General features: G+C 44.4%; 1 protein-coding gene across 1 annotated transcript; it reads left to right on the top strand.

Annotated features, from left to right (window-relative positions):
• Positions 1–52,293: 52,293 nt before the first annotated feature.
• On the top strand, positions 52,294–115,189 carry CACUL1 (CDK2 associated cullin domain 1). The gene is made up of 9 exons (XM_032878804.1): positions 52,294–53,078; positions 74,013–74,139; positions 75,289–75,391; positions 96,495–96,590; positions 98,827–98,929; positions 104,840–104,929; positions 107,873–108,011; positions 114,530–114,573; positions 114,983–115,189. Exons 1-9 carry the CDS (start codon positions 52,712–52,714, stop codon positions 115,021–115,023), a joined length of 1,110 nt encoding a protein of 369 aa, XP_032734695.1. The 5' UTR covers positions 52,294–52,711; the 3' UTR covers positions 115,024–115,189.
• Positions 115,190–144,179: the final 28,990 nt, after the last annotated feature.

Genomic DNA, 144,179 nt, shown 5'->3' on the forward strand with positions numbered 1-144,179 from the left:
GGAGGTATGTCTTTGACTTGGACTTGGTTCCTGTCTAGCTGGGACCCCTCAGGCAAACCATTCTACAGTGACTCTCTGCCACCCCAAGCCTTAATTTCTTCATCTGTAATACATGGCTGGTCCTCTTCGTCTCATGAGGCTGCTGTGGGGCCCAGAGAGATGATAGTGACAAAAGCACTCTGTAAATGGAGAATGTTGGATGGGGCTCTCAGATGCTTGATAAATGTGTTCCATTTGGCCCAGAACCTGGGGCACGATGCCCCTTTAGCTCATACTCTGGACATTGGGATTTACACTTTCCAAGCTACCTGCTATCTGCTGTTGGACCTCCACTGCCCACAAAAGAGATACTGGGCCTGGGTTGACCAGCACCAAAAGGCCTGCATCCTGGGAAATCCCTTCAGTCTTGGTCACCCTGGTGGGTGGGGCCTGACCTAGGAACTGAGCCTTGTGCAATCAGCTGATTGCAGGGAGGGCTTGGAACTGTGGTGGAACAGGGGGGTGGGCCTTCGGCATCCTGTTGAGGCCCCTCTCCTCCTGGCCAGAACCCCAATCCCACTCCTAAGACCTCTCTTCTTCTGGGCCCCCTCTGAGCTGAAACACAGCCTAATTTAAGGCTGTATTTAGAGTTTATCACTTTTCTCCATCTCCTTCTCCCTCCCAAGTCTGGGCCACCATCATCTTCACCTGGGAGCAGCTTTTGAACTTATTCACCTGTTTGCACTCTGGCTCTCATCAACTGTGCCCTTCACACAAGTCTACACTTATTGTTTATTAACAATAAGTCTTAATTAATTAGAGTGTAGACTTAATTAATTATAAATCTACACTTATAGCTTATTACTAACACACCGATTGCATCAAAATGCTGTATAATCATGTAGTCTATGCTTAGGTTTTCCAAGGTCACCCCAGTTCTCTTAGCACACAGAACAAAGTACTTACCTGGCCTGCAGGGCCAGCCCCTGGTCCAGCCTCTCTTCCAGGCTTAGCTGTCGCCCCTCCTCCTTGCTCACCCTGCTTGCTCACCTCCCTCCCGGTTTGGGGTCCAACTGATTTTTTTTTTTTTAAAGATTTTATTTATTTATTTGACAGAGAGAGATCACAAGTAGGCAGAGAGGCAGGCAGAGAGAGAGGAGGAAGCAGGTTCTCTGCTGAGCAGAGAGCCCAATGTGGGCCTTGATCCCAGGACCCTGGGATCATGACCTGAGCTGAAGGCAGAAGCTTAACCCACTGAGCCAGCCAGGCGCCCTGATGTCACATCTCTTCAGGCCCCAGCTCCAGCATCATTTCCTCTAGGAAGCTTTCTTTAGCTTTAGATCTTCCAGATGGGACTGGTTTTACCTGTACTTCTTCAGAGCACCTAACACAAATGTCATTGTGGTCGGTATTTGTGTGTGATCACTTGTCGTCTGTCTTCCCTGCAAGGCTTTACACCTCCTGAGGGCGGGGACCCCATTTGTTCCTGCTGCATTCCCAGCAGATAGCACAGTGCTCAGTAAACCTTCTTTGGATGAATGGATGGCTGAATGGATGACCAGATGGACAGATGGATGAAAGCTGAGGGCGGTGGATGGTGGGTAGATTATGGTCGGATGGTAGCGGGAAACATCCATGGAATGAACGGGTGGTTGGAAGAATAAGTGGCTAGATGGCTGGACTGATAGAAAGATGGATGAGATGGGCGGTTGCATGGATGTACAGGTGGACAGGGGCTCCTGAGACCCTGTTCTCCCCGTCCTTGGGTTGCGCTAGTAGAGAAGATTAATTCCAGTCCCAGTCTCATGCCATCCATTGCTTTTTCCTCCTTCACAGTAATAGCTACCAACATTGCTGGCAGAGGGGACATGCCTTTCCCCATCTCTTTGGGAAGATGGTTGTCTGCAAGGTGGCAGCCGAGTGGTTCCAGCAGGCCCTGGTGAAGACGGGGTCCGATGCCCTGACCTCATTTCTACCAAATTCTAGTACCTGTTAGGATTACTTGCATGTTACCTAGGAAACTAACCCTCAGTAACAGCTTCCTCTTGGCTGGGCCCTCTTGAGTCAGATTCTGCATTGTGAATGGCAGTAGTCAGCTGCTGGTCCCTTGGCTGTAAACACTTGGGGCCCCACTTATCTCCCATAGTGGGGGTAAGCAAAGCTCTTTGGTATAGGACCAAATAGTGAATACTTTAGGCTTCCCAGGCTTTAAGTATCTGTTGTAACTCAACTCTGTTTTTGGAGCATGAAGGCCCACCATAGAGAATATGTCGGTAATATGGCCATGTTCCAGTAAAAATTTACATAAGAGGTAGATTTAGCCCTTATAGTTTGCCAATTCCTGTTTTAGAGCAAGAGCTCTGAAACTTTGGACCAAAAGCTTTAGCATTAGCGGGGAACTTGTTAGCAATGCAAGTTCTTGGGCCTTGCCCTAGACCTAGTAATTCAGCAACAAATATTTTCTGTTCACAACCCCACTTCCTTCTGAACACCAGTCACACATATATTGGGTTGCTGAGAGTTCTCTCAGAGCTCAATGATGCGCTTTTAATTAAAAAAAAAAAATCTTCCCCTCTGTGTTTCATTTTGGGTAATTTCTGCTGCTGTCTTTAAGTTTACTCATCTTTTCTTTTGCAATAGGTAATCTTCTCCTAATCCTATCCAGTGTTGTTTTTCTTATATTTGAGATATTGTAGTGTTCATTACTAGAAGGTTGATTATGGTCTTTTAAAAATATCTTTCATTAAAAAAAACAACCTTTCATGTTTCTTTTTCTTTTTTGTGAGAGAGAAAGAGAGAGCGCGAGAGAGCAAGCGAGCTCATGGGGTGGGAGTGGGCGGCTGTCAGAAGGAGACAGAGAATCTTAGGCAGCCTCCCCTGAGCGTGGAGCCTGAGAGGGGCTTGATCTCACAACCCTGAGATCATGACCTAAGCCGAAATCAAGAGTTAGACGTTTAACTGACTGAGCTACCTGGGCGCCCAAAAACTTTCATGTAACTTTTTGACATATGGAATACAATTTTAATAATTGTTTTAGGGGCACCTGGGTGGCTCAGTGGGTTAAAGTCTCTGCCTTTGGTTCAGGTCATGATCCCAGAGTCCTGGAATCGAGCCCCGCATCGGGCTCTCTGCTCTGCAGGGAACCTGCTTCCTCCTCTCTCTCTGCCTGCCTCTCTGCCTACTTGTGATCTCTGTCAAATAAATAAATAAAATCTTAAAAAAATAATACAATAATTGTTTTAATGTCCTTGTGTGCTAATTCTAACGCCTGTGTCAGTTCTGGGTTGATTTCAATTGACTGAATTTTTTCCTTACTATTGGTCGGCTCTTCTGTTTCATTGCATGTCTAGTCATCTTTGATTGGAGTCACGTATTATGATTTTTCCCGTGTTGGGTGCTGGATTTTTGAATTCTTGAGCTTTTTTCTGAGATGCAGTTAAATTACAGTTTGACTCTTCCGTGTCTTGCCTTTAAGATTGACAGGCACGACCAGAGCAGGGCTCACTGGGGCTAACTATTTCCACGACTAAGGCAAGAGCTTTCTGAATACGCAAAACCCGTGAAGTTTTCCAGTCTGGCTGGTGGGTATAGGTACTATTCCTGGCCCTACGTTTGGGAGGATCTTTCCATGACCTATGATAGTTTCCTTGTGTGTATGTGCTGATCAGTCTCTGCTAAGTGCTCAAGGGGGATCCTCTGCAGGTCTCCAGAGCTCTCTCCTCTCTAGCACTCTATCCTTCAACTTGTAGCGGCCCGAGCCTCCCTAAACCCTGAGCTTTGTTTCTTCAATTCAGGGAGTCCGCGGAGCTCCTCTTGGGTTTCCCTTCCCTGCACCTTGTCTGGAAATTTTCTGAAGGCAGCAAATGAGGCAATCGTAGGTCCTATCGTATTTATTCCCTGTGTCTCAGGATCATTGTCTATCATTCTTTGAAGTCCAGTGGTGTTCAAAACCATTACTCCATCTTGGTTGAATGTGATCTGTAAGCAAATGTGTTGATCTCAGGTATAAGCAGTAACACAGACTTTATAAATTATAGTCCATTCATTCCTCAGAAACCGCAATGAAGAATTTGTTTTGGGGGCGCCTGGGTGGCTCAGTGGGTTGAGCAGTCTGACTCTTGATTTTAGCTCAGATCACAATCTCCAGGTCATGAAATTGAGCCCTGCTTTGGCCTTTGCACTAGGCACGGAGCCTGCTTAAGATTCTGTCTCTCTCTCTTACCCTCTGCCCCTCCCATCCCCCTGCTTGCACACTCTCTCAAATACATAAACAAATCTAAAAAAAAAAAATTATTTTCATTTTATAGCTCAGGAAACCAAGGCTCAGACATGTGAAGTAACTACTCATTTGACACCCAGGCTCTCAGATGTTCATTATTTGATGCTGTTTCCGTATGCGTCTGGGCTGTCTCCTCTTCACGCCGCAGCACACACTGGGAGCGCAGTAGACCAGGTCAGGGCTTCCTCACTACTCAAAGTGGGGGCTGGGGGCCAGAGTCCTCGGCATCACCAGGAGCTTGTTAGATGTGCCTGGGGAGCTTGGCCCCATCCCACCTGCTGCATCAGAACCTACGGGTCGTTAGCAAGATCTCAGGTGACCTTCTAGTAATGCATTACAATTTGAGACGCATTAAGTTAGAAAATAGTTCCGGGTCCTTGATCCCCCGGCCCAGTCCTGGTGAACTATGAGGTGGCACGGCCAGACACCGGCGTGAAACTGTAGGTCCCCGCCTCTCTTCCGGTGGCGGTTCTCGCGCCTGTAGCAGTCCACCCTGGACATGGCTCCCGGAGAAGCCGGTTTGTAAGCAGAAAGACACAGGGGTTCCTGGGCAAAGACAGAGCTTTCTTGGCAAGACAAATCCTTTTAGGCCCTAGCCATCTTTTGAAAGCCTGTAGGAACAAACAGCCCCTAGCAGGCCTAATCATATCAAAGACAATGAACCAGTGGCAAAAGTTCCTGGGCTGATTCAAAAGTGAAGATTGACGTCCTCAAGCTATCTTTGTCGGATCTAAACCCCTTTGAGCACTAGGGTATGAGACCAACTAGAGCCAAAGAATTGATGATGACTGCCCCTTGCCAGCCCTCATGACTTTGACCTGGGCTCAGTCACCTGCAGATGACTTTTGCCCCAGTTGCACGCTGTATTCCCCATCGTGCAGGCCCTTCGGGAACATGTATGCACGCTTAGCTTCAACCGTCCCCAGTGTTATTGTTCGAGGAGATGCTCTGTGGGAAACTTCCTTGGTGTTCTCCTTACTTGTTGCAAGTAAAACTGTTCCTTTTCCTATTCTTTGGCTGGGCTGTGTCTTCTGTCTTGATACCCACCTGTCCTCTGAGAGTTTGTCTAGACCCCAGTTTTCCAGGAAGCTGTGAATCAGTCTGCCTTTGTCTACCTGCCAGGTGCAGAGGCCAGTGGACTGATCTCGGAAAAGGAGCCAGGAAGGCCTCTGGAAAGGGAGGGAAGGAGAGGAGCAGAGAGTCGTGGAGAGGGGCTGCAGGCCCCGGTGCCTTCCCTGGGGCAGGGAAGGGTGGCCCGGTGCCAGTGTAGCATTGCCTGCCCCACTCCCCAGTCCCCCGGCTGACCACAGCCAGAGCAGGACATCACACAGCTGCCTAGGCTGCCATAGCATTTTCCTTCTGAGGCTTCGTCTTTGCATTTCAAGGAGAACACATCTGAAAAAGCCTCTGGATTCCTTCTCAGTAGGACAGGGCCTTTTGAGCAGATGGTCCTACAGGACTAAAACCACAGGGGAGGAGAAGGCCAGGCTGTTAAGGAGCCATTTATTTCTTGTTTATTTCCTCTGAAGCCAATACCGGGCAATTCGCATAGATTGCTCCCAGGAAGAATGTGGCACCCTAAGGTCCAAGGAGCTCAGAGGGGAGCGCTTGGGTGGCTCACTCAGTTAAGCACCTGACTTGGTTTCAGCTCAGGTGGTGATCGCAGGGTCATGAGATCGAGCCCCCATTGGGCTCTGTGCTTAGCTCAGAGTGCGCTTGGGACTCCCTCTCCCTCCGCCCCTCCCCCTTGCGCACTTTCTCTCTCTCAAATAAATAAATCCCTCTTAAAAAAACAAAAACAGAGCTGAGAGATGCTTAACAAAGTTCTAGACCAGCCTCCTCTTCCCAGGCAAGCATGCGCTTTGTATAGACAGAGAGCTCCAGGCACAAGCAGAACTTCTCTCCTAGCCAGGAGACTCTGCAGCCCCTCTCCAGGCATGGGGGTCCCAAACTCCTCTTTCTACCTGGTGGTCTCGAGCCATACTGCAGCCAGGTGCCCGAGGAAAGAGAACAGCGCTCTGTGAAGTCACGGTGACCCGGGTTCGGATCTGGAATGCATGGTCTTAGCTGTGAGGCTTCTGGCAAGCTTAGAAGCTTTGGGTCTCCCGTTCTTGATCTAGACAATGGGGTGATCATGAGACGCACCTGAAAGTATTTCAGTACAGTGAGTTACTCTAGGGGCCAGGTGAAATGGTTAATTTTATCCATCAAAGGTCAAGTTGATGGGGTCATGGGATGCCCAGATATTTGGCTCAACATTACGTCTGGGTGTGTCTCCAAGGGTGTTTCCAGATGCAATTAACATTTAAATTGGGGGAGTTCAAGTAACTAACCAATCTGGGCTAGAAAACCACCTAATTCACCTATGAATACGGGTCTGATTTATCTGGCATTTTGCTTCAAATCCCTGCTTTTGTCGTCTAGATGCACCTTGTCATTAACCCAACCCCGCATCTTATTACCGTCGCTGAAGAAATGAAGAAATAACTCCACTGTGATATTTAGCAAATTATTTTTAATCTGATGAGTAAACTCACATTAGTGCAGCTGTTCATGTCAAAGAGAAAGGAACAGAGTGAGGGGTGTTTGGGGCTCCTGCTGGGCGGGCTCCATCAAAGGGGGCTTGTTATCTCGCATTCTGTCTCTGGTCGTGCTATTTCTGCTGGAATATGCTGTCACTGCCTTGTCGCTGGTGGCAGTTTTGACACTTGAAGGATGGGGAAATGTCCTAATTCCGTACGAAGGCCCTGACTAAGCAAGCAAGGCGGTTTTCTAGACGAAGGAGGATCCTGGCCGCAATCTCCCGTTCCTCAGCCTTGTGCTAGGCGGGCTTCCTGCCCAGCCCCCTCTTCCCTGGGTGTTCTCTTTCTTCTGGAGAACTCACTCCCCAAGTGGAGAGCGTCAGCTGCCTCGTTCATTGGCCTGCCCATGGGAGAGCTTCCAAAATAGAGCTCCTTCTGGAATCATAGCCTTCGTAATTGCTGTGGAGCAGGTGACAGACTTCTCCCAGGCATCTGGATCGCTATCTCTTTCCCATTCAGGCCTCAGCAAAAATGTCACCTCCTCAGAGAAGCCCTCCATAATCGCCTGTCTAAAGGAGTCCCCACCCCTGCTCGCAGTCTCATCCACTGTCAGCCATGTGACTGAGCCACTTCAGACACCCGGCTCAGGCCTTGAGATGGCCGTGGCTCTAGCTGATGGCCTGGGAGCTGAGTGTAAGGACAGGAGGCTCCCAGTGAGAACCACCCAGCTGAGCCTTGTCAACTCACTGACCCGAGGGATATAAGCTATTATTGTAAGCCAGAGTGGTAGCTAATTTCACTTCAGTACACCTACCTCACTAAGAGGCGGGGGCATCCTTCTTATTTTTTAATTTTTAAAAAATTTTAATCACCTGGTGTTCATCACAAGTTTCCTCCTTAATCCCCATGGCCTATTTCCCTGTCCTCCCACCCACCTCCCCTTTGGTCACCGTCTGTTTGTTCTCTATAGTTAAGAGTCTGCTTCTTGTTTTTTCTCTCTTTCCTTTTACCTTAGCTCATTTTGTTTTTTTCCTTAAACTCCACATGTGAGTGAAATCCTACGGTGTTTGCCTTTCTCTGACTGACTTATTTCACTTAGAATACCATTCTCTAGCTCCGTCCATGTGGCTGCAAATGGCAAGATTTCATTCTTTTTATGGCAGAGTAATGTTCCATTATATATATACTCCACACCTGTTTTATCTGTTCATCCACCGATGGACACTTGGGCTGTCTCCATGATTTGGCTATGGTAGATAGAGTTGCTATAAACATAAGGGTGCATGTATCCCTCTGAATTAGTGCTTTTTTATTCTTTGGGTAAATACCCTATAGGGCGATGGCTGGATTGTAGGGTACTTCTATTTTTAAGTTTTGAGGAACCGAGGGGGGACAGTCTTATCCTCTTTAGAAACAAGGAAATGAAGCCACAGGGAGGCTGTTTTATCCCTGCAGCCCAGATGCTAGGAGGCATTTCTAGCCTCATTTGGTAGAGGATAAACTGAGGTCCTCGGTGGTGAAAAAGCTTGCCTGGGAGTCGTTGCTGGTGGCTTTGGGGTTGCTGAGAGGCCCAAAGGCCTCAAGGCCTGAGCTGCCAGCCTCCAGCCTTGCCACTTTTCAGGCTTCCTGTCACATGAGGGCCGTTTTCCAGTGGCAGTCTGCGTTTCTCACCTTCCCAGGGAGCCCCACCCTTGCCGAGCAAGCACCAGGGGCTGACATTTTGTGAGCTGTGCTAGGAACAGGACTGGGCAAAAATAAACTCCAGATGGAGCAAAGAGCTAAACAAACAAAAAAAACTAAGAGTATTTGTGGAATATATAGGAGAATATTTTTGTAATCTTGGGGAGTATCAGCCTTCCTCACCAAGTCACCAAACCCAGATGCTACCAAGGAAAAGATGGACACTCTTGACAACATAAAAAAGAAAAGCCCTTCAGATCGACAAAACGCACACTAAATGGAGGGAAATGCCATCACAGACCAGAGAAAACTTTTTCTTCGTACCTAACAAAGAGTTAATATTTAAACTATTCAATGAGAAGTTAAAGTACCCAATTTAAAAAATGGGCAAAGGATGGAAGACAATTCAGAGAAGACCACTGTAACTGGCCATGAACCTTTAAAAATGTACTTGGCCATATCTTGCATGGTCAGGAAAAGGCAAACTAAAACAAAGGCACTTTGTTAAGAACTCTGATGGACAATTTAAAAAAAAAAAATTGGTGATGGGACGCCTGGGTGGCTCAGTTGGTTGGACGACTGCCTTCGGCTCAGGTCATGATCCTGGAGTCCCGGGATCGAGCCCCACGGGGAGTCTGCTTCTCTCTCTGACCTTCTCCTTGCTCATGCTTTCTCTCACTGTCTCTCTGTCAAATAAATAAATAAAATCTTTAAAAAAAAAAAATTGGTGATACCACGCGGTGTCAGGGATGCAGGTCAAAAGGCATTCTCAGACCTGGCTGGTCTTTGTAATTGCCTGCTCATGTCCACAAGGGGCATGAAGTTTTCCCACGAACCTTCTAGAAGCGTGCCATTCCACAGAGTAGCCATTCACACCAGATTTCAAAGACTTGATAGGAAAAAAACAATGTAAAACACCTCATTGCTGATTTTCTAAGATGGCTAACCGGTTGAAATGATAATCTCCTGATGTATTGAATCAGATAAAGTATTATTAAAGTGAATTTTATGTGTTTCCTTGTTCTTTTGTGTGGCTCCTGGGAAAGTTAAAATTCCATATGTGACGTACATTTACCTCACATGCACAGCACTATTTCAGAGTATGGCTAAGTTAACACTTTCTGCGGGCTCTACAGAAGTATGATTTGGCTCAGCTTGGGTTTAGGTCCCCCCAGTCCTTAATTAATGGCCACATGACTTAAGGTTTCTGTCCTCCCAGCCCAGGATGGGCAGCCAGTGAAGAGGGGCAGGGGGAGCCCATGCTGGTGTCTGTATCTGTCCGGATAGATGTCGAGCACACGCGTCCCTGCCTCTCCTAGTCTTTGTTTTCCTCTTGGACATGACATGGAGGAGTGAGGCCACCTTCAGGGCCTCAGCTGCCCTGAGAGAGGAAGACTGGATGGCTTCCGCCTTCTATTACCATGGTGGGTGCAGGGGACTCTCTATGAGGCAGATGGACAGTTTCTAGGACTTAGAAGGAGGCTACCTCCCTACTCAGTGGCCCCAGAGAGAGGGCTGCCAAGCAGAGTGGGGTGTGGATGAGGTTCTGGAAGCAAGGGCCATGGCAGCCCAACACACACTCAGGCTGCGTTGGCCCCATTGACCTGAACACGTGGGCAAAATGGGCTTGAACCTCAGAGGAGCTGGAATATTCTGAACCAGTGAGAGGAGAGCAGAGGGAGTGTGCTTAGCGTGTGCATGTGTGCGTGTGTGTGTGGTGTGAGGCGAGCCACTATGACCAGAGTCCTCCCTCATCCCCTGTTCCATAGGTGGTGCCCCCTCACAAATATTGTTTCTTCTTCCAGCCTGACAAACTGAGGGAATCAAACTTTTGGGGTCCCCATTGCAAATGCCGAAATGTCCACAGTCCTTATTGTGTGAGTTAGAGACAAAGAGACAGCCTCCCCACACCCCCCAATAAAAACCCTAGCACAGACACATCACCTGAGGTGTTCTGTTTTTTTTTTTTTTTTTCTCACAGAAGTCCAGAGGCAGGCGTTCCAGGGCTGGTGTGCTGTCCCACAGTAATCAGAGACCCAGGCTCCTTCTGCCTTCTTGCTCTACGATTGTTAGTAGCTTTCATCCCTAAGTTTGCCTCTGCTTCAAAAGGATTGTTGGAGCTCCAGCCATCACACCTGCATTCCAGGCAAGGAAAAGAGGAAGAGAGAAGAGCAAAAACGTGCATCCCAGCTTTCTATTCTCCAAGATATCGTACCCAATAACCTCTGCTCACATTTCATTGACCAGAATTTCATTACTTGGGTGCAGGGGAGTCTGGGAAATGTGGGTTTTCGAGCTGGGTGCATGGCCACCTGGACTTAAACAAGAATTCTGTTTCTAAGGAAGACCAGGAGAATGAAGTTTGGTGGGCACCTAGCAATTTCTGCTCACTTAGCACAGCAGTCAAGGCGTTGGATGAATTTTCACACCAGCGAGCTCATTCTGTTCCTTCTTCCTGCTCATCAGGCATATCTTGCAGATGGGCCGGCAGGGAAAGTCCATCATTTGGCCGTTAGGTTTGGCTGCCCTGACTGACATGCGCCTCCTGAACAAGCCCGAGCTTTCTGACTTCCGGGGCAGCACTTCTGCTGCTTCCAAGGCAGCATCTGGAAACCCACGTAAAGGGCAGAGCCGCTAATGGCTCTCACTCTGTTTCCCAGCGAGCAGTGCAGTCTCCATCCCACTGCCCTGGAACTGCCCACTGAGAAGACCCTGAGTTTGCACGTGCTTGCACGCACACACACCCCTCAAAGAAAGAAACCTCTTCTAGTGTTAGTACCGTCTCACCTGGAGCGGGATACACAGGTAAGCAGTCTCCCATAACATGGGCCGATCTCCATAGGACCTGAGCTCAGAGGAGGGGTGCAGGTGGCCTGTTATCCAATCCCTGCAGGCCCCCACAGGCCCCTGCGTCACCTTCCAGCTGCACAACCTCACAAATCAAATAACACGTCTAATTCTTAAAGCTGTTTTCATGACAGCGGTTTTCCATTTAATCCCCAGAGCTAACAATATGTAATCAGTTTTCCTTAACAAATGACCTCCTTTAACTTCATTAGTTCATAATTAATTTGCTAGCATGTAACCAAAATAATGAACACTGCAGATTAGGGACAGGAATACTGATTAAAATCTGAGCTGTTTCCCTAATTTTCCTTGCAATTCATTGATGGTGGTTGGTGATTGGTGGGTTTGGTTGAAAAAATTCAAGTGGAGGCCAGACGAAGGGTTCTTGCTACAGAGTGGTGTACTCTGATGGTGACTCAGGTTTTAGATAATTTTGCTTTCTTATCCTAAGGTACAGAGATACGAAGTCAGATAATCAAGTGGCAACTGAACACGGTTAATGGAGACTTGAAATCCTGCTAAGCCCTTCCGCTCAGGAGGCAGGTAGGGCAGGGGAGAGGCGCTGACCTGCACGAGGGCCATCCTGACCCGTGAGCATTGTCTTGCCAGTGGTCTGGGGCCTGTGGTGTACAAAGCCCGCACACTCCTTTCTCTTGTTTGCTCCCCACAAGGCTCCGGGCTGGGCATGGTGGAGAGGGGCCACCGTGATGAGGAAACGGAACTGGAGAAGCGAGAGAGGCTGCACCCTGCATCTCCCCGCCTGCTCTCTGAGAACACCCATGCAGACATTGGCCAGTGCCTGGGGGCTGGGCTCTCTCACATGCCCCGTGCATGCGATCGGCCAGGTAAGCCAGGTGCTAGGCCACGAACCTTAAGGAGCCCTTATTCTCAGGGCCCTGCATTTGGTGCCCTCACTCACTGCTGGTTTCACCCCAGCCCCGCACCCAGCTTGCTTAGCCTCTGTTTCAAGCTTACTCCCTGTCTGGCCCTGCACTACTCATTTTTAAATGTGTTACCTCATTTAATTCCCGCTGTCCTAGCGATATGGGTGTCATTGGTGTCTGTGTTCCTACAGATGAAGATGGCGGGGCTTAGAGAGGGAGGAACTTTTCCAAAGTCATGAGGCTGGAAAGGCACAGTTTGATTAGAATCCTGGCTGTCTGGCTGTAGGTCCTACTCTCTGCTAAGCAGGACCCCAGATGTCCCACGGAGAGAAACAGGTGGATCTGGACATCATCTCCCCATGGGCTGCTTGCTCAGCCTGTAATGGCTGGGGGTTCCCTGGAGAGGGGCCGGAGAAGGGACAGCAAGCCAGGTGCAACGCAGCTTGGGAACGAGGCCCTGGGGGTGGGGGGGTTGTGTGCGCCCATGTGGTGGTGGTGGTGGGGGCAGTGCAAGGCCAAAGGAAGGGGCAAAGAATCATCCTTGCCCTCGGTCTGCTCAGGTCGGTGGACCCTGCTGGTAGAGACAGGCCTGCTTTCACTCTGGCCTCCTGCAGCCTCGAAATCTTAAATCCGTAATTCCTTTGTGTTTGGCTCCTCCTCTGGGTGTCCAGAGCTGGAGCCCTTCCCCGGGGACAGAGGATGGAGTGGGCATGCTCAGTGGGGCTCATGCTGTGGCCCGCTCCACATCTTGGAGGCTGATGGTAGGGCAGCTTTCTGGGAATTCTTTTGGAGCATCCCCACCTCCCCAGCCCAAGGAGCACTTGCTCTTTGGGGAGAGGAAAGCTGGGGGCAGGGATCCCTTGGGCCATGAACAGTATTTTGAGGGAGCCCGCCCAGTCCCCACCCTGCCCGCAGTGAGGCGAGAGCCAGAACAGCAGCAGATCTGAAAGACTGTGATCTATAATTTATATCCAGCTCCTTCCAGAAAGGACTGGCGGCTGCCTGCCAGGGGATTTGTAACTGTGAGTTTTGCTTTGATGAAGCTAATAGGATTTCAGGTGGTCCTTCGGGTTAGGTAGTACTGAATGAAGACTGTCTGTGAAGCATATTAACTTCTCTATCTTCACACCGCAGCGGCAGAATCAGAATAATTCTCTCCTTGTGGCAGATGGGGAAACTGAGGCTCAGAGGGTGACATGACTTGCCCAAGGTCCCACATCTGGAGAAGGCAGGATGTAAGTCTGGGTCTCTTTGATTTGGGCATCACCCAACACTGTTTCCTAGGGAGCAGATGTTGATATCATTTAAAATCTCTGACTGAAATCTCTTCGGTGCCTACAGGCATTTTAGGCACCACCCAGCTCTGCATGTTGCCCAGATAATTCTAGCCACCCACAGAACTCTGGCCCCTGTCTCCCTGGGGACATTTCCACCCAAAACCTTGGTCTTGGTGAGTCCCAAATCGTGGCTTTTGTTATGTAGAGTAAGGAGGAACCGGGATGAGATTTGACATCTGTGTACTTTGTACTCACAGACCTGGCCGTAAGGAGATATCCTCCCCTCCTCTCCAATCAAAGAATTGTAGACGATGAGATCCTTAAGGATATGGCTCTAAGGGGCGCCTGGGCCTCGGCCTTCAGTCTGGTCATGATCTCAGTGTTAGAGATCATGATCTCATGACGGAGTGTTCGCTGGGCTCCCTGCTCAGTGGGGAGCCTGCTTCTCCCTCTGGCCCTCCCCCCACTTGTGTGTATGCTCTCCATGCTCTCTTTCAAATAAGTAAAATCCTTTTTTTCTTTCTTCTTCTTCTTATTTTTTTTAAAGAACATGGCTCTGAAGTCAGATTGCCTGGTCTCAGTGTCGGCTCTACTGTTGGGGGATGGGTTTGTCAGCTTGGGTGGCCTTAACAAAGCACAGACTGGGTGCCTTGAACCCAGAGATGTCTTCTGTCCCAGTTCTGGCAGCTGGAAGTTCAAGTGTCAGCAGGATTGGATTCTTCTGAGGTCCCTCTCCTTGGCCTGAGATGGCCACCTTCTCGTCATGTTTCTACGTGGCCTCTCCTCTGTGCACATCCCTTCCTCTTCTCATAAGGACACTCATCCTCTTGGTCCTTATTGGATTGGGGCTATACCCTTATGACTTCATTTAACTTTAGTTATCCCCTTGAAGACCTCGTCTCCAGCTATAGTCCATTGGGGGTGAAGGCTTCACATACCTACTTTGGAGGAACTCTGGCCCGTCCATCGTCGGTGAATAGGGGCAGGAGCCTTGCCAAGCCTCAGTGACATGAGGTTAAGAGAAGTGACTCTAATGTGGAGCTGTTGAGGGAGCTAAATGAGGTAGCACAGGGGACGACACATGGCCTGTAGCAAGAGCTCAGCGGGCAAGGGGCCAGCCCCGTCCCCTTCAGTATCACCCCCGGTATCACTACTGCATTATCTCTGCAGGTCTGGAGGGAATTCCAAGGACCCAGGGGCCTGCTGGGTTTAGACCCTCTAATCCCAAATAGTCCTGCTTGTCATTCTTGGCTCAGGCTTGTGGTCACAGAGGACCAGAGCAGCAAGGATCTTGAGCTTTAATACCAAATGCTGATTTTTTCGAAGTGGAAAGACTGAGGCTGAGTAAGTGGCTCATCTTGGGTCAGAATATTGGTGCCCTGGTGCTGTTCTGGTGTTCCCATGGCTTTTTGACCCATCGCAGGGACCCCTAGTGGCCTGGGGGTGTCCCCTCCTTGTTGGAGCCACCATGAACTATCTGGACAATTCAATTAGGTTCTCCCCTGCCCCTCATGTTTTATGCTGATTTCCCGCCTGTCTGGACAGAGCACCTGCCACACGGTGAACAAAGAAAAGCCTTTAATTAATTACCAGCGTCCTACACATGGGTGCCCGGCCCAGCCCCCGTCCACAGACCCAGCGTCCCAGCTCCTGGTGTGAGGACAGCAAATCCTTCCAAGGGCAGCCTGACATCTCCTTGCCTTGTCCCATCCAGGCATCTGTGTCTCCCCAGGAATTTGGATGGAAGTATTAATAATCCACCAGGTTTCAGTGGGAAGGGCATAGTGACTCACTTGTTTTGACAGTACAATATCTCCAGTTAAAAATAATGCAAATGCGAAAAAAACAGAAGTCTCAACAGGGCCTGGCAGCTCGGTTGATTTCTGACCAAACATCCACCCCTTCCCTCTTCCTTCCAGCAGAACCTCAGCTGTGCTCAGCGGGTGCCATGTACTCAGCCTGTCTTGCGTCAAGGCTGGGCACATGACCCAGTTCTGGCCAATGGGACTTGAGGGAAGTCTCCTGGGGACTTTATTTAGATGGGAAGGCCCCTGCCCCCCAACTTTGGGTCTTGGGATGCAGTTGTTCGTGGGAAGTGATGGCTGCGGCAGCTCCCCTACAACCTGAAGGTCAAGGTCAGAACGGATGCTCAGAGGATGGACTGGGAACCCGGACGTCACAGAGCCATGAACCTACTGCAGAACCTCCTGCCTCCAGCTTCTTAACTGAGGTGTAACCTCTGTTGTCTGAGCCGGGTTTGCTCGGGTGTTCCTTGCAGCCAAAGTCGTCCCAAGCAAAGCTAAGTTAGTGATGAAGCCTGGGCCAGGTATAGCCAAGGGAAGGCATCTGTTCCTCCTCAAGGGTAGAGGAGTTGGTAAGGACCCTGGATACAGTTCTCCATCCTGATGTCTCACCTTGTGACAGGTACTCACATAGTTGTCCCACAGCCCTCTGTTTCCTGTCCCCTTCCCCACCTGCATGCAGCAGACTAGTGGGCACCACCCTGAGAGGTGAAGGGAGGGTCATTCCCCCCTTCTCCAGCTTCAATCAGTCGCCTCTGCTTTCCCATGGCTGTTTCTCCACCACCATCTCCTTGGCTCATCCTGGTTCTGGACTTCAGTTTTCCTTACAGATCCAAGAAGGACTACACATGTTGCAGGCCGTAGATGCCCTACGCTGGACCCTTCCACGTACAGATTCAGATCCACGGGCCCCCAAGCCAGTCACAGTGTTCGCCAGATTTTGCAGATGGGAAAAGGTGGAGCTGCAGGAGGCCAGGTGACACGCCAAGGTCCTGTGGCCAGGTATTACACCTAGGTCTCTTTCTGCTCATTTTCCCCTGTAAGATGGGGCAGGGTTGGGAATCAATGTCCTTGGTGAGGGTCCCAGCATGAGGCTGAGTGGATTCAGATGTGGCTGGGTGTGGCTGGGCGTGGGCACAGGGAAGGGTGGGGGGTGCTCATCAGACATTCATTTGCCTGATGGCCTAAGGAATTTGCTGGGATGAGAACTTATCTAAGGAGAGAGTCAGCAGGATGAGCTCAGCCCAGGACTGACTGGGGCACAGGGGAGGGGGCTACGGAGGTTGCACTGAGCCTGAGTGCAGTTTGTGATCTCAGCAGTCTGGGAGGCATGGGTGGCATTTCAAGTAAGGATCATGTCAGGCTGGCCACACTACAGCTCAGGGGCCTGTGGGAACTGTGTGGGGAGAGAGCCCTCAGCAGGGCCTGGTGGCAGGCCAGGACTGGAGAGAGGCTGATGCACCAATGGGCAGGTCCAGACCCCAGGTAGGGTAGGTGTGCAGTGGGGGCTGTGTGATCACCCAGACTTCTGTGGCCCCCACATTTGAAGGCTTTGCCTTGTAGGAAAGCGTAGACAGCCTCTCCTGCCGGCTTCCTTGCTCAGGGACTGGAGTCCAGGAGTTGGCAAATCTGACCCACCACCTGCTTTTGTGTGGCTTATGAAATAAGAATGGTTTTTAAATTTTTAAGTGGTTAAGTTTTAAGTATTTATTCAAGTACCTGCACAATGTACCCTGTTTTGCCTCTTGGCCTACAAAGCCTAAACTGTTTACCGTCTAGGCCTTGACAGAGTTTCCTGGCCCGTGCTGTGGTCTGTTTTAAGAGTCCAGCCCCAGGGACAGCTGGCTGCCAGTGGAGAGGCCTGGCTTTGCCCATGTCTTGGTTCCGAGGAGAGTGGGATGCTGGGCTTCCTTGGCTTCCGGCTCAACGTACCAACATGCCCCCACATCTTCCCTGAGGCCCCCAAGTAGAGAGCGGTAGGTCTTGGAGAGGGTGCCAAGCTCTAAGAGCAAGGCCCATGGCTCCAGCCTTCCCACAGAAGCTGTCCCAGGGCCATCGATGCTCCTAGCAGCCGCTATTGCTGGGGGCAGGTGTGTTCCTACCAACCGAGCAGCAGCTTACTGATAAAACCTAATGAGCTGCGTCTGACCACAACATGGCCTTGCCATGTGGCTTCCCCCCAGGGCTGCCCATCTGTCGGCCTTGGGAGACCACTCTCTGTGCAGCTGGAACCTCCCCCACCACTGAATCAGGAGAGAGCTGAGGTCCCCCAAGCCAGGCCCAGCACATAGGCCAGCAAATCTCTGTGCTTAGCCTGTGCCAGCTCCTGGCCACCTTCCAGGGCCTCAGTGACATTGCCAGATGGTGGCTAACGAAGGGTGAAAACTCCCGGGGAAGGCCTGGGCACAGGAGCGTGGGAAGGCCAATGAAACAGAAGGCACCCTGACCCCGGTGGTGGGAAGGGCTCCAGGTGTGGCCTAACTTTGCTTGGGGGGACCAACTTTTATTCCCGACCCCTTGCCAGCGGCCCTTCCTTTTCTCTTCCCATCCCTGTCTCCAGGGACCTGCCCGTTGGACGCTTATACATTGCAGAGGACAAGCCAAGGCAAGGCATTAGCGGATATGTAGAGTCCACAGGCCCAGGCCTGCGTGTTCTGGGAGGTTAACTGCTCTGTGGTCCTCTCACCTGCAGAGATCCTAGCAGACCGAGCCCTACCTTTTTCCTGGGGTGAAGGGTTGGGCCTCACACATCTGGGATCTCTGTGGTTCATCGTGTGCCCCTGCAAGCCACAGGCTGGCCTGTTCAGGTAAAATAATTTGGCCTAACGTAATCAGAGCTGTGACTGATGTTCACGTCATCACCTGATGCTTCCAAGTGTCGTGCTAGAGAGGCCCATTCACAACAAGTCCTGTCCCCACCTGTGCCAGGGTTGCCTTCTCCCATCTGGAACCCCAGAGGGGCAGGTGGGTGGGGCCAGATGGGAGAACGGGGTGGGGTTAGGGCAGATCCAGCTCCACATAACGGAGAAAATATTGTTATAAAGCAGTCCAAGCCAACTCCTGGATGCCTGTGGCGTGCTTCCCCGGGCTGTGAGGAAGTGAATGTGGGCCGGAGGCAGGAGGGCACCACAGGACTTGCTGGTCTGTTAGGAAAGCGAGCCATGGTGGACACGTCTGGGGCCTCGTGGCTGCTTGGTGGCTGAAGCTGAGAAAGCTGAGGGGCTTCGCACAGTAGGGTGGGAGTTTTTTTTGACGTGGCAGGGCAGCCGGTAATGAAAAAGGACCCCGAGCATCCTGGTAGGTGTCGGCTGTTGGAATGGCTGAGGTTCTTTTCGGGAGTGGACCCATCCGAGAGTTACTTTTAAGCTTGTTTTGCAGATCTATCTGCCCTTCCTCTTTCCAGATCACCCACGCAAACTGCTGTCTTCTCAAGGCCCAGGGTGGGTCTGTGGCCCGTGGTTGGACAGGGTCACGTGAGCACACAGAACCAGCCAGGGGACTGGGAGCAGAGCACAGGAATTCAGAGGAGGCAGGATGAGAAGGAGAGTGACCTCGGGAATGTAACACTTTGGGAATGTAATGCTTTGGGGAGGCACAGGGTTGGGGTGTGGGAGGTGGCTCTGAGGCAGTGTTATCTAGATCTTAAGAGGCAGAGAGACCCCAGGTGACCCGTGGATTAGAGCCACTCTAGAAAAGTGAATAGAGCCCTGAGCCCACAGTGGGTGGATGATGGCTTTGCTCTGTGGCACGCTGACCCATTTTCCTGGCAGTTTGCCAGCCAGATGCCTATGTCTCTATCTCTCTGGCTTTGGAAGCAAAGACCAGAATCTACAGCCCAGGGCTTTGTCAGGTGGAGCAGAGCTTTGAAAGGGCCTCCGTCATCCCTCTGGGCAAGGGAAGGAGCTGGGCATTTGGGGCATCTGCTGATTTTGTCTCACTGATGGGGAGTCAATGGCAGAAATGACAAGTCCAAAGAATCGTAAAAGCTTTAAGACAATGGGGATGGGAATCTGTCTGGGTGGGCTCCAGCCTCCTTGACCCAGGACCCCTGCAGAGGCGGAAATGGTTCTGGAGCCCGGCTTCCCCAGGCCTTCCCCTGGCTCTGCTTAGCCCTGCTCTGGTGGAGGTGAGGTGGTGGGGAAGGAGGCTGGCCCCAGAGCTACTTTCCTGCTGTGGGCTTGGTGCTTTCTGGCTAGAGAAGGTCTTGGTTGACTAGGGCCTCCAGGGCCAAAGAAGGTGGAGCAAAAATCCCAGATGCACCCTCTCAGTTTTGACTGGACAAGGAGCTGGGCTTGCTGGTGAGCCCAGGCTGTAGCGGCGTTTGTCACCAGGCTTCCGTCCAGGCCTCTGGGGAGGCACCATGCTGGGTGGGGCACGGAGCAGACTAGTTTGCGGAAATGGCCGTAGCATCAGGCACCGCAGCTCTTGCTCTTCTTACACTGTGACATTGACCTCCACCGTGCAGGGAAACCTGTGTTCCACCCTGGTGCCTGCCTCCAGCAATGAACTGCGATGAAGTGACTTCTGAGGCTTGGTCACAAAATGTCATCCAGCTTCTGCCCAGTTCTCTCTTTTGGGGCATGCACCTGTGGAGCCCTGAACCCCCAGGTAAGACATTTTTGTTACATGGAAGACACCACGTTGGGGAGAGCATGTGGCGAGACTGTGGAGAGAGAGAGAAAAGCTCAAGGAGCCTGAGCCACCACGGTGGCCCAGCAGAGCAGCAGATCTGAGAGGGAGTGAGCCTTCAGGGGGGTCCAGCCCCATCGTCCATGTCTCCCCCATCCGATGCTGAATGCAGCAGAAGAGCTCCCTGCCGAGCCCCACCAACACTCCAGCTTCGCAGGCAGAAGAAACATGTGGCTGTTCTAAAGCTGTTCTAAAGCTCACAGAGTTTTAGGCTCTTTGTTACGCAGCCATAACTGACTGATACAGGGGCAGAAGGAAGTCATGACTGCATAATAAGCAGCAATTTTGCCAAATATCTTACAGACACAAACTCATTCCATTTCTGCAACAGAAAGGTAAACACCACTGCTGGCCCACCTTTAAAGATGCAGACACTGGGAGTCACAGGAACGAAGTAGGTGGACACAGGACAACTGCCCGGTAACAGGATCAAGACTGGAACCCAGAGCTGAGCTGGAGCCAAAGCTGTGTCCCCTGGTGGTACCTCCTAGTTCTGGAATTCTACCCCCAGCTCTGCTGCGAGCTGATTGACCAGCCTGTAACAAGACTGTGTTCTCACCTGGGCAACAGAGACTCCCAGCCTTATACCTGTGGCCCGGCCCGACCTCTTTCTTTGGATGCATGAGGCTGGCCCCTGTGGGCCTATAAACTTTGGCCTTTTGAGGCCAGTGGAGCGGGACCCAAGGACACTTGTAAGGAGGGGCTCCCCAGCAACAGTGGCAATGGGAGAAAATTGTGCTCTGGACCATGGAGCTTTTGGCGAGGGAGCTAAGAAGTCCTCACTTTTGAGGCGCCTGGGTAGCTCAGTTAAGCATCTAACTCTTGATTTCGGCTCAGGTCATGATCTTAGGGTTGTGAGATCGAGCCCTGTGTCCGCACGTCCAGCATGGAACCTGCTTAAGATTCTCCCTCTCCTTGTGCCCCTCCCCTGCCTCTAAAAAGAAGAAGAATCTCTTTCTCAGTGCCTAGCATTTACCCTGTGTGGAGAACTGCTCAAAGGGTTTTGTGTAACCCTAATTAATTGTTACAGCAGCCCTGTGAGGTAGAGACCTGGTGGTAGGGATAAGAAAATGGAGACACAGAAAGGTTACTGAATTCACCCAAAGTTAGTGGCTAGTGAGGGCTGGGACTGGTATTTGGATCCATCAGTTTGGCGGAAGAATCCTGTGTGGAGTGATGTTAAAACAGCTCTACTCTCAGGCTGGTCCAAGCAGATTCTGTGCTATGTTTTCTTTCCTCTCCGCATCTCTTGTTCCTTGACTGGAATCTCTTAGAAAACAGGGAGATATGGGCTGGCACCAAAAGGGGCGATGGGGTGCTCTGGGCTTCTTTTGGTCCCTGGAATGCATTCAGTGAATAGCCCTCCCCGGCCCAATGAGAAGACAGAGGTCTGAATTGTCCCCGGAGAGATCTTCGCATCTGAGCAGGCTCCGAGTCTCCGCAGTGCCTGTTGCCATGGCAAACAGCCATTACCCAGAGCCAAGCAGATCCTTCCAGAACCCCCGCGCCACCCGTTACCTTGTGACCCAGCCCAGTAAACAGGCTGAGCTTTGAAGATGTGAAGTCTCATTAACCTGCGTCTGAGCTCAGTGTTTGGCTTCACCTTGGAGAGGCACATGCCCGTGCTCCCGCTCTAGACCTGGAAGTAGCTTTCCTCTCACCCTGCCGTTCTGGAGGGAGACAGTGCAGTGTTCAGATGCTCACGGCCCCTCAACCTTAGAGAAGCACAGGAACTCTCCAGGCTCATGAGACTGAATCCTTGCATTTGAGCTGTTGCTGAATGCTGGTCCTGAGCTAGTTTCCCCCCGGGCCCTGCATGTCCCCACATCAAACACTCGGGAGCAGTTCACAGTCCAGTGACTGAGGCTGGGTTATTGTTTTGTTGGATTAACCAGAATATCTCCCTTTTTGGGCTGCTGGGTAGATAGAATGAAGTATAGCGTATCGAGGATTTGGCATAGGGCCTGGCCCCAGGAAGGGGCAAATTCATGCTGGTTCCTGTTTCTTTGTCCTGTCCTGCTCCTCACCCCTCATCCTACCCCCCAGCATACCCTCCTTTGTCTTCTCTTGCCTGAAAAGTACTCCAGAAACTTGAAAGAAAGCCTAGAGGTCTTCCTGGAGGTGATCTCCCCATACCCAAAGCAGGATGTATATTTTCCAATAAAACAATGGCCCCTATTTCTAGAATATCTACTGTGTGCCATGCCCAGTAGGTGTGCTATCTCACCTGATTCTTATCGCAGCCCTTCCAGGTTTCAGTATCCCCATTTTTCAGTTGAGGAAGTTCAGATGAGACACAGAGAAATTACATAGCTTACCCCAAGGCCACAGAGGTCCTGGGCAGTGTGACATCAGAGCCTGGGCATTTAACCCCCACGGAGTACTTGTTTGGGTCATATTTGTGTCTGTGTCGGCATTGAGCCTCTTCCCAGCTGCCTTTGTACCCTTCTTCCTGCTCTGGCTCCTCTGAGCAGCTGTGCCTACCTCCCTGAGAGACCGGGCCCTTCGTACCTTTGCCCGCCACTTCGGATTCTCTATGCCTTCAGTCCGGCAACGGCCATTTGTCCAGCTCCTGGACCACACCTTTCAGTTCACTAATGAATATGGAAAGAGAAGGGAAATAAAGGAGACTAGGTCAAGTGTGAGCCTGACTGGGGCCATAGCCATGATGGTTGGCAGGCTCGTGGGAAGGGAAGAGGCCCCAGCAATGGGGCAGCTGGCAAAGCCAACTGAATGGTCACTCTTTAGGGCCCAGCAGCAAGCTCTGGACAGTCTAGGAAGCAAGCTCCCACTTTGAGAGAAGTAGTTGGAAAAACTCAAGCAGTGTTAGGTCCCCAGCAAAGCAGACAGAGGCATCAGAGCTGGGCTCCTGATCTGTGGGGCAACAAAGTACTGGGAGGGAAACTGAGGCAGGAACCTTGTCCTCCATGCTGGCCCAACGCAGGGGTCCGCATGCAGGGTTCTGACCCCTAGCATGACCTGGCCATGCAGCCTTAGGCCTGGGGACGGTAGAACTTTATTCCAGTCCCAGGGGCCATTACTAAAGCTGTTGAGACTGCCTGTTAGGATGGTCCCAGACCTGGGTAGTGCTGGGTCCACAGGAGGGCATATGCATTCCAGCTCAGGGGGCTGGGAGAGAAAATCGGGTGAGAAGAGGTGAAGGTGGCACCTCTCAGCCTCCCATCTCTCCTGCCATAGGATCCTGCGTGCACAGAGCTCAGTCTCCAGACCTCTGGGGTTTGCTCTCCAAGGATCCTTAGGATTGGTGTCACCTAGGGCTTAGGAGAGAAGGACCTGATACTCTGATTGTAGAACTTTATACTAAAATGTTAATGAATAGTTGCTCTTTAAAAAAAGGGCCCGAGGACCTCAAAGAGGCCCTTCTTGTTGCGATGTGGGGGTGGTGGTGGTGACTAAGCCGTGGGTGCCGTATATGCCAGTGCCGGGGGTCAGCCATGCCGGGGGCGTCAGCCATGCCAGGGTCGGCTGTGCCAGGGGGGTCCAGCTATGCTGGGGTTCGTTTGTGCAGGGGGTCAACCAGGCCAGGGTCAGCTGTGCTGGGGGTCAGCTGTGCTGGGGGTCAGCTGTGCTGGGGGTCAGCTGTGCTGGGGGGTCAGCCATGCTGGCCTCTGCCTACAGCCGTGGCCACCTATCTCCATTCCACCAGCTTCATTCCACCTAATGACTGCTGGGCACCTGCCCGGGGAAGATAGATGGCTGCTGTCACTCAGGCAGGTGTGCGACACAGAGGCACAGACTATGGGCCACAAGGGCAAAGGAGCAGTTGCAGTCAGGTTGGGAGCTGGTTTGGGGTTTCCGGGAGGACGGAGGCTCCAGCCTGCACCCTCATGAGAAATGCAGTTGCTGCTCTGTGCTCCCTGCCATTTCCTCATCACTTCCTTCCTGGAAGCCAGCCAGCTCTCCCTGCCAGGACCACGGACGCCGTGGGCGGTCCTGCAGCTCCTCTGCTCCCCCACTCCCTGCCCCCAGGGATGAGAAGGGAGGCGCCTCAGTCCCACGTGACCCAAGTGCTGGCTCTGGCCTTCCGTCTTTAGCCTGATGTCATCATTACAGTGTCCTCAGGGGAGGAGGAGGAGGAGGAGGAAAAAGAAGGGGAGGGAGGAGGAGGAGAGGAGGAGGAGGAGGAGGAAGGGTCATTGATTCCCATGGGGCACTGTGGTGGGAGAAATCCCTTCCCACTGAGCTATGGAACTTGAGTGACCAACAGGTCCAGTTTTCCTGGGACCAAGGGGGTGACAGGAGGTGGGACTTTGAGTTTTAAAAATGAGAAAGTTCCTGGCAAGTTGGGATGAGTTCACCCTGTGTGGAAAGTGGGGTTGAATGGGGCTGGAGGCAGTGCCTTATTACCCTGGGGAAAAAAATCTCTGCTTTCTTTATTCCCTGGACCCTCTTCAGGAATGCAGCTTTTCAGTCCTCTGGCTATGTGAACCCAGGTATGGCTCCTGGGGGGATGAGGTCTTGTCTTTTCTTTCTTGTCTTGTCTTTTCCTCCACACTCCACACTGGGTAAACCTCTGGTGAATTCCATGTTCTAAGAATTGGTGCACTTGGGATCTTGGCAGGGCCCTGAGAATGAGATTCCCCATTTCACTGGCACTTTCCCATCCCTGGGGGGTGGCCCAGAGCCTATCCATGAGAGCCGAAGGTCCTAACCCGAGAAGCAGAGGCACTGTCAAGTCCAAGGGTAAAGGTGGGAAGTGAGGGGTCAAGGACATCTGAGAACATGGGACAAAGCCAGGGTCAGGACTGTGTTTGGGACTCACGTTGATGACTGTCTGGTTTATAAAAGTCACTGTCACCCCCCAAAACATCAGATTGCCCACGGAGTCGGTGCTAGAGCGTAGGACAGGGAAGAACTGGATTGGATTAGTGACGTCTTTGACACTAGCTTTGCGGGGGATGCCGCAGGGCAGCAGGGCTGGGTCCCGGGGCATGTGGTCAGCTAGGGAGGTCTCATGTGGCCTCTGTCCCCAAGAACCAGCTGCCTGCTGCCCTGAAGCTGTGCTGAGGATTTCCAGCTCCCTGGCCTGGAACCTCCGCGCCTGCCCGCTGGTGGCTGTTCTGGAAGACTCAGCCCAGCTGCCCACCCCTCAGATTAGCACTTCTGCTCATTCCTTCACAGGGAACATGGGGAAGGTCTGAGACCTCAGGCAGAGACACAAAGGCACACAAACGACCTCAACAGGCACACGAACAAGCTTCAACTCAAAAACAAGCAAACAAACACCCCCCCCCAAATCCAAAAAATCCTTAAAAAAACAACCACCCAAAAACCCCTCCCCCCAAAAGCAGATTTCCGCTTTGCTTCAGTGAAGAGGAAGTTTTCTGTAACTTCTCAAATCTTTCAGGCCCCAGTGCTGGCTCTTCTCCCCATGAGGCACCTCCAGCCCCAGACCCTCCCGGGCGAAGAGTTTCCCCGTATGCCGCTGGCATCAACCACATTCAGCTTTTGCATAGCTGATTCCTGCCAACCTTCTCCTCTCCCCATTTCCAGCACCAAGAACACTGCAGAGATTAATTAGAGAGGAGCCATCTGCAAGAAGGCAATCACACTGAGTCTCTTGAGAGCCCAGGGCCCCTGTCTAATTCAGCTGTGCGTTCCATAAATACCGATGGAGTGTGCCAAGCATTCTTCTAGATGGTAGAGAAGAGCGCTTACAGGCCCGGGCTCTGGAGCAGGACTGCCTGGGTTCTTCCCTCAGCCGCACCACTTATAAGTTGTAGGGCCTTGGGCAAGTTAATTAACCTCCTTGAGCCTTCGGGATAATAATATTAGCTACTTCGTAGGGTTTTAAGGATTAAATTTTATAGATAGATTGATAGATTTCTGAGAACACGGAATGAGAACATATTTCCACCCAAAACTTGTACACAAATGTTCCTAATAGCCAAAAAGTAGAAACAACCAGAATGCCCATCCATCGATGACTGGACAAAATCTGGTACCTCCAAACTATAGATTGTTCAGCAATAAAAGGGAATGAAGTCCCGACAAATGCTACAATAAGGATGACACTCAAGAACATTCCACGAAGTGACAGAAGCCACAAAGAACCACATATTCTATGATTCCATTTATACATAATCTCCAGAAGAGTGAAACCTGTAGAGACATAGTAGATGAGTAGCTGTCTGGGTAGGTGTAGAGGAGAATGGCGAGTGATTGCTAGTGGGTACAGGGTTTTCTTTAGGAACAATTAAAATATTCTAAAAGTGACTGTGGTGATGGTTGCACAACTCTGTGGATATAGTAAAAGCCACTGAATGGAAGATTTAAAGGGGTGATTTGTATGGCACGTGGGTCCTATCTCTATAAAGCTGCTTTTCAAATGTCTTCGAACAAGGCCGGGCATATATTAAGCATCAATAAGTGTTAGCTAGGATTGTTTGGAGCTAGGAAAATTAGGAATGGAAAAGATGAGCAGATTCTCTGCTTTGTGAAGCTCACACTCATAGAATTCACGTCTGTATCCTGTGAATCGTGGAGTGCAGGGCTGGCACACGGCTACACTAGCCATCGTCAGACTGCGTGCCTTCTGGGAAGTCCTGTTGTCTGAGTTAAGGTGAAGCCATGGCTTCTGATGTCTGGCTAGCACCATCAGCCTGTCCATCCTTGGCCCTGAACAAAGCTCTCCACCCTCTCATAGCCCACAGGTTTGGCTCACCAGTTTTGCTTCTGGATTTTCTCTCCTCCTGACCTGGCTTTGTCCTCTTCTGTAAAGCAAGCAGGAACTCAATGTCTCCTCCATGTTGCTGTTCGGAGTGTGGTCCCAGGATCGGCAGCGTCTGCAACACCATGGAACGTGTAAGAAGCACATCCAGATCTCAGGCACCGCCCCAGAACGCCTGAATCAGAACCCAAGTTTGGACAGGATCCCCAGGTGATTCATCAGTACATCGAAGGTTGAGAAGAAACTCTGAAGTCCCTTCCGGCTGTCAAGCACTCTGATCCTATGGGAAGGGATCCAGTAACACCAGCCAAGATACATGGAACCCTTACTCTGTGGCAGGCCTCTCCCACGATTCTATCTCCTTTCCACAAGAGCTCTAGGCAGGGCAATCGTGCTGCTGGTTTTAAGGAGAGAAGCTGAGGCCTGGCTCAGGAAAGCTGGGCTTCTCTGCAGAGGTCACCTCACTCACTGGGGACAGAGCTGGATCCCAAATCAGGGGGGCCTGATTTCACCCACGCTTCATGCTGTGTTGCCTCGGCTCCGGGTGATGCTTTGGAGAGGAACTGACATCAGAATTTTGCATCACCAGGTGATGAGGAGTTTGTCAGGCACTTTGCCAGTTTGCCATGATGGCAGACATTCCAGGGGAAGCAAGAGCAAGGGCAGCGGTCCAGAGATGGGAGAAAGTTTGGCAAATCCAGAGAGCCACCTGAAGTGTTGTTTTTAATAAAATGAATGATAATTTGGCAAGAGCTGGTTTCTGCTGGGCACAGCATGGGAAGAGGGGAAGATAGTCAAGTTACATAAATTATCAGCAAGTTTTGATAAAATCTAATGACATTTTAATGTGTTTTCTGAAGATGCTACGTACTGAGGTGAAATGTATCACACTGAGCAAATGTATCATATGCTCATTGTGTGGGAGAGAGATGATTCTTGTGCACTGACTTTGCTTTTTATAATTCAGCTGCCATTTGAAAAGGGTTAATTTCACTCTAGCCAGGCAAGCATCTCAAGGGTCATACCCAGAAGTCTCTCCTTGGACAGTGCGGTCATCACCAAGGAACTCCAAGCTTGTTGGAATACTTTCTGTGTTTGCCCGTCCACCCAAGGTTCTGAACTTGTCCTCAAGGGGTCCCCATTTCACTGGGCAAATGTCACAGAGTCACAGTGGTGAGGCCAGAAGTCATTTCATAATAGATTGTAGCCATGGTGAAAACCCTCAAAATCAAATCTCAGAGGTAGCCATTGGAAGGGACATTTTTAAGCCCATCTTTAAAGATTTTGTTAGAGTCTTTGCCCCAGTGACGAATCACTTGGTAAAACCAAAAGAAAGAAAAGATAATCAACACATCCTTTTCTTTAACTTGGATTTTCTTCTTCTGAGGAAGTGTCTGAATCAGGAAGAATTGTGCTGTAAGGCACAGAAACTGCAAGGAAACGTGGTCTAAACAGAGAAAAGATGTAGTCAGTAGTTCCAAGTTAGGGCAGCTCCCAGGACTTGCTATGGGATGGCTTCTCAAGGATATCCTGCCCTCGGTCTCTTCCCAATATGTCTGTCCTCTTGTTGGCTTCCCTCGTGGTTCCAGGATGGTAGCAGCAGTCTAAAAATCTAGTGACAAAAAAAGGAAGCATCACCTTATGGGTTTCTTTTAAAAAGGTTTGAAGCCTTTGTAGAAGGGCCCTCACCAGTCTCACATTTCATTGGCCATAACTGTGTTATATGCCCTTCCTTCCTTCCTTCCTTCCTCCCTCCTTTCTTTCCTTCCTTCCTTCCTTGCTTGCTTCATTCCAGATTTCATTTATTTGGGAGGGAAAGAGAACACAAGTGTGGGAGAAGGGGGTAGAGGGAGAGGGAGAAATAGACTCTCCATTGAGCAGGATGCTCAACCTGGGGCTCCATCCCAGGACCCTGATATCATGACCTGAGCTGAAGGCAGAGGCAATCAGCAGGATTTGCTAGTAATCACTTAATTTATGGCAATGGAAAATTTCTTGAAATTCTGAAATCAAGGGGTGTTACAGTCAACTATTGGTACAAAAGTGCTGTATAATAACCACAAAATTTTCCAGATGCATCAGAAAAATAACCATTTATTTAACTCACTGGTCTGTTGTCTAATCTCGACTGTGCATGGCTAGGGGTCTAGTCTCTTCTCCACCTGACCCTCACCCTACTCCTGTGACCATTAGACTAGCTTGAGCATAGTCTTCCCATGGAGGTGGCAGGGGTGTGAGAGCCCAAGCCCCAGTGAGTAAGCGTGTCTTAAGCCTCCACTAGCATCATGTCTGCTCATGTTCTATTGGCCAAAACAGGTCACATGGCCAAGTCTGCAACCTCGAGGGCTCCACCCATTTAGTGGGAGGTGCTTCGGCGTCAGATGGCTAAGGACAGGGATTCAAGGAAGGGGACGAATAGGAGTCAATGATGCGATCTCTAACAGGAGGAAACAAAATATTAAATCAACAAGAAAACAAAGGGTAACTTTAACAATATTTGCTTTTAAATTGCACATTAAAGATTCAAAACCTTTTCAGAATATAGAGGCATTTGGGGATGTTCCGTGAATATAAACATTTAGAAATTGTGTGTGTGTGTGTGTGTTTGTGTGTGTTTGTAGAGACTGCAAAGGATCTCAAAAAGCAGATTTTTCTTTTTAAAAGATTTTATTAGAGCGAGCAAGTGGGGCGGGAGGAGGGGCGGGGGTGCAGAGGGAGAAGCAGACTCCCTTCTGGGCAGGGAGCTCAATGATGTGGGGCTCTATCCTGGACCCCATGATCATGACCTGAGTTGAAGGCAGACGCTTAACCCACTGAGCCTCCCAGATGCCCCAAAGCAGATTTTTCTAGGTGTGAATACTGCCAGTATCTGTGGTTGTATTAACACCATATAACAGAGTACTAGTTTCCATGGGCTTACTACCCTCATTGCCCCATCCTTCTCTTAAAAAGCGATACCAGTGGTCTATACTGAGGAAATAAATAAAGACCACATAAACGAGAACAAACAAGCCATTTGCTTAGAGCAGAAACTCAAAAGCAGGCAGGGGAGTTGGGAAGCTTTATAGGAGGAAGAAGGAAGACTTTGAGTGTGCCCCAGTTGGAGACTGTTGGGGAAGCTGGAGGTGTGTAACTGGAAATGGGGTGTTTTGTGTCATTGGTCCTGAGTTGGAAGTAGGAGTGAAAAATAGGGAAGCTGGCAGGCATCGCCTGAGCCACAAAGGCTGTGCTCTGGCTTCCAGGCAAGGTTGCTGCGGAGGTCTGGTCAGAGTTCTGCTGTCAGCCATGTTCTGGCCATCGTCTCTCGATGGACTGATGGCAGGAGAAAAGCCCCAGCTCCCCAGCCTGGTGAAAGGAGCCCTGCACTCTGGGCTCCAGACTTTTCTGTCCCTCCTCCAGACATCAATGCCACCAGCACCCCAGAGATGCACACGGCTGGCCCCTCACCACCCTGGCCACAGGGACTCCTCCACAGTCCCAGAGTATAGTGTGTTCCCCATGTCCTGCCTGCTTTACACCTGTCCATCCGGGTTGGCTCAGGAGCCCCACCTCTGCACCTCTCCAAAGTTCTTTTCCTCTTCCTCCCTGCCGCTGGACAGAACGAATTGTTCTTGCCTTTGTGTCACCCAGTTGTGGGAACATTTATTAGGATGGGACTGGATCCCATTTTGTAAAGGGTGTGTGTTACCAGCTGGTCTCCTCCCCTGTGCTGTGAATACCGTGGAGAGAGTTCTGCTTTACTGGTGCCTGGTAAAGGACTTGGCAGAGAACAGGCTCAAAACAAAGGCTTATGGACATTGGGGAGGGTATGTGCTACGGCGAGTGCTGTGAAGTGTGTAAACCTGGCGATTCACAGATCTGTACCCCTGGGGCTAACACTACACTATATGTTTATAAAAAAATAAAAACATTATAAAAACAAACAAACAAAACAAAGGCTTTTTGGAAGACAGGGTGGGAGAGAGGGCCATAGATTGGGTTGACCGGTAAAATGCAGGATACTCAGTTAAATTTGAATTTCAGATAAACAATTTTTAAAATATAAATATATTCCAGATACTGCATCAAAAGGGTGCCTGGGTGGCTCAGTTGGTTAAGTGTCTGTCTTTAGCTCAGGTCGTGATCCCAGGATTGAGCCCTTCATTGGGCTCACAGCTCATTTAAGAGTCTGCTCTTCCCTCTCCCCCTCCTCCAGCTTGTGCTCGCTCGTGCTCTCCCAAATAAAATCTTCCAAAATTTAAAAAAAAATTATGCAGTATAAGTAGATACAACAATAATGCATGGGGGCATCCTTATACTAAAAACAAACAAACAAACAAACAAAACCTACACATTGTCTGTTGGAAACACAAATTCAGCTGGGCATCCAGCATTCTAATTTGCTAAATATAGCAACCCTGACCACTGGGCAAATGCCTAGTTAGACTTCAAAATGGTTTGACTCCGAGGCCAAGAGGAACTCTTCCCTAGTCCACTCTTCCCTTCCTTGTGAGGCCAGAACTCTGCCCCTGGGGTTGGCCAGGCTGTGCTGCTGTCGTGCCCACTGTTCAAATCCCAGATGGCTGGCTCCTTCCCCAGAGATCAGAAACTAGGCTACTAGTTTCCCGGAGAATGCTTTGAAGATTCCCAGAGAAGAAATACATGGAAATGGTAGTGGAAAGACAGGAGGAAGGAGGCTTATGGTCCTTAAAGGGCAAGAAATTGCTTCACGTTGCCTTCACTGGAAATAACAGGAGTTAATCCTGAACTGCCACAAGGAAGTGCTTCTTTGCATGGGGAAGTCTTCTGTGATGAAGCATGGTTTTCTGTGTGGTCACGAGAGAGGAAAAGAGGAAAAGACAGAAGTTGGTCCACGTTGCACCCCAGTTCACCTTCTGGGCTCCACTTTATCTGTAAAGACTGTGGGGAGGATATGCACTGTGGGTTGAATGGTGACCCTCAAAACCTGCAAACGTGATTTTCTTTGGCAGTGGGATGTTTGCAGAGTAACTCAGTTAAGGATTTTGAGACGAGGAGATCATCCCGAATTATCTGGGTAGACTCCAAATCCAATGACAAATGTCCTGCTGAAGAATACAGGAGAAGAGAGACCCACGGAGGGAAAAGCAATGTAAAGGCAGAACTGGGTGAGCTACAAGCCCAAGAGTGCTGTCATTACCAGAAGCTGGACAAAGTCAAGGGGGGATTCTCCCTGAGGGGCTCTGGAGGGAGCATGGGCCTGCTGACACCTTGATTTAGGACTTCTAGCCTCCAGAATTGTGAGAGACTAAGTTTCTGTTATTTTAAGCCATCATTATAGCATATATATACACACACACACACATTTATATATTTACATTTATGTATGAAATGGGTTATAGTAGTTGTGATGATAACTACAGGAAACTAATGCAACACAGGGCTGGGGTCCTACAGCTCGGTGCATGGACTGGGGCCTGGAGTTAAGGATGTCCTCCCCAAGGGCCACACACTGATGGTAACATGAAGCCTCTCTTGTTCTTTTATGAGCAAATGGCCTGCCATCCCATAGGATTCCAATTTTATGTAATTTATGTACTTACCTGGTACTTTATATCAGCTATTCAGTTGTTGAAAACACCGGGTATAAGGTGGGCTCTTGGGTGGCTCAGCTGGTTAAGTGACTGCCTGCAGCTCAGGTCATGATCTTGGAGTCCCAGGATCAAGTCCTGCATTGGGCTCCCTGCTCAGTGGGGAGTCTGTTTCTCCCTCTGACCCTCCTCTCATGCTCTATCTCTCTCAAATAAATAAAGTCTTTAAAAAAATAATAAAAACACTGGGTATAAGGCATTGTTTTAAATTTGAATATGATGTGAAAAATCTCACATGTATTTTTTTTAAGATTTATTTATTTATTTTAGAGAAATCGGGGGTGGGGGAGAGGCAGATGGAGAGGGAGAATCCCAAGCAGACTCCCCGCTGGGTATGGATCCCGACAGGGGCTCAATCTCACGACCCTCAGATCATGACCTGAGTCGAAACCAATAGTTGGACGCACAATGGGACTGAGCCACCCAGGCGCCCCTCACATTTTAAAATCAAGTTTAATTCTGTGTATATGGGGAATCCATATAAATGTGAGATTCTCCTTATGTTTGTTTTTGACACAGCAAATCCGTCATCTACAAATAGGGGAGCTCAACGCAATCCACTGGGCTGCAGGAAAAATGGTAGAAGTTGAGGTAAAAAAAAAAAAAAAGAAAGCAATGGTACTTTCCCATTTCCCAGTCTTTATCCATTGAAACCCTAACCCCCAATGTGACTATATTTGGAGATAAGACCTTTAAAGAGGTACTTAAGGTTAAATGAGGTCATGAGCATGGGGTCCTAATCTAATAGAATTGGTGGCCTTCTAGGAGAGAGGGAGATGGATCTCTTATAGGCTCATATTGAGAAGGCAACCGTCTCTAAGCCAGGAAGAGTGCTCTCACCGGAACCTGATCACCTTGGCACCCTCATCTCACACCTCCAGCCTCTAGACCTGTGAGAGAGCAATTTCTGTTGTGTAAAACCCCCAGTCTGGTATTCTTATGGCAGCCTGAGCTGACTAATCCAGGGATATGTTATCAAAAACATCCGGGGACTACAGAAGTGCCCACTGTGTGGCTCCCATATATTCCTTTTCTAATTCTTACCAAGTTCCTTTTCCTCTGAAAAGTGGGAATGGCTCAGAGAGGTTTCAGTGGCAGTGATGGCTCCTGTTCTTGCTTCCTTTGTTCATTCCCTGTGCGTGATCCCCTCCCACGTCCGCCTTGGCCTTGTGGCTTGCTTTGGCCAATACAACGATAGGTACTGTGTCAAAGGCAGAGGCTTGGAAAGTGCTTATAAGTTGGAGCTTGCTTCCCCTCTTACTGTGGGGTCTTCTGGCACCTAGTGAACAAGCCTACTACATCTCAGAAGGCTGAGAGACCATGAGGAGAGCGGCTTCAGACATCCCCGAGGAGGGTGGGGCCTGTCCCTGGGGCCACCCTGGCCTACCCAGCTCTGACCAGCTGGCCCTGACCACAAGAACTGCTCAGATAACCTGCGGAGTCATGGAAAAGTAAAGAGATTGGTCATGAGAGCTCACGAAGTTTTGGGGTGGTTTGTTCCACGACAAAAGCTAAGTGACCCTTGGGATAGGTTTAGGGTCTTTCACCCAGTTTAGAAGAGCTGCAGTCCAAAATGTGGATGGTCACCAGATGAGATGGTTTCCAAAAGTCTTTGTACATACTACATGCTCAGACACAGTTGTCGAGGGAAGATGGATTGTAGCAAACACCCACCAAGCATTTCCTTAATATGCTTACATGGATTATTTTACTTAATCCTTTACCCCAAATATGCAGTGAGTACTATGATCACAATGCCCATTTTAAGATGGGACAACCAAGGCTTAGGGAGGTTAAGTAACTTGCCCACGACCAGACAGTTGAGAGCAGCCAAACTGGGATGTGCTCTCTCCGATATGTCTGCTTTCGCACCTGCATGACACCACATGTTCTAAGCTGCCCGTCCTCTGCCGGAAGAATTCTGATGAAAGCCAGGAATGGCAGTTTCAGAGTCCCTCTGTTACTTGTGTTGTATTCAGGACACACTCTGGCTGCTGCAGGCATATGGTGCCGGGCAGGGCCTGAGCACTTAGCTCCGAGCACCCCGTCTCATGCTGGTGCAGCTGTGGCCCTGGTGAGACCTGCCTGATTGAGAAGAGGTCACCGACGGAGGTTGTTAGGAGTAAATGACACGCAGCCCAGGAGCTGGGAGCTCCCAGCGCCACTACCTGGGAGGAGAGCCAGAGTGCCCCTGTGGTTGGGCTCACTGAAAACTAATTGATGCTAACTGCCTTCCCTGGGACCCAGGTGGTGCCCATTATGCAGAGAGACAAAGCCAGCTCGGTGGAAGGTGTCTGCCAGGCAGGGTCTGCAGCCAATAGTTTTCCCTACTGGCAGTCTGTGTGAGGCCTTCTGTCTGTCTGTCCTGCCATCCATCCTCAGGTGGGCAAAAAAAGCACAGATTGAGTTGCCCTGGTTGGGGCTGTGCACGAGCTGCCCGGGGTGATGGAGGCACTTGGGCTTTGTGCACAGCAGATTGCTCTCCGAAGGGAGTCGGTCTGGCAGCTTCCGGGCGGGGGCTGTAATAGGAACTGGGAAGCGTGCTTGGTGCTTTCACATGACATTGTTCCCTTAGTCCTTGCAGGGGATGATTTCCCAGTTCCCTGTGCCCCTGCACGCTGTTACTCTCCATCATGGTGAACTGTTCACTATGATTATTTTGTTTGCTTATTCATTTGCTTTTAGCATCCGCTCTTCCTCGTTGGATGTGCAGCTCCAAGAAGGTGGAGACCTTGTCTTCTTCTCCATGGCATCCGAGCATAAAGTCACGTAGGTAGCAGATGCACAGTAAAAATGTGTTAGGCGAACTCTTCAAAACAGACCTTATTCTTATTTAATAAAACAGAAAGCTAAAGTTCAGAAATGTTGGGTAACTTGCTTAAGATTACACAATAGCGAATGGTAGAAACCAAATTCTAAGCTGGGTTCGAATGACTTTGAAGCCTGGGAACTTTCTCTAAAACGTGAGATCAGTACCGCCTCTGGTAGGAGAGAGAATTTCGTGCCCAAACACATTTGAATAATATTGAATCATAATGCAAAAATCATTTCCTTTCCACTTATCTTTCGATCCTGATTATCTCAAATAATTTTTTTCAAAAAGGAGCAGGCCCCAAACTTAGAGCCAGACTATCAGCATGAGGTTTGGCTGTGAGGAGCAGAAAGTTTGAAAAGTTTGAACAAGGGGCGCCTGGGTAGCTCAGTGGGTTAAGCCTCTCGGCCTTCGGCTCAGGTCATGATCTCAGGGTCCTGGGATCAAGCCCCGCATGGAGCTCTCTGCTCAGCAGGGAGCCTGCTTCCTCCTCTCTCTCTGCCTGCCTCTCTGCCTACTTGTGATCTCTGTCAAATAAATAAATAAAATCTTTAAAAAAAAAAAAGTTTGAACAAATAAAGTATGTTTCTCTTTCATGGAAATGAACCATAGGCAAGTAGCCCAGAGTTGGAAAGGCTGTTCTATGGTTGTCAGGAGCCCACCTTTCTACTCTGTTGTTCTGGCGCCTTTATCATGAAGAGTCTACTTTATAGCCCAAGATAGTTGCTGCAGCTCCGGCCATCATGTCCACCTTCTAGCTATCAGGAGAAAGGGAAGATCCTGCCCTTTTCATTAAGGGCCACTTCCTAGAGGTCATGTGCAACAATTTACTTTATATTCCTTGGCCACTGGAGAATTTTATTTCTACTGCTGTTCGAGGAGTTTGGCTTTCACAAGGCCCATGGGCTCATTGCATTTGGCAGAGCCTCCAAGACTGGAAGCTTTGATAAGATCAAGAAGCACTCTGTTGTTGGACAGGCTATAAAGTAGGACTTGCTCTATGGCTCTGGGCCCAAGACTGATGAGGACAGGGAGTCAATCTGTATGGGGCTGTGTGAGGAAGGCCTGTGAGGGGCAATTTCCTTTCCTCCCCACAGTATGTGTGCGTTGGTGGGGGGGCGAGGGAGGGAGGGTCTGCTCCACTGTGTTGCTCCCCTCATTGTGCTATGGAGCCCAGTGAAGGGGAAAGGTTTCAAAAAGAATCCCTTGTAGGGACGAGGGTGCCCGAAGGAGGGGGAGCCTGGCACTCCGTCCTGATCAGATAGTGCTCGGGCCCTGGACATGCTGATCTCCAGATGAGCCTCACTGAGCAAGGGGGAAGGGGCTGGAGAGAGGTGGCAGGGTAAGGGCAGGCACCTGTCTACCAGTGTGTGCTCTGAACACCCACGTGTATGAGTTTCTCAGGAGTCCGGGGGACATGGTGGGAGGTGGCTACCCCGGGGCCAAAGGACCCCACCAATAAGTGGCTGTGGCTATAAATGGCAGTAGGGACAGCTTAGGTGTGCGGTGGAGTGGAACCAGATCCCTCACTCAGAGAACTGGCAAGCAGGAGACCTCTTGGATCCAGGAGATCTCAAGCCTGCACCCGCAGGCACTAGCGTCTACAGACTCCCCCCAGTAAGGATTAGCCAGGCACTCGCACCTCCTGACCCAGAGAAGTCTGCAGTGTGTCAGCTCAGCAGGAGACCTCTGTCCTCTTCCCCGAATTGCCAAGTCCCACCCCCCAATCCCAGACAAGCTGGAGAAGGAAAGGGTTTTCTCAAAGGCACACCAAGTTCCCCTTCACTAATAGGTGTGGGGAGGAGGAGAAAATAGACTGCCTGTCCTCACTCTGGTCCCCAGACCCCAAGCCCAGTTTTGATGGGGCAGGGGTGACCTTGGAATCAGACAAGAAAATAGCATTCTAAACCAGACTGGGCTGTTTTAATGAGGAAAGGGATCTGAAAGCTCTGATACATGCCCGAGATCTTGTTAAGGGACGGGGAAGGGGTACACAGCAGAGGCTGCCTCATTGTTTTATTTGACTTAGGTACTTACCCATCTATTTACTATGTGCTAGTCACTGCCAGATGCATCGGTCCCTGTACTCGCCAGGGGGTTCGGGAGACAGAGGATGGAAGATAAACCCATGCTCCTGGGGTGGGCTATGAAATGGGCTACAGAGGACTTTGGGAGGAGATGGAGGGAGGTAGCTGCCTCTCTGAGGAGGGGAAATTGAGCAAGGGCTTGAATGGGCCTGGGAGGAACTCCTGTGACCATTGGGGACTGAGATCAGAGTTTTGTCCCCATTTCCCACAGGAGGAGGCCTTGCCAGCCTGGTGGGGTGTCCTCGAGGGTATCAAAGGGTCTCAAAGCTGGTGATTATTAGAATCTCAGATTCCCAAGCCCAACCCTGGGATTTTGATCTGGTTGAGTCAGAGATGGGCCAGAACCTACCTGAAAGCTCCTCATATGATTCTGATCATTTGAAGGTCTGATCTGAGGACCAGATGGACTCAATGATCACATTTGCTGCTCACCATGCACCTGCTGGGTTGAGGCAGGAGCTGGAATTGAGCTTTCGCTGTGTATCAGGAGTGCCTTGCCAAGTACTTTGCTAACATTATCTTTTATATCTATGTCTATCTCTATCTGTATCTATCTATCCATGTATCTATCTATCTATCTATCTATCTATCATGTTTGCAATAAATAGGTACTGAAATGGGTACTATTCTTCTACCCATTTTATAGATGGGGAAACCAGAGCTCTTTAATGTTGTCACTTGCTTGAGATCACAAGGTGGCATGTGGGGGTGCTAGCTTCTGACCCCGGTATGAAACTGGGGCCGTACCTTCTCCCTGCTGAGACGAGATAAACACTCACTAAAATAGGAATGAACCACCCAAGGCTGGAATTCCAAGTGACAGATAGGAGTGGACCAAACACTGTACAACTAGCAGTGTCACGTTCAACATATCTAAGAATAGTAGTAGCTCAGTACACAACTGAAATAGAAAAAGTGGTCTCCCTGAGTCTTTGTGATGGGCACTCAGGAACCTGTGTCCCTCTGCTCTTCTCCCTTGCCGAGTCTCTGATTGTTTGCATGATGCTTGGATATACTTTGTCTTCAAAGTCCATGAGAGCCCAGTAGGCTCACGATAAATGCTTCTGCTAGTTCAAGTGGTTTCTGATCCCTGCAAGCAACATATCCTTGTCTAGCATAGAAATGACGAATCTAGTGTCTGGTCTGGGCCACATCTGGGGGTAGGATCATGCAGGGAGACCTCTACTAGGAAGCTGGGAATTAAAAGATGGACTTTGAACCATGCATTGAAGATAATGCCAGCTGCTGTGACAGATACACCCCAAAACCTTAGTGGCTTAACACCCTAGAAGTTTATTGCTTTGTTTACCCCATGGTGTGTGCATGTTCCTGGTCAGGCGTGTTCCCTCATCCAAGGACTCAGCTCCCTCCATGTTGTGGCTCCTCCCTCCCTTCTATGCTCAGCCAGGACTGTGCTGAGCCTGGGGGAAGCACCCCCGCCCAGATGTGACGACGATCCCTTCCACTCGCCATTGGTGAGAATGAGTCATTGGTCACACCATCTCACCAAAGCGCAAGGGGGCTGATGCTGTGGAAAACAGTCTGACAGTTCCTCAAAAGGTCAAACACAGGATTACCAAACGACCCAGCAATTCCACTCCTAGGTATGTACCCCAAAGACTTGAAAACAGGTGTTTAAACAGGTGCTTGTACATGAGTGCTCATAGCAACACTGTTCACGATAACCCAAAGGTGGAAACAGCCCACAGGTCCATCAAGAGATGAAGGGACCAGTAAACTGTATGGAGATCCATACAACAGTATATTATTCAGTCACAAAAAAGATTGAGATATTGGTAAATGCTACAACATGGGTGAACCCAGAAAAGTGACGTTAGGTGCCAGAAGCCAAACACAAAAGATCACATGCTGAACAAATGATTCCTTTTGTTAATAAGAAATATCCAGAGTAGGTAAATCTATAGAGACAGAAAGCACATTGGTGGTTTCAAGATGTTGAGGGGAGGGAGGAATGGGGTGTAATTGCTTAATGGGCATGGCGTTTTCTTTTGGGATGATGAAATGTTTTGGAACTTGATCTAGGAGGTGACTGCATAACACTTGTGAGTGTGTGGAGTGCTGCTGAATTGTACTTTTCAACACGTCGATTTTAAGTTAATTTCACTTACGTAAAGCAAAAGCAAAGGGGCTGGGAAATGTCATCCCAGGGACAGCTCCACACTCCTGAAGGGTGTCAGGTGCCCTTGGTGACCAGCTAAGCATCTGTGTGCATCTTTCTTCATCTCTCCTGCAGAACACATCACCTCCCCAAGGGGGATAATTCAAAGACCTCCGAGGTCACCCTATCTAGCTTAAAGCTAAGGATATCCAGTCCTCTCTTGAGTTTAGATGTGGCTTCGCTTGCTTTGGTGTCATATAAACTAAAAGGACGAGTTAGCCAAATCTCCCACCTTCACAGCCAATACACAGAGGTGTAGCAGAAACAGCAGGACTACAATACAAACTTACTTTCAGAAAGGGGAAGCCTGGCAGACAGAGCAGCCACTGGCCCCTGGCACGTGTGAGCTGGGCTGGGCAGGCACCGAGGTGGGTGGGACCATGGGTGGAGAATTTCCCTGATGAGACTCTGTTCTGATCTCTGGGAGGAGCTCCCTGGTCCATTGTTTTTTATGGTCCCCACTGGCAGATTTTGCCTTGATCATTATCTCCCGGGCCACATCTAAAGTGCGTGTTGGAGGGTTTGCCCGATTTTGTGGTGGGCAGTTGCCCAAGCCAACTTCCTGCCTGTGCAATCTCAGGGCCCCAAGGCTTGTTTAATGCTTGAACAGTCAAAATATTGGCTAGTTTGGGTTTGTCATTTCTTTGGCAATGAGACGCATAAAAATCGTAGTAGGTATCTTATGAGACACCAAGACAAGTACCTTGTATATGATTTTAGTTATTTGATGATCAAAAACAGGCAGAACAAATCCATGATGACATCTTGTGTTTGACTGGAATCCCATGGACCATTAAGGCTCAGAGGGGCTAAGTGGCTTGCCTAGAGTCACACAGCCACCAGGGAGAGCAGAGGCAGGACTAGACCCAGGTCTCCAAATTACAGCCCAGGAAGCTCGCTCTCACCCTTGGCTCTCACAGGGAGTGAGCAGATACTGCAGTTTCCAAATGCAGCTTTTTCTTTTGGTGCTTTTAATTAGCATATATGAAATACACTGCCAATCTAATTTAATTATAATTAGGTAACCAGAAGGCTGATTATGTTGTAAATTTAGATTAAAGAGCTGTTGTTTTCAATTAGGTTTGATTGTAAAGTGCTTTGACACTTTTCCTGGCCTCCCGGAAAGTTCACTGAACAACTTCCCACTGACTCGAATTTTGCCCACAGGTCTGGGATGGTATTAACCGGACTAAGTTTCCCAGGACACTCCCAGTATCGTGCAGATTTGGTATCTGGTTCCTACCCATTGTGGCAAGGGCCACCAGATGCTACTGGGCTGTTGTATGAGGGTACTTTCAGCTGCCTGTAAGTAAGGGTCCAACTGGAAAAGCTCAGACCTTGACGGGGCTTACAGTTTCACGTGGTAAGACATAGGGAGGTACACAGGTCCAGGGTGGGTTAATGAGCTTTCAAAACATCCTTGGGGACTCGGGCTCATTTCATCTTCCTGCTCGACCAGCGTCAGCATGCTGGCTTCTGTTCTCAGGCTTGTCCTAAGAGGCTATGTGATGATGGTTGCATCAGCCCCAAGCTTCCCCCTGCTCCCAGAAGGGGATGTTCCTTCCTTGCGTCCCTTGAGCCTCCAGCAGCCTTCTCATGGCTTCTTGGCCAGGACTGCGGTATGGGTCCATCCCTAAGTTGACCACTGTTCCTGAGGAGTCACCCTGACTGGCTTGGGTGTAGAGACTCTCTGGGAGCCCAGGGTTGCCTGATGCCTCCCAGCAAATTAGTAGAGGTTGTGGGGACAGGGAGTGGCTGTTGGCTGGGCTACCAGAGGTCCATGCCAGAAGCCTGTGTGGCCACACCCTGGGCAGACCTGGCTGAACTCAGCTCAGGTTCTTGACTCTCCGTCAGATATCTGCTGTCTGTTTCTGAGGGCTAAGCTTTGGCATTGTTTGTGGGTGGTGTTGGCAGTCTAGGGTATGGTTAAGCAAGAACAAGGATGAAAAAGAGAGATGATGATGATGCAGGCTGACTAGAAGATGAGAGAAGTGCACACAGCTGTGGCCAAGCCACCCCAGTTGTCTCTGGGGAATATGGGGAGCACGGCCTTAGAAAGAGGCTATCAGAGAGAACGGGTTCGACCCTCAGCACCTCAGGTAATGCTCCCAGCAGTCCTCTGGGGTATAATCTGACCCAGACTCTACTGTTCTGCCATCCCAGGCTGCCTCCAGAAGAGACCATCCTTTTGCTGGTGGGTCACCTGAGGCTCCCACTTCCCGCTGCTGCATGGCCCACTTGTGGACAATGGAGTATGGGGGACATGTTCATAGTTCCTGGGGTCAAACTCCTTGTGCTCACATTCTAGCTCCTCTCACCCCTGACCTTGGGAGTTTTCTTAAACTCTCTTAGCCTCAGCTTCTTCATCTGTAAAAACTCTATAGCGTTCTTATGAGGATTAAATAAGATAATCCATAGAAAATGGCTTTGTGCAGAGTCTAGCACATAGCTAATAGGCAGTAAGTATTTGCTATTTTTACCACTCCTCTTGGTAGCCTTAATGGTACTATTATTATTATTATTATTCATGGTGTTCTGGGCCATGTGGAAGAGCTGGCAAATGCTCTGCTTTCATGACCTCCATAATCCTTTTTAGCATGGGTGTTAAGGGTAGTTCTGGGCACAGAGAAAAGGCAGCCCAGGCTGGCTGGAAAGAGCCCCTGGTACAGGCCTGGTACATAGTAGGTGCGCAATAACTCGTCATTGTCTTCCCTGCCTTAAAATTCTACAAACAGCTCAGTGGCTTTCCCGTTCTCTCCTGCCAAGTCTGGGAACGATGCTTCAACTGTCACCTTGGAGACTAAGTGCTCCAGGAAAGAGGTTTCCATTTTGACTCTCTGATGACTGCCCCGACAATCTCTATTTAAAAAAAAAAAAAAAATCATGTTCCTCAAAATGTTGGGGCATCCGAATGCATCCAAGTTGAACAATGGATGAACCCCAGTTGTAAAAGGTGGTTCCATTCTCAGAAAGCTAAAAATACAAAATCCTCGGTCGTAAGTGTCCTTTTCGACAGTCCTTGATGGTGTTTTGTTGCCTTCTGAAATGAATTTTGTTCTTTGATTTTGCAATGAAACACAGGCGTAACTGGCTGAAATCCAGTGTTTGGCCAACAGGGGTTCGAGGCTCTGCAGCACTCCTCACGGTCTCCATCTGTGACTACATGGGGTGAACTTCACAGCTTTCTAAAAATCGTTGGTATCAGTTTATCTGGTTTTCAATTTTCCCATTTTTACTGAATAATAAGGCAAAACCATGCAATTTTCATGACCATACACTGTTGACCAGATAATGAAACGGAGCTGCCCAAACCCACCTGTAGGCTGGCAGGATGACCACTCTGTGCCGGAGCTGGAAATGTTTGGGTTTCACATCTAGAAGACAATTCAGGGTATATAATATATGTGAAAAAAGTGAAGTTGAGACCCATTTATATCTGCCCCTTCTTGAATATGACAAGATAGATACTAGCTCCTACCAGATGATTGGCGTGGCCTCTAAAAGGGGCTGGCTTCTGACCACGGCTGATCCCCTGGGGCTGCTGGCCCCATGATCACCTGGAATGCCAGTGAGAATTGCCGAGACTGCCTGGCCATGAAGAACCGGGTGTTTCGTGCTCCTTGCTGCCCACATGCCCAAGGCACCTGCCAGTGCTGGCTGATGGAGGAGGGCCAGTCCTGAATTCCACCCACGGGAAGGGGCTCACTCCCAGGCCACCGCTGAACTGCCTTGGGCCCAGGCGTTCCCTTCCCCTAAGGCTCCACCGGGATTAGATACACACTGGGTCTTTCCAAGCTGTTTCACTGTTGAGTGACTTTTAATAAACTTCTGGATTTTCATCTTGAAAGTTCCCTGTAACCTCCTCTCCTGTCACCCCACTCCTCCTTCACAACCCCTTTCACTCCTGCAGGATCAGCACATTTTCTGATGTATTTTTTTTCTTCAAGTTTTCCCTCCAAGTCTCTGCTTTAACCCATCGTCGCTGTTCTCTGAGACCTCTCAAGGAGACACATGTTTCTCGTACCCCGTAGTTCTCCAATGGGACAGTGCTGTTGGCCTCCTCCTTGCTCCTTGCCTCTCTCTTGTAAGCTCCACTGAGACGCACACTACGTTGTGTGTGTGTTGTCCCCCCTGCTCCCCCGTGGCTACCATCTCCGGGTTATTAGCACTCCTCACTTTTGTTTTGGGGTGACCTTTATCTCCACATCAACTCCTGCCATCATTCCCATGAGGCAAACTTCAACATGCATGTGGGTGGCCCTTCTAGTCTTCTGAACTCTTAAAGGACCTGCCCCCTCACTCCCCCAGCCAGGCCCAATTCAAATATTTGCAGCAGGAGTACAAATGGAAGCTCATCTGTATGTCCCAATATTTAAATGTTATACATGCAGTTGACCAACTGTTAACACATACCCTATTCCCTCTCCTTGATACAAGAAAAGGTACATGTAATATTATGGTAAAACATCTAAGATGATGGAATTAAGCTGCTTTTGTATATGTCTGGGCACTCTTTCCAGGAGCTTGTTACTTGGGTTAAGTGATAAAATGAAGTCATACATAATTCATAAATTATATTTATTCCATAAAAGTTAATTTTCTTGGCTTCATTTAAGTAAATTACTAATTATGTTGTTATAATCAAGGCTTTCACATAATTTGTGTTCTATTGAGAGTAATGACTAATTAGAAAACCTTCTGGGGACCCTGTGATTCTTAGGGTGTTTTTCATTGATTTCAAAGTGGAGAAACTATGTTTGGCTGAGGTTGAAGAAGATGGAATTGTCCATTAAATTCTTAAAACAATGCTTGGATTGGAAGGGAACCATGAGTTTACTATACCACTTTCATAGGATCATGTTATTTCACGAGTTTAATATATGACATTTTGATGGGGTTGAGTTGTATATGATCAATTGGTGTCATAGAAGATAGATATTTTAAATCTCATTATATAAATCAGTCATCACCAATATCATGAATTTCATTGTCACTTGAAAGAAATATCCAGGTCCATACAGTATTTTAAAGTATTTTCCTTTTGAATTCTCCAATGCTGACAGTAGCACCATGTTTTTAATTTGTTAAAATTTTTCTCTAGATTACGTTTTGAGCTCTAACTGTCCAAAATAATCTCTATAGAAATTTGGGGAAATTTTGTATGACTTTCCTTCATAGTCATGCAAACTTTTTTTGTTTCCTTTAAAAACTAAAAAAAATTAATGCTTTAAAAAGTGAAATATACAAACTTAATTCTGGTTTTCTTTTGTAGGCAACAGTTTGTAACAGGTAGCTGTGGGTAGTGCAAATACACTTTCTACAAATACATTTTGTACTGAAGACTATACTTCACTCACATCTGAGGATTTTGTTGTTTCACTTAACTCTTCAAGTGCATCTCATCTATCTTGTCTAAATTAAACCAAATTGCTTTAACACAGCGAGTAACTCTAAGACCGTGAATTAGAACATGAAAATGGACAGTTGGTACAACTGGGAAATGTTACTTTGTTATGCAAGAATCCGTGGCATTAATGCCAAGTGGAAAGGATTTCAGAAGTTAATTAATTTGTCTTCTCTTTCAGTTAAGTGCCTCTGTTGCTCAGGTCCTCCCCACATTCTGATAGATCACTATTTTATATGTAGGTGGTAGGCACCACTCAAAAGCCTTCAGGTATCCAGGAATGGTCACTTGTTTTCGGGACGTGGGGTGTAGAGAAGCCATACCAAATTGTTAATTCAAACAGTCTACCTTTTGGTTATGACCTATCCTGCTGGTTTCTTAATTAAGGACAGAAATCTTTGTAGTAGCTCTTTGACCTCATGGAGACTTCTCATCCAAACACAACTTTATTTTCTCTCTAGCCATCTGCCCCATCTGGTCTTTATTTTCTCAGCTTGAAGTCCTGGACCGATTCATTGTTGCTCTCGCTCACCCAACTCTCCTTCCACTGCATGCATTGGATAAAACCCCAGCTGTGGGTTTCAATCTTCAAATCTTCAAATCTTCAGTATTTAAGTATTCAGTATTTAATGCATGGAATCCTGTCTGGCCTAACTCCAAAATCGATCTGCAGTCCACCATCTCTTTCCATGCCCACTGACATTCCCCTAGTTCAAGCCACCATTGTGACTTGGCTTAAGTATTTGCATAACTCTCTACTTGGTCTCTCTGTCTACTCTTTACCTTCCTATGAGGCCATTCCCCCCAGAGCAATTGGACACCCTTAAAAAACGTAAAGCGCGTCCTTACCCCTTTTCCATTCAAGGAGAAACACCAAATCCTGGAGCACCTAGGTGGCTCAGTGGGTTAAAGCTTCTGCCTTTGGCTCAGGTCATGATCCCAGGGTCCTGGGATCAAGCCCCACATCGGGCTCTATACTCTGTGGAGAGCCTGCTTCCTCCTGTCTCTCTCTGCCTGCCTCTCTGCCTACTTGTGATCTCTGTCTGTCAAATAAATAAATTAAATCTTAAAAAAAAAAAAGAAACATCAAATCCTCAAAAGGACTTACAAAGACTTGTATAATCTGGCTCTCTTCCTTTTACCTTCCCTCCATATGCCATATCCCCTTCCCTCTCCCTCACTTTACTTGAGTCTCATTACTTTCTTTAGGTTCATAGATGATTGCAAATGCCTCTTCCCATGTTGATTCTCCTGCCTGGAATGTGTTCTCCCCAAATTGCTGATTGATGAATTTCTACCCTCCTTTCATCTTAGCAGAAATATGCTTTTTCAGAAAAATTCTCCTTGATCATACAAAGTAAAATAATTTTCTGTGACACCTTCTCATAGCATCTAGTATTTTCCTTCACGATACTTTGTCATACTTTGGCTCATGTGGTTGTTTAATACTTGACACCTCAGTGGAAAGGAAACTTCTCGGGAGGCAGAAACTCTTTTTTCCTGTTTACTCTTCTAGCCCCAGCATGTGCCTGGCACAGAAAGATTTGTGAATGACTGAGTGGAAGGGATAGGCCTGCAACAAGGTGTGGATAGAAACATCTTTTACTGGATGGCCTCCTTCAGCCTAAAGTCATTTTCTTCAGCTTCTAAATTCACTATGTTTATAGAGAGCATTTGCATCATTATCTGTTTCCCTGCTGGGATGGAATTTAAGATTCAGATGCTAAGATGTAAAAGAAAGGAACAAAATCCAACGTGGAAAGAAGTACCGAATAGAGAACACTCCCTCGCATGGCTAGACATCTTCACTGTAAGCAGGAATCTCAGTGTGCAACTGTTAAGGTTTGAGTTATTTCTATGTCTCTAATCCTCTTGCCTTCCAGTCAAGATCATTCCAATAGCTTGGCCTTTAGACTTCCAGTTGCGTTATGCATCACAAGTCATTTCTTTGTCAAATGCTATATTGGTCCATTATAATCTCCTAGGGATTATAAAAAGCATTCTTCCTGACCCTAATATCGTTTATCTCTATCAAAGTCATGTTTTTAAGTTTTCCGTGCTAATGGCTTCGTGAAATTAATGGTAAATTTAAAGTAAAACAATTAAATCATTTATATGCTGTATATTGTTTACCACATGTTTGGTTCAGTTCTTGCTTGACAACTGAGAAGAGGCATGCATGGTATGGTCTGTGGATTTTTTCACATCATTTTTTCCTGTCTTCTTTCCTCTTTTTTCTCACCTCTGAGCAATGTCATCCTTTACTAACAATGCAAGAATTAGGAGGGTATAGTAGATAAGAAGATGTAAAAATGGCAATAATCATCTTCGCTTTCTCTTAGGGAAAATGTATCTCATTGTACAGATCACATTTTAGGAGTTGACTAAAAAAAAAAAAAGAACTGTTGATATGAATAAGACTTCAGGTAGAGTTCAGCTAGCCACGCACATATTTATTCAGAAGTATTGAACAATCACAATGAACTATTCCATGGGAAAAGTGACATGAAGGTATTTAAAGCCAAACAAAGAGAAATTCTTTTTTTTTTTTTAACATTTTTAAGACTTTTTTTTTTTAAGATTTTATTTATTTATTTGACAGAGATCTGTCAAATGGGGGGGGGGGAGCAGGCTCCCTGCTGAGCAGAGAGCCCAATGTGGGGCTTGATCCCAGGACCCTGAGATCATGACCTGAGCCTAAGGCAGAGGCTTTAACCCACTGAGCCACCATCACCCCCAAAGAGAAATTCTTAGTGACAAAGTCTAGCTCCATCACCTCCTCCAAGTTTTAACTATTTTAGACAGTCATATATTTATCTAATCAGTGTATATGAAGTTTTGCATAAATATATTAATTAGGGAGGTGCTGATGAAGGGGGCAGAGTGGAGAGGCTGGGATGAGGCTTTGTAGGGGGCAGGCTCCAGGAGATTAGGTTTCTGGGCCTGTGATGGGCACTGTTGCATACCTTGCACCTGTTTAAATCTCTCCACTTGACCCCAGTTTTTGTTCTTATATCCATTCTTCACTTCTCAGCCAGGGTACTTAGGAGAAGCTGATTGCACTCTGGGCTTCCAGAATGGGTGGGCTTATTTTCCAGGAATAAATCCATACCCTTCCCAGTAAATGGCTCTGGAATATATCTAAAATGTCATTGTAATCGGTTGTGGAAGGAACCAATGAGACAGAGAGGAAATTTCTTGAGGACTTCCGGGAAAGAACTTGCTGTCTCATAATAGGTACCAGAAGTTATGGGCCTTCTTCTTCTTCTTCTTCTTTTTTTAAAGATCTTATTTACTTATTTTGAAAGCGAGAGCTAGAGATTGTGAGCAGGGGGAGGGACAGAGGGAAAGAGAGACTCAAGCCGACTCCATGAGTTGGATGTAGGGCTTCATCTCAGGACCCTGAGATCAGGACCTGAGCCAAAATCAAGAGCTAGTCGCTCAACTGACTGAGTGGGTCCTCTTCTTGATATCTTATCCATTATAAGAGGCCCAGAGCTGTGACAGCCATTTTACCAACAGCTTGAGGATCAAACTTATGAAAGAGGAGATCAAGACAAAGACCAATGCAGAGAACAGAACTGGAGCCCTGGCTGAACCACACCTTACCTTTACCCTGCTTGTCAGTCTGGTGTCAATGAATAGCCTTGATTTTTATGCAGTTTTTACTTGAGATATGTGTTTCTGGGAATCAAAAGGAACATTTTAATGCATAGCATCCCAATTTATATTTTTTAATGTTGTGTTTATTTACTTCTTTATTTTTTAAAGGAATTTATTTATTTGAGAGGGAGAAAAGGTGAGGTGGGGGGAGAGTGCACACGGATGCACATGCCTCCACAAGCAGGGGGAGAGGGAGAAGCAGGCTCTGCGCTGAGCAGGGAGCTTGATGTGGGGTATGATGCCAGCCTGGGTCATGACCTGAGCTACCCAACCCAGGTGCCTCTGTCTGCTTACTTTTTAAAGTTTTAGAATTTTTTTTTCTGATTATAAAAATAATACACACCCATTGTAAAGAACATAGAAAACATTGAAAGATACAAAGATTTAATCCGCCCATAAGCCCATTATCCTAGATAACTGCTATTAGTATTTTGAATCAGTCTTCTCTTTCTGTATACAAATTTATGATGCAGACTGGCCAGGTCTGAGGACCCAGAGCAGGTCCCAGCCAAGAGGGTCCCTGGCTTTGCACAGGACAATCAAATGCAAGCCAAGAGGAAGTAAGAGCAGAGTTTATTGAAGACACAGAGAGAACAGATACAGAATGTCCAGGAAACTCAAAGTAAAGGGAACAGGAATCTTGTCTTTGCTCAGGGGTCTGGAGTTTTTATTGAGGTGGTGGTCTGGTGTATGTGTGCTCTCAGGCATCCAGGAACTGGTAGAACAAGGATGAGTGCTCAGGTGTCCTCCATAAGTCATTTATTCCCTGGAGCCAGGGGTCTTGGCATCAAGGTGTTTGTAGTCAATGGTCTTGGAGAAGTTTATGACCCTGACCCATCACTCCTTAGACGTAATGTATTGTGCTGGAAGACTCCAAAGAAATCATTAACTCCTGACCTTTACAAGAATATACGTTAAGGCATGTGTAAGGCAGGGGTGCAGGTCCTAGCAAGAATAGAAGCAGGAAAAGGAGCAAAGAAAATGGCTTTCCCCCCACCATGGGGTCCCTTTATATATATTTATCTTACATATGTATTTTATATATATCCTGATTTAATGAAACCTATAACCTAGTGGGAAATAGACACCAACCAGCCAACCAACCTAAAAGCCAAACAAATACATTAATACTTGCAACCATGAGAGCTTGCAGTAATTACTAACATGTGTTATAACTGTCCAGTGTTGGGTCGCTAGTAGTGTTACTGCTAGGAATGTTATTCCCTATCTCCATATCCTACAACAAATCATCTAAGATTTTAAGTTAATAACTATTAAAATATAATTATAGCATATTATAAAATATTGTACATTATTTTAATATGTAAATTACATTTACATATTACTATATGTAAAGTTGTATTTTTACATGTGTAATGTAAGAAATAATGTCTCATAATGTCCATAAAAATAACCAGTTATCAATGTACTCATTTGGTTTCCCTTTGGTAGGTGGTATTTCTTATTTATGGCAAGTTGCACCCTGTTAGTGATTGTTTTGGCCCCGTCATCATTAGCTTTCTCCTTAATGGTGTGTTTAATTACAACTAAAATGAATGTCTTATATTGGTCATTTTGTCAGTATACATGTGAAGGGTTCAGTGTTCACCAGTATGCGGAGTAAAAATCTCTGGAGTGGGGCCTTGCCAGGATGGAAGCTGCATTGCCAAGATAGTACCAATCCCTTAAGTTCTAAATGTTTTCCAATTTCCATTATGATCTTCCTGACCTGTGAGTTGATTGGAAGAGTAGAAATATGAGGGTTTACTAGTGGTTTGTTGGTTATTGATTTCTAATTTAACTCCATACTGGTCAGAGAATGTGGTTGCTATGATACCAATCTTTAGACATTGTAGAGAGCCTTGCTTTATGACCTAGTATGTTTTTTTGTTGACTTTTCACATGTTCTTGTGTATATTTATTCTATGGTTGTCAAGTGTAATGTGCTATTTGTATTCATTAACTTAAGCTTGGTCATTGTGTTGTTCAGATCTTCTAGTTCCTTAAAGATTTTTTTATCCTCTTAATCTATGTATTAGTTTCCTGTGGTGCTATAACAAATTACAACGAATGGTGTGGTAAAGAACAGAAATGTATTCTCTCACATTTCTGGAAGCTAGAAATCTGAAATCAAGGCGCTGGCAGGGTGGAATTCTCTGGAAACTCTAGAGGAGAATCCATTTTTTGCCTCCTCCAGATTTAGGTGGCTGTTGACATCTGAGTGGGAATGTGGCTTCATCACTCCAATCTCTGCTTCTGGGGTCACATTACCCCGTGTCTGTTTTGTCTTCTCACATCTCCTGCTGCCTTTCTCTTAGCAGGACACTTGTCATTGGTTTTATGGCCCACTAGGCTAATCCAGGAAAATCTCATCTCAAGAACTTTAATTATATCTGCAAAGACCCTGTTTCTAAAATAAAGATTCACAGGTTCCACGGATTAGGACACAAATATATCTTTTTGGGGGCTACTATTCAACCCACTGCAATCTATTAGAGATGTGATAATCACTTATTGTGACGGTAGATTTCTTTCTTGTACCTTCACGAACTTTTGATTCATATGTTTTGTGTTCATGTTACTAGAGGTATATTTATGATTTGTATCTTGCGTATTGAATATTTTATTATGTAGAAACCGCTTTATCTCCAGATATACCCACCAACCCACCTACACAGAAAGTCTGTTGATGATTAACCACCAGTTGCTGTTTGTAAAAAATTGTAATTTGTTTTCCCTTCCCCTTCTTTTTTTGCCTGGCACAGAATTCTGAGGTTACATTTTTTCCACCCTTGGCATTTGACTCAATTATCTTTCACTTAAGAAAATACTCCAAGAATTTCCCAGGGCCGGAGAATTAGTATAGTTCCAGGCTCAGGGAATTAAAAACATGCAGTGCTTCAAAAAGTATGTGCCATTAATATGTGGGAGCACTGTCTAGAATTAAATCATTGTTAATCGACTGGTGAACAGTTGCCTTAAGTATAGCACAGAATATAGTGGGAAAACATGCTGAGAAGCCCAAATACATGTGGACACTGGAGTGCACCCGAGACAACGGTTTTCAGCGGCTGAAATGATTCTTCACACTAATTACATACCTCTGGAAATAAAGATTCATTATCTGCTAGAGTAAATAATAACAGGGTTTTCTAGACAACGTTAACACCAGTAGCTGGGATGAACTATAAACACAACGATAACGTTTGTTCTCCTATAATATACTATTGCGGTCATTTGAGAAAGCAGAGAAGTTAAAGAAATTCTAATATAGTTACATAACCTCTCTTTTTTGCCCCTCTGGACTCTGAAACATAATCTCAAATTTGTAGTCAGATTTACGGAACATTGCGTGAAGCTTGGCATTTAAAAATCTAAAATTCCCGGCCTCTGTGTATGGAGAAGTAAGGAACTTAAAAAAACATCCATGAGTAGCTCAAATGCATTTTTTTTTTTTTTTTTTTAAAGCCACCTTGCTATGTTTCGGTTTTTATTCTTGGTTTTGAAGGTTTCGATTAGTGTGGGCTCAGGCCCATCAGCAGGCCCATCAAGGGCTACCCAGGGCAGTCCCACCCATTTATAATGCGCGAACCCAGTCCTCTTGTGGCCTCCTAGCTCCGTGTCGACCAAAGGTCCGGGCGGCGAGACCCTGTGCGGCGCAAAGACACAGTAAATCCCGCGGGCGTAAGAAAAACACCAAGCAAACGGGGGCCTGTGCCGCAGCGAACGCCAGAGGGTTTGGTGCGCATCTTCAGGAGCCGGCCAGATTGGGTCGCCCTGGTAACCAGACACAGAACGCGCGTGCGCAAACTCCCTTGTCACGTGCGGCCGGCCCGGGGGCGGGACCGACGCCTGCTCCTCCGGACCCGGGGCTCCTCCCCTCTCAGTGCGGGTCCAGCCGAGGCGGGCCAAACCTCTGCCCTTTTGCGTGGGGGTGACTTACAGCTCCTGCCCCTTTTTGCTTTGCTTTCTCCTGGCTCCTTCCTCGCACCACGTGCCCTCCTGGCCGCTCCCCCAGCCGCCCTTTCCAACAGCCTGTTGGAAGTTGCTGTAAAATGTCGTGAGGGGCGCGGCCGCTTTACGGCTGCCTCTCCCAGGCTAGAGCCCGGGAGCGCCCACCGCCGTCAGCCCTGTCTCTAAGAGTCGGCCCGGAGGAGACGGAGAGACCCGGCGCCCAGCTCCCCTCTCCGCCGCGCCCGTGCCGGCCCCCGGCGATGTGAACTCGAGGAGGCTGCGGTGCCCCCTGGCCCGGGGTTGAGACGGGCGGCAGGTGCCTGTGAGGCGGGCGGGTGCTGGGGGCCTGCAGGATGGAGGAAAGCATGGAAGAGGAGGAGTGGGGCAGCTACGTGGCGATGATGGACGACCAGAACCACAACAACTGGGAGGCCGCGGTGGACGGCTTCCGGCAGCCCCCGCCGCCGCCGCCGCCGCCCTCGTCGATTCCAGCCCCTGCGCGAGAGCCGCCGGGGGGTCAGCTGCTGGCGGTGCCCGCGGCCTCGGTGGACAGGAAAGGCCCTAAGGAGGGGCTCTCGATGGGGCCGCCGCCACCGCCGGAGGCCAATGGGGTGATCATGATGTTGAAGAGCTGCGACACGGCCGCCGCTGTGGCCAAGGCGGCCCCCGCCCCCACCCCCAGCTCCACCATCAACATCAACACCTCCACCTCCAAGTTCTGTGAGTCCAGCCTCTCCCCAGCAGCCGTGGCTTTTCTCCTCCCCACCCGGACGTCGAATCCACCCTTCTCGGCCAGCCCTGCTTCCTTTGTTTGGGGCCTGGGTCTCTCCTCTCCTCCCCGCCTCCCTCCCCACCCCCTCTCGTTCGGTGTCTGCGGCCAGCGCCGGAGCGGCCCTGGCTTCTTGCGTTACCTGGCCTAGAGGAGCAGCCGGGTGCGCACACAGCCCCAAGTTCTCCTCCAAATGCGATCTTTATCACAGCTGGCTGTCTCGCAACGTTAAGAAGCTCTTTTCTTCTCCGTTCCCCCTTTAAAGTTTCGGCCTCAAACGTGAGGAGAAAATAAGGCCGCGTCTGAGTTTCGTTAGGGAGAATCCTTTTTTTTTTTTTTTTTTTGGTGACCAGATTGAAATCTGGCAATTGTGTCCTTGTGCTTTTATCTAGTCTGCGTTAAACAACTCAGAAATTAGAAAGTTGACCAATATCTGCACCTCGCTCTTTCCCTTCTAAAGTGTACACGTTCTACGTTCTGATAGAGAAATGTATGAGTTGTTTCTTGGATAACACCAAGGCGGTGGGAGCGACATCCGTTTTGAAGCAAATAACGTATAAAATAACTTTTCAAACCTTACATTCATAATAAGCCATTTAGTGTGTCCAAGTCCAAGATTATGTTGAATATTGAACTTTATGTTAGTGATCTGCCTTGCCTTAGTGCTGTTTTGAGCAGAAAGATTGAAGACCAAAATCTTTTGTAATTTTGCCCCCTAACCAGGAGGTATGGTTCTATGGCTAAGGAAAATAAATGCTTTTGCTTTGAGTGGGTTTTTTTGGAAGTGGTGGCAGTGGTGAAAAGTGACCATGGCAGCCAGATTTTACTCTCCTATTAATAACTGCAGGTTTTGAATAGCATCTGGTAAAGCAACTGGAGATTTCATTTCTAGTTACTAATTTTATCAAGCGGTACCAGTAATTGTCCAATTAGCTGTGCAGAGGAAATATCTGCCTTGGTTCAGATATACAATTACAGCCTTACACTTCTTTTTTTTTTTTTGGTGGGGACAAGCACATAATCTAATTTATTTGCCTTCAAGATAAAGCTTTCCTCAAGGACATTCATGTGTAGGTATGATTGGTAATCGGGTCTAATTTTTTTTTTTTTTTGTATCATGCATATGTGAGAATAATATATAGTTTGTGTACTGAAGTCTATATAGTGAAACCAGGCTTTGAACACAGTGGCTGGCTCACTAATCTAAATTCTGACCGAAGCTTGTTTTAGTGCTTACACAGTTCATTTGAAGAGTTCAGAAAATACCATCAAGTTAAGAGCAGAAACCAGTGAAATTAGGAACAAAAGATTTGCTGAACCAAAAGATTGTTCTTTGAGGATTAATAAGATAGACTTCTGATAAGATCAAGAAAAAATATAATTAGAGGGAAAATGGGAAATAACTACAAGTATGAGAATTTAAAAAAAGGATTTTATGAAAAAAAGAATTTTATGAACTATAGGCTAATATGAGAGCCTAGATGAAAAGTATAAATTCTTAGAAAAACACGAACAAAGTTGGTATCAGAAGAAACGGATAACTTGAGCTTAATATTTAACAAACTGAAATGGTAAAGACCTCCCCTTTCAGAAATTGTAACGAGATCGGTGAGTTGCATTGAATTTTAAATAATAATTTGTTTTTACAAGTCGTTCTGGGACATAGGGAAATAAAAAGATGGCTAGCTCAATTTATAAGGTTAGTGTTAGTGAAATCTTGATTTTAAACCTAGATAAGGACAGTATGAGAAAGTTACAGATGTGTCTCAGTTATTCGCATAGGTATGAAAATCCTACTTCATGTGTGTGTTAAAGAAATTATGATCCGTGGAGTTTAAGAATGTGGATATGATTCAACATCTGTTTACTATTAATGCAATTTATCACATTAAGAGACTCAAGGAGAAAAATCTTGATTCTCTTGATACCATAAAAATATTTGATAAGATCCAACAACTATATATGGTAAAAACTCTGAGCAAGTTTGGAATATGAGATAACTGGTTAAGGTCATTACCAAAAACCTACAGCAAATAATAATACTTAATGGAGAAATTTTAGATACATTCATTTTAAGATTACTAACAATGATGCCCTCTATCACTGTTTTTTAACATGGTAAAAAAAAGTCCTGGCTAACATTACAAAGGGAAAAAATAAGAAATATAAGGATATGAAGGGAAGCGTAAGAACTAATTATTTGCAGATATTGTCACTTACCTAGAAGAACCATTAGAATCCAGAGAAACTATTACAACTAGTAAGAGTTTAGCATGGTTACTGGATTGAAGATCAAACTATAAGAATTCGTAGCATTTACTACGTTAGCTATAACCAGCTAGGAAAGGTAATCAAAAGTAAATATTGTAAAAAATAAAAACATCAAAACTGTAAAGTCTCTAGGAATTAACACAAGCATACTTAAGAATTTTAAGAAGAAAACTTTAAAACTTTAATAAAGAACTAGAAGAGGATCTAAGGAGAAACTTCCCATGTTCTTGGGATATATTTATTATTATGAGTGTCAGTTTTCTCCCTTTTAATCTATAAATTTGATTAAACTACCATCAAAATTCCAGTTGGTCTTACAAACTCAGTAACCTAAATCTAAAATTCGTATGGCAGATGGGATAAAGTTTGTGAATGGCTAAAGCAGTATTAAATATTTGTGTTGGTGGAGCTTGGTTTATCAGAAATTAAGATACTGTTTTAAGGCTATAGTAATAAAAACTGTAGTGTAAGTACGTGAGCAGAAAAATAGACTTGGGGAACAAATTAGGGAGGAGAGACTTACCCATATGTGTTTAGGAACTTAAGGGTGGCATCATAAATCACTGGAGAAAGGAGTCCTGTTGGGGAGAGTGGCTCACTATGTGGAGGAAAAAAACCTTATGCTATAGACAGGATGGGTTATGGATAAGTTAAAAAGACCTAAATGTGAGAGAAATTATTAATATAAGAATTCTTGAAGAAGCTCTTTCCTTAAGAGATAAGGAAGGACTTCCAAAGCTTCAACAGTTTATAAAAGTAAAAAACTAATGATTTTGATTATATAAAAATTAAAGATTTTCATTCAGTGAAAGACAAGAATGAGAGAAGGTATTTGCAGTGCCCAAAATTGATAAGGGATTAATATGTAGACCAGACAAGGAACTACACATTAGGAGAGGGCAGCAACCTCTAGAAAAATAGTCAAAGGTTATTAATAAGTAGGTTGCAGAATAGTAAATCTTAACATGCATAGAAAGAGGTATTTGCAATTATTAAATAATCAGAGACAGGCAAATTAAGAGAGTAGTAATGTCTTTTCCCACCTGCTAGGTTGGCAAAAAGTAGAAAGCTGGATGGCACCAAGTGTGGGTGGGGTTACAGGATTTGCTGGTTGAACCAACAATATATGGACCTGTGAGGTGTCCAGATGCCCACAGTCTCTATGGACCAAATAATGAAAGATAGCTGGAGTGTTGACGAAGCCCTGAGCTATGGCAGTCACAAAGTGTGTTTCTGGACTGTAAGATGAGAACAGCTTCTAGTGGTATGTTTTTGGAATAGGTTAAAAAAAAAAAAAAAAAAACATTTCTTAGCTTGATGGATGCAAATGAGGTGCCAGGGATTGTGTTGATTGTGTTGCCAGTAGAGAGTATATCTGGAACAACTACAATTGGAGTCACTACTTCATTCGGTTTACAGTCATTCACCAAGATCCAAGTCCTCTGCACTGGCTGCAGTAGGCTAGTGAAACAGAATGTCTTTCTAACAGTCCCCATCCTGCCATCTTTTAAGTCTTTGGAGTTGGTATTATCCTCTCCAGTTTCCACAGAGATGTACAGTTGCTTTGGATTTATTATTTTGTTAGGAAGGAGCACATCTAGGGGATTTTATTTGCCCCCCTCTCCCTCCCACTTAGCCCTTCTTATGTTGTAAACCCTTACTCCATAGTTTAGAGAGACTTTAACTGTGTTCAGGAACACGGGGTGGGTCCGTGGAGTCACTGGGTCCACTGTAAGATGGAGCAAAGCCAAAACACTTCTTTCTCCATATACCTTCACAGCTGTTGATCTGACTGGTTTACCACAGTGATGTTCTGGTCCCTAAAGGTTAGCTTGGGCTTAGAGCCAGTGTTGAGTAACCCCTAAAAAGCCCGAGTGATTCTGTTTCCCACATACACTCTGTCCTTATGAAAAGCTGCATGTTCTCTGGGAAAGGCTAGGAGGAAGACTCCAAGTATTCTCTTGGTGCAATTTTGTAGGGTCTTTCCTCAGTGGAACCCACTGTCCCCTTTTTTTCAGGGGCTCTAAGTCTTTGAACAAGCTCAGCCTGTGTATTAGGTGACATGCCATAATTCTTACATTGTGGCCACTTAAGGCAGGCCTCAGTTTGATATACCTAGAGTTTTTTTGTTTTTGTTTTTCTCTTTTCTTCTCATCACATGTATTGCCCACTGTTTTTCCTTAGGACACCATGGTTAGCCACCACCAGGGATCCAAACCATTCTGATGACAGATCTGGTCCTCTTGCCTTTTATAACCATGCCTACTTTATATCTGAGGATTAAGGGCTTCTACTTATTCTTTGTCACTCTGGGAACCCACTGTCCCATTGAAATCAGGGAGCCCCTTTTAATGGCAGTATTGACCATCTTTAACCAGAATACAAAGGACAGCCACCACAGCAGTTTTCAAGGAAATCAGTACATCCTTCACGAATACATTTAATTCCTTGAGAAAGGGTCTTCTTGGAAAACAATTTAAGTGTGTGTGTGTGTGTGTGTGTGTGTGTGTGTGTATGTGATGTGATTAAAGCACTCAGACATTCTGCATAAGTCTGGATTGATGCATTCTACATACTAAGGAATATCTGTTGTTTCAACCTCTCCTTCCCTCCCTCGTCCTCTTCGTTCTCCTCCTTCCTCTTTTTCCTTTTTGTCCATTTTCTTCTTTCTCATATACCTTTTCTCCTTTCTTCTCCATTTATATTCAATGAATTATACCCATTTGAGGCATAAAATTTTATCTAGGATTTGAGCAAGCTAAAAGCTAGCCTGTTACTGTTACTACTGGATGCTGGCAGAAGCAGGAGACTCCTGGATCAGAGAAAGAAATATGTTATTCATGGCACAGCAAATAGTTTGAAAATAAGTGTATTTGTATAGGTTTCCCTTTCCCCAGGTCTTCAGAGGCAATAGAGTATGGCCAAGATGGATGCTCCCTCATTGGGTTTGTGTTGCAGCTGAAGAATATTGAATTTGGGGAATCCACTGCTTTTATAGAAAGTAGTAAGCGAGCTTGCTCTTTGTTTAGGGGAAGACATTACCTCATCTTTCAAGGTTACCAGCTATAGGATGGCTCAAGTTCAAGAGCAGTTGGTCTGGGCCTTACAGTCTTAGCACACTCAGCAAGACATGTAGAAGTGCAAGAAGCCCAAGGAAGGCTGTCTCTCCAACAGTAACCACTAAATCAATCAATAGAACATGTTTACCACTGAGATACTTTTTATGCTGCTTTGCTTTTAGTACTCTTGCCCCTAGCCCCTCTGCTTTCTGTTACTAGGTTTTACTGATAAATTGTATCATCTATATTATTTTATGCTTGGCTTCTTCACCTTGTTTTTGAGATTCCTACATGTTCTTGCATATTACTACTTTTTAGGGCAGAGTTCTGTTTTGGAGGGGATACCACAAATTGTTTATCTGTTCATATGTTGGTGATCATTTGGGTTGTCTCCAGTTTCGGTTATGAATAAAGCCATTTTGAACCATCATGTAGGTTTTGTGTAGACATAGGTTTTCATACAAATACCTGTAAGTGGAGTTGCTTGGTCATATATTGGTTGTATATTTTACTTTATGAGAAACTGCCAGTCTGTTTTTCAGAATAGTTGTATCATTGTACATTCCCATTAGGAATGTATAAAAGTTCCAGTGCTCCACATACTTACTGATATTTATTTATTTTTTAAGATTTTATTTATTTGACAGAGAGAGATATCACAAGCAGGCAGAGAGACAGGCTGAGAGAGAGGGGGAAGCAGGCTCCCTGCTGAGCAGAGAACCCGATGTGGGGCTCGATCCCACGACCCTGAGATCATGACCTGAGCTGAAGGCAGAGGCTTAAGCTGCTGAGCCACCCAGGTGCCCCCTTACTGATATTTATACCAGGTACATTTCCCATTCTTGGTATTGTAAGGTTTGTTTTGATTTTAACCACTTTAGAGGAAGAATAGTAATTGTGGTTTTATTTTGCATTTCCCTTTTACACATGCTATTGGCTTTTTCATGTGCTTATTGCTCTTTAACAATTTTGTTGGTGAGAATCTATTTAAGTTTTTCTTGGGTTGTCTTATTGCAAGGCTTCATCATTAATTTTAGATTCATATTCTGTGGGATAATATGTATAGTGAATATTATATCTGTGACAATGTCCTGTGAAGAACAGGAGTTTTAAGTTTTGGTGAAGTCTGACATCAGTTTTTCTTCTATGGTTTGTACTTTTTTTATCCTGAGAAATACTTTCTTTCTCACAGTTAGGAAGATTTTTTTGCCTATATTTTATTTTAGAAATCTTACGGTTTTAGCTTTTATGTTTAGGTCTATGATCTAAGTTATGAGTTGAACCCGTGTGTAGTATTATAATACTTAAAATAAGGATTGAAGGTTTTTTTTTTGTTTGTTTTTTTTTTTTTTTTTTTTACTTTTATATGGATATCCAGTTGTTTCAGCACCATTTATTGAAAAGATTATCCTTTCCTCACTGAGTCACTTGGGCAACTTTTTTTTTTTTTTTTAAAAAGATCTTATTTATTTATTTGACAGAGATCACAAGTAGGCAGAGAGGCAGGCAGAGAGAGGTTGGAAGCAGGCTCCCTGCTGAGCAGAGTGCCTGATGTGGGGCTGGATCCCAGGACCCTGAGATCATGACCTGAGCCGAAGGCAGAGGCTTAACCCACAGAGCACCCAGGTGCTCCTACTTTGGCAACTTTGTTGAAAAATAACTGACCATATATGTGGGGGTCTAAATTCCATTAATCTGTTCTTTGGTGTATCATATTTAGGATTGTACCATCTTCTTAATGAATGGTTGCTTGATCATTGTAGAATATCTTTATTTATCTTTGGTAATAGTCCTTACTCTGAAGGCTGCCTTTTTTTTTTTTTTTTAAAATAAAACATCCTTGTTTTATTATTTGCTAATATATCTTTTCCTATTTTATTTTAATGTATCTGTGTATTTAAAGTGCATTTTTTGTATACAGTATATGATTTTGTTTTGCTTTTCTAAGTCTAGTCTTACAACCTCTGCCATTTATTTATTTATTTATTTATTTTTAAGGATTTTATTTATTTATTTGACAGAGAGAGACACAGCGAGAGAGGGAACATAAGCAGAGGGAGTGGGAGAGGGAGAGGCAGGCTTTTTGCTGAGCAGGGAGTCTGATGCAGGGCTCAATCCCAGGACCCCGGGATCATGACCCAAGCTGAAGGCAGATGTTTAATGACTGAGACACCCAGGCACCCCACCTTTGCTTTTTCTTTCTTTTTTTTTAAGATTATATTCATTTTGAGAGAGGGTGCAAGCATGCACGCGAGTCAGGGGTGGGGCAGATGCAGAGGGAGAGACAAAATCTCCAGCAGGCTCCATACATATTATGGAGCCTGACCTGGAGTTTGATCCCATGACCCTGAGATCATGACCTCAGCCGAAATCAAGAGTTGAATGCTTAACCAGCTCAGCCACTCAGGTGTCCCAATCTCTGCCTTTTAATTGGAGCATTTAGACCATTTACATTTAATGTAATTAACAACGTGGTAGGGTTTAAATCTACTGTCTTCTGATTTGTTTTGTCTTTGTCCTTTCTGCTCTTTTCTTTTTCTTAAATTTCCTCTTTTCCCATCTTCTTTTTGATTATTTTTTATGATTCATGTTTGTCTTCAGTTTGGCTTATTAGCATGCCCCTTTTTCTTTTCTTTTTTAGTGCTTATTTTAGTATTTACGATATGAAAATTAAGCATATCACAATGTACCTTCAAGTATTGACCACTTCACATATACTGTTAACAATCTTACATCCGTATACTTCATTCCTCCCTCCTGTCCTTTATGCTGCATTGCCATTGTCTTAATGGTACTTCTAAGTATAACAGGCATCAAATATATAGTTATTAGCTTTGTTTAAAATATCCACTTATCTTTAAAAAAATTGAGGTGAAATTCATGTAACATAAAATTCATCATTTTAAAGTGAACCATTTGGTGGCATTTAGTACATTCAGTGTTGTGCAACAATCCCTTTATCTGGTTCTAAAGCATTTTCATCACCTTAAAATAACATCTGGTACCTGTTAAGCAGTTACTCTCTATTCCCGCCTCCCCCTGCCTCTGGCGTCCAGCAACTTGCTTTCTGTCCCTATGGATACACCTATTCTGGATATTCATATGGATGGAATCATGTGTGAAATTTGTCTTACGTAATCAAAAACTGGAAAATAATTCTTTTTTTGTTTACTCAGAGAGTCACTGTTTCTGTCACTCTATTCCTTTGTTTAGACCCGAGTTTCCACCTCTTATTTTTCTTCTGTCTTGAGAACGTACATTGATATTTCTTACGGTACAGTCCTTTTGGCATTGAATTTATTCAACTTTCATTTGCCTGCAAAAATATTTTACCTTCATTTTCTAAGGATATTTTTGCTGGATATAGAATTCTAGATGGGCAGTCTTTGTGTTGTTTTTTTTTTTTTTTTTTTTTCAACACTTTAAAGATGCTTTTCCATTGTCTTCTGGCCTGCCTTTTTTCTTATAATACATGTCCATATAGTCTTATCTTTGTTCCTCTCTCTAACTTGTCCTATTTTTCTGGCTGCTCTGAGGATTTTCATTTATGGATTAAATTTTCAAGCTGGTCCCATTTCAGGTCTCAAGGTCCTACTGTTCTACAGTCAATATCCTTTCACTTTAAAAGATTTATATAAGCTTTGAATTATTTTTGTATGGTAATTGTTTAACCTGCACAATCATTCTGTTTCTGATTTTTGGGCTATGTGAAACCTGTGCCTATAAGAACTAAGAGATTCTTTTATTTTTATTTTTATTATTTTTTTTAAATTTATTTATTTATTTGACAGAGAGAGAGAGAGAGCACAAATAGGCAGAGAGAGAGGAGGGGAAGCAGGCTTCCCACCGAGCAAAGAGCTTGACGCAGGGCTCGATCCCAGAACCTTGGGATCATGACCTGAGCCGAAGGCAGAGGCTTTAACCCATTGAGCCACCCCAGTGCCCCTAAGAGATTCTTTTAATGACAGTCATGGATGCTCTTTAGTCTTTGTTCATTGAGCTAATCATTTTCTCAAAGTTTTCACCTGTTAACAGAATCAGACAGCCCATTCCATAGTCTTTGTTTCTCATTTCCATCGTAACTGCCAGAACAGTCTGCCATGTTGTTTCCTCAAGAAGAACTTTATTCCGGGTCAGTGCAGGTGATAATTTGGGTCCCTCTTTGCTGCTTCCTGTTGTGTACTATTGCATTGTGTTATCTGATGTTGGCACTGCCATCATTGCCTCTAAATCCAACTAGATTGGTAAACCAAAGCCAGCTTCCTGGCTTTAGAGAATGTGCCTTCTCACTTCTTCAGTATTTTATTGATTATAGTTCAGTGCAAGAAATCACTCTAGATACCCAAAGCAAGAAGATATTTAATACTGGAAATTAGGTCTTCTAAATATTGTTGAAAGGTTGGAGGTGTAGAAGCGGTGAGGCTGCTCCATTCAAGCTGAGGGCAGGCTTCCGCCGCTGCTGCGCCACCACCATCCTGTGTCATCATAGCTGCGTCGCTCACCTCTGAAGTGGGTCACTAGACACTGGTGCTTGGAGTTTTTTAACTTTACATGGCAGAATCACAAGCCATAATAATACGCTTTGTTTTACTTTGTAAAATTCCAAATTCCACTCAAATGTGTCTCATTGGTGGAATCTAATTTGGGAGGTGTAATTAGTTCAGCTTTCCATTCTGCATTGGTTAGCTTTCTATGATGGTAACCCCCAAATAACCCCCAAATCTCAGGAGCTTGTGGAACAACATAGGTTTACTCTTGTTCATGTTATATTCGTGGCTGACAGTTGCTTCTGGCTTTTCACGTGTCATCTCATTCTCAAGAGCAGCTCTTTTCAGGGTCCTGTCACTCTTGGCAGAGGCAAACAGAAGAGAGTGGACAGAAGCACTAAATGGCGTTTAAAGTTTTTGCTCAGATGTAGCACATGTTACAGCTGCTCATATTGCAAATATATTAAACAGAATAGAATGGTTTCCTGTCACGGTGTGTTGAGGATGGAGGCAGGTGGGATTAGGGTATGAGGATAAAGGGCAATGAGTGGATAGAGACAGGGAGGGTGTGTGTGTGTGTGGGGGGGCGGATCTTGCATTAACTGATACTGTGCCATGATCTCCAGAAAATTATTAACCCAGTGCACCAAAAGTTTCTCTTCTTCAGATGAACAAAAGTTTCATGGGATTTTAAATTGAATTCCATGAAATTACTCTGTTTTTTTAAAATTAATGATTAAAAAAGGTGTTAAAGTTGACTTTTGAATTAAATGAAAGTGTTAACTGATTTTGGTAAATCCTGCCCTTTACATCTGCCAGTTTCCAGATTGGCTGATCCTTTTACAAGAGTATCAGTTAATGCATTCAGGTCTTAAAATATGCGCTGTTTGTAGCATCTGTGGTTGTTATTTAGTACCTTCTTGCCTTCCAGCTTAGTGGAGTTGTGCTGCAGTAAGTGACACTATGATACTGATTGATGGGCTGAATTTCAGGGTCTCATTGGGAATCTTGTCTTGCCGTTTTTTGACATGTTATTGTACAAAGTGACATCAGTGAAGCTTTAAGAGAAAGTCATTGTAATGTTTATTTAAGGCCCAGTCCCAAATCCCTAAAGGAAATGAATGCTGCTTATTTCTTCTTTAAACTGTAACTCTGAGCTGTAGACCATATGTAATCACATGGTAAACTGTTAAATACCATATAAAAATTATTGTGGATAGCCTTTTGTACCACATCTTAGCAGGACAAACTGGCCTTCTGTTTTTCTTCCTACTTTTAGAGTCATTTGGCTATTAACCTCTATAGATAGAGTTATAGATCCCATAATTTGTAGTTGTAGTTGTGCTGACCAGACATCTGACTGGCATTTTATCCCATAGAGATTTATTTAGGGTCTTCTGTATGCCAGGGTAATACTTTAGACTCTGGTGATGAGACAGTTTAGGAGATGATGAGAGGTAATTATGATATGATTAAGTGCTGTAGTAAAGCTGTGTAAGTACATGGTAGAGGAAAAAGAGAATCTTTTTATGAAAATAAATGAAAGCTTTTCAGAAGAGGGCCCCCTGGGTGGCGCAGTGGGTCGGGACTTGGGCTCTTAGTTTCAGTTCTGATCACGACTGCGGGGTTGTGGGAACGGGCCCTACGTCCAGCTACGTGCAGAGTCTCCTGGGGTTTCTGTCTCCCTCTGGACCACTCTACACTCTTACGCTCTCTCTCTTTCAAATAAATAAATATTAAGAAAAAATAAGTTTGTCAGGAGGATTGAGGAGGTGGGATTGGGTTCAAAGAAACTTCCTTTGCAGAGGGGGTATTCTATGCCTAACACCCAGAGCTGACATTGTTGGAACACAGGGTGTGCAGACTGAGTGGTGCATATTAAATACAGATAGAAGGGTGTGTAGTGAGGGACATGCCATGTTAGGGGCAGGAGTTTCTTCTGTAGGAATAGGAATCACTAAAGGGTATTAGGGGAGCTACCTTGGCAAATATGTCTTATTTTGTTAATTTAGATTGGAAAGGATCATGAACGGAAGCCTGGAGACGAGTTGGGGGGTTGTAATTGTTATAGTCCAGACAAGAGATGATGACCCGAATAAATAAAGCATTGGAAGAGGTCATGTCTCAGATTTTGGAAATATTTGGGACTAGGGTCTACAAAATTTGGGGGTGAAGGAGGGAGGATACAGATCTGGGAGGAGTATAGGGGTGTTTGTGTCTTTTTTAACATCTACCGAATAGTAATGTAGAGAAGTCTAGCGGGCAGTTGGTGAACTCTGAGCTTTCTCATTTCCAATGACTTATTGGAAATACTGAAACACAATGTCTTCTCACTAGATTTTTTTCTCTTTCTGAGGGTTTGAAATTTACCAAACTCTTTGGCCTTAAAACAACACAAAACTTCTTTTTTTAATACAGGTTTATAATTTATAAACTCCAATTGTATGAAAAGATACATAATGAAAATCAGTGGTTCCCTCCCCTGCCCTTTCCTATTCCTGTACCTGTAACCCAGAGTCAGTCACTTAGCATTCATTTAGCTGAGTTCATTTAGCTGTTTCTTCTAGTACTTATCCACATACTTCAGTCTGTTAATGTTGTTATTGCTTGATTTATCACTTTTATATGATCAGTTGACTTCCAGTTATTAATATGAGGTTTTAGTTCTCTTATACCTCTACCTACCTTACCTCTTCAGTTCTTTTAATATCACAATTTTTTGTTCATTTAATAAACCATCTTTATATTATGACTGTAAATATTCACCAGAAGGCCAGAAGTGCACTCAGATTCCATTTTCTTTCACATAGATCTTTGTTATTAGTTGCTTTGTTTATACTTACATCATTTTTGTTAAACTTATTTTTAAAAAACCTCAATGGCTTCATCAGATCCACTATATATCTGTCACTGGTGTTTTAAAAATGTCCAGTTTGGGGTGTCTGGATGGCTCGGTGGGTTAAGCCTCTGCCTTCAGCTCAGGTCATGATCTCTCTCTGCTCAGCAGGGAGCCTGTTCTCTGCCCCCGCCCCTCGCCTCTCTGCCTCCGCCCCTTGCCTCTCTGCCTGCCTCTCTGCCTGCTTGTGATCTCTTTCTCTGTCAAATAAATAAATAAAATTAAAAAAAAAATGCCCAGTTAATCAGCATTTTCTTTTTGTCTTGAAGTTGTTAATCTTTTTCTCTTTATTCCTTAGGGCCACTACACAGTTGCCTTGCAGGGGCTTCCCAAATAGCTGGAATGATTGTTACTTGAGGTCTTCCTTTTTATTGTTTTCCCGTGTGTGTGTGTGTGTGTGTGTGTGTGTGTGTGTGTGGCGCGCACACTTATAGAACATACCTTTTAGTAGCTTCCTGAGAAAATGTTAGTATATTTCAGGTTTCTCTTTCTAAAAATTTTGCCTTCACCAATTGACAGTTTGGGTATAGAATTATTAAGTAAAAACTTTTCCTTGGAATTTTTTAAGTTGACTTTAAGCTTGCAGTATTCCACTGGAGCATTCAGGTGTCATTTTAATTTTTGTTCTTTTGTATGTGGCCTTTTTTCCCCTTCAAAAAATTTCTGGGGTATTTTCTTATATTAATGTGTCAATACTTTTCTCCCTTTACATTTTTTTCTATTCCTTTTGTCTGGAATGATTAGTAGTCAGATGTTGAGTTTCCTGTTTTTGTCTTCTATCAACCACTTTTTGCTATATCCTCTTAATGTTTGGGGAGATTTTCTTATTTTTTTTTTTTTTTTTTTTTTTTTTTTAACAGCTGCTATATTTTTATTTTAAGAGCATTTGGATTGCTGCTTTTTCATGGCAGTGGCATTGATTTTTGTCTTAACCTCTTTAAGGATAATAATTATAGGGTTTTTTTTTTCAAGTTTTTAAAGTTCTCTTATCTTTTTTTTTTAACAGATTTTTTTTTTTTTTAAAGATTTTATTTGATTCAGAGAGATTACATGTAGGCAGAGAGGCAGGCAGAGACAGAGAGGGAAGCAGGCTTCCTGCTCAGCAGAGAGCCCAATGTGGGGGTGAATCCCAGGACCCTGAGATCATGACCTGAGCCGAAGACAGAGGCTTAACCCCTTGAGCCACCAAGGTGCCCATTATCTTTCTTTTTTTCAGTTTTTGTTTTGATTTCTTGTGTCTGAGACTTTCTGCAAATCTTGGTGATTCATAGCTGTCTATTTATACATAAAACTGGAAAAGGCTAATTGTGTAGTTCTGTGTTTACAAGGGACCTTACCATGTATAAGTGTTGGCCTTCACTTTAGGCTAATTAGATGCAGAGCTGCTATTTTGTTGGGCAACTATCAAATATTAGTATGTGAATGTCCTTTCTCTGGCTCTGTTCCTTTTTTTTTTTTAATTTTTAAAGAAGATTTTATTTATTTATTTGACAGAGAGAGATCACAAATAGGCAGAGTAGAAGGCAGAGGGGGCGGGGAGAGCGGGCTCCCTGCTGAGCAGAGAGCCCGATGCGGGGCTGGATCCCAGGACCCTGAGATCATGACCTGAGCCAAAGGCAGAGGCTTAACCCACTGAGCCACCCAGGCGCCCCCTCTTCTTTTTCTAAGGGAGGATCTTCCATCTTGGGGGAATGGTGGGGGTAATAGTTAAGTGGAACAGGAAGTAAAGTACATTTCTCCTGGTCCATGGTATTCTAGAATTTATGAGAAGGAGCAGGATTAGATGTTTGAGTGTTTCTTATGTTGACTTTTGGCTTTTACTTAATCCATCGGCCCTGAACTTCATACAGTCATGCTTGTGCATGTGCCCCTACCCCCTTTATGTATCTTTGTCTCAGAGTCCCAGCCTTGTATCTTTCAGTTTCTATACAGATTCCCTTTTTACTGTTTTGTCTACAGATTTGCAGCCAATCTTCACCTCTCCCCTCCCTACCCCTATTCTCTGCCTCTAACCCACACTCATTGTATCCTGTCTTCAAGCCCTGAACTTCTCTGGATCCTGCAGGGCTAGATTAGCTCACTTACTGGTGTTTCCAACTCAGCACACACTGCTTTGTACTACTATTTCAGTTAAACTTTCCTGGTTTTAAATGTCATGGAGAGATGAACGTGTAGGAAATCAACAACAGACTTTTAAAACTACAGCAGACCTACACTTAGAATGATTTACACCTATGTATTCAGTTGAGCAGATGCTTTCTATATGAATATTAGATTCTGGATTAGTTGGAGTTAGAACTATAATAGATGATACCCCTTGACATTCAAAGGAAATAGTAGAGCTTCAAAGCCTTGTTTACTTCAGCCTTTGTGAAAAAAAATACACTTTAAGCTTTAATTCCAGAATGACTAATAAGTGGTATGCCGTCAGCTGTTTTTATAGTAAGGATTTATTTCGACTTTCATTAACTTAATTTATTTCACATATGTTATTGAGTACTTTACCATGTGCTAGGCACTGTTTGGAGTTGGGACTCTAGTAGTAAATTTCTCCTCCGGGGACTTATGTGTTATTTGAGGGAGATCAATAATGTCAAGTTTTGATAAATTACTTGAATTACTTGAATAAAAAAGTATGAGAGTTGAACATATTAACTCCTATATTAACTCCTGGTATAAGTTATATATTTCTAATAGTTTCTTATTTATTAGTAACCTGCTAATATTTCTTGAACCTTAGATTTCAACTATTGCACGTGTTTTAGACTTTTATTTCAGTTTATTTTAGTAAAGGTCAATTAACTCTCTCAGTAAGGGTTAGACTGCGTGAACTTGTTACCTTATGTGTTCCTAGTTTTAAGTCTTGTGGCCAGCACTAGGGTTTTTACATATTTTGAACTTCACTGTCTCCCGAGGGCACTGCATGCTTCAGTTCTTTGAAGTGTTCATTGCTTTACTCATCTGGGTTCCTGGCCTAGGCTTGTTGGCTTTTGAGTTTTGTAGCACCTTCTTTAAACTGTCTGAAAAGAAGTGCATTATTTTCAGCTGGAAAATCTAACCTAGATAGAATTTAGTATATTTTTTTTAAGGTTTTATTTATTTGACACAGAGAGAGAGATCACAAGTAGGCAGAGAGGCAGGCAGAGAGAGAGAGGGGAGGAAGCAGGCTCCCCACGGAGCAGAGAGCCCGACGTGGGGCTCGATCCCAGGACCCTGGGATCATGACCTGAGCCGAAGGCAGAGGCTTTATTTAACCCACTGAGCTACCCAGGCGCCCCTTAGTATTATTTTTTAAGCTTTTATTTATTTGAGAGAGAGAGAGAGAGAGAACGAGGGGTGGGGAAGGCAGAGGGAGAGAGAAGCAGACTCCCTACTGAGCGGGGGAGCCCTATGTGGGGCTTGGTCCCAGGACCCTGGGATTATGACCTGAGCCGAAGGCAGATGCCTAATGGACTGAGCCACCCAGGGGCCCCCAAAGTTAGTAATTTAATGGTAATTTCTTTTTTTTTTTTTTTTAAGATTTTATTTATTTATTTGACAGACAGAGATCACAGGTAGGCAGAGAGGCAGGCAGAGAGAGGAAGGGAAGCAGGCTCCCTGCTGAGCAGAGAGCCCGACGCGGGGCTCGATCCCAGGACCCTGGGATCATGACCTGAGCCGAAGGCAGAGGCTTTAACCCACTGAGCCACCCAGGCGCCCCTGGTAATTTCTTTTTTGTTTAGTTCCCATACTTTGTATTTCTTTTTGGCAGTCTACTTTCTTGTGGACAAAGTTAAAAGTGATTGACTGCATTTCTCCAACAAGAAGATCTAGTTTTAAAATTGAGGACTACACGCCACACAATTCACAGACATGCTTTGTATATATGTGTATATATTTTTCAATCAGGGGTGGATTGAGATTAGCAGGGAAATAACAAATACCTTACAGTGTTTGGGATTATTATTTTAAGTGTTGCCTGCAGGTTATTACTGCAGGCATGAAGAACCTTCCTACCTTCCTAATTTTTGGCTGAGAGTATATCCCAATGTTTGTAATGTTTGTTCGTTCTTCGGACTATCTCTAGTTCCTCTGATACTTGTCTGTATTCTGTTCTTTTGCTACAGTGGTGAAGATTGGATGGTTTCCTAGAAGAAAGTTATATTAGCTAATATCTTAGTCCATTCAAGCTGTTATAACATGTCAGAGGCTGAGCGGCTTATAAACAGCAGAAACTTATTTTACATAGCTCTGGAGGCTGGGAAGTCCAAGGTGAAGGTGCTGGCAAATTCAGTCTGGCAAGGGCCTGCTTCGTGGTTCATAGTAGACTGTCTTCTTACTGTGTCTTTACATGGCATAAGGGGCAAGGAAGCTCTCTGGGCGGCACTAACTCCCTTTATGAGGATCTCACTCTCATGATCTAATCACATCCCAAAGGCCCCACCCAGTACCATCACACTGGAGGTTGAGATTTCACCATACGAATTTTGGAGGAAGGGACACAAATATTCACTTTACTACAACAGCTATCATTTAAGGTCAACTGAATTGGTTACTTGCTTACTTCTTTCTCATGCAAAATATATGTAGAAATAGATTTTTATTGTATGTGTATTTGGAAATGTAGAGTGGAAATAGGACTTTTTTTTTTTATATATGGAAATAGGCTTTAAGATCTTCCGTGATCATGGCTTTTTCATTTTTGGTTTTAAATTCTCTCTTTAAAGATATGTAAAAGCAGAACATTAAAACAAAAACATGCCACATGAAAGACACCTGAGAGGCATCAGCAATTACCACTTCTGTAGTAGACTCCGTTCTGTACTTACACTTGCAGGACTTTACATTTTAGCTTCTTTTTCCTCCTTTGTATCTTTGACTTGGTAATTTGCTGAGGCGTAAAGCCTGTGCTGGAGAAGTGGGAGCGCTCCCCACCTGTAACAGAGGTGGAGGTCATTGAGAGCGGTAGTCGGGGTGCCCATGTTATGTTCGTTCTTGGCTTCTGTACTTGAAGTTTTCTTTCTGAGGATGTCACTTACCTTCTTTAAACTTAAACTTTTGATGTAGAGCAGGTATGTGATATGGTTTAGGTGATAGACTGATTGGAGATTCCATAACCTAGAATCCCATAGCGCAAAAGTGATGTTCTTTTTAGTTATTTCCAGTTTTCTTTTTTGGTTTCCTTTGAGTCTTTCAAAAAGCAGAAAGGTGGTATTTTGGAACTAGTGTGTAACACTTCTCCACATTGGCCAGTCTCCAGTTTTCACAGGGAAAGCAAGCACCAGCTTCAGAACCTTTTATCAGGCGGGAGGACACGGCTAGAATTTAAACAACAACACTGTATTTATTTCTGTACCACCTTTTGTTTAGTGGAAAATGACACTTTTCTATTTTTGATTACTTTTTCTTCCAACTTTTTAAAGCACAAATAGTTGTAAGCACAAGGGGTGGATTCTAGGAAGCACCTGCAGGGCAGTGGAGAGAAGAGACAAAAAAAGGTAAGGAAGCCAGTAAAGAAGTCACCGCTGTGGACAGCGGGAGTGCAAACGAGTGGGGAGCTCTGGGAGTCTGTGTAGCACTTGCGCCTCAGCCTTGTCTTACTCCAGAGCAAAGGGAGCTGCTGGGATATTTATACCAAATTCTCATTCGTTGTTACTTGAAGGCCCCTGGGGTTGTTGATTATTCAGAACTTCCAGGCTGTCCCTCCTTCACCAGACGGCAACTCTGATGGCCAGAGAGAACCTGAGGCAAATAATGGTTGGTGTTGACAGTGGCCTTTTTGGACAGAGTAAATGGGTGGGCCACCAGCCGTTTCCACTGGATTCTCCAGTATTCTTAAACTGCTCTTACATCCTCCTCGTCCTAGTAAACAGCAGCCCCATCCTTTGATGCTCAGGCCACAAACTTTGGAGTCATCCTTGACATTTCTGTCACTTCTTCCTCCAAACCATCAGCAGATCTGGTTGGTCCAACCCTTAAAATTTATTTGAAATCTGACCTCTTTCACTCCCACCACTGCCACCTGGTTCAGCCCCCATCATCTCACAGCCTCTGGACTTTGCTCACTTCTAACATAGCAGTTGGATGAGCCACAGAAAAGCTAGGTCAGACCACCACATCACTTCACCCAAAAACCCTCCAGTCCCCATCTAACTCAGAGTAAAGGAATGGCCACTAAGATCCTCTGTGATCTGGCCACCTCTGTCCTTATGTGTGTATGTGTCCGTGTGTATATGTGTATTCAGTTCTTTTTGTTTTCAGACTTATGTGGAGTCAAAATATTTGTTCTCCATTCCTTTCAGTGCAGGAATTCATTTGTCAAGATTTTCATTCCATCTTTACAAGTACATCCTGGTTGATCGTCTTGTTTTTAAATTTTCATACAGTAGGGGCGTCTGGGTGGCTCAGTGAGTTAAGCCTCTGCGTTTGGCTCAGGTCGTGATCTCAGGGTCCTGGGACCAAGCCCCACATTGGGCTTTTCTGCTTAGCAGGGAGCCTGCTTTCCCCTCTCTCTTTCTGCCTGCCTCTCTGCCTACTTGTGATCTCTGTCAAATAAATAAATAAATAAAATCTTTTTTTTGAAATTTCATATAGTAAATATACTTTTTTATGGTGTACAGTTATGTTGGTTTTGACAAATGATTGGAGTGCTGTATCCACTAGGGTGGTTCTACACAGGAGTTCATTCTCCCACGCTACCCTTTGTAGACCATCCTCCCTACCTTCCAGGCCCCAGTCTGTTTCCCTTCTTATAGTTTTGACTTTATTAGCATCATATAAGTGATTCTTTTCTTTTTTTTTTTTTTTTTGAGAATCTTCTAATATGCAGCCATTTTGGTCTGATTTTTTTTCAATTGGCTAAATACATTTATGATTATTCCATGCTCTGTGAATTAGTAGTCATTCCCTAAGTGTCCTTGAGAATAAATTTAAGCGGGAAAAGTGAATTGATTTAAAGAAAATACTGAACAACAGTGATAGAGGTGGTACATACATAAGAGAAACATTTTGAACCTGAGTTTAGAAATCAGTAATGTGATACAGAAAGGTGCTAGATAAAGTCTTTATGTGGTTCTTCTGGCAGTCATTAGCCATGTACTCTTGGGGAAGTCAACTCTTTGCTCCCCAGTTTCTGGTAAAAGACATAATAAAATACCTGACCTAGTAGTTGTTAGCTCCTATCTCCTGAGATAGTGGTGGTTCGTAAGACAATGGTATTTGGGCACCTGGGTGACTCAGTAGATGAAGCCTCTGACTCTTGATGTCACCTTGGGTCATGATACTGGGGTTGTGGGATCAAGCCCCATTTTCGGGGCTTGTCCCTCCTGTGCCTCTCAGATAAATAAAAATAAAATCTTAAAAAAAATACACAGGGTATTTTTGGCTTTGGGATAGCTCTTTGCTCCAGGGCAGGTGGGTAGTCGCTCTTTTTCACGTTAGCATTTCATTGTTGCGAAGCAGCTATTGGCCTGGATTTCAGAGTTGTTAGGACCAGCTGTTATAAAAGCTTTATGACCTTTGGTGAAGGACTAAGAGCCAGACAGTAGGAATGAGGGAAGCCTCATTGTAAGTCTCCCAAGTCGTTGACGTTTTTCTGTTGGGCTTATCAAGTGTAAGATAGGTAGAATCTGAGTCAGAGCTGTGGAAGTGCTGGTGGTGCCAAAGATCCCTGCAAGTTTCTAGCAACCTCTTTTGTTGAGGTAACGTTTGGGCTTTAATCCTCGTAGTCCTGTTGTTAGTTAGGTTTCCTCAGGGGTGTCTCAAAAGGTTGATTGTTGGGATTCATAATTTCATAGAATTTTATTGTGGTTCATGGATAGGCCATCTTGTCATCTCATTGTCAGTGTATATCCAAGAGTGAGTGTGTATTGGAGAATGCTCCACTGTTAATAGATAATTGGAAAAGGAAACCAATGATGCTTGCTTGTTTTGTTTTTATTTTTTTATTTTTAAGGACAGACTCATGGTCATTCCTTTTCACATCATAATTAATGGCTGCTTTAAAAATCTGACAGGATTGGTATTTTCTTTGTTTTTTTTTTTTAAATGAGATAGTAATTGAGTTGTATTTAGGTGGTAGAGTGTCAAAGAAATTAGAGCAAATGAAAGGAATCTGAGAGCACAAAATTGCTGTGATTTGTGTTTACTTTACATGTGGTATATAGTAATCTTTATTTTACTTTTTACTTTTAGTAATGAATGTTATAACTATTGAAGATTATAAGAGCACATACTGGCCAAAATTGGATGGTGCCATAGATCAGCTTTTAACCCAGAGTCCTGGTGACTATATCCCCATATCCTATGAACAGATATACAGGTAAGTCAAATTTCATTTGCCTTGGTTTGAGGGTATATTAAGGTTCATGACCCCTTGAAATATGGCAGTATATACACATGTAATAAATGTCAGGTGAGGAGGATCTCTAGGTTAATTGTATATTCCACACTTGGAGGCTGGAGGTTTGAATTATACTTCTGCATCAGAATTGGCTTTCAAATCAAGGTAGAGTTAAGCCCAACTCTCTTAAACTTCTTCCCGTCTCAGCCTGCTATCCCCACTATACATAATGAAGAAACTTTGGAGGTGAGCGAAAAAGATGAGAATGACAAGTATCTGGTGCAGAAATACTTTTTGTCTCACGTGGAGACCCTAGTTTAATCTGTTGATGTTTATTGACATACAGTCCTAACTATTTTTGGTTATTTTGTTGGCCAGTTCCTGGTAAGTGGAAGCAGCAAATTAGTGAGGACCTGGGATGGGATGTGAGATCAGCCTAGTCACAGAGGAGGAGGTGACAATTGTGTTGTTCTACACAAGTGATGCACAAAGAGGTTACATTACAAACCTTTTTGTGAGTTAGAAACTTGGTACTAATTATCACTCTCCCATATTTTGACATTCACTGAAACGAGAGAGTGAGAGAGAAGCTGGTTTGTGAGTAGTTATCATAGTCATATTTTCAGATTATCACTCAATACTAGATTATCTAGTACTGACAAAATGTGTAATGCAGTACTCAGAAAGATGTACCGCTGGTGGTAGTATTTGTTTGATCTGAACACAGATTGGGGCAAGGTAAATGTCTTCTTAAAAGTGATGATTGGTCGGGGTGTCCGAGTGGCTCAGTCGGTTAAGCGTCTGACTCTTAATTTCTGTTCAGATCATGATCTCAGGGGTTTGAGATGGAGCCCTGGGTTGGGCTGCTTGCTTAGTTCAGAGTATGCTTGAGATCCTGTCCCTTTGCTCCTCCTCTGTTTGAGTGTATGCACTACCTGTGTGTGTGTCTCTCTCTTCAAAGATTAAAAAAAAAAGTTGTGTGAAAAAAAAAGGTGTGATTGGTCACTTTTTTTAGGCCTGAATTAATTATTTAACTAGTGACTGTATATCCAAAGTGTGCATTCCTCTTAGGTTGAATAAAGTGCTTCATTGTTAACTTGGTTTTCCGGTTTTGGTTTTTCCCCACAGTTGTGTGTATAAGTGTGTCTGCCAGCAGCACTCAGAACAGATGTACAGTGATCTGATTAAAAAGATAACTAATCACCTAGAGCGAGTCTCAAAGGAGCTGCAGGTAAAGAACTGATCATACTGATTTTTGCTTCCGTGGGATTTTTGGACTGGTTGGAATTAGTATATATAATACATATTCGGAGGCTTATTAATTTGATAATTGTATAAATTTATAAATGCTTCCTAGATGAATATTGACCAAATTATCTAACCTTTAAAATAAATTGTTGGAAGATTAGATATAAATTATCTAAATTATCTAACCTTTAAAATAAATTGTTGGAAAATTAGATATAAATTGTAGAACTTTTTAGATTGAATATACTTCAGACTTTAACTGATTCCAATTATTACATGTTAACGTTTCTTTTTTTTTGCATTTTAATTTTTTATTTTTATAAACATACAATGTATTATTATAAACATACAATGTATTATTAGCCCCAGGGGCATTTTTTGCATTTTAATTTTTTTTTTTTATAAACATACAAGGTATTATTATAAACATGCAAAGTATTATTAGCCCCAGGGGCAGGTTTACACACTTCACAGCACTCACCATAGCACATACCCTCCCCAATGTCCATAACCCCACCACCCTCTCCTGACATCCCCCACCCCAACCCTCAGTTTGTTTTGGGAGATTAAGAGTCTCTTATGGTTTGTTATGTCAACGTTTCTTTTATTTAAAACTTTATTTCTGCTAACTTCAGTATTTGATGGCTTTTGTAACATAAATGTATGTATATTTTAATGTTTTACTGTAACTTTTTTTGGTATTCTCTTTGAAGAGTGGTGTTTGCCTGCTAGTTTCTGATGTTTGCTAATATAAAAACAACTGACGTCAGCATTTTGTTGATAAACCTCTAGAGAGGAACATCATCCCAGCTGTGAAATCTGGGTGGGAGCAAGTAGTAGAAGTACTCTGTTTAAGGAAGATTTGGCTTCTGATCCCTACCCCTTTCTGCCTTGGTGAAGTTTCCAGTGCTTGAAGGTCAGCGACTATCTTTATGCCAGGGCCAGATGGTATTTTAGTTCTGGTGTAGAAGTACCATGATGTGTAGAAAAGTCACTCAGCAGTGGATGAGCAGGGTACGTACCACACCTAGAAAGGGCTCTTGCAATTCTGTAGCATCGGCAGTTTCCAGCAACTGCTGGGGCGGGCTTTGGCCGTGATGATGTTCCTCACTTACCTTGTAGTCTGAGGTATCTTGGTCTTGTTTACCCCAAACAGTTGTTGCACTAAAGTAGCCTTTTTTTTTTTTTTTTATTTTAAATTATAGTGAGAGCTATGTTTATCATAGCCAAATGTATACTTTTCCTGCTGTTAGAGTATAAACTGTTTTCTTAATCCTTTTGGCACTAAATATGAAATCTTTGCTCATGTAACAAATATATTTAGTACCTAGGCATTGTATCTAAGTTGTAGATGAAACCCAGGATCCATGCATTCCAGCTTTTGATTTTCTTGCTTACTGATTCTTGACTACCCTTGCCCTTATTTCTCTCATCCAGTTTATTACCAAACCTTGTTTACTCCCTATTTCTCTCTTGGCTCTTATCCATCTCTGCTCACTTGCCACTACCAGTCTAGGCTACCATCCATCGTTTCAGTGTTTTACCGAAATGCTCGTCTCAGCTGGCTCTGCCTGTAATCTTCACATCTCTTGCTTGTTCTTCATTTCTGTCCGAGTGGCTGTTTCTAAAGCACAAATTTGATGATAATTTTTCTGTTAGATTGAAGTTTAAACTTTTTAATATGATTTAGGAAGCCTTTCATTATCTGATTCCTTCTTACTTCTGTGGCCCGATGCATTACATCTCTGCTCTTGGATACTGAACTTTTTCACTTCCTTGAACAGTTTATGTACTCTTTCACGTCTTGGTTTTTGCCATGTTAACTTGACTGCCTGGAACACTTTGTTTTTCTCTGCCCTCTTATTTTTTTGGTCAGTGTGAACATACCATTTTGGCTGCAGGTTGGACATCATTTGTTTTGGAAAACATTGTCTGATACCTTGTTCTCCCTTGTTCTCCCAAGCCTAGATTTGGGGGCCCCTCATCTGTGCTTCTGTAATACATAGTATATTATTGTAGTTCATCTGTGTATTTCTTGTTTAGCTGTGTCTGTCCCTCCCTCTGTCCCCTATATTCTGAGAAGGCAGAGGAACATGTGTGCCTTCTTTGTTATTGTGTTGTTAGTACCTGCTGAGTGAAATGTATATCAGATATTTACCAATAAATAATTTACTGCTTGTTTGAATAAAGTTTTTCTAGTAGAACTCTGAATGTGATCCTGCTTTTTAATATCAAGTTTTGGGGTTCCGGGAGTACCAAGGCTTTCATTAGATAAGCAAAGAACTCAGTATCCTCAAAAAGGATTGTTTTCTTAATACTGGTTTGCTATTATTGAAATAATACTAAATAATCTTCTAAGACAGAATGCAGGACAAAGTATGTGACTTGCCTTATTTATATCTATGAAATTTGAGTCAGATATTGTATTATACTTGGGCTCTAACTTCACATATAGATCATAAATTTGACCAATAGAATTGTGATTCGCTGAATTCATTTGTCATCTTGGAGTTTTTGCTTGAGTGGATTTTTTTTTCTTTCTTTCTTTCTTTTTTTTTTTTTTTAAAGATTTTATTTATTTGACACACAGAGAGAGCTCACAAGTAGGCAGAGAGACAGGCAGAGAGAGGGGGGGAGCAGGCTCCCCGCTGAGCAGAAGAGCCTGACGCAGGACTCGATCCCAGGACCCCGAGATTACGACCCAAGCTGAAGGCAAAGGCTTAACCTACTAAGCCACCCAGGCGCCCTCTTTTTCTTGTTTTTTTTTTTTTTTTTTTTAATATTATTTTTTTAAAAGATTTTATTTATTCGAGAGAGAGAGAGAGAGAGAGAGAGCATAAGGAGGGGAAGGAGCAAAGGGAGAGGGAGAAGCAGATTACCGGCTGAGCAGGGAGCTTGACGTGGGGCTCCATCCCAGGACCCTGAGATCATGACCTGAGCCAAAGGCAGACGCTTAACCGACTGAGCCACACTTGGCTGCATTTTTGCCGTGTGTGTTTGACCAGTTGTCAGTAATGAAGGTAAACCTGTTACTTACCCAGCTGGGCTCTCTGGGGTGCCAGTACTTTGAAATCACTGAGGTTCAGAGAGCGAGTTTCTGAGGTTTTGGAGAATGGTCCCTGTGAGTATTCATTCTTTATCATGAATGTCTGATTGTTTGTTACACTGTTATTGACGCACCTTCATTTATTTAGCTGTTGTGGGACTGAGGAGCTTTTGCGTTGCCTCCAGTCTTTGGCTGTTACTACCCGTGCTGCAGCGCTCACTACATGTGAACATACAGTAGTTCACAAAAGTTGTACCAAAGTTGCACTCTGACCATTCACATGTAGATCAGTGAAATGTCTGTTTTCCCCCACCCTTGCTAATAAAGCATATTACAAGAGTAAATAATTTTTGCATTATACAATAAGGGTTTTGATTAAAAACTAAAACATAAGAGTGCTATCTCCTTTGTGTTAGCATTTTGGAAACCATCCTGATAAATGTAATACATGATGTAAAGCCAGGGAATTTAGTTGATTTTTAGAATCAATACATGTTCTACTTGGAGTTCAGCAGTATGGCCTGAAGGAAAAATCTTACTGCAGAATGGTATCTTTTGTAAGATTATGAAGTCTAACCATTATTAAATGGCACGGTGAAGTGAATGAAAACATGGGGACCTTGGTTTCGGTCTCAATTCTGCCGTGTAGCTGCTGTGTACCTTTTGATTAAACATGATAATATCAAATTGTAAATTTTCTCAACGTCAAAATGAAATGGCCTTACTGAAGTACCTGGTTGCTCTAAGTAGCGTTCTAAGATAACCTGTGTCCTATCTCCTGCTTAGCCGGTGCTGCTTTGTTGTTTTTCTAGGTGTAAAGTCATTAGTGTCCACCTGTGTGGAATGTTCTGGAGTCTTCATGCTCCCCTCAGAACAAAATAGGCCACTGTCATTTCTTCTACTGTGGACTCCTAGCATCTTGTCAGTAACAACCCTATCAGCAGTGATTGTGCTGTGTTATTTCTGAGTCATGTCTGGCTGCCCCACAGGTCCTCCTTTGAGGGCAGGGGCTCTGTCATGTGTCTTTTTATCCTTCATGTCTGGCACAATCACAACTCAGCAAATGATTGTTGAGTGATTGCTCAGCAACCAGAATTGACCTCTACCATGGAAAGAGTAGCATAATTAATTTCATATGATCACTAATCTTTATGTTCTCTAGATGTTTAGGCATTTTATTAATTTACTTAGTGTTCGGTTAATTTGGTTAATTAATTTATTCAGCATCACAGATATATAGCATAATGTTCTTTATTGAGACCTTATGGGTGCTTTTCCTGTGAAACAGAACAGGATCCACGAGCCAGAAAAGTTATATTTGGTTGGAACGGTTTTGTTTACCACTCTGATTTTAGAAATGAAATATTGTTATTATGAGCTAAGTGGATGAGTTGTATTTGGCAGATAATCAGAAATGTAGTGCCAGTGTTGATAAATCAATAAGCTGGACCTTCAGGGTGTGGGCCTTTATCTTTCAAGGGTATCTTAAATAGTTGATGGTTTGTATAGTTTACGTGTCAGAGTAATTTATTCATCTCCATCAAAAGTCATATTCTATTGGGGAGACTGAACAGTATATGAAGTAACGTTCTATGTTCTCCAGTTATTGACTTAAAAACTAGAGAATACTATTTTCAGAGATTTCAGAAGATTTTAATTTGTTAAACCTAAATGTCCTTAAGTACGAGTATAATCTCATGTGCCGCCTCTTAAAAATTTGTTTCTTTCTTAAAAGAAACAATGACTTTTCCAGCACGTCAGTAACTTTATTTATTTATTTGTTTTTAAAGATTTTATTTATATGAGAATGAGAGAGAGAGAGAGAGGATGAGCAGGGGGAGGGGCAGAGGGAGAAGCAAGCTCCCTGCTTGGAGCCCGATCCTGATGCGGGGCCCATCCTGGAACCTCGGATCATGATCTGAGCTGAAGGCAGATGCTCAGCCAACGGAGCCCCCCAGGCACCCCTCACTTCAGTAACTTTAAAAAGCATTTTTTGTTAAGTTTATTAAGTTACTAAAATCACTTAACTGGCTAACCCCACTTAGTATTCTGCTTGCTGTTATATTACATTGCATGTAAGTTTCTGCTTTTCTGTCTACTACTAGGTTGTTTGAACTGTGACAGTGTATTTTGCCTTAGTTTTTTAAAAACCATTCTCCCCTGCCCCTGCCTTTTGCACTTAACTCCTCTCTTTAAATGTGATAAAGTCTCTCTTAATATATTTTCCTTTCCATGTCTCCAAAACCTCAGATGTGAATTGCCAGTCATGATTTATTTTTTTATTTTTTTAAATATACCAATGACTGCAAATAGATGACAAGTGTCCTAGTTTAGTGAATAATATTCTGTAAGTTTTGGAAAATTCTGTTAAAATTTTTAGCAATCACCATACTTTTGGTTGAGGGCTCAGACCGGAGTCTCTAAATGTCTGTTGAATATTTCAACTTGGATTTATTCTTGTGGATGCCTCTTCTTGTGAATTCCTCTTCACCCAATTAATTTTCACACTCAGACTTGAGATTCATGTTCATCTTCGACTCCTTTTTTCTCCCTTACCTCTTGTTTCCAGGTGATTGTCAAGGTTGATAGAACACTGTCCTTCACTAGCCTCTCCCCTTTCCTTCTCCATGTCATTGGCGTGTGTCTCCAGTATTCTCCTAATTGATTTGTTTTTCCTCTATTATTTGTTTTTGGGTGAATAAACTTCTAAAAACACTAATTTGATGGGCATTTTTTTTGTTCAAAAACCTTAAAGACTCGCTGTTGTCTTTCTCAGTCACCATTGATTTTTCTGATTAGTATAAAAAACTGAGCTGGTTGATCTGTTGAAGGGATTCCTAGGGGGCAACCTGATGTAGCCAGAGCCTTCCATCCAGGTGTGCAGGGGACTCTGTTAGGTATAGCAGCAGATATGTGATTGATAAGACTAGATAATTTGGACCAACCTTCCTACTGATAACAATTTAAAACATAAACGAGGTTGTTGATAAAACAGTAAGGAATCATAGAACCAAGATCTGAGAGAGGAAGGAAACCCAGAGAGAGGAGTATAGCGTTTCAGCCATTTTTCCTCTAGTGGCACTTGTTTATTCTGGAAGAGGAGGCTATTAGGCTGAGAAATTTAGTAGTGTTTTGATGGACTTTTGGGGCTAGAATGATAAAAATTGGGAATTTAAGGTCCATCACACTTGAAGGATCACATCCCACAAGTAGTAAGAATAATAAGTTACAGACTATTGTAGCTGGAGCCTGATTCCTGATCCATTAAGATGGTGTGGATTTACTGGTGCCTCTAGTTGCTTACCAGAAGCAAAAGTACATTATCTCTGGAGAAAAATGACATTATCCTAGGCATCAAATTAGTTGCCTCATATTTCATAAACAGTATCTGGCATTCACTCAGAATAACTAGTCATATTAGGAGATGAGCATAAAAGTAAGAGAAATGATAAATACATTTTTAGACAAGAGTTGAGAGAATCCATCACCAGTGGTCTCTAACCTTAAAGAAATAATGAAGAGTGCTTTTCAGATAGAAAGAAAATGTTCTAGATGAAAACTTGGAGAATCAGGTAGGGATGAAGAACAATAGAGAAAATAAATATGCAAGTATAGAATAATAGTGATAATGTCTTACATGGCATAAGATATAGTTAATCAAAACACATGACAGTTGCATGTAAGGTGGATGGGAGTAAATGGAGGGGCACCTGAGTGGCTCAATTGGTTAAGTGTCTGCCTTCAATTCAGGCCATGATCCCAGGATTCTGGGATGGAGCCCTGCATCAGGCTTCCTGTTCCTGCTTCTCCCTTTCTCTCTGCCCCTCCCCCTGCTTGTTCTATCAAATAAATAAATAAAATCTTAAAAAAAAATGTTCTAAGGCCTTAGCATCGTGTAGGGAAAGGTAAAAGTACTAATTTAGTTTATTAGACTGATACAATAAGGATGCAGTTTGTAATTTTAGGGTAATCACTAAAAGAATGGTAAAAGAAAGTGTAATAAACAGGATAATAGAGGGAGAAAATGGAATAATTTTGAAAATAAACAAGGAAGTCAAAGGATTAAAAAAAGGTACAGAGAACAGATGGGACATACAGAAAACAAACTGTAAGATAATAAATTTAAACTTCCGTGTATTGATTGTTATGTGAAATGTTAAAGACTACTTTAAAAGAAGTAAGCAGATTATTAAACTAAATGAAATTCTTCAACCTTACTAAATTCTGCTAATAGGAGGCAGAATATTTAGCATACTTTTAGAGCAGAAGGATTGCAAGTAAATGATGGAAGAAGATATACAAACATCAGCCAGAAAGAAAGATGATATAACTACATTGATTTTGTTAATAGTGGTAGATTCAGAGCAAGAGGTATTATTGGATATAAAGAAAACTTCTTGTAATAAAAAGTTCGAGTTCCAGAAAGGGAACATTTCTAAATGTGTATAGATCCCATAACATAGCCACAAAAATTAACAGACCCAAAAGGATAAACAGACAAATCCACAATCATAATGAGAAGTTAACACATCAATGACATTAGTAAAATTTATTTCAAGAAATTAGAAGAAGAATACAAAGGAAACCCAAAAGAATACAAAAGGAAAAAGAATTAGGTCACAATCTTTGCTAGTAGACCTTGGGAACAATAGTATTCAGGAACTGTCTTTCAAAGCAGAATAAGAAAAGTGCCCTGTCTGACTAAAGGTGAAATAATCTAAGCCAGATGGAGGAATAAGGAGGAAGCAGCATTAAAGTGAATCACCATGGGGGGGTCCGGGTGGCTCAGTCAGTTAAGCGTTTGCCTTAGACAAATCTAAGGATCAGGTCATCCTGTGGTCCTGGGATCAGGGTCTGCATCACGCTCCCTGCTCAGCCAGGAGTCTGCTTCTCCCTCTCCCTCTGCCCTTGCTCATGCTATTTCTCTTGCTCTTTCTTTCTCAAAGAAATAAAATCTTTAAAAAATGAATGCCATGAAGAATGGTGGGTGTTTGGGGAGGGAGCTGTTTAGGCTGAGAGAACTTCATAAGCAAAGGCTGTTTTTGGAGAGGTTTGGGTAGCAAGGAGTGGGCCTGTGAGGATAGAATGTATTTGAGGGAGATTAGGAGGAGACAAGGCTGGAAAAGGAAGATTGGAGCCAGTTTGTAGAAGCCCTTAAATGCCGGGAGTTGCACCGAACAAAGACGGGTGTGGAATACAAGCGAGTACGTGATGGATTGAAGTAGGAAAGAATGGGAGGCAGGGAAGTAGTGGTTACGATAGACCAGGTGAATTACAGGTCCACGATTCTTTATCTGCAATTCCAAAATAAAAAAAAAAAACCTTTGCAAATGGATTTTTCCTTTTAAGTTGGTGTCAAAACTCATGTGGTAGTAAAACTTGGTCTAAACTCGTGAGGAATTTTGGGGGAACATTTATATATTTCTTTTCCTGAAATATCAATGGGTTATGTGTTTTCTCCTAGAAATATCAGTGTGTTGATATTTCCAATCTCTACTGGGTATTTTACATAATACATTGTGTAGATATCACTATACCGTCTAAATCTGTGAAGTTCTGAATTATGGCACACATTTGGCCCAAGGAATCTTGGAAAAGAAATTGTGGAGTTGTTGGTAATGGGAAGGAAGAAGTATCTAGAAGAAACAGTACAGCTAGACCCATGACCAACTGGAAGAGAGGGAGGGTAAGAGGATTGAGAGGTCTATTTGGTTTCCATAGAAGTGTTGGCAGTTGCTAGAGGGGACCTGGGGAATAGGGAAGGAGGGTGATAGTGCTTTGAGAACATTCAGGTCAGCAAACATTGAATGTCCATGTGTGAGCACTTGTGCTAGACTTAGCGTAGACTGCAGAGATAATTAAGATGTGGGTTTATTCTTTAGTACTGCTTAGGCGAAGGATGTAATGATCATTTTAATAGACTGGAATGTGATGAATAATAGGATAGAGATAGGAAATGAATCACAAGTCTTGCTGATTTTCCCCCTTGTAAAGTCTCAAATTTATCCCATGCTGTGTGCCTAGCTTAGGTCCTCATGGGTACTCTGTGGAAAAATAGGAAGATTTCTAGTTTGCATCTTTACTGTGCAAGTCTGTTTTGTTGCCTCAGTCCATTTTTTTCATCTATTCATCTATTTTCTTTTTTAAGATTTATTTATTTATTTGAGGGGGTAGGGGCAGAGGGAGAGGGAGAGAGAATCTCAAGCAGAGTTGCTGAGTGCGGGAACCCAGTGTGGGGCTCGATCCCATGACCCTGATGAGAGCATGACCTGAGCTGAGCCACCCAGGTACCCCTCATATCATCTGTTTTCTTAATCTTTCAACTCTCTATTTACCTAAAGAGCAAAGACCATACTCCTTATCAAGGATTTCAGGGCTCCTCACACTGTGAACTCAGCAATATAGTGTAACGTTTTTGCTATTAAAATTTAAATGTGGGGGGTGCCTGGGTGGCTCAGTGGGCTAAGCCTCTGCCTTCGGCTCAGGTCATGATCCTGGGGTCCTGGGATCGAGCCTCGCATTGGACTTCCTGCTCAGCGGGGAGCCTGCTCCCCCACCCCCGCTTGCCTCTCTGCCTACTTGTGATCTGTCAAATAAATAAATAAAAAATCTTTAAAAATTAAATAAATAAAATTTAAACGGGCTGTGTGTTTTCATCTTTGTGTATTTTCTCATTTACTTTCTTTTGCCACTGTAGTTGACCCTTGAACAATATGGGAGTTTGAGGCACCAATCCCCCACGCAGTTGAAAATCTGAGGATAACTTTTCATTCCTCCCCAAACTTAACCACTAAGAGCCTACTGTGGACCAGAAGCCTTACTGACAACATAGTCGATTAACACAGATTTTGTTTATTTGTTATATACTGTATTTTTATAATAATAAGCTAGAGAAAAGAATAGATTAAGAAAAAAGAGAAAATATATTTATAGTACCATACTGTATGAAAAAAATCCATGAGTAAGTGGACCCATGTAGTTCAAATCCATGTTGTTTGAGGGTCAACTCCCCGCTTTCTGCAGAGCAGGCATTCTCCTTGTCAGGGTTCGCTGAGCTTTTAATTTCAGTGTTCCTGACAGTCTTCAGAATCACTTTCTCTTCTCTGCTCCTGGAGCACTGTGTGTGTGTTGCTACTATTGGCCTTAGTTCAGCACTTTGGCACGGGTTTAGTTACCAAGCAGGATGCCGTCTTTACAGCACTGTGAGCTGCTTGAGGCCCAGAATCCTGAGGTACTAGTGTTGGTTTCTTTTGGCTTATTGTAATCTTGAACTAGCTGAGTACTCGTTAGACAAAGTTTGCCTTTCTCTTACTTTTCGATGCATGGTAAGAGTATACATCTCTATCCTGTTGAAATTAGATTCAGACACGTGACTTGCTTTGGCCTGTGAATTGTGAATTCAAGTGAGGTGTGCATGGTGAAGTGTGTACCCAAAGATCTGAAGCCCTCAAGATCAGCTGTTCAGTTTTCCATGTTTCCCTTTGCTTGCTGAGGGAATGGTGGCAGGTGATAGAGGCTCTCTTATCCTGGGTCCCTGAGCAAGTTTGACGGGGTAGATGCTCAAGATGGGCCTGTAAAACCTGAGAAAGAAAGCTTTGCTATGTATTTTTTTTCTCAATTTTTAACCCATTAAAAAAATTCTGTTTTGAGATATAAGCACATTTGAGATACAAGCATGTACTCTAACATTCATCTTTTTAAAGTGTACAAACTCATTGGTTTTACTGTAGTCACAAAGTTGTGCAACCATCACTGCTAATTTCAGGACATGTTAGTTGCCCCAGAAAGAAAGCCAGTCATCACTGGCAGTAATTCCCCATCTTGCCCTTCTCCCAGCCACTGGCAGCTGCCATTCTACTTTCTGTCTCTGTGGATTTGGCTGTTCTGGACATTTCATAGAAATGAAATTAGACAATATGTGACCTTTGGTGTCTGGCTTAATTAACTTACAGTGTTTTCAAGTCCATGTTTATATCATGATTAATACTTCATTTCTTTTTATGGCTGAATAACATTCCATTGTACTATATTTTATTTATCCAAACTTTGTCATTTTAAGTTACTGAGATTTTAGGGGTTGTTTTTTGACTGATAACAAAAAGTATTTGAATTGACAGTATTTAGAATATCCTGTTTGCCCCACCATTTGGACAATTGAGTTTAATGGATAGAACATTCTTTACCTTAAAACTGTCCTTAGAGTGACACATCTGTGTTTTGATTATTTTTGTGTAGGTCTGAATCCAGAATCCATTAGAGCAGTCATGAGGCTCTGGCCCCCACATAATGTTGATAAATTTATGTATTAATGCACTTTATCCTGTTGAGAGTGTATTTTCACTTTCGCTACGTAAAAACTGTTTTGCTGTTTTGATCTGCTACCTTTCTAGCCAGTAACCCATTAAAAAGTGTGTTCCTTCCAGCAGTTTTTCAGTGATTTTTAACTTACCCTAAACATTATGTACATGCACAGAGTGTTAAGCGGACTTGGTTCCCAGGCCAGGCCAGGAACATTAAAGTGTTAGGAAAACCACCTATAATACTAACCTGAGTTCAGGTCCCCAAGAGAGACCACAAACACAGAGGTGGAGAAGAAAAATGTTGCAGTGTTTATTCTTCCAGTAGGGCTGAATTTGGGATGGTTTACATGACTGTTGGTCAACTAATTATATTTTAACCACTTATTTTAATAAGATTACAGTAATGTTGATATCTTTTGAGTTAAATACATCTTGGTTGAGGCAAGTTATAATTCGACTCTCAAATCTACTAGTAATAATGGAAATTAATAGAAACTAAACTATAATTAGTCAACATTACTTAACTTTGTTTTGCTCTTCACGGACACCAGATTACATCTAAAGTTTTACTACCAAACTGCCAGCAAACTGAACCAGGTTCTCTTGGTTTTTAAAATCAGAGCAAGGTTTGCTTTGCTGTTAATGTTCTGTCCGGTGGGTGGCAGCATAACGCAGCTGGTTGTCTTGCATGTGGTCATTGGATATTTATGTATGTTTTAGAGGCTGTAATTTCTACATCTGTTGAGCTGCACAGTGTGTTTTTAGAAAAACTTTAATTCCCCCAAATATGCTATTCACTCCTTGCAGAATGAGGATGCTTTTAGGTAATAAGAAAATTACCTGTTATCCCTAAATGGATTTCAAGTAAAATCAATGTCATTGCCAACTGGTAGGTATCTTTATATGTGTATTCTACTGAATTTTTTTCTAAGTAAGTTATTTGGAGATCTATTTTTTAATTCAAACTAAAACTTAAAGCAGTTATAGCAAAGTGGTACTTATCTCATAGAATTTGCCAGTGAGACCCTCAGCCAATGTAACCCTCAGCAGACCATAGTTTTAATAAGTTTACTATCATATTTTCAAGATGGGGACTGCGTTTTCTTTTTATATGTCCTCATAGGGCTTAACATAGTGCCAGACCTAAAGCGAGATTCAGTAAAACACTTACTAGTTGATTAAAAAGCTTGTGCTTGAGGTTACTAGAACAATTTACTTGTTTGAATTAAAACAGCATCTTGAAAATGGAATTTGTGAGGAGGAAGAGAGTCAAATCACTTAAATAATGAGCAGTAATTTGCAGTTGTCATCACAGTGTACAGAGTGCACTGTGAGTTACATTCTTTTTTTTTCTTTTTCTTTTCTTTTTAAGATTTTATTTATTTACCCGACACACAGAGATCACAAGTAGGCAGAGAGACAGACAGAGAGAGAGGGGGAAGCAGGCTCCCCGCCGAGCAGAGAGCCTGACGCGGGGCTCGATCCCAGGACCCTGAGACCATGACCCGAGCTGAAGGCAGAGGCCCAACCCACTGAGCCACCCAGGCTCAGTTTATTTCTTATTAAAATAAACTTTAATTTTGAGACAGAGTTTTGTACTTGGAAAAGGTAAGGAAAAAAGTTTCCTTTGAAAAATAAACACATGGTGTAAGTGGTAATTTTTGCTAAGTGTTAAAAGGGGTGAGGTGTGTAGGAGAGTGAGAAGTCATCCTAGTCCACCTGACTTCTTTAGACATTTTCCTCTGTTATGTAATCCTTGAACCTTTTGTAACTGCTGTGTCACCTAGCTTAGTCTTTGTTATGTGGATAAGCTAAAGGAATCCAGGATCTCAGAGGCTGGGCTTTTAATTCCATTTACTCTCAAAGACTCAGTGCAAACTTCTATAAAGAAACTGGAGAGAAGGTGTGGACTGTCCTTGTGCTGAGACTCCCAGGGATTCTATACTATTAGTTTACACTTGGCCTTGAATGATTAGTTACAGCTTCTGTTGTTTTCTTACCAGCTTTTATGGCTGCCATCACCGATGGAGAAACTATGTGTCCATTCTTTCCTTAAAAGAACTGGTCATTTAAAAAAAATTTTTTTAAAGGTTTTATTTATTTATTTTTTTAAGTAATCTCTACTCCGGAACATGGGGCTTGAACGCATGATCCCAAGACCAAGAATCACATGCTCTACCAACTGAGCCAGACAGGAGTCCCAGAGCTGCTCACTCTTTAGAATTTGTTTCCCCTGGTTGGACTGGGCAGCTGTAAAACACAGAGAACCCTGAGGTCTCTGATGAGCTTGGAAAATAATGTAGTTTAGCTAGTTTTTTTTTTTTTTTTGTTATCAGGGTGGGACTGATGTTCTTTAGCAGCTTTCTGTGTTTCAAGTAGATGTGGAACTTCACTTATATTCTAATTACTTTGGAAGCACTAAATTTGACAGCAGTCAAGAAGCAGTTAAATTTAAAAGAAAAATTCATGTAGAGTTGTACCACTAATGTTAAAATGCTAAGATATCATATTTTTACTGATTTTATATAGTTTGTATATATATGCATATATATGTATATATGTATAGTTTGCAGCTAAATTGTTGCAATTGTCCTGCAGTAAATCACGTCTTGTGTTGCATGGGTGATTACTACTCAGCCCTTTATTGAATCCTCTAGATTTCCTTCCCATAAAACTTCTTTTCCTGGTATATGTTTGAATTCTCTAAGTGTACGGCTGCTGGACTGGCTGTTTAAAGAGTCTCCTGGGGCACCTGGGTGGCTCAGTGGGTTAAGCCTCTGCCTTCAGCTCAGGTCATGATCTCAGGGTCCTGGGATCGAGTCCCACATCGGGCTCTCTGCTCTGCAGGGAGCCTGCTTCCTCCTCTCTCTCTCTCTCTGCTTGCCTCTCTGCCCACTTGTGATCTCTCTCTGTCAAATAAATTAAAAAAAAAAAAATAAAGAGTCTCCTGAAGTTCTCATTAAAAAATACACACCTCTGGAAGATTTCTTGAGTCAGGACTTAGGAGTGTGGCAGAGGAATCTGTCCATCATTAACAAGCCCTTCAGATGATTTGGAGAAGAGCATTCTTCGAGATTCACTGGCCTATGGAAATGCAGCCTTGTTCCTGAACCTGCTGTTACTTAAGCAAGGAGTGGTGCCGTCTTAGGTTTAAATATAAGATTGTTTTGTTGCTGAGGCCACACAACACTTTTGCACCACTGAAGTCCTAGTCTGGATTAGAAGGATCCATTCAGACCCGGATAATAAACATATTAAGCATAGTTTAAGTGTCTCATGAGGAAGGGCAGATGAAATAGACAATGGTGTGTCCCAGTGGTTCATTATGTTGTAGAAATATATTTGACCTGGCAGATGATGATGGGTAGCTGGGTGATAATAGCAAATTAGAAAATAATATAATTACATATTTGTTAAAATAAGCATACACACATAAACACAAGAACAGAAGAAAATGTTAATGGTAGTTACCTACCAATGTCAGTAGTGGTTATTTTTCTATAATAGCATTTTTAATCTTTTAAAATTTCAGTAAACATGTATTACTTCTATAAAGATACAGGTTTGTGGCCTTGTTATGTTTTTTTAGTCTTCCTTCACATCCTTTCTTCCTCCCTATTTCATTTTAACATGCAAAAGTCATTTATTTGAAGACAAAGTGTTTTTGTGAACATAAAAGCACGTAGTCCTTAAATTTTTTCCATGTTTCATTTTGGTGGGATGAGGCAGAGGTAGAAGAGGAAGGATATAAGTATGGAATTGTGGAACTTGTTTGTATTTTACATCTGTGGTGTCCATTTTGGTAGCCCCTAACCACAATGAAAATGAAATAAAAACTTGGTTCCTTGTTTTCATTAAATAGGTTTTAAGTGCTAAGTAGACCTACATGGCTAGTGGCTACCATATTGGATAGTGCAGATATGGGACTTCTCTGTCATCACAGAAAGTTCTGTTGGCCAATACTGACTTAGATCATAGTATTTTCAAGTCTATTGGCTGGAAAATTATTGAAATAAATCATGTTGTTATAAAATTAAATATACATCTAATAAGAATAACTGACCAAACTTCCTTATCTGGCTTTCAAAAGTAAGGACAACAAACTTGTTTTTCTTTCCTTTTATGAAGGCGTGGTATGATATAGCAAATCTTAGCCTTATGTCCTTGCTCTAAGAAATATACTTAGTAACTAAATATACATAAAATACTAGTGATACTAAGCAGGTTAGGTCTTCAGAATTAGGGTCCAAATTATTTTGTTTCTATACAACTATCCATAAGGTTATCATCTAGTTCTTTATTTCACTTAAAACATTTTTTTAAAAAAAGCACAGTCTATAATACAATAGCTATAGGAAGTTAATAATTGGTAACATTGTGGTAGAGAAGATTAGCAACAGGCTATTAATGTGGAGATTGGTTAAATAGTAAATTCAAACATTTTACTTAGAGGAACAGATTTCTTAAAGTATGGTTTGAGGACCTCAAGGGTCCCTGAAATCCTCTCAGAGGGTCTGCAAAATTGAAGCTTTTTCTAGGACTCCTAAGATGTTATTTGCCCTTTTCTGTGGGTTGATATTTGTTCTGATGTTCTCATGGTATGGTTCTGATACCGTACCACGGTATGGTTGTTGATATTTGTTCTGATGCCCACCAAGCCAGTGGTGGGCAAACTATTGATGCTGTTGCACAAATCTTCACTTCCACACATTTGCATTAGAAAACGAAAGCATAAGAATATCCTAGATGAAGCAGCAATTTTTTTTTATTTCACAATTTTATTGTGACTTTTAATATACTTAAAATATTCTCTGTAGAGAAATGGGAAGCTGCATATCAAAGTACAGAGATTGTTTTAAGAAAAAGCACTTGTGTGGTTGGTGAATTTTGAGCTAAACTAGATGGGGTGGTTTTTTTCTGATAGAACAGTGTTTTTATTTGAAAGAATGACTGACTGACAAACTGGTTATTTAACTTAACTTTGGTATTCAACATTTCCTCAAAAATGAAGTGTGTCACTTCAAGGAAAGCAACTGGCAGTCTTTGTTCCCAGTGATAAAATTCGAGCTTTGAAGTGAAAATTAGAATTTGGAAAGCCTGCATCTACTACCATGACCTCGATGGCTTCCCAGTACTTAAAAAGACTCTTCTGATGAAATAGGTGGTGATAGTAACAAAAGTAAATTTTTTTCTTTTTGATGTATAGTGAAATGCATCAACATGTGGAAGACAGATGCAACTCAGTATTTTACAAATGACCAATTTCTGATGTTATAAAATGTATGTATTAAAAGATCCATTCAAAGTAGAAGATAGACCAATGGGTTTTAATGTAATAGAGTACAGAGAGTTCATTGATAGTTTCAGATTTTCTGTTTCAACTAACCTTTGAGAAACTTGTCAAGTTTCAAAGAAAAACATGCACAATTATCTAAAAAGGATACTAAAGTGCACCTTCCTTTTCTGCCTACGTATCTGTGTGAGGCTAGGTGTTCTTCGTTTACGTCAACCAGAACAACATACCCCAACTATATGAGAATCAGGCAGGCTTCTATTAAGGCAGATGCTAAAGAGACTTGCATGAATGTGAAAACAGTGCCATTTTTCTTACCTTTTTTGGGAAAATCGTTATTTACATATAACTAGTTTATAATATAAAACATGTAACTTTTATCATTAAATGTTAAAATGCAGACTTCATTAATACCATTTTAGAATAAATTAGTACCTATTTTTATATTTATATATTATATGACCCATATGATAAACAAAAGCTTTTTGGAATCTTCAATTATTTTTAAGGGTATAAAGAGGTCCTAAGACCAAAATGTTTGAGAACCACTAGAATAAAAGTCTCCAAGATATGTTCTTAGGAAAAGTACAGATTGGTGTGGTTTTACGTTAGCATCTGTGTGGAAAAGGATATATATATATATATATGATACTTATTTTCATGTATGATGTTTAATTCTTCTGGAAGGTTATAAACGAATTAAGTGTTGGTTCAGTGAGGAAGGAATAAAGGTAAACTCTTTATTTCCTTTCGAATGCATTTAAATTTTAAACCAGATGAATGCATTACTCATTTAAAAAAAAAGCAGAAGAAATTGAAGCATTCCTATGAGATATGTTATAAATTTTTGGAAATCTGGCTCAGTTATGAAGTTAGAGCAAGGTTGGAGCAATAGTCATTTTTCTGGCAGCTTGCGTTTCCTTCCTTCCTTCTTTCCTTCCTTCCTTCCTTCCTTCCTTCCTTCCTTCCTTTTTTTTCTTTTGAGAAGAAAATGAGACCTGCTTATTTTCGGGTAAAAGATATCATTTAATGTCCAAACCAAATACATTCATGTTGAAATAATATAAATCAAATAGGTAGCAATTTCCCCCATGGGGCCTAAGGTATACTGAACTTAAGTTTTAAGGAGGGACGATTTGTTATTTTTTAAATGGCAGTTATTTTTAGTTCCTCGTAAAGAGATTGGATTTATTTTAGAAGACTTATAATTTATAGTCATGTCATTTGAAAGGTTTTGAGTAAGTGCTGCGTGAAATGTGGAACTAAAAAGCTAAATAAATGTTCTGACATTTGATTTAGTACAAAAAGTGATTTTTAATACTCATAACCTTTGAGGCTTTGGGAATTCTTGAAAAGAATAACTAAGGAATTCAATTTTATTTATTCTCTGCTGTTAAGTGTGCCTTTTGATCAGTGTTCATACTTTTAACTTTTGAATAGATAAAGTGTCCTTTTATGAAAAGAAAAATTATTTTAATGCAAAAACTCTTCAGATTTTCTTTTTCTCATATAATGCTTCTAAAATTTATTTCTTTGAATGCTGAAATATCATTTCCAGAGTTCTTTGCAGCAGTTTAGAAAAAGATATTACATATGATTCTGCCCAGTAGTTATAGTGAAAAGTTTGCTCATAATGTAGAACCATTTTCCCCAATTTCTCTAGTTAACAAAGAACGCCTTTAATAATATTAATAGGTTTTTCTGAAGTACTAGACAAATAGATAGTTAATTCATAAGGGAGTTTACTTACCCTCACTAGTTGCATGTACCCTTATAACATCTGACATTTTTCAAAGCATACACATATCATTTTCTTTGATTTTTGGCATATCGTGGAAGTAGCACAATTAGTATTTTTCCTTTTTTGTATTTATGGAAATTGAAATTCAGAAGGCTAAATGCATTGCCTAATGTCAATACAACCTTGTTAGATAGTAAGAAAGTATTTTCGATAGAAACAAGACAAGGTTAGATTTAGATTTAAGCAAATTTAGATTTAAGCAAGACCGTCCTTGCAGAAAAACGCATTTATCTCTGCATGCTTTCTTGCAGGTTTGTGGTCAGCTGTGGAGGTTATAAAGACAAGACAGAGGTCTTGCCCTCTAGGGCCTTGAAGTTTAGTAGCAGAGGCGACCTGGTGGGAAAAATGAAGAAGTCGAATGGTGCTCTATCTGAGGGCCCTGTGTCTCCGGCAGTTTGGAGGAAGTGACACAAATCTAGAAGAGTGAATAAAAGTTAACCAGAGTGACTGATCAGGGGGTGTGGTAAAGGCATTCAGGAAGAAAATTTTCGAGAAAGTCTAAAACAGCACACCAGACTGTTAGTGTGGTGGGAGTGCCCTGCTGGGCTGCGTGTGAGAAGAACAGGCTGTGAAAGCAGAGAGTGCTAAAGTTTTCTAAAGTTTTCAGCCTGCTAAAAGAGGGATGCAATGTAAATCGCTGGGACGACTCAGATTGACTAAGGTTTGAGTCTTAGTTCTTAGGCTTATTAGCTGTGGGACTGTAGATATGTGACTCTTTCTGAGCCCTAGTGGCCTTGTATGTAGAATGGAAATAACATTCAGTTTGCAGGTAATTAGGAAGACTAAGAAAAATAAATTAAAAAAAAAAGGACCTTGTATGTGCCAGATCTCTAAATGTGCAATCATGGGAGATGAATTAGAAGTAAGGAACATTCACTACAGTATTCTAACATCTCAGTAGAACTGAAAAAAATAAATGAAATCTTATATTAAAAATAGTATTGGAACGTTTGGACATTTTAAAAACAGCTTAGCTGAAGTGGTTTTACAATTTAATTGTTTAGTATTCTGGAATCTTTCAGTGTGACATTTCCTTGTTTTCCTTGTTCGAAAGTAAGACTTTCTGTACCACGGTATGGTTGTCAAGTAATGAGAATGCCATGGGTTGGAGTCACTTTTGTTTGCATGATGATTTGTGCCATGCCCATCTCAAACTCTCTGTCCCTGGAATGAATTCTTAGCTGGAAGACCTGGATCTATCCTCTTTTTTTTTCAGATAAGTGACTTGCCCATTTGTGTGTTTCTTCAGTATTAAAATGATACCTAGTTAGTTTAGCTTTAGAGAATAAAATGAAACAGTAGATGGATATACTTTCCTAAAACATAGTGCCTTAGTCTGCTGGGGCTGCCGTAACAAAATGCCACAAACTCTGGGTGGTTTAAACAACAGAAATTTACTTCTCCTGTTCTTGAGGCTGGGGGGTCTAAGATTAAGGTAGCAGCTGATTTGGTTTCTGTTGAGAATTCTCTTCCTGGCTTGTCCATAGCTATGGGCCTGCTGTATGCTCACATGGTCTTTCCTCTGAGTATGCTGGGGGTGGGTACGTGGTGTGATAGAATAGAGGGAAAGACAGAGGAAGAGATGGGGAGGGAGAGGGAGCTGTTTGGTGTCTTTTTTTATGACCTTAATCCTAAAGGATCAGGGCTTGACTCTTACAACCTCATTTAGCCTCATTGCTTCCTTACTCCAAATACAGTCACACTGCTTTGGGCTTCATCATGTGAATTTGGGAAGGGGGACACATAATTTAGCCCATAACATGCAGTAAAACAGGAAGTGTTTCTTTTGATGGCCTTAAGACTTGGTGTTTTGATAACAATGAGTTAAAAGCCAGGCATGTATTATGTTTATTTGATTGCTCTCCAGAGGTGAGGATATATAGGGACCATTTAAGTCTCTTCGTAGCTAATTGGTTAGCTATAGAAGTGGTTTACAGTCAAGTTGGTATAGAAGTCAGAATACTACTGTGCCTAAGGTAACTGTAAAAATTCAATAGCTATTTTAATAGTATGTTATGCCTGTACCATTTCCCTGAGTATTTTCTCTCTTGCTTCGTATTCTAGGCTCAAATATGGTTTGGTTCCTATAGGAAATGTCCACATAGCTCAGTGATAATTTTTAAACTGATTTATCTTAATAAACACAACTTGTGAATGCAGCTTTTTACTCACTGAGTAAGCCTTTTAGCTAACATGGTATAAAGTTACACAGGTTTTAAAGACTGCTAAACCAAACCTCAGTTTTGCATAGCGGATTTTGGAACAAAGATAGACGTCTTAATCTTCAGCTTTCTCCCTTTCTTTATTGTAAATTTCAATATGAATTTTGACTTGGGGTGTGTTTGGGTGGCTCGTCGGTTAAGTGTCTGCCTTCAGCTCAGGTCATGATCTCCGGGTCCTGGGATCAGGCATTGGGCTTCCTACTCAGAGGGGAATCTGCTTCTGTCTCTTTCTCTCTCCCCCTCTGCCCCTCCCCAGCGCCTGTTCTCTCTGTCATAAAATCTTGGAAAGAATGAATTTTGACTTGGACTTCTGAGTCTGCATTTTTTTTTTTAATTTATCTGAGTCTGCATTTTAGATTGTTGTAGGTTAAAGGTCTTCAACTTGGTTTCCCAGAATAATCACATTTAATGTTCTTTCTCACAGGCCAGCCCTCCAGATCTCTATATTGAAAGATTTAATATAGCTCTTGGACAGTATATGGGAGCATTGCAGAGCATTGTGCCTCTTTTCATATATATGGTAAGTTAGAGCTGTTTTCTCTTTCCAGATGTCTCTGTTGGTCCAAGTGCAGATAGATGAAGTTAAGAATGTTCTGTTTATCTTTTGCTATGTATTATGTTAAAAATGGAAATTAATCTATTTTAGTAATGTTTGATTATATTGACATAGAATTGTTTACCCTTTTATTGCATAAAAATTCCATAAATAACACTGCTGAATAGACAATTAGGCATTCAGGAAGAAGTACTGAGTAATCAGTACTCAGCATTTATTTTATTTCTGCCATATGGAAGACACTGTGCTTGGAAAGTAAAGATATGTGAGAAAGCTTTCTCGTCTTCAGAAAGTAAGAGTTAAGACAGCTATCTAAATGTCAAGTAAGTCATTCCATAAAACAAGTAGAATAATAAAATTTTCTTCCATTATGGTGATGTGCTCTCTTTCATTTGGAGAATTATGCCACGAGTATAATTTTTAGTCTCTGTGGGCTTTATTGATTAGTCCCTTCTCCTTCCTAAATACATAAAATCATAGAATCTTAATGTTAGTGTTCCTATTGAAGGCAGGGGCCCTTAGCAATCATTATCCCAATTCCTTTTTGTTTATTAGAGAATGGGACATTTGGGTTGATCCTACATTCTGTAGCATAAAGATTGCTGTATGTGGAATACTGATCTTCAAAGGGATTTCTTCTCCATAAAATACAGTTTACTGAAAGAACAAAACAGAACATTGAGAGAAATCTGTATTATCAGCAGGGGACTATTAATTTGTGGAAAGATATTTATAGTAGAAAAATAAGCAGTGAAAGGTGATGAGCTGTATGTATGCTTAGAGAGAAATCTTCTTCAAATACATTAGTTGAAAAAGAAAAATGCAAAGCAGTGTGTAATATTCTTCATAAAACGTGTTTTTTTCTTTATTAGGGAAAAAAAGCATACACACACAAACACACACACACATCCATGTATTTGCAAGGAGCATTTTAGAAAGAACATACAAGTTTTCCCAGTTGAATGGGGCCTTTGAGAATGCAACAGAGGGTCTGCTGTGGGAGACTGGTTTTTATTGCATGGTTTTATTTTGTTACCATGTGCATGTTATTTTTATAATTTTCATAATCTTCTGTTTAGGAGAATCAGTGAGCAACTTGTTAACATTCCTGTTTTTATTTTCCATACCTATATATTAGTTAACATTTAACATGAACAAATTCAGTCTTGTTTGGCTGGTCATTCTTTTTTTTTTTTTTAAGATTTTATGTATTTATTTCAGAGGGAGAGAGAGAGAGTGCGAGCACAAGCAGGGGGAGCAGCAGGCAGAAGGAGAGGGAGAAGCAGGCTCCCAGCTGAGCAGGGAACCCGATGTGGGACTTGATCCCAGGACCCTGAGATCATGACCTGAGCAAAAGGCAGAGGCTTAATCGACTGAGCTACCCAGGTGCCCCTTGGCCAGTCATTCTAATCATGATGCTTTTGGCTGCAAAAAAACAGAACACCTGATTCAAAGTGGTTTAAGTAAATAAGGAAAAGTTTTAATCTCTTGTAATAAAACTAAGCAAATAAGGCAGTCTCTGGGGTTGATTGAACCCCATGGTTCTATAGTGTTACCAGGAACTCAGGTTCTTGTCTCCTTCATGTACACAGCATCTGTTTCAGCTTGTTCTCATGGTCATAAATGAGTTACAAGATATTTTGCACCGAACTAGGCTTCTCTCAATCTGTTTGCTCTATGTTGGGTCACATGTCTGCCTTTGAACCAAAGACTGTTCCTAAGAATGCCATAAGCTGAGTAACTTAGAGGAATCAGTGAAGCAGATTGTATGTTGGGGAATCAACCAGGGCATGTCCACTGCCTGCTCTCCCCCCAGATGATTGATAAATGGGGTCCCTTTTATTAGTGTTTCCTGTTGTTTCCTTTTGGTGGTGGTACAGTATTTTTAAAGGGCATATGTGCTTGTCACACAGTGTAGTCTGTTTGTCTATACATCTCTGTATAGTTAATGTTGAATGTCTTCCTCTGTTCTTTTGGAGGTGTATGGTTCATAACATTTTATCTTTATGTGCTTTAACTCCATGCCAGAAAGACAACTAATAGTAGCAGGGCTTTTGTTTTTTAATGTTGGGTTTTTTTGTTTAAATTGATACCTTTATTAATTATTTCCTAAAATAATTTATTTTTTGGTGCTTCAGCTCATTAGACAAATCATTTCCCCCTAATTAAGGCACTAAAAAACATGTATTTTCTTCTTCAGAATAAGTTTTACATCGAAACCAAGCTCAACAGAGACCTAAAAGATGACCTTATAAAGCTGTTTACGGAACATGTTGCCGAAAAGCACATTTACAGCCTAATGCGTAAGTAATTCAGCTTATAAGGGTGAGATAACACGAGCGATGATCTTTTTGATTTTTGATGAGAGAGCGTTGGCATGTGCAGCCATTGTTAACATCTGAATCGTATAGCAAGTGGTGTTGCAAGTCCAGTTCTGTAGAGACCCTGAGGAACTGAAAATGGAGAGCTGGGAGCAGCTTAGCTAGGTCATGGGACAGTGCCTTTATATCTGTCCTGATACTTATCTTTTTTACCCCCCTGACAACGGGGGAAATATTTTTAAGGGGTTCACCCTAACTTTGTTACTCGTAATTCTAGAAGGAGCACAATATTGTATCTTTGAAATGGTAGCACAGAATTCTTTCTGATTTTTACTCTTTGGTGTAAAATCCCTTGTCTAGTCTACTCATTTATTAACTATATTTTAGGCAAGCTTTTCAGCTTCTGATCCTGAGTTTTTTCTTCTATGAAGTGAGATTTATAAAAGGTTTAACTTGGTAATGTCGATTGGTAAGGAAGCAGATCAAAGCACCAAGTTCAGTTAGTTTTTCTCTCCCCCCATTCTTGGGCCCCCTGCCCCCTCACAGTAGGTGGCGTCTTATCCTACCTTTGTTAAAAAAGTATACCTCTCTAAGTGGAGTTTAGGAAGTTCCTACGACCTAAGTAAGGTCTCAGCATCTTTTAAAAGTTATGTTTTATGCAGTATATCATTGAAGTCATTTTTTAGATTTTGGCACATACTTGGATTTATAGTTTGTATTTTTAGCTTTTCTAATACTCATAATTAGTTTCTGCCACAGTGAACTTTTACCAGTATTTACAGAAGAATTGTTCTAACCTTGACCAGCAACTTTTTTATTTTTGAGTTTAAACTAAGAGAACAAATTGTTAAACTTTGGGCCAGTTTATTCCAGAAAGGCCAAGTTTTCAAATAATACAGTTGATTAAGGTAATATTTGTTTCATTATTATATTCCCAACAGATTCTATCAGAGACCAAAATCTTGGGAGCATGACTTTTTTTTAAAGTTGGACAGATGTTTATAAACATCTTTAAATATAATCTTTTATGATATTCCAGGTCTTATAACCATTTAAGTATTATCTCTGATGTTGACAGTCTTTACTTTCATTGCAAAATGGAACATAGCATTTTGAAGTCTTTCCTGTTAAAATTCTTTAGAGAAATGCTACTGCTTTTTTACTCTGTGAATATGTTTTTATATTTATCATTAATTTAGAAATAAATTTTATTGGGCATATGCAAAGAAAATACTCGAAGAGAATGTAGTCTTCCAGATCTGATGAGAGAGATCTCTCTTCTTAATCTGTGTGAGCTTTTCATAGATTCATGATATTTTATAAGATCACACCCTGTGAAGAGTCTGCATAAAGGCCTCTTGATGTGAAGACATAAAGTCAGAGAAAAAATGAATTTTTTTTTCTCTTAAACCTTCAATTAATTTGCACTTTATTTTTCCAAAAAGGTAATAATCTTCCTCTTGTTCATTATATAGTTTGGTTTTCATTCAAAAGTATACTTAAAGGTAGATATGCCTTTCTTTTCCAAGTAAGGTGTAAAATTCCTTAAGCTTTTTTTTTTTGTTTTAATTTCATTTATTTATTTGACAGAGAGGGAGAAAGCACAAGCAGGGGGAGCAGCAGGCAGAGGGAGAGGGAAAAGCAGACTCCCCCCTGAGCAGGCAGCCCGATGTGGGACTTGATCCAGGATCCTGGGATCATGATCTGAGCCAAAGGCAGACACTTAACTGACTGAGCCACCCAGGTGCCCCAGCTTTTTTTTTTTTTTTTTTAAAAGTAGGCTCCACTCCCAGTGTGGAGCCCAGTGCAGGGCTTGAACTTAGGACCTCAAGATCAAGACCTGAGCTGAGATCAAGAGTTGGACATTTAACCAACTGAGCCACCCAAGCTCCCCAAATCTTTTGTAAATTGTGTAAAACTGAGCTTATCACATATTTATTGAGCAGTTACTAAGCATTGTGCTTAGAGTAAGGGATTCAGACAGTGACCATTGGCCTCATTGGTTTGGGCTCTGTAACAATAAGGGACACTCTAAGTATTTATTAATGCTCTGTGGATGGTCATCAAAAGATTTTTAAAAAATACACTCGGGGCGCTTGGGTGGCTCAGTGGGTTAAAGCCTCTGCCTTCGGCTTAGGTCATGATCCCAGGATCCTGGGACTGAGCCCTGCATTGGGCTCTCTGCTCAGCAGGGAGCCTGCTTCCACCTCTCTCTCTCTCTCTCTCTCTCACTCTCTCACTGCCTGCCTCTCTGCCTACTTGTGGTCTCTGTCAAATAAATGGATAAAATTTTAAAAAACAAAAAACAAAACTTTAAAAAAAACCACACTCACTTCTTACTATGTAGTGGGACATGTTCTAGATACTTTATAATACTAACATCTATTTCTCAATTGTAGTAGTCATTACTTCATGTTACAGATGGAGAATTTGAGGCATAGAAAGCTTAATATTAATTAAATTGGAAAAACGGAGTTATGAAGAAATGATTTCTCATCTCTAGTTGTACATTTTCCTATACTTGCCCCTCATTCCAAAAAAACAAATAACTACACTCAAAGTCTGTATTCTAAATTCTGATTAGTTTCTGTGGCTTTAGATAAATTTGAAAATGCTAGTGTTTCATTTATTATTACAGTTATTATGCTACCCCAAAACATAGTCTTTTTATAGAGTCTTTCATTGTGCTCACAAACCTGCAGTTAGGGCTGGACTTGGTGGGGTTCTTCATCTCTGCTGCACTCAGCATGGGCCGATGTGATTCGCCCAGGGGTTGGGGAGTTTGAAGATGGCTCACTCTTGTCACTGGCAAGTTGTGGTGGCTGTAGCTTCCTCTCTTGTGTTTCCTCTAAGAGTGAGTGTCTCAAGATGCAGGAAATGGAAACTGCCAGTTTCTTAAGTCCTGGGCCTGGAAATTGGCACAATGTCACTTTTGCTGTGTTGTGCTGGCCAGGCAGTTACAGAGCCTGGATTCCAGGTGAGCGTACCTCTCCATGGGAAGAATTTAGGGAAGAATTTAGGGGCCATGTTTTGCAGCAGAGCCAAAAGAATACCCCCTCTGCAGATGAATAATTGGTACTCAGGTGCCCTGTTTCAACAATTGTTTCATGAACGAAGACCGTGACTTCCTCCTGTAAATAAAGGTGGTTTTCTACCATCTCTCCATAACATATGTGCTTATAAAATAAAATAGCTTCTACCTTTGTCTAGTAGCAAAATTGTTTTCCTTTGAATTTAATTTTTACTTTCATTAAACTTTGAAAACAAATACTTTTACCTTAGCCAGGGTATCTGTAGTATTTCTATATTGCTGATTCTGAGCAGATGTGACAAAATGGGCCAGTTAATGGTAGAAGTTTCTTGAGAAAATGTAATATGTTGAGTTGCAGTAAAGATTTGTAGTTCACTTTGACAGAGGGCTTTAAAAATTTACATGATTATCAGTTGTTCTTAAGTTCTGCCTTTAATTCAGACTCATGTAGTTTGAATTTCTTTTTTTTTTTAAGATTTTATTTATTCATTTGAGAGAGAGAGAAAGAGCATGAGAGGAGAGAGGTCAGCAGGAGAAGCAGACTCCCTGCCAAGCAGGGAACCTGATGAGGGGCTCTATCCCAGGACTGTAGGATCATGACCTGAGCCGAAGGCAGTCGCTTAACCAACTGAGCCACCCAGGCACCCTAGTTTGAACTTCTTAAAAGTCAAGAATATTTTTAATTTTAGTTTTGACTTTAAGAATTACTGTTCAAATTAAGAAAGGAGAGAAGCCCTTAGGTGAAGGTGTAGCTCTGAGGAATAATTGAAGGAGTAGAGGAGCTTGGTTCTGGCTCCAGTTCCGCTGTTAAGAAGCTGTGAGACTTATAGGATGGTATTTCATCTCTCTAGATTTCAGTGTCATAAACTATAATGAAAGAGGTCAGTCCTAGGAGTTCAGGAAGGTCCTAGTCTAGTTTCAAAACTGTTATCTTAAAATCAACAATGATGGAATTGTTGTGGGATTCTTGTTTTTTTTTTTGTTTTTTAGTTCCATAATTTGGGGGAGAAAACAAAGAGTAAAACTTCATTAGTACACGTTATATATAAGATCTGTATTTCAGGGGTGGCATGGTGAACTAGAAAGAATACAGAATTCAGAGTGAGACGCAGGTTCTTAGACCTCTCTGCCACTTGGTAGCTCTGTGACTTTGGGTAAATTATGCAGTGTTCTTTATTTTGTTTTGTTCTTAGCCTCAGTTTCCTTATTTTTAAAGTAGTTGATAGTTAAGCTTGTAAGAAAGTAAATCCTAAATAAAGTTTAAAAGAATTAAACTTATAAAATACCTAGCACTTGTTAAATACTCAAGAAATATTTTCTTCCCAGTCTCAAGCTGCTGCCCCTCCCCCTAGTTGCCCTTCTTTTTCCTTAAAAGAGGAGACCAACTAACAAATCTCTTAAGCACCGTTCTCCTAAAAAGAATTTAGGTGGAGAGGATTTTAGTGAATTTTTAACACCTTCTTAACTCTGTAATCGTTGTTGAATGCAATTCTTTTCATTAATTCATCCCAGATAAATTTTTATGTATTTTATATATAATTTAATCTGTGAATGTATCATTTCTTCATTTACAAATATATATATTTGACTACATAATTAATGTGTGATTGAATGTGAAGAGTTAGTGGGAATAAGACTTATGAAGGCCAAAACGATTGTCAAAAAGTAGGGAAATGAATGAATAGAAAAAGAGCCTGCATGTGGGGCACATGTTGAAATTAGAGATAACCTTGAGTTGAAGAGACTCCCAGAACCTAAAATTTAGAATTGCAGTTTTTGAACATTATATCCTGAAACGTGATTTTCTGCGGTGCTTAACATTTGTCATCCTTAAAACTTACCTGTGGCGTTCAGAGTTATCACTGTCTATTGCTGAGAGAGAGAATCCGAAGGATCCACTGGAATGGTGCACCTCTGTCCTTCATTATATAAATTCAAACGTAACTTGCATTGTATGTTTAAAAACTGTAAAATCATTGCTGGCCAAGTGAGGAGGCGCTTTCATTTTTGAAAAGGCATAGCCTATATAGCTTTACAAGCCTGGCTTAGAATAAAATTATGCCAAGTCTTGTGGGTTTTGGGGGTACTAAATTACAGGCGGTCTTTGAGAGAGAAATTTAAAAATGAGCTGTTTGGAATCATTGGTATCTGTTGTATCCACTAAAATAATGGAATACATTTGTATCTATTAATGGTATTATCTAGAAGAATTTTCTTACTTATTTAAAAATGTTCTAATAAAATCTTTGTTGGAGAAGGTAACCTAAAAGAAAGCTGACTTGGCGTGGTCAGTTGGGGTCATGTGGTTGTGAGAGTTAGCAAAGGGAGGATGAGCCAGGCGATCTCTTGCCTGTATGTTCAGTAAGGAAAAAGTACGTGCCGCTCTAGTGTTTGGGAATGTGAGTTTCTGACTCCGATCACAGTTACTAAAATTACCAATAATGTGTCTTTCAGAAAAATCCCAAGAGCCTCTAATATGGTGATTTGGGGAAGGAGGAATGGTTGGGGAGTTAGAGAACATTTTATTTTCCAAATGTAAATCTTCTGACTCATGAACTTAATGGGAAGCACTTTCAGTGCACTCGCTAAGTACCATGAATACTACTGCTTTTGGAAAGCTTATTTTCAGAACCTCCATGAATTGAATCATCTCCATTAGTGTTTTAACAGACCTGCACATATTTACTTGTTAGATTGAGCTCTACTGTGTTGGATTAAAAAAAAAATCTTTAACTTATAGACTTGGTTTGTCCTCTGGGGCTGTTTTTCTTGCACTTGTTTTACTTTAGTTTTGGGAGAAATAATAATAGAGAAACTTGACATGTTCTATCATTTTTATAACCCATTTTCTCTTCTTTCAGCTTTACTTTTAGAAGCCCAGTCAACACCATTTCAGGTCACACCTTCAACTATGGCGAATATTGTGAAAGGCCTGTACACTCTCAGGCCAGGTAAACAGCCACATTTCTTTTGGGTTAGACTTGTTTGTTTGTGTGTGACAGCTCCAGCCTTGTCCAAAGGGCAGAGTTTGTCTCTGTGTTTTTTGAGGCCTAATGGTGTTTGGATTTGTTATAGCAAAAAACAAAAACAAAAACAAAAACTGAGTAGATACTGCAGTCATCATTGTGAAATGTAAACTCAGGACTCCCTTGGAATTCCTTCTGTCCTGATGAAAACCAGCTAGTTTAGGAAATACAAGAACTAATTGGTAGCAGACATTTTGGACAAAATTGATTCTCAGGTCCAGTATTAATCTCTGTCTTTTTTGTTGTGGAGTTTCTCCTTTACTTGTACCCCCCCCACTATAGATATGCATCGACATACACATCCACAACTCTCATCTTCCTAGGCCCATTGTAACTTGCAGGGAATCTAGAAGTGTTGGTAAAATTACAGTCATTTCATAAGTTTATTGTGAAGAAAGAAATACTGAGAAAAGCAGAACCAAATGTCAAAGAGCACTATATTCAAAGGCATGGTTTATAAATTATCTCAATGTATCTATCTTATAAAAAAGCTACTGAATTTAAAGGAATTCCAAGATGTTTTGTATATATCTTCCTGTTTGTAAGCCAGAATGTCAAAATTATCATACAGTTGTATAGCAAATTTTTTTAAAAAGATTTTATTTATTTATTTGACACAGAGAGAGAGAGATCACAAGTAGGCAGAGAGGCAGGCGGGGTGGGGGGGAAGCAGGCTTCCTGCTGAGCAGAGAGCCTGATGCAGGGCTTGATCCCAGGACCCTGAGATCATGACCTGAGCCGAAGACAGAGGCTTTAACCCACTGAGCCACCCAGGCGCCCCGTATAGCAAATTTTTAAAAAATCTGTAGTAGAGAGATTGTAAAAGTTCTCAGGGTAGAACATTGTGCTACCACCTAGAAACATAAGGGATGCTTTCTTGACAGTACTATTTTTGTGGAATTCTTTTGTCATTTTAGGATTAAATGAAATAAAACATTATCTAAAGAGCTTAACATAGTACTTAAACATAGCTAATAACATTAGCTGTTTTTATTACTATCCAGTTAAGTCCAGTAGTTATTTTAATTAATTGATGGCTTGATTGTTTGCTTAAAAATATGTCAGAATTTAGCTTGCTGAAATGGAAACCACTTAAAAACTGTGGTATTGTAGGTAGACTGTGATGTCAGAAATACCTTCTTTCCCAGGCTACTTTAAGCAGTTAGTCTTCTAGAATATCTAGATGTCATGTTACCTTAAATTTTCATCAGGTCTTAAACTCTGTTCCTCATAACTTCATAAACAAGTTATTCTCAGTAATTACTTCTATAAAGTAGCAAAAACATTTTATTACATATGTCCTATGAACTGATGTTTGTAGTTTGACACTTTTATGTTTATTTTACTAGATGTGATAAAAATGGCTCATGAATTTTTCTTTTAGTGCTAGGTTATGAATGATTTTCTTTTATTTTGGAAGACATCCAAGTGCAGTATAACAAATTTCTAAATTCTGTCTCCCAAGTAGGCAGCTTTATCAGCTCTGGCTTTTATCGTAAATAACAGTATTGCAGAATAAAACCAATCACTACGTGTAGAAAAATTCATAGGAATATTTTTATCCGGGTTTGAGCTCTTGTAATAGGATTCATACTACTTGTGAGGAGAATTCTGTATTTGAGAGTTGTCCTTTTGAAAAGGAGAATTTTATCAGCGACTAACCTTTTGCTGCCCTAGGCATTTTCTGAGATTCTGTTAAACATATTTTGATATTTACATGCCTTGCCAGTACCCATTGTGTTCCTAGTTTGTTAAAGTAGTTTTATTCACCTGACAGATTAAGGTTAAAATACTTTAAAAGTTGATTTCAAGTGTAGAAGTTGTGTTCATTGCACTGGTTCTCAAGTGCTGATCTTTGTATGATGAATGCATTTGAACTTAAACTAAATTCCTGAGCCCTAATCTTTGTAGGTTCTTACGACTATTAAAATTTTTGGTGTGTTTCCATCTGATCTTTAGAAGCTTAGTTTAGGCACAGTGCCAGCTGTCCCATCCTGCACTTTTTCGTTTAATACACACTCTTTTCTTTGATTTCTTCATCTTTATTTTAATGATTGCCTGGAGTTCCATAAAATGGCAGATCAGTGTGGCTCCCATCGCCTCTCACTCATGGATCAGTGGTTCTCCTGGGGGCCGTATTGAGACTCTGAAGGTATATTTGAGTTGAGCTAGAAGGAGGGACACTGTTGAGAACATTTTGCCATGAGTTTATACAAGGGAAGAGTGGATTGTTTTTTGTGATATTTGTTTTTTTGTTGTTGTTGTTTTGTTTTGGTCATGTCTAACTTAACTGTTCTCCTGTTGGACATTTTTTACTTACCATTGACCCAGCACTGCACAGCATCAAACATGTTCCCCCCCACCCCCAGATTTCGAATTATTTACTCAGATTACAGTTTTTAAAGTGAGTTTACTGGATTAAACCCAGATTGACATTTTATGGTTTTTTGATCTATACAGCGAAGATGTTTTCCAAAGGGAAAATTTGAAAGGGCAGCCTTTAAAAGGATCTGAAAGGGTAACAGTGCTAAATTAGGACCAGCAACAAGGAAGGCGGAGTGCTGGTTTTAGCATGCCCTTGTTACAGGTGGATGTTGTTTATATTTAGTGTTCACAGATAAAGGGAAGAGAGTGTTCATTTATCAGCAAAATGTAAAAATATCTGCTTTCTTTGTACTGTTAATTCTTTTTAGAAAGGAGATTTAACCTGTTTGTAGATTCCTTGTCAGAATGGGGTTGCATTGCTTTTTTCCCCACTTTAAGTTTGGTTTAATAACATATATTCTTTCTGTGAACAAAGAAAGCTTTCCTTTTTTCATGTAATTCGTCTTTATGATTTCTTTAATGGATCTTTTCCTTCCTTCACAGAGTGGGTTCAGATGGCTCCAACTCTGTTTTCTAAATTTATTCCAAACATTCTCCCTCCGGCGGTGGAATCTGAACTTTCTGAATATGCTGCTGAAGATCAGAAACTTCAAAGAGAACTTATACAGAATGGTTTTACGAGGCAAGTTTCTTTTTTTTTCTTTTTTAACCAAATATGTCCATTTCCTTTGGCCACTTTGGTTTGGCAGGGGAGGGAGGCCAGAGTTCTTAAAATGGGAAACAGCCACCAAGTAGTCAGGGTGATGCTGCTGGGGGAGAGGTTAGCTGCCGGTCTCTGGAAATGGTGAAGCTGGGATTTGAGTTTATGGAAACTGCCCTTCACTAAACATGGATTTGGAAGAAAGGAGCTCTCTCTGGGGGATCAGTGAGGCTGGGAGGCCTAGAAGGGCTCTTCCAGTTGTGACCTTCTCCACTGTTCTCAGCATTGGTGAGATGTTATGATTACTTATAATGTACTTCTATGACTAAACTAGTAAATGACTAGTTTGTGACTAAACCAGTAAAGCGGCTTTTCGATTCTAGTTTTCTTATTTTTGCTTTTGCTCTAAAATCTGCTTGTTTCTTCTTAAAAAAATAGGGTATTTCTTTATATGTGTCCAGAAAATTTGCCTTGCTTGGTTTTGATATACACATGTGGCTGATTTTTCTGAAATTTGCAATTCAGGATCCTAGCTATAACCCAGAAAGTCTTGAAAAGTGCATATTTTCAACCAAAATAGAGTATTCTGTGGAAAAATACCCAAGTTGCATCACCAGATCATTGACGGGTACAGTAAGGCCTTACATTTTCATGATCCTTACTTTTTACTCAGCACTTTAATATATCTTCTCTTATTTGAATTCCTGACATTAAAGGAAGAAAGTTATGGAAAGTTAGACACCTCGGTTCCTCCCTGAGGTATAGTTGTGATCACAAATAGTAGGTTGAATTTTGACTCACTTATCTGACTAGGGCTGGGGATGGACATTCCTCTTTTATAGTTTCTGAGGCCAAGCTAAATCTCAGATTACCAGTCTTGACCAAGATCGTTTTTACTGTCTCTGGTCTCAGCACAGGTTAGGAAAGAAAGCAGAAAATCTGTTTTTTGCAGCCTTAGGCATTGCTCTTTATTCCCATTTCGTCCTGTGCCATCTGTATTCCTGTGGGTGCGGGGGCACTGAGTAATTCAGGGGTCATTGGCTCACTCACTGGCAGCTCGCACAGGAAAGGCTCCCGGAAAGGCTCCCGGAAGCTGTGTAGGTAGGTCAAGTTAAGGGAAGGCAAGGCCATAGAAAATGCTGGAATGTTGGCAGGTAATTTTTCTCCCTCAAGTCCAGTGGTCAGGTGTTTTCTGACATTAATTACCATATCTCTAATAGTGGTATTATTTTCATATAGAGAATGAGCCTGTTAAACAGGTTCATGCCATAGTAATTTTGCTTACTCATTTTTGAAGAGCTACTATATTCATGTGCTTCAAAAGTCAGAACGATACAGGAAGTACACATTGAGAAGCTTTACTCCTGCTTGTCTCCCCCCGTCTATTCCTACCCCTTTAGGTGACTGTTTTATTAGTTCCTTATGATTCCTTTCAGTGCTTCTTTTAATATACAGATACAGGCAAACACAACATGTATTCTTACTTTTACTCCTTTCTTATCCCTTCTGTTGTGTAGATAGAACTTGTGTAACCAGTCCCTTGTGGATGGCAACTGGACTTACTTCCAGTCTTGCTGTGACAGAGAATGCCGTGATGAGTACACTTGTACATGCATTAATTATGTACCTGTTGCCGGTTTATCTGGAGAGTAAATTCCCATAAGTGGGATTGCTGGGCCAAGAGTAAATGTAGTTGTAACTTTGATTAATATCACCAAATTGCCCTTCATAGGGGGTTTGTGCCATTTTGCATATCCACCAGCACAGTTTGAAAAGTTCCTCTTCTTCATGGTCTCTTCCTCATGGCTTTGGATTTTCACTGGTCTGGCAGGTGAAAAATAATTATTCAGATTGTTTTAATTTGCATTTCTCTTACTAAGAATGAAGCTGAGAATATTATCAGGTTTGTATTTCTTTTCCTATATATGGCCTGTTTGTGCCCTTTGCTCACTTTTCTGTTCGTTAGCCTTTTTCCCTTGAATTCTAGGAGCTGTTTCTATATCGAAGAGATTGACTCTCTGCCTGAGATAAAAGTCTGTTAGTTTTCGCGATTTGTCTATGACTTTGCTTATGGTGTTTTTTTGTTTTATTTTAAGTCATGCAGAAGTTTTTTATTTTTGTGTAATTTTATCAGGTTATATCTTTATGGGTTATGGGTTTTGAATTACAGTTAAAAGTTTTTTCTTAAGTAAATACAAAATAATCTGAGTCTACCTTTTATTGTTTCCTCTAGGCTTACCATAATATTGACATCTGTGCTTTTGTTAATGTTTTTATTTAAATGGTTGCTTTTAATTTTAGGGGTGAGTTTATTGATGCCTTTAAAAAATAAACAGGCTTCTGAAAAATTTCATTTCTATGAAGCAATGGATGAAGGTAGCTCTTGTGGATTTCTCTGAACACCTTGAACTCACCTTCCACAACAGTGTGTAGAACTATGTAAACATATCCAGAGATATTTTCCTAACCCTTATTTTGGAACTGAAAGAAGACACCGGGGTGCAGGGCTGCATTTAAAGTTTGTATTCCAAGAGGTGATGCGATTAACCTGTTTTGTTGTACAAACCAGATGGGGCCATTTCTAGAATTAACAACATACTATATACATTAATATGGGAACAGATTATCCTGTTGGGTACTTTGCACATTGTAGGTCCTGCCTAACCTGACATTCTCGGACTTCCTGCAATCCACTGCTGAGCTGGCCCAGACCTGTTGGAAAGGATGGGCACACGTTCTATACTTAGCAGTTGAGAGCAAGTCTGTCTATGCTTCCAGCTCTTGTGTATGGGCCTTCCACATTCTGCCCTGCCGGACTCAATGCTGCCTTTGACCATTATTTGACTAGGATTGTTTTGGAAAAAATGGTGTCCATGGGTGCAGAAAACCTTGAGAATATAATACGGGCTATTTAACAAGAATTCTGTTACTGGCTGTTCTGATTGAGCAGTCATTTTATGGTTTATTCCTAATTAGTCACATGATTGCTGTTCAGCTTTGTGAACTATTTTTTCATTTAGGACTGTATTCTGTTTACGTGGATTGGTCCTGAAAGGCAGCACCCAACTTTGATGTAGATGGCACAGAATGTCTTCGAAGTGTTTTGAAATGATGTGAATGTTGTCAAATACATCCTCGACTGCAGTTAATGGGTGTTTCTCATTTGAGCTGGAGTTTATGTGCAGCATCTTTAGATACACGGAAATAGACTTATTTGTAAGCTAGAATTAACATATAAGCTAAAAACAGCATTTTGTTTTTGTCCGTTATCTGTGTCATAGGATTGATTATTGGAGGGTGGGAGAGGGCGGGTTGGTGTCTGTTACATGATGGAGGAGAGCTTGTGTGGGAACTTCTCACACGCGTGCCCTCAGACGGGACCTTCTCTCACACCGGCCGTTGGGCCTCTTCAGAGCTTGTAGTAAGTAGCTTTTAAAGGCAAGTATTTTGCAGAGTAATTGTTACTTGGATTTCTGGAACAAAATGGTACCTTGTAGGAGTATTGTTGATCTTTTCAGCTGAGAGGGTCACTCTGGAATTGGCACTTTTTCATCTCGTAACAAGGGTCTGGTTTTGCGGGCAGCCATAGCTTTCTAGACTCGGCCGTTAGGTGATGCCTTTGGCAGCCTCTTGAGTAGATCACATCTACATTCTCTCTCTGTGACTTCTGTTGTTTTCACAGCTATATTTTTCTCCTATTATTTTTGCATGTTCAGTTTTTATTTAACCTTTCAGGGGTGGGAATGAAGGTTATGTATAGAAGTTGAGGTTCTGGATAGAGAATCCCATGTCTTCCTTTTTGATCAGCATTAACTTATTTAGAATATTTGGTGAATGTTACTGTGGTGGTACTCATAGAAGATAGTGTAGATAATAATACAGGTTACCAACTGGCTTTGTAGGCACAGTGTTAACAGGAGGTGTTTAAAAAGTGGCAGTAGGACACAGGTGTTGCGAGCTCTGTAGGCTGTCTAAGGCTGATACGTGCTAAATGTGGTGCATGGTTTTCTCTAAATGCCCAGCCTAGAGACGAACCCTCAGAGGCCATTTGGTGTCTTCTCTTCCTGCCCGGTCATTGAGACTCCTCACCTCGCCCAGCAAGAGGTTTCTGTCCTGGGAAACTGCTAATCTAGAAGATCACTCTGAAGCACGAAATAATCACTTGGGCTGTCATCTTCATAGTCTGTCTCTAGAGGCCATTTATCAATTATTCACTGATTTGTTAATTCAGCAAATACTTATTTTTTGCTAGATACTGTTCTTAGGTACTGGGTAAACAAATTTCTGTTTTTATGGAGCTTATGTTCTAATGTTGGGAGATAAATAACAAACACGTAAGCAAATTAATTCAAATAATAAAAAGTGCTGTGAAGAAATTGAGACAGAGCATGGGATAAAGAGTGAGAGTGACCAGGGCATGTGTGAAGGGCTGGTCCAGCTAATTGGGACATGAAATGCCTTCCCAGGGGCAGACATTCCAGTGAGGCCGTAGGTGATAAAGAGACAGCCACATGGCTAACTGGTGGCACGAGTGCTACTGGCAGGGAAGACGTAAAGTACCAAAGTGCTGGCATGTCCCAGGGAAGAAGAAAAACCAGCATGGCTGACATACAGTGGACGGTGGGGAGGTAGGCAAGAGCCATGTCTCACAGGACTGCGAAAATGAATTTGAATTGATTCTTAACTGTGATGGAAAGCCACTGAAGGGTTTTAATCAGAGGCATGAAATAATCTAATTTATGCTTTTACATAAGATTGCTCTGGCTCTGGTCTGGGCTAATAATAAAGACTCTTGCAGATTGCGTAGGGGAGAGATAATAGTGGCGTGGGTTGGGATTGTAGCCATGGAGTTGATGGGAAGTGTTTGATTTGAATTATGTTTTGCTAAGGAGTGCTCCAGAGGAAGAGGAAGAAAGAAATCAGGAATGAGCTCGGATTTTGGTCTGAGTAGTTGAGTGGGTAGTAGTGCCATTTATTGAGGAAGACTAAAGAAGGAGTAGGGATGGAGTGGAGTCACTGGCCATGGTAAACTGGCAGTATTTAACAGTCATCCAAGTGACAGTGGTGAGGAGACAGTTGGACCTACAAGTCTGAAGTGTAGGGAAGAAATGAGAGCTGGAGACAGAAATCTGGGAGTCATTGGCGTATGGATAGTATTTCAAGTCACAGGACTGGTATGATTGCCGTCCTAGACGATGTAGAATATATACATGGAGAAGAAACAGTGGCCAAGGACAGTGCTGGGTAGAGCCAAAAGTGTTTTGGGAAAGAGGAGATGAACTGTGTAGATGGTACTGAGGGACCAAGCAAGAGAAAGCTAGCAAATCCGTTGTTCTTACTCATTACTTGAGCAGTTTAGTTATTTGTCTGGATTATTGTCTGAGAAACTGGAAAGACAAAACTAGGATTTATAGGCAGCACAGGACCTAGTCAGGACTTCTATTTCCTTATTTGTAAAGTGGAACTAGAACTTCTATAGGTGGAGGAGATGAACTGCTTAATACATGTGAAGGTTCGTGTTCTTCCACCTGTGGGAAGGGTATTCGTATACATTAAGATTCTGAGATTGGGGGGGTGGCACCTGGGTGGCTCAGTCATTGAAGTGGCTGCCTTCAGCTCAGGTCATGATCTCAGGGTCCTGGGATCGAGCTCTGCATTGGGCTCCCTGCTCAGTGGGGAGTCTGCTGCTCCTTGTCCCTCTGTGATCTCTCAACTCTCACTCTTCTCAAATAAATAAATAAAAATCTTAAAAATAAAAGTTCTTAGATTTTTCACGTAAGCCTTAAGCAGTGTTTGGTTTTACAGTAAGGCTTTCTGCAGCGGGGTGGGGCGGGGGAGGGTTGCCTGGGTGGCTTAGAAGATGGAGGATCCAACTCTTGATCTCAGGGTCATGAGTTCAAGCCCCATGTTGGGCTCCCCGTGGGATGTGGAGCCTACTTAAAAAGGGGGGTGTGTTTTGAGGGAACATTTTGGATTCATATTTGAAGTTTGTCCTAGTATAAGCCAGGTCACTGACTATGTTGGTAGCAGAATCCAGGTTTATCTTCAAAGACATTTTTAGTCTGAACCTATTCCTAGAACCCAGTGTAAGCCATTTTTATGGCTAACCCTTCCTCCATTTAATAGCTTTCTGTATTTAAAAGGGAGTGCCTGGGGTGCCTGGCTGGCCCGGTCATTAAGCCTCTGACTTTGGGTCAGGTCATGATCCCAGGGTCCCTGCTCAGCAGGAAACCTGCTTCTCCCTATCCCCCTGCTTGTGTTCCCTCTCTCGCTGTCTCTCTCTGTCAGATAAACAAATACAATCTTTTAAAAAATAAAAAATAAAAGGCAGCACCTTTTAGCTAAGAATATTCAGGTTTAATATCTGTTTTAAGCTGTGTTGTTAGAATTGAAATACCTGCTTCCCTTCTGTTACGGGTTCTGTCCCTTCATTTCTCCTCTTTTGGTGTATGAAGATGTCTATGTGTTCTGTTGATTCCTTCTTCTTTTCTTATCCCCAGAGGTGACCAGTCCCGGAAGAGAGCTGGGGATGAGTTGGCTTATAGTAAGTAACAACGTTCTTACCTTTTCTGACTGTCTCGTTATGCCAGGCAGCTCCTGGTGGGGGCGGTGCGGGGAATCTAATGGAATGGTGTTCTCCACGAGGCACTCTGTGTGGTCAAGGCCAACTGTTGAGTCTCGTTGGTGGCCGTGGTTTCCAGCAGCTGTCAGGGGCCTCCCAGATTCTGGAGTCTCTCCTAGAATGGGATGACGGCCTCGCCTCAGTCCCTGATCGCACAGCCCCTTTCACTTCAGTCAGCTTGGTTTTTTTTTGTTTTTTTGTTTTTTTTTTTTTTTTAATCTCCTTTTGGAGATTGCAAGAGGGTTGAGAATTACGTATTAAATAGATTCTTACCATTATCAGATGCTATCTGCTATTCATACTTCTTTCCGTTGCAATGTTTCTTTTCTAGACAGCTCGTCAGCGTGTGCAAGTTCCAGAGGGTACAGATAGTGAATGTATTGAATGTACTTTCCTTCCCGAAAAGAGGACACACTGGAGCTGCAGAGACTGTATTCGGAGCACAGCGGGGGCCTGCAGACACTCAGGAGCTCTGTCGCAAAGTTGTTCTTGGAAGAGGATGTTGGACTTCTTACTTTGGTTTGTAATTTTAAAAAAAACAAAAAAACTAACAAAAACAAAAAACAGTTGCTGCTAGACTTGGGGATGATTTTGAAATGGGACAATCTTTTAATGAGTTTACCTACAGATCCTGTGAGGAACAAGCATCTTGAAAAGCGACCATTGCTAAGGGAAATCCAGCAGCCGACATCAGCAGCTTCCTCCAAAAATAGAAGAACAGAGAATCTTTTTTTTTTTTTTTAAAGCACTTGTTTTGTTCATTTGTGGACTTGGCACTTGGCACGTTGGCTTTGCACATCAGAATCTCTTTTGCTTTAAAATCGAGCAGATCATTACAGTGCAGTGCTTTTCGCCCATTGCCAGAAAAACAACCCCTTTTAAAAGAGTTGGTCTTCGTTTAGCATTAGAAAGTCTCATTAAAGGAAACCGTTAACTTGGCTTCTGCCATAACTTTCCCCCTCACCAGTTCACCACTTTTTTCTACTCTGTGCCTTGAGCTTTGTGCACTTTGCAACTCTGTGACCCTGTGACCATGGTGTTCAACTCACAAATGCTTCGTGAAAGGTTTATGGTATCACAGACTCCCCCACTAAGGTGTCAGGTGTGACTTTGTAGCAGGATGCTTAATGAGTGGGGAAGTAGAAGCGTGTTGCTCACTGGTCGGATCTCCCCCTGCCTCACTGTGGCACATTCATGTTAATGTTGGGGACCAACTCTGTAGAACATATCCATTCCCTCTGTCACTTCCCATGATTTCACCAGCTGCTGGAGTACTGGCATAATGCTAGTGTAGGAGTGTGCTGGACTTCAGCACTAAAGCTCCCTTTTTAGTATCGTGGAGAAATTTCCAGTGGTAACAGCTAGTTACTGCGATGCCCTAGGAAGCAGATACGGTTATCCAGTCCAAATATAATAAATGGTGTGGGCTTCTGGATCCATTTCATTTTAAATGGGTGAGATAGGTACCTTGAAAAACAAAGTTTGCCGTCTGCATCTTTTTTAGCATTACATTCAAGTATACTAGAGAAGTAGCATTGCTGTTTCAAGCTTCCTTCCAGCTGTGACACAGCTACATTTTTTTTTTTCCCTACACCCACAGTGCTGTTTAGGTTCTTACAAAAGACTCGAAAGCCTATTCTAGGTGTTTCTGGAAGGCAAAGAAATATAGATGTGGCAGGTGAAAATATTTTTCTTCTCAGTTTTGCTTGATTCTAAATTGAGCGTATTCTCGACTCTGGCTGTGTCATGCTACTGTTTACCTCTTCAGAGAACTTGGGGCAAAACAAGATGTATCAGGGATAGTGTCACAATTCTGATTGTCAGGTTTCTCGTAGAGTTGCCTTTGTCAATTCAGTCTGTCTTTTCTCGGGAGCAGGCTGGATGGGAGAGTTTGAAGTGTGATGATAGGAGCAAGGAAGTCATCTGATAGAAATCCTCTATTGGTAAAATTACTGATCTGAGAAGTAAATGTAAAGATTGTCAGGTTTTCTAAGTACTTATCAACGAGAGTTGGTGGATTTTGCAGAGGACTTTGAACTGGACCGTTTAACTCTGTGAGCATCTTAGATTGTATTGGTAAACACTGAATTACTGTAAGAATAAACACAGGCTCTCACTGTGCCCTGTGCAGGTTGATTTGGTACCCCAGTAACATTGTGGTGTCGAGGAAGAACTCCATTCTATCATGAAGTCCAAATTTTACTTTTTGCCATGGCATGCTTGCTGCGGGCTTATAAATGTAACACCTGCGACTGACGTCTCTCCTGAGTGGTTTTAATAATACTTCTGAAAGGAATAAAATTGGGGTGTTTCTTTAAATGTGGATGAATTCTTCATTATCCTAATAATGTCCCCAAATGCTTTTTCTGGGAGAGTATTCTTTGGTCAACAATGGAACTTTCTCTATAAAAGCATTGTATTATGATGTGAATTGGCATTAAAATCTTTGGATGCTTTTGCATTATTAAGTTAATGGAGAAATATTTTATATTGTCTTTTTATTATTATTATTATGTATGTGTTAACAAAAAGTGGGCAAAGTTTGCAAAATTTAGTTTCTTCGAATATTTGCACAGCGACTGCAGCTCACAGTGGGCCAGGGCTTGGTACTACAAATCCATGAATGGAAGACACTGGAGAAAGAAAATACTCATCTTCCTAGTGCATGTGACCTGGTTGCTACTCGTTATCTTGACCCCTTGAGGCACATTGCAGGGTGAAAACCCTATTTCTTTAAGTAGAAATTGACCTTGCTTATTTAATTGGGTTTCTTAGCAAAATTCCGAGTTTGCAACATGAGAGGAAATAAGATTTGCCCTCCATTTTGTATTGACTAAGCATGGTCAGCCAGAAAGTATTTTCCTCTCATGTTTACTTGTATTCTTCTTGCCAGTACAGTATCTAGTTTTTCCACCCCAGTTAAGTCCTGGCTTTTTTGGGGCCCAAATCACTGAGGACAGAAAATTGTACATTGATTGTCTCATTAGGCTACACGTAGTTGATTCGGCGAGCCCGACTCATGTATGTGTGCAGCCTGAAACCAGACTCTCCGAAAGAAAGCCAGCTCGGTCACCTTGGAATAATGACCTGTCAAAGTAAATGATGATGGTTTTGAGAGACGATACTTACTTTTAGAGTTGGCCTTAGGCTTCAGTAGCAGTGTCCTCTCCTGGTCTCTGTGGTCCCATCTGTACCCTCACCTGACAAGAGCTACTGCTTTGTTTTCTGTGGGGTGGAAAGCCAAACCTCGTAGAGTGTGACTCTTAATCTAGTAGTACTTAGGTAGATTTAGAAGAAACACAAACCTGGATGCATGAGTTGTGCGTTACTAAATTTTGTGGGAAAGTTACTTTTTTTTTTCCTGTCCCTTTTACAAGATTGAGGCAGTTCCTCTCCCTTTCTTTGGGGTATAGGAGGGAAACAGCGGTAAGTGAACGGGCAGGAGGGTGGGCGCCCGTGGCGTTCCTGCTGTGTGCATCTCTGGTGCCCCAGCCTCATAGAGCTGCCACTCCCCTGGCTACAGACGCCGTGCTTTCTGTCGGGTTGCAAATTTGCACACAAGAAGAATTCCTCAGGAAGAGTTTGCACATGCATCGCCTTGCAATATTCTGTAATGACCGAACAAGGGACTTGAATGTTTTTCAGCACAAAAGGAGAACTTCAGAGTGGTGGTCTGTGCACACGTACTGGCAAAGGTCATGGTGATCTAGCAAACACGATTGGTTTCTGCAGCATAAAGTGAGCAGGAGCACTTGTATCATAGTATTTAAATAAGCCTGTTTAAGCTCTAGAGTAACCCTTCCAGATTTTGTCTTCTTTTCTTATTGAGACTGGCTATATTTTCCGCTGTGTTTTTTCTGTTTTATGGCAGTTAATTATTTCCATGATTATTATAGAAGCATTGCCCTTGAGCTGAAATTCAGTTGTTTAATAAGCAGCTATTATTGAAAATAACTGAACATTGTTTTATGAATATACACTAATCTGAGATATTAAAATATTTTAAAACTAAGAAGCAAAACAAAAAACCTACATTAGGTATCCAGGCAGTTGGATGTTTTGAGCTGATTTTATTTTATGGCATCTCATTGTGCTTCAGAATATTATGTTTACTTTACTCCAGGTCTAGGCCTCTTAAGGGGACTTAAAAATGTAAGATCAGAATGTGAATCCCTTGACTGACACCTAGAATAGGTTTATAGGACCTTTTCGGTTGTGGTTGCAGTTTTCAGTAAGATTGCGTAAGATGAAGTTCATGTTTATCAGAAGTTAAAATAGGAGTTCTTGGAGAAATGGCTTTCTTGTTACTTTCATTACCTTATGGAAATTTGCCCAGTTTCTAGCCACCAGAATTGATGAAAGGACCCCTGATGTTTTCAAGGGTAACGATCTGTTTTGTCCCCTTAGTTTTGATGAACTAAGTCACTGACACTTTCCCTCCTCCCCTGGCCAAGACCCTGTTCTCAACTTCTTTCCAGAGCCGAGTGGCACAAGTACATATACTGTTTCTGCTGATGTTGATGGTGTGGCTGTGGGAGAATTAGAGAAAATCCTCTTCAGAGGTATGTTCTAACAGGACCTCAGTACATATTGTACTCCCTCTGGTCGAAAATTATCTTCATTTCTGGCTGGACTGTGTTGCTTAGAAAAATGCTAATGGTTTAAAATTCTAGGAAACTTATAGTGTGGCTCTGGGGTAAATTTTGTGGTTCGGAAAAAAAAATATTTTGTATTGATTCTAACATGTCATTTCAATGTGGCGACGATGTACTAAATGCAGTAAGACTGTGGATGTTCTCTCAGAAGGGTATGTTTTGTTAAACAGATGGCAATTTAATTGCTCTCATTAGCTCTGTTTGTCAATATTATGACCATGCAATGCAGGAGAAATTGCTCAGATGTGAAGTTGTGGAAGCTATGGCTGGAAACAGGAATGCTTATGAGTAAATGGGAGGTCGAATGCAGACAAGAGGCTCTTGCCACCCACCCGCACAGCCAGAGCAAGGATGAAGCAATGAAGTCTAGTCCCTGGTGGTGCTTATTTGTTGGAAAGCATGGTGGAGCTTAGAACAGGGTGTTCTGTACACCAGCTCTTATCAATCAAGAAAAATGGTGGATGGAACTCTTCTTGATTGGGAATTAAAGCTACTGACTTTGGCTCTGACCTTTAACTCTTGATGGATTTGAATTCACTCCTTCTGTATTAGGGTGTATACCATCACTCGAAAACATTGTGGTTAATGAAAATAAATCTTGTATAGATATCCTTGGCTTGGTTCACTGTAACTTTGTTATAATACGGAACATATGATTTCCCTTACAGTATATTCATGATGCCTCCTAAATAATAACCAGACTTAGCACATTGTCTGTTCTGTCAGCTGGTTAATCTGCTGGCAGGGTGAGTGTCCATCTTGACCTTTGTACCAGTGATTGGATAAAAAGGGCGTGTGTAGTTAATTATATACATTTAGTTACCTAGGCTGCATACGTATGCAGTATCTATACATATGTACATATATATGTCGTTTTTCTTCTTTAAACACTGGCACATTATGGACCTTTATCAAAAGTTTCTGACTTGCGGTTTTTTGCATTGATGATACCATGCTTTTAAAAAAATAACCCTTTTTTCTTGCTATGAAATTAATATTATCTCCTAGGTTTTTTGAAATCTCACTTTACAATTTTAGTTCCTCTTTGCTTTCTCTTTTCAAGTGTCCTTCCTACAGTGTTCTCGGAATGCCAGTTGTCATCCTCCTCTTTTTTTAAGACCCAAGCTGTGTTGTACTGGTACCTTCTTTTTAATTACTGCACACAGCAGGATTCCATGACTGTCTTTTCTTTTTCTCTGCATTGAAATCACCTGACAGTTTCCTCCTTCAGCTTTTTCTTTGTTTCAGCCACATAGGGAGTTATTCAAATCCTCTCCCTTCCCTTAGCAGATTTTATTTTTTAACTGAACATTGAACTTTTCTACTAGAGTCAGTTCTAATCAGGGAGGTATGTTTAAAATGTGTGTTTAATTTATTTCCTCTATTGGCTTATGTCTTCATAATCTAAAATTCTAAAACATTTTGGATTTCAAAGAACATGGTTTCGTAGAAGGAATATCATACAGATAATCTGAGAGCAAAAGTCTGTCTTAGCTTTACTGAGTTGTGTGTTCTTGGGTAAGGTTATTTTTCTCAACCTTAGTCTCCCCATATTAAGCCCTTTTTCCTCCCTAGATTACTCATGATAGAGCATCTTCCTGGGGCGATGGGTTTCATTGGCTAGAGGAATAGAACAATTCTAAACTTCTTAATAATGCACCTTAAGTGACTAATAATATACCTCAAAACATATATTTTAAAAATGGCCATAGCTACAAAGAGAAATAAGGTAATCTACCAATATAATGGGCATTTTAAACATACCTCCCTGATTAATTAATAGATTGTGAAGAAGACAAAATCATGATCATGAAGGGCATGAAGATTTAAATAGCACAACTAATAAATGAGACCTGATGGAGATACAGAAAATCTCCCTGCACCTTCCAATGAGAAAATAAGCGTTTTTTGCAAACCAAATCTAACATTGCATTTAAAGTACAAGGAATGATGACCAAATTGGATTTATTCCAGGAAGTAAATTGGTTAATATTAGAAAATCAGTCAGTGTGACTCATCTGTTAACGGACTAAAGTATGATCAGATTGTGAAAATTCAAAGAGTCTACAAGGCAAATTAAAAGACTTATTAAGAGCTTATCAAGGTTGCTGGAACAAAATCAATATGCAGATGTCAGTTACGTCTCTATGCATCCAGCTACAAGCTCTCATGTCTCCACAATTTAAATATAATTAAAAATTTACAGTAGGAACAAAACAATATAGAGTATGTAAGAATAAATCTTAAGAGCTGTGTAAGCCTTTTAATGACAAATGGTGATTAAAAAAAAAAAACCCAATACTTCTATTGATCTAAATGAATGGAAGGACTATGATGGAGAAGATCATCTCGGTCTCAACTCTTTGTCCAAATTGGCTGATAGATTACTGCAATTCCAACAAGAAGTCCCAATGGTTTTCACTGTGATACTTGACAAGCTGATCCCAAAATGTAAATGGAAGAGCAAAGGGTCAAGGATATTCAAAACATTATAAAAAAGAATGAGGAGTGAGGGGAACTAGCATGACCAGATTTTAAAGCTTACTCTAAAATGAAAAAAACAGAAACCATTACTCAGACATCTAAAGAAGCAACAACAAAAACTTTAAAATGTAGTGATTAAAACAATGTGGAATTGGTATAGAGATTACGAGTAGATAAATAGACAAGGACAGATTGCTCAGAAACTGATCCAATTAATATGAGAACTTAATTTTTAAAAGGGCAGGCATGGCAGACCTCGGAGAGAAGGATGGATTATTTAATAAACGGGGCCTAGATAATTTTTCACAAAGGGAAAACACGAATTGGACCTTGCCTTGCATCAGGCACAAAAAGCAATCCCGGGGGGATTAAAGGTTCACACAGTAAAATTAAAACTATAGAACTTTTAGAAGACAATATAGAAGAATATTTTTATGACTTTGGGGAAGGGAAGGATTTCATAAACAAAGGAGGATGTGCAAACCACTGAAAAATGAATAATTTGGCTACATTGACAGTACTTCTGTTTACTGAACATTTCACAGAGTGAAAAAATGAGCCCAAAGTGGAATATGATACAGATGTTCACAGTATATACCTAACTTGTTAAAGAGCTATCTGCATATAAACCAGTAACAAAAAGAGAAATGGGCAAAGATGCAGACATTCATAGAAGAAGGAACAGAAGTGACCAAGCCTGAAAACATGTCTAACTTGATTAGTCATCAGGAAATGAACCCATAAATATCATTTCCTGGCCATCAAATTGTCAGCCACCAAAAAAAAACAAAAACAAAAACAAAAACAAAAAAATACCAGTAATTGGAGAGATGACAGCAGGGTCTTTTTCATCTGCTGCTGTCGGTGTGTAAGACAGTGCTACCACTTTGGAAAACAGTATTAACTAGTTCAGTTGACCACAGATAGATGGTACAGGCAAGGATTTACGCTCAGAGAAACTCCCGTGTGGGTGTATACACCCAGGAAACCCACAGGAACAGTGCAGTTGTTTGTAAGAAGAAGAGAGCCAAATGTCCATCCACAGTGTAATGAGTAGTGAGTCTGCGTGTGGAATTCTGGAGAGCAGTGAGTGTGGTGTAGAGCTCTGCACATTGTGGGTGAGTCTCAGAAGTGACGATGGCTTAAGTCAGAATGATTCATGAGTAGTAAAGCTAAAGAAAAGGAAGATTAACAAAATCTTTGTTAATTTTGACAAAATTAACAATCAAGGTCGTGGTTTCCTTAGGGATGGGCTGGAAGGAAAGCAGAAAGGAGCCTGGGCTTATAAGCACTTGATAATAGGAACTTTCTGACTGTTGTAAATACGTCAGTTCTTGAGTTAATATGTATATTCGGTGCAAAATCAAATGCCAAAGAGTATTTATTTTTAATACAAATTAAAAATTCATATGGAAGTATAACATGAAAATAGGAGGATCTTCATTGAAAGGGGAGGAAAAAAGGGAACTTGCTGTACCAAAAAAAATTTTTTTTCTTTAAAGTGCAATTAAATTTTTACACTCACATAAAAATAGACCACTCAGTGGAAAATAGTATTAAAAGTAAACTCAGATGCCTCTAAGAATTTAGAATGCATTAAAGGTGGCTTTTTGAAATAATTGCGACCATGATGGATTACTCAGTAAAAGGTGCTGGTTTCAATAGAGAAATTTATTCCCATCAGACCATTCACCAAGAGAAATTCCAGTTGGACTAAAAATATAAGAATAAGTTATAAAAGTGAGAAGACAATATAGTTAATATCTGGAGGGATTGGAGAAGTTTATTCTAAGGATGTAAGCAGTGGCAGGAAACAGTGCTGTCCAAACCCGAGTGTGTGTAGAGCACCACCCCAGCATGTGCATATAGACATGTATATTTTTAAGTTAATGTTTATGTACTATACCAATACACATAAGGCAAAAAAAAAAAAAGAGGGTGAAAACGTTTAAAGTATCTTTTGTGTGTATTGTAAAAAAAAAAAGTAACCTTTGCTCTTTCTAAAACTTTTTTTCTTTTAGTGAGAGCTGTATAATTAAAAGTGCTTCATTATTTTTGAAACCTCTAGTTTTAACATTTGTGATAAAAATTACTTAATTTCTGATTCTAAGGTAAGTTTATTCTAATGCTGGGTTTTAACGGCTATTGTAGCTTAAAAAGCCACTTCATTACGATCTGTGGATCCAAATGACTGTGCTTAACCGAGAAACAATGCTCATTTTCCACTTCATCTACTAGTCTTCAAAAGTGTTTGTTGAAATCTTTATAATAAATTTCCATCTTTCTCACCATCAGTACCTTGTTCTTGCTCAATTGCAAGTGTGGCATTTTTACTGGTTAAAAAAAATGGGTTCAAAACTTCCTGAAAGTCATTTTTGGATTTCATTTCCCAAGTTTTAAGTATGTACTTACGAGAGTTTTTAATAGGTAGCAGTTCATTTTCATAAAGCTGGAAACATAGGTCTTACCATTTTCAAAATGGTTTTAACATGAATTTGTTTTGGAAAAGGTAGCTACTTTCTTACTGTTAAAATATCATCTTTTATCTTGAGGGGCAGGTAAAGTCTTTTTTTTTTAAATACCTTTTACATTGTGTATTACCGACACGCACTTGTCACCACAAGAAAGGTTGGCAAATTGCAAACATTTTCTTTTTCTCAGTAAGTATATATCACTTTAAGTTGGACAGTACTTTTTAGAAAACCAGCAGCCTCTTGGGATTTAAATTTCCCCTTCTCAACAGGTTCCACGGGAGAAGCCCTACAGAAAGTTGTTTGAATCATTTTTTCCCACTTTTCCCCAGGATGGTACATAGCCAGCTCCCAGATGCGCACAGAGACGTTCCATGTAACGGGTGACTTCACAGCATAAGGGCTGAATTCTCTCCCAACCCCTTCAGAAGGGCTGGGAGGAGAGAGAAGCAGAGCAGGGGAATATTGTGAGGTGTGCTCTGGGGAGAAAAACGCCTTGGATATCCCCCAGAAGAGATTTCCTCAGGAAGCAGCCTCCGGAGCTCCCCGTGGAAGGCAGGGACGCCGTGTGCACAGAGTCCTCTAGGGCCCGCTCCAGGCTGGCCCGTGGCTGACACCGGGCGAGGTCTTAGCTGGATTGGGTGCTTCAGTGCCACTGCTAAGGTTTCCTGCATTTTCCAGGGACCTCTGGAAGCGGGTGAGCCGCATGAAAGGCTCTGGGGAAGGAGTAGAGCCCTGTCCAACGCAGGGAGCCAGGGCAGTGCCCCCATCTCTGCGCGGTTGGTGCAGGCCCGGGCGGTCCTTTGCTGGCAACCCCCTTTCTGGCCTCTGACTACCTCCCGCTCGGGTGAGTTCTCCAGGGATGGACCCAGGGTGCGTCCCGGCCCCCAAGAGGAGGGGCTGCAGAGGCGCAAGGAGTTTCCTGCCACCTCCGAGGACGCCTCTCAACCCTTCCCTCACCGGGAGCGCTGTCGGGCAGAAGCGCTTGCCTCGGCTCTGCAGAGGGCCATCTGCGGTCGCGCCCTCGAGGACAAGGTTGGTGGCTCAGCCAGCAGGCACGGCTAGCGGACCACTGCCACAGCCCTTCCCGCGGTGTCTGCCCCTCTGGCTCTGTGTGTGCCGAGGACATGCTGTAGATGGAAGTCGAGTGTGGGTTTGTCCTGCAGGAGCCTGTGAGGGCGGTCAAAGCCCGCAGCAGTGGCAGGAGGATTCGACACCCTGGAGGGCTGGCGGCTGGGGCTTCTGAGCAGCGTCCTGCGTCCTGCCTCCGCCTCCCCCGGCTGCTGGCCCGAGGCACCGTGCAGAGGCCAGCGCCCCCTGGGGCCCCTGTCATGGCTTCACTGTTCTGCACGGCAGAAGTCCCGGTTTTCCCGTCGGTCTCTCTGGGCAAGGTTTGGCGTTTTCGCCAAAATCCGTAAGCTCAGTCTACACAAGACAACGTCCGACAGATCCCAAGTGAGAGACTCTGTGCAGGACGCCTGGCCGCTCCCTCATCAAAGGTGTTGTGGTCGTGAGAAGTGAGGAAAGACCAAAAACCCGTCAGATTAAGGTGACCGTGGGGACATGGTGATTAAACACAAGGTGGGGTCCTGGGATCGAAAAAGGACGTTTGTGGAAAAGCTGGAGGAACTGGAATAAAATCTGCGGCTTAGCTAATGGCGTGGTACCAGTGATGATTTCCTAATTTCCAGAAATGACCCACACATCCGCTTTAGCCCTCAGGGAAGCTGGGGGAAGGATTCACAGAAATGCTCTGTACTATCTTCGCAATGCTTCCATAAATCAAAAACTGTTTCCCAAAAGGTTTTATTTAAATATGGGTCTCTCAGGGCTGTAAAGGGGCGGGGACGTAACAGTCGCCAGTTTGTGCTGCAGAAGCTGACAGGGAGCTGCACACGGTGTTGGGCCCGATGGCGGGTGGCCGAGCCCCACCAATAAAAAAAACCCTGTGTTTTGAGATAAATGTTTATCTTCAAATCAAAGGGTCTGAGCTTAACACCTGTGTTTTGCTCCTACTGTCCTCTTGCGTGTTGACAGTACATTTCAGCTTCTAGTCAGGGATTGGAGAATTGGGTTGGTATTGATATTACCAGCCCAGCTTAGCCAAAACAACCCGGCAACTCATCAACCGTCAGAGGAAGCTTTGGAAGACGGGCAGTTGAAGTCCTTGGCCCTTGGGTCTCCTGTGGCTGGGAGGTCTTCCCCCGGGGCACTCGGGGAGTCCCTCTCTTCTGGGTTCCTTACACTCTCTACTCTTGGGCTTTCCAAGGATTACCTGGGTTTAGTCACATACTCCCTGGTTCCCACAGAGCTAGAGTTCGCACGTTGACTGGAAATCTTGCTAAGTCAAGCTGATCCAAGGTGTGAGACCAGGAAGTACTGTGCAAACACGGCAGGAAGGTTAAAGGCCCCAGCTCCATGTGCTGATAGAGGAGAGGAGAGCAAGCCGAGGAAAGCGGGCTTTCCGCTGGGAGGGCTATCTTAGCAGGGGTACAGGGGAGCCTTGGAAAGAAAAAATGGGAAAATTCGAGAGGCAGGTGCTCCAGTGAAGATTGGATGTAAAGGCTTTTTTTAAAAAAGATTTATTTATTCTAGAGAGAGCGTGCGTGTGCACAGAGGAAGAGGGCAAGTGAGAACCTCAAGCAGACGCCCCCCCGCTGAGCATGGAGCCCAACGCAGGCCTCACTCTCATGACCCTGAGATTATGACCTGAGTCAAAATCAAGAGTCAGCTGCTTAGCCAACTGAGCCACCCAGGTGTCCCAGCCATGAGGGCATTTTTAAGAGCTGAGACTGCCAGTCACATCAGGCCATCCCGGGCCAGGGCCCATGGGGAGCCCTGGTGGGGTGAGGGTGGTGCGGGGCTTGGGACTCAGGCTACGGGAGCAGGTGGCAGAGCTGGGACACTGACCAGGACCTCTCAGAGGCAGCGTGGGGCAGTGGAGAGAACGGACACAGAGCTGCGTTGGGGTCAGTTAGCTCCCGGTCTATGAGCGGTGTGTCCCTGTGTAGGTCACTCCAGCTCTCCAAGCATCAGTTTCTCCTGCCGTAAAGCCAGAGGGCTCAGGCTTTCGCTTTTCTGTGGTTCGGATGCTGCTCATCCTTCAGTTCAAAGGATAAGAACCACCATCGCGGGGACTCTTCCACTGTCCCGTCACCCAGCATCGGCTGTGGGCCGGGCACTGCGTGAAGCATGCTGTCCATCCTCTCAGGGATGCTCACAGCAGCTCTGGTTTCCAGTGACAAAGGTGGGGCTCACAGACATAATGTGACCTGTCCAAGGTCACCCACCAGGGACACAGCAGCCAGTCCCCAACGATCGCACACTGTTGGGTTGATGTAAGGGCTGCAAGATGTAACCAGAACGCAGGCTGGCAAGCCCAGTAAGTGCTCGCAGGCTTCCCTGCGGTAGCCGTGCTGCTCCTGGGCACAGCTGTCTGGATGGCAGAGGTGTCCTGGGGTATGAACGGCCTCCCGCCTGGTGCTGAGTCCTCAGCCTGCCCGCTGTCTTGTGCCAGCAGCGTTCTCTGCTGGGCAGTGCCTTCTAAGCTCTGGGTGGCCACTTGGCCTCCAGGCAGAGCCCCATCTGAGTGGCCCAGCCTTAGGGAAGACCAGACTTTTGGGGCACACGAGGAAGAGGTGCCCCACAGGTGGGCAAGAGCTCGCTCAGCAGAGCCAGAGACTCCCAAGGCCAAAATGACGTCCCTGCCAACAGCAAGAAATTGCAATTGAGTGGCTGATTGTTGTTTGCTGTTTGGAGGGACAGAGATCAAAGCCAAGGGCACACAGACTCAGGGGAGACTGCACCCTGTTGCAGGGAGAGCTCAGCTTAGAATCTGGAGCAGACCGGGGAAATTCTGGCTCCACCTTTAATTCACCAGGCAAGTCACTGAACCACTCTGACCTGCAGTCTCCTCACCGACAAAACCAAAAATTGGCCCATGGTGGTGAGCACCACTGTTAGGGTCCTCTGACCTTCCATTTCCCTTCGTATAGTTCCCTTTGGGGGATTGTTCCTCCCGTTTACCACAGTCTTGGGGGCACTGCTGGGGAAGCCCTGGGCGGGAAGACTGCCTGAGCCACCCAGGCTTTCTCCCTGGGAGCTGGGATGGTGTGCGGAGCAATCTGCTGTCTGAAATGGGAGGAAGCAGCCCTCCGCAAGAACAGAGAGAGAGGGACTGGGTGTGGGTCCTGCCATGGAGATCCCTGGTGCCGCCAGGTGCGGGGGCTCCAAAATGTGGCACTCAGCACTCCTTCCACCTGGTGACCACCGTCGCTTTGCCCACCGTGGCCTTATCTCCATTTCCGTCTTCAGGGGTGGCAGCCGGTGACTGGTGCTCTCAGCCCAAGCTCTCTGGCTGGACCCCCAGAAGATCCCTCGTGCCGCATCCCTTCCCCAGAGTGAGGACTCTGCTACCCACTTCGGAGCCTTTCTTTTTTCTTCTCTTTTTAAAATATTTATTTGAGAGGCAGTGAGAGAGAGCATGAGAGGGGACAGGGGCAGAGGGAGAAGCAGGCTCCCTGCTGAGCAGGGAGTCCGATGTGGGCCTTGATCCTGGGACTCCGGGATCGTGGCCTGAGCCGAAGGCGCCCTGGAGCTTTTCTGAAACAAGGTGGTGGACAGATCAGTGAGCACACTGAACATTTCTTCCTGCTCTGCGTTTTCTCTCTGGGCAGTAAAGGGAGACATCGCAGGGGATCCAGGATGGAGTAACCTGGCGTGGGGTCCCCAGGAGCCCCTGTTCTTGATCAGGCCTTGTCCTTGACCCGCCCGGTCGGCACAGCCAGGCCTCTGGTCCGCGTGAGCAGGTGGCCCCGCGCGGCTTCCAGCGTCTCTCTGGTTACCAAGCCTTAACGAACTGCAAAACACTTCCCCCCGCCGCTCTCCTCCGGCTGACTGTAAATTGCTCTTGCCCTGGTGCCCGACACAGTGAAAACCGCATTTCCAGTCCCCAGGAGGCAGCAGTAGGAGTGCTGCGGCTGCAGCCGGAGCCAGCAGGGAGGCCCGGGGCCCCGGGAGAGTGGGAGCCTGAAGGGAGGGGCGGGCCATGGGCACCTTGTGGGGTCATCGTGGGCTCTAACAGGTGGGGTTGGGTGTCTGGATGTCCTAGTGTCCTGATGTCTGGAAGGAGCCCCTCGAGCAGGACAGTGAAACTCAGGTCTCAGTTTCTGCCTCGAAATGAGGTCACGTAGGAGAACAGCCCCACTGAGCGAGTCGTTGTTCCAAGCTCCGTGTCACCTACCCTCACCCAGCGCTGGGAGGCACCCCATTTTCCACATGAGGTCCAGGGCTGGTCCCAGGCAGAGCATTCTGAGTTGAGAGGGGCTTCTGCTACACCGTGGTCCTGGGGAGCCAGCAGGCCATCACCCCGGGTCTCCCGGCACCAGCCCCAGGGCCATCGCCTCTCCAGCACCGCTCCATCCACGCACCCGTGCCTGGCACAGCAGCCCCATGGGGGTACCTACTTGCAGGGGGAAAGTTGGAGGGCTGTATGGGGCCTTGTCATGGGTCCCCTGCCACCTGGCGAGACAGAAGTGGGAGAGCTGGTGCTGTGTTAGGTGCTGTGAGGTTTCCTTCTTGATGTTGCATACCGGGTGCTGGGTAGCTGCTTGGTTCTTAGGAAGAAGGCAGATCTCAGTGCTGCCCCTTAGGGCAGTGTAGTTGTGGCCTGCCTTTCCCCGACGCATACAGGGGCCTTGCACTGGAGGCGCGGCTAGTGGTCATCCCGGGAAAACCAGGGCGGCTCTGATCCATTTCTTTCCTTTAAAAGTCGTTATCACATGCCGGAGAACGACAGCGGTTACAATGATACTGTCTGGCCAAAGTCCACTATCCAAGTTGCTTTTTAAACTTTCTCTTCTTCGGGCTAAAATTAGGTGCCTGTTTTCCTTTAACTCAATAAACAGCCACTGAGCAGCCCCCATGGATTAGATTAGGCGGTCTCCATGGTAGTCGGTGTGTCTACACATCTTATTAGACCCATACCTAGGCTGTGGGCTCGGAATGGAAGTCCTTGGGAAAAAACAGTAGCTTTCAATTGCAGCGTGTGTCTGTTGCCAGGTGTGAGCTCGGCACCTTGTATACACGATGGCATTTAAGTCCCAGAGGAGTCCTAGGAGGGGGCTACTAGCATTCCCAATCCCATTTTACAGAGGGGTAAGTGGGCTCCAGAGAAATTTCAGTAGCCCATCTGAAGTCCCCCAGCTGCCAGGGCATTAGGGGTGTGGTCCACCTTGGGTGTGTCCCCAGAGGCTGTGCTCCTAGTCCTGGGCCACCCTGAGGACCCCGGAGTGGGAATGGGGCTCTGAGCCACCTCGGCTTTACAGAACACTGCACAGGAACCAATCATTTACCTCCAAAAGGCTGCTGGGGCTGGTTCCCTCTGCAGCTGAAATGCTTTTAACTCTTTATGGCCACCCTCAGAGTCTAATTGGAGCCTAATTGGCCCTAATGGGCAGTTAAAGACGTGATTAATGGAACAGAGGGCCAGTTAGCACTTAACTGCGCTGTGGGCTGGCAGTGTGGAGGCTGGTGGGGCTGGGAGCTGGGAAGGAGGTGGTGGAAGGGCTCCGGACCTTCGGTCTTCGAGCTCCTGCTCTGCCCTCCTCCCCTTTGTCTGCACAGAAAAGAGAGGGATGAGTGTGGGCGGCAGGGAACCAGAAAGGACTCGAGAGGCGGACACAGCCCAGCAGCCTGAGCCATCTTGGGCTCCCCCCACAGCTACCCCAGGATGGAGGAACTCACCCTATTCCCCATTTCCAGATGAGGAGTGGAGGCTCAGAGAAGCAGGTACCCAGGGTCGCACAGCTGGTAGGTGGCAGAGCCGAGATGGCCAAACCGAATCAGAGCCGCACCTGAACTGTTCCCTGCACTGTCATCCCCGCTGGCCGGCGGCCACCACGCGGCAGTGGACCCCACACCAGTAGCAGAGCTTCTTCCCGAAGGTCCCACTGAGCTGAGCCTCCCTGCCTGGCTGGCACCTACTCCGCAGGCTAAAAGGGCTGCAGGATCCCCGTCCGCTTACGTGCAGCTGAGACCCATCCTGCTGCCAAAGCCCGGAGCCTTATGTCGACCTGCCCCCGACCAGCTGAGGTCTGGCCCCACATGTCTGCCCCCCACCTCCACGAACGTGGCATGCATCAGAGCTGGGTCGAACGCCTTCTCCCGACATGACTTTACAAGGGGTCCTTGGCCAATAGGCTGCCCCTCTGTCTTCTCGCTGGCAAGAAGAGGGGTGTTCCTGAGCTATGGTGTGCACAGCTGGTACCTAGGAGGCTTGTAACTCCCCGCACCTCCACGACCCCGCTACGATTCTGATTCTGTAGGTCTGGAGCAGGGCCCGGACACCTGCATTTCAGCCACGTGCTCCAGGAGTCTCGAAGGCGCGCGGGGCCCACCACGTGTGGGAAGGGGATGCCGGTTTGATCCGGTGTAAAGTTTGAATTTCCATGTGGTCTAATTGAAGGCTGATTCTTAGTCACCCTTCAACGTTTCTCATCCAGGGCTAAAATTAGAATCCCCAGCGTGGTTGACCTTTTCATTCACCTGTCACCATGCGCTGAACACCCACTCTGGTGCCAGGACCTGGGATGGGGAGCTGACAGGGACACAGGGCGGTCCCTGTCCCCCTGCTATAGGGTTCTCATAACAGAGCCCTTGGCAACAGCTAAGAGGAGCGGAACGCTCCATCGGGGGCCCAGGAGGTAGGTACATGTGTCCTGTTTTCTGCACTTGACAGTGCTTTTCTCTGGAGTGTTCTCAGCCTCCCCAGACAGGGGCTTGGCCCCGGCTCCCTCCTCCCCTGCCCCGTGAACCCCACTGCAGCTCAGCGTGCACAGACCGCGTTCGGGGGGCTGCTCCGAACCCCCCACCCCCGGGGGAGCCTGCTATCTGCTGGCTCACTCACGGTGGTGTGACAGCCCAGTTAGCTGGGGATAGGATGGGATGGGGGTGGGAGGTGCTTTGGAACAGAGTCCCCCAGAGCCCTCCACAGTCAAGGGCTTTATTAATATAGATTAATGAGCATAAACAGGATTCTTGATTTCCTCAAATAAATGGATTTTGAGTGGTTACTCCGGCAACGAGGCCTACTTCCATTCATTATCCAGGGGAGGGAGATGGAGCATGGAGGCGTCTCTCCTCTTATCCTTGTGTTTCACAGTCTCTTGAGTTTGGGGTGGGGAGAGCAGTGGTGGCGTGAGGAGGGATGTCATTCAAGGGGCTCCGCTGGCCTCTTGGTATGAGGCCAGGCCCTGTGAGGAAACAAGGCAGGTCTCATGTGAACTCCTAGGCCCCCAGTTCTGGGCCAGTGGGCCCGTCACCAGGGGCCACGAGTGTAGGCAGTAATGGTTCGGACATCGGAGGACACACAAAGATTGTCTGTGGAGTACCAACAGGGCGTGTTGTGCCCAGAGGTTTCTCAGCTCCCTGTGGCACTTGGGGGAGGGCTCTAGCTGGGAGTCAGGGTACTTTGTGGAGGGTGTCCCCGAGATACCATCTACCCTCCCTGCGCAAGCGGAGCTGGGTAGCACCGGGCCACCCTACCAGCTGCTCAGAATTCTCACGGCAGACACAGTGCTGACCCGGCATGAGCAGTGACACCAGAATGAGGCCAACAGCCCATCAGACGGAGAGCAGTCTTCAGGCTCAGCTGGGTTTCTCACCCTCACCGTAGCAGCCCCCCTTTCTTGGGCACTGCCTGATCTGTTTCTGCCTCCCAGGAGCAGAGGGAGGCTCAGCGAGGGTTGGGCGCTGGTGCAAGGTGGCACAGCCCGCCCGCAAGTGCAGACCCATGGGGTCGGCTCCAGAGTCCACGCCCGTCACGTGAGTGGTCCCTTCAGCTCTTTGTTGAGTGTTTTGTGCAGGTGCTGTCCTTGAAATCAGGGAGAGCCTAAAGCTGCTGAGCACTTGTCTGGGACCCCAGTGTCAGTCCCATCCCATCCCTCTGACCCCCGTCCCTAGGGAGGCAGTCGGTGTCCCTTGGTCAGTATCACGCACCCACCACGCAGAGGCAAATGCCCCCACTTCAGCTTCTGGAACGTGGCAGAGGTATGGTCTTCAGAAGCCTCCTGTCGGGCCCAGATGGGGAAATGGCAAGGGAAGAGCTAACGGCCCTCGCCCTCCTCCACACTTGCCCCTCCGGGGAGGAAAACCAGCAGAGGCAGGTCCGGGTCCTGCAAAGGAGCATGGCTGGGCTTCTCGCCTGTCCTGGTGGGGAATCTGTCTTTCCAGGCAGTGCTTGGGCGCTTTCTCATTGTCTTCGACTGGCTTTCGCGCAGCCCTCCCCAGGACAGCCTTACCATTTGTGCCCACTTGTGCAGGTGCGAGGACCCACAGCAGCAACTCATCTGCAAGGCCCTGCCGGGACGCAAGCTTCCCGGAGCCAACTGTCCTGTGGGCTCTCGCCCCTTCTTCCCTCCCACCCTCCCCCACCTTTTTTCCTCCCTCCTTCCCGGCTTCCCTCCCTCCTTCTCTCCTTCCTCTCTCCCTCTCTCATTCCTCTTTCTTTAACTTGATCATCTTTTCGGGAGTTCAGCCTGAATGCCTTGCACACCTCTACCCCTCATTACACAGCACACCATATTGAGCACAGTTAAAATCTGGCTTCACGATTCTTAGCTGCCATGCCAGAGAGGCGATGACAGACCCAAGAACCGGATGCGTGAGAGCAGTCACGTCCTCTACCGTACCTACTTGGCACGTGTGGCTATTTCATGACAATGGAATGAAGCATTCCGTTGCTCCCATGCACCAGCCCCCTTTCAAGCAGTCAATAGTGCTGTACGGCCTGGTGGCTTCCATCTTGCAGGAAGGTCCCTGGGACGGTGCTGGTCTGGAGGCTGCCTGGGTGGGGAAATGATGGAGGGCTTGGGGTGCGAGGGAAGCCAGGTGTGCCATCTCTTGGTGACTGTGAGGCCAGTGGCTCGTGGCCTGGAGCCACGAGGTTGGTGGTGGGGCGGGGGGATGGAGGCCAGGCAGGCCCACAGGAGATGCCCACCTCCCAGGATTGTCAGGAGGATCACAAGTCCCAGCACCTGCCACCCAGGTCTCAGTGCCTCTCCTCGTGCCCATCGGTGCTGGGCACCTGCAAGGGCTCTCTTCACCCTGTCTTCTCCCTCCCTCTCTCTTTCTGAAAATGTTATGCCCCAGATCCCCTTACCTTTCCTTTGTCCACCGATAACCAACCACATTAATCAGCTTCGTGTATTCTTCTATATTGAAAATAGGTGAATAAGCAAATACATTTGTATATTCTAATTCATTCCCCTCCCTACACGCTCCTTCCTCTTGCTCAGACACCTCTCCCCTGCAGTCGGAGGCCACGCCCTCTCTCCTTTTCTCTCAGTGGCGGTGGCGTGGCATCCCTCCACACTGACATGCATGGCTGGTCCCTTACCCATGAACATTTGGGGGCCTCCTCGCTTTGCCTGATATAAACAGGCAGCAGTGAAAGTCCTGCATGTCTGCCGTCTGGACCATGACCAAGTTCATCTTCAGGATTAATGTCCAGAGGTGGAATCGCGGAATAAAACAGGACGTTGGCTTGCTTGCGGCAGCTCACCCTGCTCAGAAGTGGTAACAGTCAGCTTAGCCCCCTGCTGGCCCATCTGAGCCTGCCTGTCCGCCCACAGCCCCACTGCAGGGCGTGCTGCCAGCTTTCTGGCTTATTCTCAGTCGGACAGGCAGACGGTGTATCTCAGTCTAGTGTGATTTGTGGTTCTCTAATACTGACTAGTCTGAGCATCTCCTTACGTGGTCAGGGGCCCTTTCTGTTTATGTTTCCTTCATTGAATCAGCGTTGCTTTCTTCCTGATAATGGACCGAAGCCCTCTTTTTCTCCTTCTTATTTGAAAAAAAAAAAAAAAATGCAGGATAGTCCGGAGAACAGTTCGAGCGAAGCTCTAGAACCGTGCTGTCCCACAGAACTTTATGGGAAGATGGGAACGTTCCAGAGCTGTGCCCTCCCGTAAGGCAGCCCCGGCCAGGGGTACCTCTTGAGCTCTTGAAATGTGATTAGTGCGACTGAAGAATTGAATTTTAGGTTTTGTTTACTTTTAGTGCATTTCAATTTCAAGGTCAGTAGCCACAGGTGGCTACTGGCTCCTGTACTGGACGTCGCAGGTGTGAAAGCATTGATTTGGGTAGCCGGCGGGCCCCTGCTCTGGGACGCTGAACCATTCTCAGTGCTTCAGGACCCTCCTGGACACAGGTTGTTTGCAGCCACGAAGGCCGTGCAGGCTGCAGTCACATAGCAGTGACTTTGAATAGAATGTTAGGAGGGCGATGGAGTTGGTAGCCCGGGTTTGAATCTAGACCCCGCCCCTTCCTAGCTGCATAGCCTTGAACATGTTACTTGACCTCTCTGAGCAGGCTTTCTAACCTGTGAAATGGGGTGCGGGGGTGGGGGTGTATCACTAGCATCTGCTTTTAAATGTTTGAAGATTAAAAGAGATAATTTAGTAAAGTGCACTTGAACCCCGGCAGGGGCCAAGCCCACAGGAGGTACAGACACAATTTTCCAGGTTCGTCCTGACCCCAGCTCAATTAATGAGCCAAGAGGAGTCCCAGTGCTCCCGGTGCCTGGTGGATATTTTCTTATTTATTCTTCCCTAAAACCCCTAAGGCATAGCTGTTGTCCTAGGCCCCAGTTGGCAGGTAGGCACAAAGGGAAATGGAAACAGAGAGGTTAAATAACCTGCCTCAGGTCACACAGCTAGGGTGCGGCAGTCTGGGCTTCAGACTCAGGTCTTGTTCCCTCTGGAGTCAGCTCCACGAACCACCATGCAAAATAGTCTGGTTGACAGGCAGCTTCAGCGTGTGTTCTCAAAGGCAGTGGCTCTCAAGGTGGTCCAGGGACCAGCAGAATCAGCATCATCTCACAAGGTGTTAGAATGGTCAATTCTTGGGCCTCAGCCCAGAACAACAGAAACTCTGGGGAGGGGCCAGCCACCTGTGTTCTGAGAAGCCTCCCAGGTTGATTCTTGGGCCCTAGAGCTTGAGAAGTGTAGCTCGTGGTGGGGCCTTCAGAAGGTTGGCTTTGAGTTCCACTGGAGTTCATAGCTTCAGCTGTCTCTGCTGGCCCCATACAACCCCCTCCCCAGCCCAGCGTCTCCCTCTTGCCCTGGCAGCTCCGATCCATATTCCTACAGCGCCCTCCTCTCCAGGGCTGCTTGTGGACGTAGAGATGGGTGGTCAGTGAGGGCTGGCCCGGCCCCTGTCCCCTCCGCTGCTGGTCCAGCTCCAGGATGGGTACCATGAACCTACTGTCTGCAATGGGGCTTGCTTCTCGGGCTGTTCTCTGCCCATTAAGTAGCCCCATGGAAAGCAGATGGACAGCGACGTTACTACTCTGTCATTTGCAAAGGGCTGCGTCTCTGGCTGATGACTCAGTGTGACTGACTGTCAGCCTCAAATGACAGAGATCAGGGGTCCTGATGAGAACGCCTGCCACCCCCGGAGCTCCCATACCCTCAGGGGAACAGAAGGGAGGAGGACACGGAGGGATACGGGCCCCAGACAGCCTGGGGAGGCTCTGGTGCTGTCTCTGCAGAGCTCTGAAACTGGGACTCCGGGCCTCACCCCAGGCTGGGAACTCAGACCTCTAGCACCAGCAGCTGGGCGCTGAGTGTTTTTGGAAATGCCCTCAGATGATTCTTGTCCCATCCCTGTTTTACTGAGATATAACAACTGACATATACCCCCGTGTTAAGTTTAAGGTGTGCGGTGTGACTGGTGCACGCCTAGATCACAAAGCAGTGACCACCATAAGGTGAATTCACGCAGGCGCCGCCCCAGTTACTGTTTTTGCTGGGGCGGTGAGAACGTTAAAGATCTACTCTCACAGCAACTCACAAGTGCACAATCCAGAATGGTTAGCCACCGTCACCAGGCTGCATGCTAGATCCCCAGACCCTACCCGTCTTCCGGCTGGAAGCCTGTAGCCCTCGACACCATCTCCTTCGTGCCCCTACCTCCCAGCTCCTGGCAGCCCCCAGTCTACACTCTCAGTTCCTACGAGCTCGGCTTTTCTGGATTCCACATCTAAGTATCGTACAGTATTTGGATTCTCCGACTATTTTACTTAGCATAATGCCCTCAAGGTCCACCCGTCCTGGCAAACGGCAGGATTCCCTCCTTTTTTATGGATATCTGTATCTACCCTGTTTTCTTATCTGTGGATCCACTGATGGATCCTTAGGTCGTTCTCGTGTCTGTGGCTACCGTGGACAGCGCTGTGATGGACGTGGGGGTGCAGGATGCTTGCGGGAGAGTGACTTCACGATCCTGCCGTGCGGCCACGGCTGGAAACCACTGAAGAAAAGCAGCACATCTCACTCTTGAAGAGAGGCTGGGATAGCCTGGAGATGCTGTTTCAGAGGTGGGTCCTGGCTCAGGACTGTGAAGTTGCACCCCAGTATCTGATTTAAGAAAAGTCACCCATCACTTAGCAACGACCCCATGTGTCTGCCTCAGCAGCTTTCCTGTTTGATTCGGTGATGGTGCTATTTGGTAGCTTATTAAAGGGCAGTTCATTTTTGCTTAGGAGATTTCATCAGCAGAAAGCCAATTACCAGCACTTCCTTAGAGAATTTTAATATTTATGCTAATTTTCCATGTAAGGTATTTTCGATTCATTTGCATGACTCGATATTTGGCAAGATGATTCTCGGGGAATGGACTGCTTATGGTGTTCAGGTTAAGCCACTGCTTATGGTACAGGGTTCAAAGTCTTTTGGCCAATCCTGGGGAGAGAAACCACACAGGTAGGTCTTTGGGTGAGCCCCTGACTGTCCCAGAGCAACCCCCACCCCCAAAGTTATCAGGCTCTGCCTTCATTTCTTTTACTTTTGGAGAATCTACTGCTAAATGTGTTTGAAAACTCAATCTTCTTATTCAAATGCTATAGTTGACAGACAGAGAAATATGAGGCTCAGAGAAGTTAAGCAACTTGCCTAAGGTAGCACAGCCAGGCCATTAGACCAGAGAGATGCTGCAGGCCCTACATTGCCAACTCACCAGCAGAGTCCAGCCCATGGCTAAGCAGCCCCCCCAATGCACCAGGTGGCTGGTGTACCCCCAAGCAATCCCTGATGCACTCTCCTGGTGGCGGGATCCCTGGGTCACAGCCAGACTGCCCAGAAGGAACGCAGACTGGGGGCACGAGCTGGGAGGTTGGGACCCAGCACCCTCACTCTCCCACTCTCCTAACAGCATGACCATCTCCCCCTGTCCTGTCTCCTCCATGGCAGTGCCAAGGAAGGGTCAAAGGTCGTTTCTTAAGACCCATTGAGGCATTCGGAGGTCAGAGAACAGAGTTGCCTGTGCCTGCCCTTCCTTTGCTGCCTTGTTCCTTAAATATCCTCCAGCTGCTCTGAACACCCAAATGCTTGTTGGGGAGCAGAACACACTGTTAGGAGTTCGTGGGCTCCGGGCCTCTGCCTCGGACTAGTCAGTAACTTTCAGGTCCATTGCGCAGATGAAGCAACTGAGCCCCAGAGATCAGTCTGGATTGGAGGGAGGCAGGTCTGAACCTTGTTTGGGGTGGAGAGTTGGGGCTGGACTAGTGTTTCCAGCTGTCCCTCACATCTGGCCATCCCTTCCCCTCCCCTGGTCTCCGGTGGATGGCAGAGTGAGGAACAGGCTGGAGAGAGAGGGTGTCAAAAGCTAAAAATGGAATGAAAATGACCGGGAACCTTCTGTTGGGGTTTTGGGGATGGAGCCGCTGCTGGGGCATGGGGCTGGACCAGTACCCCCATGGCTGAGCTCTGACCCACAGGGTCGGAAGTTTCCTGGAGATTGGGATCCCCATCCTCCTGTTTGGTGGGGGGGGGGGGGGGTCAGGTCCAGGCATGACGTCATTGCGGCTGCAGGAGGCTGGAACTTCTCTGGCGTCTGCTCCCTTTGGGCGCCAGGCCTCCAGCCAGTGTGTAAAGAGCCATACCAGGCAAGTCTGCCACGTGCCCTGTGCCCTCTGAGAGCTGATGAGGACTGTGGCTCCTCCCTCCCGTGACCACTGACCGGATGAAAGCATCCGATGTGGGTGCCATCACAGCAGCATCTAACGGAGGGGCTGCTCGTTCCCACCCCAGTGAGATGCCCATGCCCCTAACTTGGGACCTTCTGCACCTTGCCCACCTGTCTGGCTCTTACCGCATCATGCTTGAGAGCAAGTGCAGGGTTCAAAGCCAGCCGCAGCCTCTGCCGTCGACTCCACTCCCTAACTGGGCAGTTCCCTCAAGCTGTCGGCATCTCCGCTCCTGGTCTGTGCAGGGGGACGGTATTAGGACCTGTCACGTACAGACAGATGGAGCGTTACCTGAGATCGTCTGTGTGAAAGTTTCAGGATGCTGCCTGGCACATAGTAGCGGCTCAGTGAGTGGTTCTTGGTCATGGTGCCATCTGGGGAGTGGGGAGGGAGGGGGCACCTAGAGGCAGCCCTGGGGAGGGGTGGGGTTGGGGCTGCTGTCTCAGCTAGGAGGAGGACAGGGACAAGGACAGAGGGAATCAGCTGGAGGGCGGCAGGGCCCCCCCGCTCCCCCCATGGCAAGGTTTTCTAGGCTGGCCATGCCTTCCTGTCTTGGATTCCCCACTCTGGAGGCTTTAGGGCCCAAGCCAAGGGCAGGCACCCAGGCTTTAAAAGCACGTGGGCTGGGGGCTCAGTCATCCTACCTCAGCATCCTGCCGATTTTTTCCACAGCCCTGGTGAGGGGAGCTGGGCCTCTCATGCCTTCTCATCGAAGTGGGATTTTTCTATTTCTGAGAGGCCTGTGCTGGGCAAAGGCAGCTGTGGTGGGTGTGGGGAGGGGGAGGGGTGGCGCTTCAAGCAGCCGGCCTGGGGGATGGTGGGGGGCACACTTTTCCAGCCAAAATTTGAAAAATCGAGCTGAAAAACAGACCTCCCGTGTGACTCAGCCCCATTATCCCTAATCACTCTGAGAATTCACCAACCTCTGCCCCTTGCAAGTTCCTGCTGCAGGGCTTCCAGAACGCTCCAGTTTTGGGATGGGGGAGACCAGTAGGGGGGCGGCTTACAGCAGCATGACTTGCTCCTGAGCCCTCAGAGGAAGACACTCCTACTCCAGGAAGGAGGCCCTGGAGAGGGGTTCTGGTGGGGTGTGGGGGGGGCAGTGTGGCGGGTGTCTTCCCTTCTCGCCGCAGAGCCCAGAGCCCGAGGGGATGTGAGGGGATGTGGGCTCTGCAGCGGGGGCTCTGCGTGGGGCCTGGCTCCTCCCGGCTGGAGCCATTCCTGGTCTCACGTCCTGGCAGGCTCAGGCTACAGCTCTCAGGAGTCCCTGCCCTGAGACAGGAGGCATGGCTTTGACACACAAGAAGCCTCCATTTCAGAAACATTTAGTATATGTTGAATAGAGGCATTAGAGATGAGGAGGCAGCCCTTCCAGGGAAGGACTCTAAAAGATGTCTACTATACCCTATCATGTAAAAAAAGCAGTTTATAAGACGGTGTGTAGAGTATTGTCTTAGGCTGCCCCAGCTGCCATGACAGAATGCCGTGGGCCGGGCGGCTCCTGCATTTGCTTTCCCACAGTTCCGGAGGCCGGGAGTCCAAGATCAAGGTGCCGGCCAGAGTGGTCCCTTTGCAGCCTCTCTTCCTGGCAGCGAAGGGCTGTCTTCTGCTTTGTCCTCTCTTACACAGGATGCCAATCCTATCAGAGCAGCAGCCCATAGCCTCATTCAACCTTAACTACTTCTTTAGAAACCCAGTCTCCAAACCCAGCCACACTGACGGTACTACGACTTCTGGGGGGCGGGTCCAGATGTCCAGACTGTAACAAGGAGGATACTCCAGAGCCGGACCTAACAGGCTCCAAACAGCTGCTCTGCTTGCATGTTGGGTCGCTTGGGTGGGGAGTGATGTGAATTCTTTGAGGTCCTCAGTTTCCCCTCCTGAACTCCTGGGGAGGTTGTACCTCTGCCTCCCACCTTCCAGAAGGGTCATGAAGATGCCGACAACCATGAGGCTGGGAGAGAGCCTTGCAAATAGTCGGGGACCCTGAAACGAGAGGTCGTCTTGTGAGAAAGAGCTGGGAACCGTGGGGGACCCCCACCGTCAGGCTCACCTGTGGTCGGGAGGGGTGTCGACAGAGGTCGTCCCTCCCCTCCACCCCACTACTCTTCAGGTGCAGCACAAACACAAGCGTCTGAAGGCTGGGCTGGTCCCCTCGGTGGGGGTGGGGCTGGGCTGGGCTGGGGAGGTCGCCATGGGCCACAGGCACCGGGAGTCTGTAGGCCCCACCCCCTGTGCCAGCCAGGGAAATCAGCTGTTTTCTGGGCTTACTGAATTATCAGGACGAGATGGAAATTTGACTTGTCTGCTGGTAGGTAGCTGATTAGAGCCTTTAAAACTCTAGCAAACCAAACCCAAACGGCCCAGATTGGCCGCTGCCGAGCAGCTCCTGACCTCAGCTGTCAAAGTTGCTGCTGAGATGGTTGGGGGAAGAGGGTCATCAGGTTCAGAAAGGACAAAGTTGCTGAAGACAGAGGGTGCTGGGGGTGCTCACCGTATCTGGAGGGCAGAGGCCAGAGTCCTCGCGTGCGTGGGACAGCCCCCCCAACCAAGAACTAACTGGCCCCAAATGTCAGTAGTGCTGAGAGCGAGAAACCCTGACGTATATGGGGTTGGGTGAATCTTTCTTGTTCGTGGCTGTTCTATGTGCGGTAGGAGGCACACACAGGCGTGCATGCCCACACGCACACAGGCACACACGTGAGCACCCTTAACTCAGAGCCAGGCACCTGGGGGTTATCCCTCAATGACATCTGAGGCCACCTCTGTGTCTGGGAGACAATCAGGCCAGCAGCAAGCTGCCTGCTCCTTGATCGGAAAGCAGCTCTACGAGCTAAGATGTTTCTACATGTTTAGTGCCCTCCCTGTTTGTTCTCAGCCTCTCTAGGAGAAAAATATGCCCCAAATAGTGGTCATTATCATAGTGACAAGGTTCCTGGGAGATTGTATCTAAAATGTTTTATCCCAAGTGTTATCAACTGGGTTCCTCAAGAAAGAAATGAGCTCCTTCCCATTTGGAACCCAATTCCCTCCCTGTCCCCGCCCCCCCACTGGGATGACACCGCCTTCTCACGCAGAGAGGGGAGGCTGTGGCCGCAGGTGCGCAGGCTGGGCTGTCTTGGGCTTCGAGTCCTTAACAGCTTCCGAGGCTACTTCTCCATGAACCAGCAATCTCAGGAGTGTGTCTGCCATTTATTATTTGATTAGTCTCTCCAAGGGCATCTTAATTTGTCCTTCCCAGGCACGTACTCTAGCCAGACGGTTTGAGAAATTATGTCTCTGAGTCTGCTATAATAAGACAATTATTCTGGCAGTGTCCCACACCATGGCAATAAGTCCTGAGCTTGGTCAAGGCCTTAATTTCCATCTGGGGTGAGAATGCACGGAAATTTGGAGAAGCCACAGCTTTCAGACGACCAGTCCGGAGGGAAAACTCAGGCAGGGCCTCGCTTCTGGGGCGAGGTCTGTTCCATTGGCCGGTGTGTGTACTGTGGAGACCTGGGAGTAGTGCATGGGAAGCACCTGGACCTTGGAACACAAAGAATTGAGCTGGAATCGCAGTTCTGCCCTAAGTGTGTGCCTTTGGGAAAATGATTTAACTCCTGGGGGACTCAGTTTTCTCATCTGTAAAGTTGGGTGCGTGTCCAATGGACACTGGTTGTTTATCTGCTGTTCAGTATCTCCTTTCCGTCCTTCGGTAACAGGTCCTTGACTTTCTCGCGGGCAGCTCCCATCTCTACCATGTGCAGTACCAGAGGGACGTAGATCCAGGTGTCCTGCCCTCCCCCGGCCGGAGTGATCGTGTGACCATGGCGGCCCAGTCAAAGCGCCTTCAGGTAAGGACAGCCTCAGAATGACCAGCGCTCTTCCTCTGGCAGCTGAGCCTGGACAAGACTCCAGAGCGAGTCCTGCTTTTCCTCAGACCCCTGGATGTGCCCAGGTTCCAGGTCCCCTTCTGATCCTGTTTCTCTAGCATTCTTGTCGCTCTCGTGAGCTAATCAATCTCCTTCCAGCAGATTCCTTTTTGCTGAACTTCTCTGGTTAGTTTCTCTTGCTCATAACTAAAGAGCCCTAAGTTACCACAGGTTTGTTGGGAGATGGGAGAGCGGGTCTCCCGGTATAATTACGTGCCTTCCTCAGAGCTTGTATACGTGGGCACTTGGCCAGCACGACTGTCTCTCAGAGCAGCAGGATTTATTGATGTGGAGTTTATAAGCTGAGATAAGTCCCAGTGTGAGGACTCTCCTCTTCCCTGCCTTGGTGGGCCTGATCTCCTCAAATCCTTTTCTCACTCCCTTCTGACTCCTCAAGGTGAAGGGAAAGAAAGCTCAGGGAGGGGACCATGGATACTGAGGTGTCTGTCCCTCCCTCTAGCTCTGGAAGGGGCAGAGGGCTGGGGGGGGGTGCCTGTCTATTTCCCCCCAGGACGCCAAGCCTGCCCCTGTGCCCTTGCACCACCCTAGGGAGAGTCTCAAGGCCAGGAGCAGAAGCTGTGATGATTTAAATTTGCATCTCCATGTGCAGAGATGAGCTCCCTGAAGCCCCCTCCATTTGCCTAAACCTCGGAGGAGGCAGGCTATGTCCCCCCCCCCCACAGCAGTCGCTGGAGCCAAGTGAGACAGCGAGCACCACAAGTTCATTGAGTTGCATTAAACGTGCGAAATCACTTCCCAATCACTCACCTCCATTTCTCAAAAACACAAATCCATTTTGTGAGAAATTAAATTCCACAGAAAAGTAAGCACAAAAAGAATATAACCAACACCCATACTGTCACCACTTAATAGTTGTTAACATATTATCCTATTTTCTTACCTGCTTAAAAAAAAAAGTTTATTTATTTTTAGAGGGTGAGAGAGGGAGGGAGGGAGAGAGAGAACAGGGGTGGAGAGG

Source organism: Lontra canadensis, unplaced genomic scaffold (assembly GCF_010015895.1).
Source record: "Lontra canadensis isolate GAN:19392208 unplaced genomic scaffold, GSC_riverotter_1.0 scaffold3, whole genome shotgun sequence".
NCBI classification, from domain to species: domain Eukaryota; kingdom Metazoa; phylum Chordata; class Mammalia; order Carnivora; family Mustelidae; genus Lontra; species Lontra canadensis.

What these genes read in the sequence shown, in the direction of transcription:
- CACUL1 (XM_032878804.1), top strand. Translation starts at nt 52,712, where the DNA reads ATGGAGGAAAGCATGGAAGAGGAGGAGTGGGGCAGCTACGTGGCGATG. An exon ending in TCCTATGAACAGATATACAG is followed by an intron (nt 74,140 to 75,288) that starts GTAAGTCAAATT and finishes TTTTCCCCACAG; the next exon opens with TTGTGTGTATAAGTGTGTCT. An exon ending in ATACAGAATGGTTTTACGAG is followed by an intron (nt 108,012 to 114,529) that starts GCAAGTTTCTTT and finishes TCTTATCCCCAG; the next exon opens with AGGTGACCAGTCCCGGAAGA.